This window comes from Ornithorhynchus anatinus, chromosome X3 (genome assembly GCF_004115215.2).
Source record: "Ornithorhynchus anatinus isolate Pmale09 chromosome X3, mOrnAna1.pri.v4, whole genome shotgun sequence".
In the NCBI taxonomy this organism is placed as follows: domain Eukaryota; kingdom Metazoa; phylum Chordata; class Mammalia; order Monotremata; family Ornithorhynchidae; genus Ornithorhynchus; species Ornithorhynchus anatinus.
Window position 1 is genome coordinate 29,993,110 of NC_041751.1, and position 144,179 is coordinate 30,137,288.

Here is a 144,179-nt window from a genome sequence, read left to right on the forward strand (position 1 = left end):
GGGCTGCTGTTCAAATTAGGTTTTGTGAGCCCAGCTGATGTCTATCATAGTATTTTTGCAAATTATATGGACATAAGTGTTAGCAATAATAATGGAGTCTCCTATCAAGAACGGATGAACCTCACTCCTGTCACAAAGATTTCAAGACAGAAATGCTACAGGAAAGAAATGATTATAGTGTTGGTGGTTTGTGTTATTCCGCGCTCTCACTTTCTTGTTCCTGCTAGCTGGATTTCTACTGGGTCATACTGTGCAATGAGTAAGAGGGCAGGAATTCAGTATTGAGAAGTGCATGTATGGCTTTTTTATATGCAGTACTCATTCACAGCCAAGATGCCTGCAATAGAGCCTTGATATTGTACCATAGCATCATGAACCAGCAGTCATGTCAATCTTGCCATCCCCAGTATTCAGTTACATTCAAGGTTCTTACTGAGCATTTCCACACTGCAGAATGTCCTAGATAGTTCTTCAGTCAAATAGCCTCACCCTTGGTGGCATAGTCCTGGCAACCACTTCCCAATTTCTAAATGTTACCCCCAGCCCCATCGTCACTTTTGGAAAGTTAGTAGTACTAGTAATAATAATGATTAATGGTGTTGATTAAACTTTTATCCTGTGCTAAATGCTGGAGTGGATACAAGATAATCAGTTCAGACACAGTTCCTGTCCTACGTAGGGGCTCACAAGAGAAGAGGTAGGGAGAGCAATAATAGTAAAAATAATAAGTACAGCAAGCAAGGTAATAAATTTATGTTTCTCAGAGGCTTCCAGCCATGGAATAAGACTGCAAAAGCAGGGGGGAAAATCAATAAACCAGAAATTTCAAAAGTTTAAAAGTTTCTATTCTTTTAGATAAATAGCCTTAGTAGAAGACTCTAACATTCTACTTTCAGTAATACTGTAAATTCCATTAGAGCTGGTTAGACCAAAGTACTTAAGCCTTATGAGCACAAAATAATAGGAGAGATCAGAAAAACAGTCCAAGTAAATGAAGAATTAGCTTAATGAAAACAATTTGGTATCTTTAAAACAAAATTGAGAAAAAAGTTCTCCATTTTTTAAAATAGCATTTAAGCACTTACTATGTGCCAGGCACTGTATTAAGCTCAGTGGTAGTCCTTGTTTCACATGGGGCTCACAGTATTAAGTCCCATTTTACAGAAAAGGTAAATGTGGCACAGAGAAGTTAAGTGAGTTGCCCAAGGTTACACAGAAAACAAGCGGAGAAGCCAGGGTTAGAACCCACCTCCTTCTGACTCTGAAGTCTGTGCTCTATCCTCTAGGAAACACTGCTTTTAGGAATGCAAACGCTATGCAGTGTCTGTTGAAATTGATCATTTATAATGGTATTTTAAAAACACTTACCGTGTACCAAGCATTATTCTAAATGCTGGGGTAGATATAAGATATGGGTTAGATAGAGTTTAGGCACAGTCTCTATCCCTCATGGGGCTTACAGTCTAGAGAGGGGGGAACATGGAACAGAATCATTCCTTGGGGGACTAACAGTGCCACCCAATAAAACAGCTCCACAGGTAGAGCCAGGCTGGGGGGAGTAGGGGGGACTGCATTTATATTATTTTAAAAAATGACTAAGAGAAGCCAGAAGATCAATGGACAAGGAGTCCTTAAAACATATGTTGATGTTACGAGAGCAGAATGCAAATTTACTTTGTTTGTACCACTATAAGTTTAAACTTGTCAAACTGAGTAACAAAATCACAAGGCAAAAAAGTAATTTTCAGTTTTTAACAAAACTACATCTAGTGTAGAATTCTTTGAAACTGTTAACAAGAACATTTTGCAAGTTCCAAATTAGATGTTTTCTTCATCACTGCTTGACAAAGTGTTAGTACACAGAGGTCTTTAAATGCTGTGTGTAATTATAGGGTAAGATAACATCTCGGCTGCTTTTCAATCTGTGTCTCAGTGCATCTATTAATATGATAGGCAAAAAAAAATACCCCACTGATGCTCAGGAGAGGCTTTGTCCATTTCTGAGAACGTAAAAAAGTAGTCTACTTTCTTTTTAGAATCTTAAATGGCTTTTAGGACATTGTGATGCAATGCAACTTGGCTTTACTTTATGTTGGATGTATTAAAGCCCAGTTTGAAAGTGTGTTTTAAGGATTTTAAGGATGATGCTCTTTCAGTGTATTGACTAGAGGCTTCCTATTGATTATTCATTCAGTGTTGAGAAATAGATAATCCCAAAGAGGGTCTTTTTAAGCACGTTCAGGTTCATAATGGTTCCTTCCCCCTCCACTAATCTGTGACCAAAGGGTCTAGAAGAAAGTGCTCAAGTCTGGGGAAACAAGAGAAGTAGGTTCGAGTCTCAGTTCTGCCACTGGTCTCCCATGTGACCTTGGGCAAGTTACTTAATCTCTATATGCCTCATCCCCTTCTATCAATACTCGTGTTTATTGAGCACGTCTGTGTACAGAACACTGTACTAAATGCTTGGGCAAGTACCATATAACAATATAACAGAGTCGGTAGACACATTCCCTGTCTCCAACGAGCTTACAGTCTAAAGGATGACTTTCCTGTCTAGAAGATTCTTCTTCTAATTGATATGCTAACCTTCTAGGAAGTTGGTAATCAGTCAATCAAATAAACAATCAGTGGTATCTGTTGAGTGCTTACTGTGTGTGGAGCACTGTACTAAGCACTTGGAGTGCAATTCAACAAAGTTGGTAGAAGTGTTTAGAGGGAAAGAAAAACATTGATAGACATGTCGGATGTGTACACAAGTGCTGTGAGGGTGGGGTGATTAAAGGGTACAGATCCAAATGCATGGGTGACACAGAAGGGAGAGGCAGTAGGGGAAATGAGGGCTTGATCGGAGAAGGCCTTTTGGAGGAGACGTGATTTCAGTAAGGCTGTGAAGGTGGGGAGAGTGCCTGTCAGATATGAAGAGGGAGGATGTTCTAGGCTAGAGGCAGGATGTGACCATAATAAGGCTTTGAAGGTGTGTAGAGTGGTGGTCTGTAATATACGAAGATGGAGGGAATTTCAGACCAGAGGGAGGATGTGGGCAAGGGATTAGCAGTGAGATAGATGAGATTGAGGTACAGTGAGACATTAAATACTTAGCCATCACTGGAATTCTGCCAAACATGCTGCTAATTCCACTATTAAGATTACATGTGTCCCCTTCTATACAAAGTACAAGTCAGACAAATCCAACATCAGCTGCTCAAAAATGCTTCCACCTTTCCTTCTGCCATCACATCCTGTTTTCTGTCCTGCCTCCCATTTCCCAACAGAGCCATAACAGTGATCGCCAAGGCTTATTACCATCTGTACTTAATAAGCTGTATACTAAACATGTGCTTTTTAAAAAATGTGCCCGAAATTGGAATTGCATTCTTTCCCACGTTCAGATCCACTGCCCTTTTGCATACTTCCCAAAGCCATGGGATATTCTGTCTCCGGGACCACAGCGGGACCACGGTGGAGGCTAAGATAGCCCTAAGATGCCTTGAGAAAACAAATCCATGGTGCAGAGACTAGAAGTGTTTCCCAGGATTAAGGAAGAGGATTTCCCAACATTTTGCCTGAGGGGCCCGTTCAAGTTCCTCTGATATGGCAGGTCTCTTCAGCAGGGCGACTTTGAGCTGGAAAGTCTTATTTCAACCTCTTCCTACTCCCTCTTGTGGCACATAAACCAGGATTGCATTCGTTTACTTTTGTACATTGCGATTTGAGGCATTCACATATTTCCTTAAGAGCCTCCAGTGAGCTGATTTGTAACCATGGCAACCATAGTTACGGACCTTTGTCCCTCAGCCCTACAGCTCTTATGTACATATCCGTAATTTATTTATTTATGTTAATGTCTGTCTCCCTCTCTAGACTGTAAGCGCGTTGGGGGCAGGGAACGTGTCTACCAACTCTGTGATATTGTACTCTCCCAAGTGCTTAGTACAGTGCTCTGCACACAGTAAGTGCTCAATAAATATGATTGATTGATTTGTCTTATACCAAAAGTGGCCCAAATCTGGCTGTTTTTACAGTCAAGGGTGATTTCCAAAGGCCATTTCCCAAGGCCTCAGTTACTTCATCTATAAACTGGGGATTAAGGCTGTGAGCCCCATGTGGGACATGTACTGTGTCCAACTTGATTAGCTTGTATCTACCCCAGTGCTTAATACAATGCATGGTACGTAGTAAACTATTAAATTCCAATTTAAAACAACCAAGCAAAACAACACACATCTCAGGCACCTCAGAGCCCTTCTATGTAAATTGAACTGAGAATGAAAGGGTACCTCTTAGCCAGGAAGACAAGTATTCTCCCTTTTAAAATTGAAACATTTCACTCTTTACTGTGTCTTTTTCCCCTGGTTGGCTTGAAAATGTTGAAAGGGGTTTGCATGCTGAAATCACAACTCAAGGAAGCTTATCGTAAATGCAAATTATTGTGCAAAATTAACATTATGTGCATGTTTTCAAAATGGTAATCATCAACTTAGGTAGTTTTAAACAGTAGAAATATCCTTTTCCAATTTACTCATGGTTCTTTAATTTTGAGATGGTGTTCAATTCTCTGAGGTTCAGTAGCTGAAAAAGGATCTTCTAACAAAGCCCAGACTTTAGACTTGCAAAAGACTGAGGAATAAGGTTCAAGATGTAATAATATCATCTTGTATCTTTTCAGCTGATGTGGTTTTTTGGCACGATTGAACCATCTTCTCAGTGAGTAAACACACAGCCTCAGTGGTGGAGCATTCTTCATAACTCCAGCATTCACTGGAATAAGCCACTGTATTCTCCCCCTTTTAGATTGCGAGCCCGTTGTTGGGCAGGGATTGTCTCTATCTGTTGTCGAATTGTACATTCCAAGGGCTTAGTACAGTGCTCTGCACACAGTAAGCACTCAACAAATACGAATGAATGAATGAATTTAATCCTCAGGTACTGAGGACAACACTTATATATGGCTTATAACTTCACTTTGGGCTTTCCTCTCATGATACCTATCTCTTCTTTCTAACCCTGAAATCCCACCTTTTCCCCTGAAGTCTGCAGTTCTGCTGTAACACATGTTTTCACTGCTCAGTTTGAGCAAACAGTGGAAGGATTAGAGCATGTTTTTTTTTTTTTCTTCCCCCAAAACACCAGTCTGTTTTGGTATTATATAAGCCAAATTTTCTGCATGCAGATTTGGTGTAGGAAGAAAAGCTGTGGGTGGCATTGGGCAAGGCATGTTGCTGCTAAAATTCTTAGCCTCAGTTGTTCAATGTTTTGTGGGGTTTTTTGTGTGTGTTTTGGGAACATCCCAGTATTTCATAGGGCGAAATGTCAATGAGTACAGTCTGGCACTTAGTACAGTGCCCGGCACATGGTAAGTGCTTACTACCATTAAAATAAAAAAGAGTGGTAAGGAGTAAAACACTCTGCTAGTGGAGAACATAATGATATAGGAATTTTATAGGATGTAGGAATGTATGGGATATATATGATTTACAGGATAGATGATACAATATTGTAGGTTACAGAACTCCTCATCTTCCCACCCAACCTTCCCTCCCCCTGATTTTCCCAACAAGCAGAAGAAGCAGCGTGGCTCAGTGGGAAAGAGCAAGGGCTTGGGAATCAGAGGTCATGGGTTCTAATCCTGGTTCTTCCACTTGTCAGCTGTGTGACTTTGGGCAAGTCACTTAACTTCTCTGTGCCTCAGTTGCCTCATCTGTAAAATGGGGATTGAGACTGTGAGCCCCATGTGGGACAACTTGATTAGCTTGTATCTCACCCCAGAGCTTAGAACAGTGCTTGGCACATATTAAGCATTTACCAAATACCATCATTATTATTATTACCAACTTCTTCCCTGTCTCACAAGACCATAACCTTGATATTATCCTCAAATCAACTCCCATATTCCATCCACTTATTCCATCTGTCACCAAATCCAGTAGACTCACCCTTCACAACATTTCCAAAATCTGACCCTTCTTCTCCATCTGAACTATCACCTTAATCCAAGCACTTATTCTAACCCTTGACTTCTGCAGCAGCCTCCCTGCCAACCTTCCTACCTCTTCTCTCTCCCCACTTCAGTCCATACTTAACTCTGCTGCCAGGATCACTTTTCTTAAAAACTGTTCGGTCCATGTTTCCCCTCTCCTCAAGAATCCCCAATGGTTGCCTCTCCACCTCTGCATCAGGCAGAAACTTCTTGGCATCGGTTTTAAAGCACTCTATCACCTTGCCCCCTCCTAACTTACCACTCCAATTTCCTACAACAACCTAGCCCTCACACTTCATTCCTCCAACTCCAATCTACTCACTGTATCTCGATCTTGTCTATCTCACCGCCAACCCCTCATCCACTTCCTTCCTCTGGTTTGGAACTCCCTCCCCCTTGATATCTGACAGATCATTACTCTCTCAACCTACCAAGTCTTATTAAAATCCCATCACTTCCAAGAAACCTTCCCACTAAGTCCTCATTTCCTCTTCTCCCACTCCCTGCCACTAGAATTTTCACTCTTTTTTCACCCCATCCTCAGCCCTGCAAGTACCTTATGTACATATCCGCAATTCATTTATATTAACGTATATCTCCCCCTCTAGACTGAAAGCTTGTTGTGGGTAGGGAATGTGTCTACCAACTCTGTTATTTGTATTCTCTCAAGCGCTTAGTACAGTGCTCTGCACACAGCAAGCATTCAATAAATATGGTTGACTGAATTTGTATCACTAAATGTCAGTCATGGTTTTATCTTTGAACTCATCTATCCCCAACCCATTGATTCCTACTGAATCAATGGATTCAATGTTCATTCAGTTCATGTTATTAAACATAATGTTCCTGCAGCACCAGGTTCTTCAAGAACACAACCCTCTTATTACTGGAGAACTCCTTGTACTATGTATATTGGGGTACTACTTAAGCAGGAAGGTAAGAAAGCCTCCCAAGCACCTGGAAATCTCCCTAAGGGGAACCATTACAGAGAAATCAGGTCACCTGTAATTTGAGGCATTACCAAAGCCTCTAGTGCCTGGCTGTATGTTCTCTCTTCCGGAAGGAAATACACTGAGCCTAGAGGGAAATGCTGGGCAACATGACAGAATGGCTAGAATACTGCATGGTGAGCTCGAGCCTGAAATCAGTTGAAAACAATTGGGCTGTTAGGATGAGCATGTAGATCCAGTGTTGTTTATCGTCTTTAATTTCTGTGGCAACTTTCTGTTTGCTTCATTTAGACCTGTCTCATGAGAAAGCCTGGGTATCTGTGTGGGAAGGGACAATAAAATGGGAAAAAATGATAGAGAAGAAAAATAAAATTGAAGAACAGAGAAGACTAGGATGTATAAGAAGAGAGAAAGAACACAGGAAGGAGTAATGGAAAAATAGCGCACACATCTGAGGGGAACTCCTCAATTTTTACCCATCCATCCTCCTCTCTTGTGTCTCCTGATTCAGACTAGTGATGATCAGTGGCAAATGTCTTCAGAAATCAATGTGTGACCCTCCCTCAACTAGAGACAAGGTTAAGTCCCACTCACTGAAGCATTTCTTGGGAAATAGTTTTAATATCTTTACAAATCAAACACTTGTGAACTTGAGGAAATATAATGAATTAGAATCACACTAGGGCAATTGATTTTGAGTGCGTTTGAAATACCTTAAGATTTTAATGGGTCATAATTTGAAATTGAACTGTGGTGTAGTCATTTCTTAAAAATATGACAGGTTTGCTAAGAAGTCAGTCATTTTTTATGGGCTGCTCACTGCTAAACATAAATGCTGAAATCATCTTGACCTGCCAAGGCCTTTTCCACATTATGCCTATGTATGAGTTCCTATCAGAGATGTACTTTTTGCCAAGTCTCTTAACTTCAGTGACTTTACAGGCCATTGAGGCCTTTCTGTGCTACACAAAAATGAAATTGTTTCTTTTTTTAGCTTTAAACCCGTCTAAAATTGGCCTCTATTCAACAGGCATCTTTAGCCACCAAAAGTTCAGGGTTGGAAAGTTGTAAACATTTACAGGGAGAAATTATTTATCTTTGTCTTCAAGATTTCTCAACTAAATAGGTTTGACTAATGAAGGAAATGGAACGGGATTCATTAACTGCCAGTGTTACAGTATTTGAAAGCATATACACTGTTTCATTTTCATGCCCATAAGTTGCCTTGTGTATCTACCATACATGAATACTACCCATCAAAAGTAGCAGGCACTATTTACTATGTCAGTATTTGAGACAATAAAAACTCCACTTTAAAAATAAAAGCTGGAGGTATTCATTCATTCAGCCGTATTTACTAAGCGCTTACTGTGTGCAGATGAAATATTTGGGCTAGATTCTTTCCAGGCAAGGGCACTGTATCCAGTTGAAACTTAAATGACCTCACCCCCCCCATGCCCAAACCATCAGATTTGTATTTAAATATCTAGGTGAAGAGTAAAAATATATGTGAAAGGTGAAAAGTGGTGAGAAGGAAAGAGGTCTTGAAAGACACATAAGACATGGTAAGCACTTATAGGAACTGCATTAACACTCAGGCCAAGAACATTTACGGCAACAAGTTATTAAATGATTTCTCTTCATGCACTGAAAGAGTTAATGCAGTTTCTAAAATTGATTATATTTACCTTATTCCCAGGCAGAATCTGATTGACCATGCAAGTGGCATCCTCAAAAGAAGTGCATATAAAGATAAATCAAGGTCCAAACCATGCAGGAACAGCTCTTTAAACATTAGTATCAATAAAATACAATCAGTATAGATTTGTCCTTTGCAGTGCTCCTTATATAACTAGAAAGTGCTTCCTGTCTGTGGATCGAAGTGATGATTCTTTTCCTTTTCTGACTATAGGCTGCTATATTGGCCTGAACTTTCCTAAAATAGGGGTGTGAGTCCTCTGAGATAATTGCTTCCCTGAATAGCCCAAGTTGAAACGGATATATTTTAAGTTTAAAAATGAGTTTCCCATGTCCTGCCTCTGGAGACAAGTCATCTATCATTCTCTTTCAAGTGTATCTTTAAACATACAATGTTTTAATATATATTCACACTTAGGGATGTTGTGTTTTATGTAAAAAATCTGGGTTTAGTCTTTCATGAAGTTTCTCAGGCAATAGCATCTGAAGACTCAATGGAATCTCACTGCATATATTTTCTCAGGAGTGTTTATTCTCTCTTTAAGAGATAAAGAGAAATTAGTTGCAATATAAAGACTAATGTAACCTCTATAATTTATATACTTTTTCGTATCATAAACAGCTGAAAGCAAGCAAAACAATATTCTCAATCACTTTAATACATAAATAATAGTGAATACAATATTTTAATATTCTAAATGGTAATAAAATAACAGATTGATTCTTAACCCAATCTTAAATGTGGTAACATGAGCTATCTAGACTAAGATTAAGTGCTCCAGCAGCTGGGCCATAAAAACTCTTTTCTCATCCATAGGTTTTCATGAGAGATACGGAGCTAAAGGATGTCAGCAAATTATGTCACCTAGGCAGCAAGTATTCTAATGCTATACAGGGAGACATAGAAATGAAAGTAACATAACGAAGCCCCACCCTGGGTTTTGAGCCTGACAGCCAGCGTATAGTGACATCATGACATTAAACTTCAGACCAGGTTAATCAGGAAGGCTATTCACTTTTGCAGTAGTTCTGACCTTAAATCACTACCCTTTCCTTAAGAATGAGCCTCTTAAATTTGGTCTGGCATCAAATAGCTCTGGACTTACTTGGAAGGATGGGACTCCTGGGACACAGGGTCTGAGGGGATTGTCCTGATCCACCCTGCTCTAGAAATGGCCTTGTCCACAAGCCACACAAAAGCCAAATAGCTGAATAAGATCCAAAATAACAATAGCCTAGAATGCGGTGAGTCTTCCACCTGTGAAATAGTTCTCAAGTGAAACTTTGAAGTACACAATATTTGAAGAAGTATATTGCAACAGTAGCTGTTCAAAGGTGAGCTAAAAATGGGCAGTCATATTTGGAAGATTAGGAGGATAGAATTAGACTCTTTTTTTAGTAATTTAATATGTATTTGGTAATTCAAACGACAACCTTGTAAGGCATTATGGTACTTCATATTCATAATATGGCATCTAATATAACCAAATGCTGATACTTGAAACTTCTCCCAATGTTACAGAAATGCAGCTTTTTAAATGAAGATGATTCTGAAAAGTATAACTAAATTATATACATGCCACAATGTGAGGAATAGTTAAATAAAAGTTGGTCAAAACATAATGAAGAGTGATTGTTTCACTGAGTTGGAATGAAGAAGTAAATTATGAACCTATATTTGCCCAGGTAAAGAGCCAAGTTACAAAAAAATAAATGAGTCCCATAAAAGCACTACCATCAGTTTTTCATTTGACTTAAAATTATCTTTATGTCACATCTCTTGTGTTTTTGGTATTCATTTTGTCACCAGCAGGAGCCCTGAATCCAGCAGGGCAGAGTGACACTAGGAAAATTGGACCTTCTGCCCAGACCGAACCCACAGAGAAAGGGTCAGTGAAAATCCCAGTATGTCTGATAGAGTCTCGGACTTTAATTGCTCTTTTTGACAACAGAAATGTCGTGTGTGTGTGTGTGCTGGGGGGGCGGGGTATTTAGTAATCTCTTACATTAAGATTATTTTACTTTAAAGGAAATGTGATGACCTCTTGCAAGGCTGATTAATCCGAGCACACCTATGATCCAACTTGCTTCTTCTTTATTTAAAATACTTCTGTACTAGGCTCAGTCTAATATTTTGAAAGTAATAAAAGGAGCCTTGTGTTTAAAAAGGAAAAGTTAAATGTTTTATCAGATGCTGAACAATTTTGAGACCTTAAGGGAAATGGGGTGCTGAAAAGGAAGGAATTTTTTTGACTAGAGAAAAAAAGATACCAGTAAGTTTTAATTAAACATTTCCCAGAGTGGTTTTAAAATCATTCCTTTTGAACTATAAATCAAACCTTTTTTTTGTACTAGGCCACACAATCTTTGGTTAATATCCATGGAAATTTATAGGTGTTAAATTAGCCACCGAAGGGCTTCCATATTGTTCCCTGAATGCCACTGAAACACGTTTGAGAATTACAAGGACAAAATTAATTAAAAAACAATATAAAGGCAATACAGCTTAACATATTCCCTAATTCACCCCACCACCTAAAAGCATGCAGGGATTTATGGAAATCAGACTTCAGGTACTGTGTTTTCTTAAACCATAGTAAGGAAATGATGACAAAAAAATTTAAAGTAGTTTAGGTTAACTGTCAGAGTGCTTATTCCATATTTTTCCACAATATTCTAAATAAAGTGTAAAACTCAGTCCTTGGCGTTAAACATCAAAGATAATAAAGCAAATTGCCATAGTGTCCTATTGGGGTAAGTGCCATCTATTAAAGGCATTTGTCATGACTTTGGGGACAGATTTAGAAGACCCCCCCCAATCTTGCATCTGGCATTTCTAAGGCCCACTTGAGTAAGCTCACTGGCCAGATCACAACTGCCGCTCACTTTGAGCTATAGGCAAAAGACTCTCTTCCATGCTGCTGCTGCCCAGCACAGGTGAGTTTTGACTTGTAGCAGATTGCCTTCACTCCCCAAGCTAGGAATGTTTGACTCCCCCTCCCATAGATGAGACTGGTAGAGTATTGAAAACTTTCCAGGTGTTATCCTGAGAGGGGCCTGAAACAGTCTGAAGTTCTTAAAATGCAATATAGTTGTCTTTGTAGAAACCACTGATGGTGCAATCCTAATTTATTGTACCTCAATCACAACTCTCTGGAGGTCTATCCCTTGCTCATGTCTTTCCACCTGCCTGGAACTCCCTCCCCATTTGGATCCGACAGACTCTCCCCAACTTAAAAATCCTACTAAAATCATATTTTCCCCAATAGGTGTTCCCTGACTAACCTCTCAGCATCCCTTTCATCATCATCTCCTTTGAACATGGATTTCCTGTTGACTTCAAATGCTTGTTAAGAAGGGAAAGATATGGCCCAGGTAAATAAAGCTCAATATTTTAGTCTGTATTATTCGACTTCATGTTAAATAATAATTATGGTATTTAAGTGCTTACTATGTGCAGAGCACTGTTCTAAGCACTGGGGTAGATACAGGGTAATCAGGTTGTCCCACGTGGGGCTCACAGTCTTAATCCCCATTTTACAGATGAGGTAACTGAGGCACAGAGAAGTTAAGTGACTTGCCCACAGACACACAGCTGACAAGTGGCAGAGCTGGGATTCGAACCCATGACCTGACTCCCATACCCGTGCTCTTTCCACTGAGCCACGCTGTTAAAGTATTACATACAGCAGAACTTCATAAAAACCAATAGCGCAGAATAGCATTACAGTAAACATATTCAATGGCTATTTCCTCGTATTGCATTTTCCTGACATTTTATATTTAATAATAATAATGTTGGTATTTGTTAATAATAATAATAATGTTGGTATTTGTTAAGCGCTTACTATGTGCAGAGCACTGTTCTAAGCGCTGGGGTAAACACAGGGGAATCAGGTTGTCCCACGTGGGGCTCACAGTCTTAATCCCCATTTTACAGATGAGGGAACTGAGGCACAGAGAAGTTAAGTGACTTGCCCACAGTCACACAGCTGACAAGTGGCAGAGCTGGGATTTGAACTCATGAGCCCTGACTCCAAAGCCCATGCTCTTTCCACTGCGCCACGCTGCTCCTCTATTAAGCGCTTACTATGTGCCAAGCACTGTTCTAAGCACTGGCATAAATACAAGGTAATCAGGTTGTCCCGCGAGGGGCTCACAGTCTTCATCCCCATTTTACAGATGAGGTAATTGAGGCCCAGAGAAGTTAAGAGACTTTCCCAAGGTCACACAGCTGACAAGTGGCAGAGCAGGGATTAGAACCCACAACCTCTGACTCCCAAGCCTGGGCTCTTTCCATTAAGCCATGCTGCTTATATGTGTTCATACATATATATATATATACCAATTATACACACACACATATATATATGCATATTTATATGTATATACACAAATAATCTGTATGAATTATAGCTTTACAGTTTATAAAACATGGAAACTTTTTCACTGTGGGTATGGTTTTTTATTTATATCATAGATCAAATATAAATTTGCTTTGTAAAATAACATCATTTAACCTTGTAAATGACTCATAAAAACACGTTGGGTATGTTATCAAATGGTATTTATTCAAGATAGAAAAATAATTTATTCCAGTCAATCATCAGGCTTTATACAAATCGCTGATGACTTCTATTTATCCACAATCACTTGAATTGCTAGCATTATAGCTATTTTGACAGTTTTGTTCCAGGTGCAGCGGTAGGGGTGGAATAGCAGGAAGGGTCATGAAGGGCTGATGGAGGGAGAAACTGAAGGAAGGAGTAATTGAAGAATAGTGGGAGAGAGGACGGGATCACAAGAAAAAAAAATCAAGAAGGAAAAAGAAATGAAATAGAGGGTTTTTTGGTTGTCTTTTTGTTTGTTTTGTTTTTCATCTAAAAAAATCAAGTCTAGATTCAGAGTAACTTAACCAAGATGGTTAAGTGTGAAAGTTCAAAGGGAGGCCAAGAAAAGGGAAGAGCTCTTCCCAAAGCACCAGGCTTTCAAGACGTTAGGCAATTATCGAATTAATGCTGGATAAGGGGGCAGGGATTGGGGGTGGGGGGAGCGAGAGGGAGGTTGAAATCAGTCAATCGTATTTATTGAGAGCTAACTGTGTGCAGAACACTGTACTAAGCTCCTGGGAGAGTACAGTACAGTAGAGTTGGTAGACACATTCCCTACTGACAGTGAGTTTACAGTCTAGAGGAATAACTTAGTTCTCTTCAGTGCTTTTATTATCAAAGCACCTTACATTACTTATTTGAGTTTAGCCCTCACAAAACCCCTGTGAGGTAGGGTCAGATCTGCTTGTTTTCTCTGATCTCCAAAACTGTGAAGAACTGCTCGAGACTGGGTGGGACCCAAATTGACAAGATGAACTTCAGGCAAATGGGATGTTCCTGATATCCAAGTGGGCCAGGTCAGCTATGAGACTCTTGAGGATAACAACCCCCCATCTCCTCCTCCCCCATGGAGCCAGGATGCAGCATTATGAGGCTCACGAGGGTCTTCTGTAGAAAATAAAAATCACTGGCCTGAAATTTATTTCTGCCAGCAGTAATGACTAGCAGCAATGGGAGAGAAAAAGATTTGCACGAGTGGCAGATGTTCCATTCAATCAGATTTGGTTTACAGGAACCAGTCAGAGGGACACAGTTTATTAGGGGGCTTTAAATTAACCCCTTCAACTGGGTGAAGGGCTATCAGATTTGGGCACCTGGACAAAGCCATACTCTAATCAAAAGCACACACTCTGACTCAAAACTTTACTTCAGTTTCCTAAAGATAGGGCAAATAGAATGAAGAACAACTCAGAAAAGAGTCAGCAGGAAACTGCCTGTGAGGTTCAGGACAACCAGACCAGGAATGGAATAGTCCATGGGTAGATATTCTTGGAGGGAAATTCTAACCCTGTCCCATCTCACATGAGCACCCCAACCTCCTCTCTCTGCCAAATCACTGCAGCACATCCCACCTCCTAAGCACTTAGATACTATGCCATTAGGTATCGGTGGCAATTAACAGACTTTTTACTTCCTAATCATGGCTAGAATCAGGAGGCGTAGAGTATAGGGCGAACTGCGCTGGAGAATGGAAAGGCGGAGGGAAAGGGTAAGTTGCCTGCTATAAAATCTCACTTATTATTCTGGCCATTGACATTCCTTTGAAAATTATTTCCCTGCACCATAATCATTTAAATGAAGAGTAGCATCTTAGTAAGTCCCATCGTGATGGAACTATCAATTGAAAAACATAGATCTTATGTATTAGTAAACAAAACATAAACTAAACATAAACATAACATCAAAATAGATCTGGCATATTAATTCTGACAAGTGTAAAAATTTTATTTATGACGCTACTCTATTCTATGCCTTTAGTGTATTTTGTAAGTGTGATGAAGTCTTATTACCTTATTTATTAATTAGGTTCATAAAATAATCCCATTACATAATGCCTCTGGCATGTACCTTATCAATTATTTTTAAACTCCATCAACAAAGAGGATTCTTTATTATATATTCAAGAAGCTTGATGAAAAATCTGGGTCTTTCCCTCTGCCCTGTAGTCCAAATACCTTAAGGTATGTAAGAACAGAATATGAAGGAGATTTCAAAGACTAGGAAGTGCCTTTGAAATGGATGCAAAGGATCTTGGAATTTCACCAAAAAATTGTTAGTGGAAGCCCCTAGATACATCTCCTTTTATGAAGCCAACTTTTCATTGCAATCCTTACAGAACCACGGTACAAGAAAGCCTTTCGCCACCCTCCATAGGTGAAGGAGACAATCATCCTATTGTTAAAACTGCCTCATCCTAGGCTTCTTTGGGTGAAGATAAGATTCTATGGCCTTCTCCTGTCCCAAGCCACCATAGCCCAAGTTGCTCTAGGAAAGCAGAAGGTGTTGGTTTGTGGAAAAGGAGGGAGGAAGGGAGAGAGAAAGGGAATGAATAGTGAAAAGGAAAGTACAATACAAAGTAGGAAAATCAGGACAAGGATTGACTTCTTTCCTACACATAACCTGGTTCTGTTTCCTTTGTTCCTGCTTCTGGTTTCATTGTATTATCTATAATGTAAAATTCTAATCCTGAGAGGCCCTAGATAGAACAAGGAGCTTCATGAACAGATAAAGAACGAAGGGAGACAAGGAGGAAGAGCAAGCAAAGGAAGAAACAGAGAGGACTTGGAAAGAATGCCTGGTTGTTATTACTAACATTCAAAGACCAAAATCAGAAATTAAATCAGAAATTTACATTGGCATGCTGCAATTATGCCATCAATTGTTGCATGTAAAATAAACAACATAAAATATACAGCATTCCACATACATTTTCACAAGCAAGTTAAGTAGGAAATTAATGTTTCTAGGGGCATGTGTGTGTACTTGTTGGCATAAAGAACAATTCAGTATAATTTGGACAAAATATTTTCCTCTGCAGGGCTATTGTAATGGCACCATTTTTAATGCTGTGTTGCTATTATGCTGTTGTTGAAGCCTCTACTCTAAAAAAAATCCACCGAGTTTCTGATTGTTGCTTCTCTTTCTTAGGTATATGAAACTGTGGGTAGAGGGTGGCAAAATATCTTCCATTGGTGTTCAAGGACGCTAGGGAGAAGAGCAGGGTCATTGGCTTGGTTCTCTAGCTCCATTCCACACTTTCCCTTCTTCTGCATCTTTCTGTATTTCCTGGATCTGTTTTTTTATAACTCTGTTATATTGTACTCTCCAGAGTGCTTAGTACAGTGTTCTGTAGACAGTAAGTGCTCAATAAATATGATCGATTGATTTCGGGCCATAACAATGCAGGTGCCAAAAAGAGGCCTGTTTTTCTCTCAGTAAGCCTGTGAACATGTTCATGGTTTCACTTTATTCATTTTGAAATCTCCCAGTTTTTATAATACCCATGTTGGATTCGTGAAAACGTGTATGTAATAAAAAGAACAACTTGAAATTGGTTAGCACTTAAATTTTTAGCTAAGCTCTTCCTCATCAATTATATCACTTTAATTGTACAATAACCTTGTGAGGAAGGGAGGAGAAGGTTCTTATTATCCCCATTTTGCAGTGGAGGAGACAGAAGCACAATGTGTTTAAGTGACTTGAATTAGGTCAAAACTGTATGGTAATGTGCATGCATAGCTAACATGTATTATTCTATTCCCTATGAGTCTCAAAGCACATGCAACTACAAACTAGATTTTCTATTTCACATTCAATTTTTAAACTTCCATAGTACCAAAGAAATTAGCCCTTTCATTAATGGCTCCTTTAAGAGCCACAGCTCTGTGTCATTAATGGGCAATTAAGCCTCTGTTGACAGCAATTGAAATGTTAGCTATTATTGCATTAAAATAGAAAGCCTTTGAATTGCTAGTCACTTGGTACCTAACTGCTGCATCTCCAGGAATAAAGACGTATCTGACCACTTTGACCTCAATATAGCTTCATAAAGAGAAACCATTACACATCTTTTATATTTTGGAGCTAGGGAATAGCGTGGTGGGGAGGGGGGTCAGCTCACCTGCTGTCACTCTGAGGGTTTTAATGTGACATGATATATAAGCCAATATCTCTTTTCTTCTCAGTGAATTGCAGTTCTTCCCATTTCACTGCCATTCCATGGAACATGCAACTAAAATATAGAAGAATCAGAAAGGCAGCCAAGCTGTGTCTTTAATAGGAGGGAGAAAAATTGGGAGAATGAGTTGATTCCAGAGAGATCCCTGAGATTATTGCCTCGTAAACCTTGTCACCTCCTGACAATAATGCGATTCAGCTCATTGGCCCTTACGGCAGCCATGACAGGGGATCTGCCAGGCCTCTACATTCATTCATTCATTCACTGTTATTTATTGAGCACTTATTGTGTGTAGAGCACTGTACTGAGTGCTTATTTACTAAATACTGTGAGTGGTGAATAAAATGGAAGAGTCCATCCTCACAAGTTATAATTGCATCTAGATGAAAGGTGGAAAAGAAGCCATTCATTTTTTGTCCTGAATGCCAAATAAGAAAAAGCGGGGAATATTCCGTGGAAGGTTAGGCCAATAACTACTAAGACAAGAAGAAAGAACAATGGACTAGACTTTCCTGGGCCTACAAAGGCTACAAGAATTGGTATGGTTAAAACATGTGAAACACTTCAAATCTCGGTCAAAGTTGAAAATGTTTCCTTTGGAAAAGGAAAGCTACCTCCACGTTACACCATTTTCCTCTTTGCATAATAAGGAAATCTAAGTATTATGTCTTGCAGACCAGTTGGACAATAAATCATGCTCTTATGTCCAGATGGTCATGGGTATGTAGGCACACTGCAATCCAGACACAGAATGATGATTTATAGGCAAACCGGTAGTGGGCATTGAAGATGTTCATTGTGGCTGTAGAACCATAACAAGTGTTTTTAAATCACTGACCTATGATGTTTGACCATAAATTATGGATCCATAGGCCATAGACACAGTGTGGCCTAGTAGAAAGAGCATGGGCCTGGGAGTAAGGGGATCTGGGTTCTAATTCTCCAACGTGTCTGCTGTGTGACCTTGGTCAAGTCACTTAACTTCTCGGTTACCTCATCTGTAAAATGGGAATTAAGATTGGGATCCCCAAGTGGGACATGGACTTTGTCCAACCCGATTAATAATAATTATTATCATGATAGTATTTGTTCAGTGCTTACTATGTGCCAAGCACTGTTCTAAGCACTGAGGTAGATACAGGTAATCAGATTGTCCCACTTGGGGCTCACAGTATTAATCCCCATTTTACAGATGAGGTATCTGAGGCACAGACTAGTTAAGTGGCTTGCCCAAGGCCATATAGCAGACAAGAGGTGGAGCTGGGATTAGAACCTACGTCCTCTGACTCCCAAGCCCAGGGTCTTTCCATTAAGCCACGCTGCTTCTTAATAGTTTAGTAGAGTGTCAGGCACATAGTAAGTGCTTAACAAATATCATTAAAAATGTTATGAGGATAATGGAAGGGTCTGATATTGGAAAAATGAAATTAGCGCAGTTATGCGGAGTGGAGAAAAACCATGATAGATTCACACAAAGAGAAAAGGAAAAGGAGGAAAAGATGTTCCTTGTAGAGTAGAAGTTCTCAACAAGTGTGTCCAACCCAATTTGCTTGTATAGACCCCACTGCTTAGTATAGTGCCTAGCACATAGTAGGTGCCTAACAAATGTAATTATTCTTATTCTTATTTAGGACTTACTGTGGGCAGACTACTTTACTGAGAGCTTCGGAGAGTACCTTACAGTAGATCCTGTGGATGTCATCCCTGCAATCAGGAGTTTATAATCTAACGGGAGAGACAGACAAAATAAATTGCAGATTGGGTCAATGGCATATGTGTATGAATGTATGTGAAACAAGAGAAACCAATTGATATAGATATCTATATAATAATGTTGGTATTTGTTAAGCGCTTACTATGTGCAGAGCACTGTTCTAAGTGCTGGAGTAGATACAGGGTGATCAGGTTGTCCCACATGAGGCTCACAGTTAATCCCCATTTTACAGATGAGGTAACTGAGGCACAGAGAAGTTAAGTGACTTGCCCAGAGTCACACAGCTGACAAGTGGCAGAGCCGGCATTTGAACCCATGACCTCTGACTTCCAAGCCCAAAAATCTCACTGTTCCCATACCGGGAGTCGAACCCGGGCTGCCTGGGTGAAAACCAGGAATCCTAACCACTATATAGCAGTTGTTAATAAAAAGAAAGGGAGTAATCATTCAGGATATGGCCAATTGACCACAAAGGTAGATATATTTAAATTTGTTTGTAGTATGATTGAACATAGTCCTCAAAGCAAACTTTAACACAGTATTTGAATATGCCTTAGATATAATTGCTTTTCAAAATCAATTTTCATTTTGGAGGCTCAGTGCTTTTTTAGTATCTCATAACAATGACCATGCGTTCCTACCCCAACTATTACCTTTGTTTTCATATCCCTTCATTCAGTCGTATTTATTGAGCATTTAAAGTGTGCAGAGCACTGTACTAAGCGATTGGAAAGTACAATTCGGCTCAAGGAACCAAGACTGCAAGGAACCTACCCAATATTGCATATAGTTACACACACCGTACTTAAAATGTACTCTGGACACAGTTCAGTTTTATAATCACAAATTTAACTTTCTTCTTAATTACTGCTAATGACTAATACCAGTTATTTCTGAGACAGTTATCTGGTTCTCTGAATTCCATGAGGGATAAGATTATATGGTTAAAACCAATGTTTCTGTTGGGGTATTCTTATCCCCAGGCAGTATTCATAGATCTCAGTATGAATGAATGAATGTTGGTATTTGTTAAGTGCTTACTATGTGCAAAGCACTGTTCTAAGCACTGGGGGGATACAAGGTGATCAGGTTGTCCCACGTGAGGCTCACAGTCTTCATCCTCATTTTACAGATGAGGTAACTGAGGCCCAGAGAAGTTAAGTGACTTGCCTGAAGTCACACAGCAATGTCACCCTTTTCCCCAGATGTGAAAAGGTATTAGGGATTGAAGATATTGAATTGGAGAAGGGAGAGTGTATATGTGAAATGGGGTGGAGCTCAGCAGGAAATGAAGACTGTGAGAAGGTAAGTCAATTCAACAAATGCAAATATCTTGGGAATGTAAACTTCATTTGTTTCCTCTGTGATGATGTATTTCATAGGCCACAACAGGTGCTCAGTAGTCCAAGAGAGTAAGCATTTGGACCTCTGAATTTATTTGCATTAGTACTAACATTGGGTCAATCAATCCCTTTACCCAGGAAATAGGATGACTTGATAGGTGTCTACTTCCCATGTTGAGTGCAGGGGCTAAAAGAAGACAGGGATTTTAGGTGGGGGGATGAGGGGTATGAGGAGGCGGACTTCAAAGAGCTTAACAGTCCAGAAATCCACTACTGGGGTTCTTTGCACCTTTGATTGGAAGCTCTCAGGTACCGTCAAAGATTTGGGATGAGTTGAGACTCGAAATCCAGCTCAAAAAGCTGCCTGGTAGCCAAAGAGACACAATTATAGGACAGGAAAATTAGTCTACTCCTAATGCTGATTCCCTTACTGCAATTTTGGAATTTATTCCCCCCTCAACTTCTTACAGGTATTGTTGTCACAGCTTCACCCCCAGGTTAGGAAGTCCCGTTTTGTGGGTGACAAAACTATTTGGTCCCTAAATAACATGTTTGTTTTTTTTTTATTTTGGCCTCTATTGCTGCTTAGGTGAGATCCCTCATTTTCTTCACCTGTAAAATGGTGCAATAATGCTTGATCCTTAAGTAAGGATCAAGTACTTGCAGATGCCAGACACCAAGATGCATGTATATTGTACAAGTCCTCCCTAGCCTGCTCCAATCTAGGTCATTTTTCCAGACCTTCCCTTTGCTCCCAAGCTATTGCATTGTGTTTCTCTGTTAACATAACACTGCCATAGGAAATCTAGACTATCTGGAGTAGAAAGGGACAAATGACCACTATAGCTTTAACTATCTCTCCAGCAAAATATTGATAATAAGAATCAATGTCAGATTTCTTAAGCACTTACTATGGGCCAAACCCTGTGCTAAAACAAGATAGTTTTAGACTTTTAGACTTTTGGAATAGCATGTGCCATTTAAGTACAAACGAACAACCTGATTCACTTAGTGCTTAAATTACACCCTAGACATTTTGGGCTTCTCTGGTTTTATTTTGTGCAGTAGTGCAATCATTCACTGTGTGATCTTGGGCAAGCCACTTCACTTCTCTGTGCCTCAGTGACCTCATCTGTAAAATGGGGATTAAGACTGTGAGCTCCATGTGGGACAACCAGATTAGCTTGTATCTACCCCAGCGCTTAGAACAGTGCTTGGCACATAGCAAGAACTAAACAGATACCATTATAATTTTTATTATTTATTGAATGGGACCCTGGAAGTAGCAGCTAGTCTAATTTACTCCCATACAATAGTTTAGGCATCAGGAGAGTGTGTCGGGATTGTTATGAAAAAGTAGCATGGTAGAAAAGGAAAGTTGCTCCACATTTTTCTGGCTTTTGGAAGACCTAAAAGAATTGGAAAGCACTATATTAAATCATCATAACATTTGTAGATGTTAATAGTTGATTTCATGATTACCACTTCAAATAAGAAGTATGATGTGGAGACTATCTCCACATCATACTATTTTAAGTCCTTAGGGTGTCAATGAAGCAATGAAGCTAGTTTTGGGCGATTAAGGTTCACGATTGATTAAATTGTGATTATTAAGTCACAGTTCTCATCATGGGTGTCCTAATTTCTCATGAGATAGGTTTGGATTGCGTTTCAGATGATCAGATTGAAAGCAAAAACACTGATTGGTAATTGAAGGCATTGCTCTTTAAATAGAGCAGAACTACAAACAGAAGGGTTTCCATCTCCCTTCTGTCTTACTTTTCTTATCCAAACAGAAAATGTTTACTGCTTTACAAAAATTGACTGGGACAACAGTATGCTGCTGCTCAAAGTCTCGGCATACCACATGTAAAATGGAAAGCAAATGAATGAAACCATTTCTCTTACAATTTTGCCTACCCACACCCAGTTTCTCTCACCTTTAACTATGAACCTCCTGCATCTTGGTCTTCTCAGAAATCACAAGTCTGAGTTTCCCTAGGCATATAGTAATAAGATAGTCACTTAGGAATAAGGGAGAAATACTAATCCCTGACTACTATAAAGATGAAGAAATCATTCCACTATTTTAAAGATGGACTACCCCTCAACCTTTCCATGCTATTAGTACATGTGTACATGAGTACATGAGGGGGGAGAAGGGAGGGATGTTTCAACCCAGCTATGTGGGTAATAACATTGAAAAAGTTTATAATTGCAGCCAAACATTTCCATGTTCCATGATGATGGAATCAGAAGGACCTGGGTTCTAATCCCGGTTCTGTCCCTTGTCTGCTGTGTGACCTTGCACAAGTCACTTTACTTCTCTGTGTCTGTGTCCCCATCTGTGAAATGGGGATTAGCACTGTGAGCCCCATGTGGGAGCACGGCATAGTGGATAGAGAATGGACCTGGAAGTCAGAAGGTCATGGGCTCTAACCCTGGCTCTGCCATGTGAAAGCTGTGTGACCTTGGGTGAGTCAGTTCACTTCTCCGGGCCTCAGTTTCCTCATCTGTAAAATGGGGATTGAGACTGTGAGCCCTATGTGGGACATGGGCTGTGTCCAATCTGATTTGTTTGTACCTACCCCAGAGCTTAGTAGAGTGCCTGGCACCCAGTAAACAATTAACAAATACCACAATTATTATTATATGGACTGTGTCCCACTATGTCCAACTTGATTAGCTTGAATTTACCCCAGCACTTAATACAGTGCCTGGCACATAGTAAGCGCTTACAAAGAAGTCTGTTATTACAGCATGGAGCAGCATGATGTTAACAAACTTTTCCAGACAGCCAAACTGACAAAAAAATACCCACAGTCCACTTTGACTCACTGATTCAGAAGTCTTTGTGAGGTAACTGTAAACCGTGTAGAGGAACTGGTTTTGCCTAGCAGCCAAGATCGTGTCAATAGTATCATGTGGAAAGCCACATTGACTTTGAGGAAGTAGTTTCTACTAGCTATAGCTTCGTAGTTCAACATGACCGTGGTTAGTCACTACTGCATTTCCATGGACGCAGTTTGAAAGTGTGCAAGAGATTCTCATTGGGAAACTCACACCCATGATTACCGATCATCAACAGTGTCATCTTGGAACTGAAGGACAGCTCTACCTCCTATGAGTTGAACCTCTCCAGCAGCGAACAGAAAGGATGAACCCCAGTGGTAACTGAATTAGACACATCTGCCCTTCCTCTTATATAGATGGATGGTGTACCCAACTGGGGACTACTGTGGACCTTTTTTCCATTCCCAAATTACACACAGCAGATCTGTAAACTTTCTCCGGGACTTGTGCTCTCCCTACTTGCACACCTCTGCAAGAATGCCATTTTTACCAGCAGGCTTTGAGAACGAAGCTTGATTTATTATAGCCACTGGTACTTCTGAGATGGTTGGCAGAACCCCCTGATGGTTTACTGTATGAAATTATTCCAGATCACTTAAAGCACCATCCAAGATCATGGATAGGTAATTGAGAACTTTGTTGACACGTTCAGGCCACCTGCCCTGAACACAGTCTTTCAGCAGTTGTGACTCGTCGGTATTTAGGATGGAATTAGAATCTCTGGACTCCAGTCCATAGCTTGACGGAGCTCTTTGAAAATGTATTGCTCTCCTCACTGTCAGCTGTTGCCTGTAGTGCCTCAGCTTTCACCACCCACCACCTTTCCCGCATCCTGACGTGGTCGGGCTTGCCCAGCTGCTGAGTGTGCTCATAAGCCATTCTATTAAAAGCAGAGTTACTGCCATTGATCCAGGCTCAAGGTTAATTATGCATGGTCTCCAGCAGCTGCTTGGCCTTGCTGTCATTTTTGTCAAACCGATTGTGGTGTTTTGTCTCGAGAAAGCCAAGAATACCACCAGACGCATTGTTTATGGTCTCCTTGAATACTTACCAAATGGTTTTAAGATCTGTGCTGTCAGAATATGAGGCAAGAACCTGATTCTTTCCGGGGCCTAGCTTGCAGAGTTTGGCAGCCAGAGTCAAAGGTCCTGCATCCAGCTTAATCTAAATGGGTTTGCATTTAAGGTGGTGTGAAGATTGGTGTGTAAGATTGTTCTCCAGCTGCTGGATATAAGATCAGTCGATCAGACAGTGCCATTTAGTGAGTACTTATTGTGTGCAAAGCACTGAAATGATGATCATGTTTCTGCTGGGACATAGGAAGAGGAGGAGGAGGAGTAATAGTGCTACAAGTATTTATTAATCACTTAATAAATACTATAAAAGTAATAAATATTACAAGTATTTATTAAGCACTTAATAATACTACAAGTATTTATTAAGCCCTTATTGTGTGCAGAACACAATACTACGCATTGTGAAAGATACACAGGTGGGAATTAGACACGGTCCTTGGCCTTCAGGGGGTTCACAATCTACAATCAGGGAGAGGGTGGTCTGGCAACAGACACATAAGAAGCAGTGAAGCAAAACATTGCTGTGCGACCTGGGGCAAAATCACTTAACTTCTCTGTGCCTTCAGAGAAATGAAGCAAAACACTGCTCTGTGACTGTGACTTTGGACAGTCACTTAACTTCTCTATGCCTCAGTTACCACATCTGTAAAATAGGAATTAAATCCTCCTCCTTCTGATTTAAACTATGAGTACCATGTGGGACAGAGAATGGGTCCAACCTGATTATCTTGCCTGGAACATTGTAAATGCATAACAAATACCATAAAAACAAAAATCAACTTTAGAAGCCATATTCCTCCTCTCCAAACTGCTAGCATGCTGGTCCAAGCCCTTTCTCTTATGCTGCCTTGTCTACTACATCAGTGTCCAACCTCTCTCCTCCCCCATCCGAACTTTACTTTGTGCCTGGATGATTTTTCTAAAAAAACCCAAAAAACGATCATTCTGTACCTGTCTTCCCACTCCTCAAAAACCTCCAATCGTTGACCATCCATCTCTGCATCAAGCAGAAATTCCTCACCACCTGCTTTAAGACACTCACTCTTTCCCACTACAACCCAGCCTGGACACTTGACTCTTTGAACACCAGCCTACTTACTGTGCCGCGATATCATCTCTTTCACTCTCAACCCCTTGCTCATGACCTCCGTCCATATAATATTTATTTTCTCAAATTGGGTGAGATGATTGCAGAAGTTTTTCCATGCCATTACAGAACAATTCTGAACAATGATAAAATAGCTTAACCAAGTGATGAAGGAAGAATGTTTTGGAGAGGACTCTCTCAGGTCAGTTCCTGAGTGAAGTATTGGTGGGGTAGAAAGTAGGACATCCAGCAGTAGGCAGGGCTTTGGGGGTTCAACTCATTTTGCCTGACCCCCATTCAGCATAACATCCCCTGGGAGTAGGTATACAATGTGCCACAGAGCTGAGAGTCAATCGTATTTATCGAGCACTTAGTGTGCAGAGCACTGTACTCAGCTCTTGAGAGACCACCATATAACCATAAAACCGACACGTTTCCAGCCCACAATGAGCTTACAGTCTAGAGGGGGAGACTGACATTAATGTATATAAATAAATTACAGATATATACATAAGTGCTGAGGAGCTGGGAGAGGGGATGAGTAAAGTGGTACACTACACTGTTCCCTCATCTCTTCTCAAAAAAGGGTGAGCTCCAGATTGATGCCCAAATATCTATTGGTACGCATGTGTAACCTGACACTGGGCAAAACTTTTACAGTCATAGGTTGGGAGGTACTCTCTCTACCTGATTTACCTTGATTTAGCTGGCCTAAAATTGAGGACCCATCTGGATTCCCCCTACCCCTTCTAATTTATCACAATTTGGAACACCCACGGTGGCCTTTTTGATGATTCAAACTATTATTATTTTTGCCTAACTTTTCCTTCAAAGAAGTATATGACCTTGTGTTTTTTTCCTAGGCTATGTGCATAAGATAAACCCTAAAATGTCAGAAGATTAAAACAGGAATTTGGAAAGTTAACTCCAATGGCTAGAGTTGATGGGTGGTTGTCACAGATGATATTACTTTCATTATTAATACTAATATTCCAATATTCAACACAGTTAATGAGTTGGCCATTCCCAGTAATGAGAGTGTTCCTGGGATGTTCGCTACCACTAATGTGAAACTCTTCAATTGGAACTCTATCAGTCATCTAAAACACTTCAGAGAAAAGAACCCACCCCCTGAAATTGCATCAGCCCTATGGCAATTTACTCTTCCCATAACAGCATCCTTCACAGAACAGATTATACTGATTAAGTTCTTTGAAACCATTATCTAGGACTCATAACTTTTCATAAATGACACAATAAGTTCTGATTCTGAAAAAAAAAATACCCTACCTCTAGGCTGAGGTTCTGGGACCATTTTGAAGGCTAAACATTTGAGCGGTGTCAGAACAGAATAGTGGGCTTGCTTTGAAACCTTTCACAATTATTGCCATATTTTAACAATAGTGGCCTTTTTTTAAGCATTAAATATTGCCAAGCAATGTAATAAGTTCTGGGGTCAAATCAAGATGACCAGGTAGGACACACCAGTCACAGAGTTAAGTAGGAGGGAGAACAGGTTCTAAAAGTACTTTGTGTAGGGATGGGAAGCATGAAGGATAATGAAGAGTTGAACTTCATCTCTTATCCTATCCAGTCGTGATTACTGCATCAGCCTCCTCGCTGAACTACCTGCCTCCTGTCTCTCACCTTTCCATGCTATAATCTTTGCTTCACTCTACTGCCTGGATCATTTTTCTACAAAACCATTCAGTCCATGGTTTCCCACACCTCAAGAACCTACAGTGGTTGCCTGTCCACCTCCCCATCAAACAGAATCTCCTTACCATAGACTTTAAAGCACTCAACAACCTTGCCCCCTTCTACCTTACCTCCCTGATTTCCTACTACAACCCAGACCTCACACTTCACTCCTCTAATGCCAACCTGCTCGCTGTACTTTGACTGTGTGACCTTGGGTAAAGCATTGAACTTCTCTGTGCTTCTGTTCCCTCATTTGTAAATTGGGGGGGGGGGGGTTAAATACTTGATCTCCTTCCTACTTAGATGGAGACTCTATCCAACCTGATTGTATTGTCTCTACCCCAGGACGTAACACAGTGCTTGGAAAATGGCAAGCACTTTGCACCACGATTATTATTACTCCGTTTCTATTGCCACAACTGTACCTTCTCACCGATTTCCCCCTATTTTCCATTAAAAAATGATATCGCTGGAGTAAAGCCCTGCAATAAAACCTCAGTAATAGCAGTGGTTAGAAGAAACTTCTCTGCAGTAATGCTGCCTGGACAACTAGTCACTGAAAGGGTCACTACCTATTTACGTGCCCTTTCTAGCCTCATGTTAGATCACTGGTAGCTTCTGTAAGTAATGCCATTCAGTTTTCTTTCAGCTGGAATGGGGTCTTCCCACCTGGAAATTCCTCCGCTTCTCGGTAAGGATCGAACCCATGCAGTAATTTCTTTTACTTTATTCCTGACCATAAATCATGTCTCTGTAGGTAAAGAAAGAAGGTTTGACATAATGTTTTTGGATATGAAGGTGCAAAAATGAACTGAATAACAGATTTTAGAACATTCTTACATTTTGGCTGTCTGCCTTGGGCAAGGGTTACTTTTGACAGGATCGTTTCCTTTGGCACATTCCTTTCTTTGCCTTAAATCTTCATGGGACTAGCCTACTGTTACATGCTGAGCTAATATTAGAACAAAACCAATGCTTTGAAATCACAGATCACTAGTCCCATGCCCACTCACACCCAGGAAACCTGGACTTTTTCTAACAATAGCATTTGAGGACATTCTCCTTACTCCTCCTCAGTCATGCCCCCTGAACCCCAACCTCCGCGGCCCACCCAATCACAGTCTCAAGAGTCCAAGCAGATGGGTGACAGGAGGCTCTCCAAGTTTCTGTTTGGTCTCTCTCATCACCATGACCCCACTGCAGTCAGCCTAAGCCTCAGCTCAGGATCAGACCGTGCAGCTGTCCTGAGCTGAGCTTTGGAAGGTAGGGAGAAAGGGATAGCATTTCAGGACTCCTTAACCACCATTAGGACTGTGGAGTTAGCACAAAGACAGCGAAAGAGTTCTGAGAATGTAGAATGTGTGAGTAGGAAAATATCTAGAACTATGGTGTAGGGGGAAGAGAGTGCCCAGTGGATAGAGCACAGGCGTCGGAGTCGGAAGGACCTGTGTTCTAATCCCAGCTCCACCACTTGTCTGCTGTTATGACTTTGGGCAAATCACTTCATCTTTCTGTGCCTCAGGTACCTCATCTAGAGCATGGACTGTCTCCAACATGCTTACCTTGTATTTACCTCAGGGCTTAGAATAGTGCCTGACACATAGTAAGTGCTTAACAAACACCATCAAAAGAGACAGACAGAGAGAGAGAGAAAGGCGAGGTGTGGGGGGGGGACGACAAGGGGAGAGGGAAGAGTGTGAAAATTTGGCTTATGTAGCTAAACCCAGTGAGTGAGTAAGTGGGACGTGTTCACTTATCCCATATCAACTGATTTTTCAGTACTTTAGTGCAACAGAAGATTTACATTCTGAATGTAGGAAAACTATGTTTGGTGTTTTACAGCATTTCTTGTGTTAAAGAGATAAGGGAAACTGGAACAGATGGGAAATTTAGAGAGCAGTCTCAGACAACAGCTGTAAATGAGGCAGACTTCCAGGCTGATCACAGAGCATGTTTGGGGTCATAGTCTTACAGAAAAGAAAAGAAAGAAAGTTTTCACAGACTCCATTGAGTCCGATGTTGTGTAGGGATCGTCTCTATCTGTTGTCGAATTGTACTTTCCAAGCACTTAGTACAGTGCTCTGCACACTGTAAGCGCTCAATAAATACGATTAATGACTCTAATGCTTTGGGTTAGAGTCTTACAGAAAAGAAAAGAAAAAAGTTTGCTCTGCAAACTCCATCTTTCCATACTTCATTACAGAAAAAAATAATCATATGGAATCTCTTCACTTTTACTGACTATTGTGAGGGCTAAGGACAGAGCTGCCAAGAAAAATGTGGAGTATATCAATGTTTTCAATCTGCCATTAGGTGTCTTTATGAGCTGGTTCTGTTGCCCATATTAGTCAGCAGAATCTGTCTAGATCGAGGCTCTCATTTCAAACATGTGCCCTTAAGTGGCTTAATGCACACTTAAATGTTTCATTGAGGCTTATTTCCTCTTGGGAATGCCCCTAAGTATGAGGAAGAAAGAAGGTAAGTGATTTAGAAGATGCTCCAGAATTCAGGATTAGCACCATTTGAGCCTACTGCTCATCATTCTTACTAAAAGCTTTGGTACCTTGACTTCCCAAATAGCTGGGCTATATTTTCTCGATGAAGGCTCCAGGATCCTCCCTCTCGAAACCTGACTAACTAAGCAGAGGCCCAGCTGTTCCTCCTAGATGAGTCCTGTGACTTGTTTGTAGAGAAGCACTGTACTCGTCCGCTCAACTGTATGTATCTTCATTACCCTATTTATTTTGTCAATGAGATGTACATCACCCTGATTCTATTTATTTGCTATTGTTTTAATGAGATGTTCTTCCCCTTGATTCTATTTATTGCCGTTGTTCTTGTCTGTCTGTCTCCCCTGATTAGACTGTAAGCCCATCAAAGGGCAGGGACTGTATCTGTTACCGATTTGTACATTCCAAGCGCTCTGCACATAGTAAGTGCTCAATAAATACTATTTAATGAATGAATGAAGAAGCAGTGTGGCTCAGTGGAAAGACCATGGGCCTGGGAGTCAGAGGACCTAGGGATTTAGTCCTGTCACCTCATCTAACAATGTACAGGTTGAAACAGAATAATACCAGAAAGGCATATCCATATTCTTGAGCAATTTCACAAGTATCTTCTACGAGCCCTGTCCTACACTGACAGGACATGGGAAGCAGCAAGGCCTAGTGGAAAGAGCACGGGCCTGGGGGTCAGAGGACCTGGGTTCTAATCTCGGCTCTGCCACGTGTCAACTGTGTAACCTGGGGCCAGTCACTTAACTTCTCTGTGCCTCGGTTCTCTCACCTGCAGAATAGGGATTCAAAACCTATCCTCCCTCCTACTTACACAGAAAGCCCTCTGTAGGACCTGATTTTCTTACATCTATCCCAGGGCTTAGTACAGTGCTTGACTGCTTAACAAATACCACAGTTGTTACTGTAATGAAGAGGAATCATAGACTCATCTGAACTGGATAGAGAATATTGCTGAGAGCCCCAAGAAATGAACTCTGAATGTTCAGAGGATTAAGCGTGGTTCTGGAGTTCACCTCCGGCTGCTGGTAATATTTCACAGAGTGCAAGTAGGAACTCCAACAGTTTGGCCACACCACCGTATGCATGTTAATGACAAAAGTCTGTTTCCTATGAAGACCTAAAACGTATGGTGCTTTTAAGGCTAGTTAATTATTTACTAAATGAGGTCTTATTAAAATTGCAACATTTTAACTCTCCATTCCAAGAGAAATGTAGCATCAGACTTAGAAATTCAGCACTGTGCTATTTTTACATCATGTGGACTTCTGCACTGGGGTGATACCATGGAAGACAGACAATGGACTAAATTGAGCATAGATATGTTTGTCCCACTCTGGTTCCCCATTGGAAATTCTTGTCCTAACCCTAGCGACCCGAGGGCGATATGTTCCCTTAATTTCCTTAATCTTCTGAAAGAGTGATGTTGTCCACCCCCATTTGTTATTGACTTCCATGTCTTTATATATCCTGTTATAATATTACTGTTTGTCTTTCCCAGGAGAATACTGAGTTCTCAGCTCAGTTCTTTCACCAGGTTCTTTTGTCCTCTGATTTTTGCTTCCTTCCTTTTTCTGGCTCCTTCCAGAGTTATAAATTCAACAGCCGTTTTGGCTCTTTCCGTTTCCTGACCTTTTTCAATACTGTGTTTTAAAACATTTTTAGTGGATGGGGAGACGATTGAAATAGTTGACAATTTTTCTCTCCCGGGATCGATGATCAATAATAAAGGAATTAGTAGCCAAGAAATACGCCAAAGATTAATGTTAGGAAGATTTGCTGTGAAGAGCCTGGCAAAAATCATGAAATGTGCTGAAGTAACAATTGCCACAAAAATACAAATTGTCAATTCTATGGTGTTTCCAGTGACACAGTATGGATCCAAAAGCTGGACAGTGAAAAAACGGGATAGAAAGAAGGTCGATTCTTTTGAAATGTGGTGTTGGAGAAGGCTTTTGTGAATGCCATGGATGGACCAATAAACAACAAATGGATTTTGGAGCAAGTTAAGCCAACGTACTCTTTGGAAGGCCAAATGTCTGGACTTAGATTAGCAGATTTTGGACACACAATCAGGAGGACTAATTCTCTGTAGATGACACTAATGTTAGGAAAAGGCCAGGGGAAACAGGGAAGTGGCAGACCAGCAGCTAGATGGATAGAAACCATAACAATAATAACAGAAGACCCGTTAGCAAGGATTATGGTAGAAGACAGGGCATTCTGGAGAAAATACATCCATAGACTCATTATGAATCAGAAACAACTCAGTGGCATTTAATGATAGTAATAATAGCCTTAGTGATGTGTGAAGCCACAGGTGCCAAATTTTCATTTTCATCTCAAGAGCAATTTGGGACAAGATGTTTGGGAGGTGGGGGATGAAGGGGGGGCGCTTTAAGGGGTGGGACTTTCAGGGGATCAGAGAAAGCCAGACAGAAGAGAGAGAGAGGAGAAAAGCAGAGAGATAATAAGCCTCAGAGCCCAAGGTGGCCATGTAAAACTCCTGGGGGGGACGGGGTGCTGTGAGTGGCCCAGATAAGTGAGGGGCAAATTGATCCTTGTCTCAGTGCAGGAGCCGGGTGCTGAAGTAAACAGGTTACAATCTGGACCCCCAGCCCTGCAGAGGAATTTCTAGCCTGGCCCTGGGGCCGGGTGGAGGTGAAGAGAGTAGTAATGATATTTACTGAGTGCCCACTGGGTTCAATTCACTGTACTAAGTGCTTAGAAAAGTTCATCAGAAACAAGAGTCATGCTGCTTGTTCATGACTAGGCATTTATATGTTAATGAGGCAGTAAACGTGAAAATATTTACATGTAGGGTAATTGCGATAATTATACAGATATACACAAGTGCTGAGGAAGGGTATAAATAAGTATTTAAGTGCTGGAGGTGGCTGAAGTGTTCATATGCCTTGGGATATTGGGATTTAATCAGGGAAGGCTTCTCAGAGGAGGTGGATTTTTAGAAGGGTTTTGAATGTGGGAAGAATTCAGGCCTGTTCAAGCCATTCAATTTCTACACCACATTACGTGGATGTAAAAAGAGTTCCTTGCTGCCTGTATTCCTCAGAGAAACTGTATTGCTATGAGCATTGTTTTAACGGCAGTGAGCTGATGACATTCCAGGATCTCATTGTCAGTGACCTTTTTTTATGGAATTTGTTAAGCATTTGCTATGTGTCAAGCACTGTTCTAAGCACTGGGGTAGATTCAGGGTAATCAGGTGGGACACAGTACCTGCCCATGTGGGGCTTACAGTGTAAGTCAGTGGGAGGGGAATTTCATCCATTTTGCAGATGAGGTAAATGGAACACAGAAAATTTGTGACCTGCCAAGGTCACACAACAGACAAGTGGCAGAGCCAGAATTTGAACTCAGATCCTCTGACTCCTAGGCCCATTCTCTTTCCACAAGTTCATGCTGCTTCCCATATCCTGCCATGTAACATAGGCCATGGCTTGTAGAAGATGCTGGTGAAATTGCTCAAGAAGATGGATATGTCTTTCTGGTATTATTCTGTTTCTACTTCCTTGTCTACCTGTACATTGTCAAATAATGCATGGACTAATTTCTGGGTTGTGGATGAAAATCTTCAGTTGTTCACAGGGTTTCCTAGGTGTAGGCTGGTATATAAGCTCTGTCTTTTTCAGGTTTATTGTCAGTCCCTAGAATGGTGCCAACTTTGAGAAGAAATTCATAATCAACTGCAAGCCTTCTTGTTTATGGTCTCAAGAGCATAACCCTAGCATTCAGCATTTTACCACCAATCGCTTCAAAGTCCTATTCACACTAATCTACTTTAACATTGCTTGAAGATGTAATGAGGGTTATAAAGCCGGAGTCCATATTTCTTTGATGTGGAGTGGGAAGACTTTCCTCGTGGATTCAGACACATTCTGACATGGGTAGATTAGACCACACAGCCATGTTTTTCTCCAATAGCGATGTGGATAAAGAGTACAGGCATTTTCAAATCTGACTCTGAAGTAGCCTAAAGATCATGGTGAACTCAGCACTGCTGAACTTGCTTAAGAGTTCCCAAAATTCCGGTCTATTGATGATCTCAAATGCTTTTAAAGATCTACGAACACAATATAGAGATCTCGGTATCGCCCCCTGTACTTTTCCTGTATCTGTCATTCTGCAAAGATAGTGTCTGCTGTAGTGTATCTTGGTCTGAAGTTTCATTCTGATTCAGGTAACATATGTAATTAACTATATTCCTCTTTAACCTGTCTAGAAGAATTCTTGCCAGCAGTGGAAACCAGTGAAACTTCCTCAATAGTTTCCTCAGTCAGCTCTTTCACCTTTCGTTTTGAAGATTGTGATTATGATGGCGTCTCTTCACTGTTCCCTATGTTGAAGAGATGCTCATAGAAACACCTGAGGATTAGGTCCCTTTCTCTTCTTTAGAGTCCTCAGGAACGCCTTCAAATCCAGTTTTCCACTTTTGATGATTTTCTGGAAGTAACTTCCACAGAAGTCTGAGCTTAAGGCCAGGTCTTCACATTTTGAACCGTTTTTGTAATAATGATGGTATTTGTAAGCACTTACTATGTGCCAGGCACTGGACTAAACATCTTCTATCTTGCAAAGGGCCTATTCTTCAGTGATGGAAGACGTTCTGATCATTGTATTGTTCTTATAATCTGTGAAGATTCCTTCTTTGTGATAAGGGTGATCACAGCTGTACTTTTCTGTGGTGACTGGGTAGCTCAGTCAGTCAATCATATTTATTGAGTGGGTGTGTGCAGAACACTGTACTAAGCACTTGGGAATGTGCTATACAATAAAATTGGTAGAAGCGATCTTTGCCCACAAGGTGCTTAGATTCTACAGGGGGGAGGGTGGAAAACATCAGACCACATAACATCAGGATTATTCATTCATTCATTCAATAGTATTTATTGAGCGCTTACTATGTGCAGAGCACTGTACTAAGCGCTTGGAATGAACAAGTCGGCAACAGATAGAGACAGTCCCTGCCGTTTGACGGGCTTACAGTCTAATCGGGAGAGACGGACAGACAAGAACAATGGCAATAAATAGAGTCGAGGGGAAGAACATCTCGTAAAAACAATGGCAACTAAATAGAATCAAGGCGATGTACATTTCATTAACAAAATAAATAGGGTAATGAAAATATATACAGTTGAGCAGACGAGTACAGTGCTGAGGGGATGGGAAGGGAGAGGGGGAGGAGCAGAGGGAAAGGGGGAAAAGAGGGTTTAGCTGCGGAGAGGTGAAGGGGGGTGGTAGAGGGAGTAGAGGGAGAAGAGGAGCTCAGTCTGGGAAGGCCTCTTGGAGGAGGTGAGTTTTAAGTAGGGTTTTGAAGAGGGGAAGAGAATCAGTTTGGCGGAGGTGAGGAGGGAGGGAGTTCCAGGACCGCGGGAGGACGTGGCCCAGGGGTCGACAGCGGAATAGGCGAGACCGAGGGATGGTGAGGACGTGGGCAGCAGAGGAGCGGAGCGTGCGGGGTGGGCGGTAGAAAGAGAGTAGGGAGGAGAGGTAGGACGGGGCGAGGTGATGTAGAGCCTCGAAGCCTAGAGTGAGGAGTTTTTGTTTGGAGCAGAGGTTGATAGGCAACCACTGGAGTTGTTTAAGAAGGGGAGTGACATGCCCAGATCGTTTCTGCAGGAAGATGAGCCGGGCAGCGGAGTGAAGAATAGACTGGAGCGGGGCGAGAGAGGAGGAAGGGAGGTCAGAGAGAAGGCTGACACAGTAGTCTAGCCGGGATATAACGAGAGCCCGTAGCAGTAAGGTAGCCGTTTGGGTGGAGAGGAAAGAGCGGATCTTGGCGATATTGTAAAGGTGAAACCGGCAGGTCTTGGAACGGATTAGACATGTCTTCTGTCCCCTAGTGAATGTATAATGGACTATTTTATTGAGAAGCTCCAAATATTTCAAGGCATAATCCAGATAAGTGTCTTCTGGGGCCTTTCAAAATTAGTCTAAGCAAATATCACATCTCAGGAGAAAAAAGAAGTCACCAGACCATGTTTCCATCCATGCCCATGTTTCTTCACTATATTGCAGGGGACTGGTAATGGAGACCACTAAGGAACTAATGATAATTTTATTAATGCTAATTGTACCAAACCCCTTCTTGAAGCTAAGTATCTTAATCTTTGTTTTACAGACATGTCCATGAAGGTAAAGTGGGTTAACATTTTTTTTTTAAGTACTCCCATTTTCATTATTAATCCTGAAAATCTTCCTTCAAATAAATTAATTGCATGAAATACTTTCTAGTTACCCTTTTTCATTAATGTATCTTAATGCTTCATTAATACTAATGGATGACCTGTGGTTTTGATTTCCTGGATGCTGATTAGGTGTTGAAAATTACCTCTTACTCTACCAAAACGTCATCTAAGGACAGTCAATATCTTATCAGCTGTTGAGGCTTTGCCTGCAAGGTGGAGATAAAATGGATCTTAGTTGCAATCCTGGGGTTTTTTCTTTTAGTACTGCAGGAACCATTTTTTATCATCATTCTTATTATTTACTTATTTTCACAAATGTGTTTATGGACTGATTTTCACAAAGTACAAAAAGGAGAGTTCCTTGACCTTGAAAAAATGTCCATTTTTATCATAAACTCATAGATATCACCATTTTCTACTAGTGAACATGGGGGAAAACTTGGGGTGGGGATCTGTTAGGGTGGGGATTTCTGAAATGTTTCCAAGGGACCTTAATCCCATCTTCTGAGGCAGGAACCTCTGCAGTGAAAACAGAAAAATGTCTCGATTCATTAGCATCCCTAAAAATAATAATGATAATTGTAATAGTAAGTATTTACTAAGCACCAAGCACTGTACTAAACTCTGGGGTATCTAGACAATCAATACATCAGATCAGATATAGTCTCTGTTCCACATGGGGCTCACAGTCTAAGGGGGAGGGAGAACAGGAATTTAACTCCCATTATGTGAATGGGGAAACTGAGACTCAGAAAAGTTAAGTGACTTGCCCAAGGTTGCACAAATACAAGCATATATAACCCTGAAGACGTCACCATCATTATGACTTTTAAGAAGAAATGAGATAGAGCTGGCTGAGGAAACTACAGGCTAATCTCTCTGCTTTCCAGTGCAGGTAAGATTCTACCAAGAATCCTTTTGAATGTATTACTGAAGAACATGGTCAGCTGTGTCCTATCCAAATCCCATTGTAGCTTTTGACTAATGCTCTGCACAGCAGATATGACCTTTGTAGCATGACAGACACAGGAAGAGTACAACCCTCTGTGGTGGTTATCTACCTCATAAAAGTTTTTGACAGCATTAACAGTCCAGGGATCTGGAAATTGCTAAATAATCAAGCTATTCTGTGAAATTCACCAGGATCCTGAGGCTACATGCTGTGACGGTTACCAGAGTCAGTCAGCCGTGTCTTTCTCTCTCACCTGGAGAGTGAATCATGACTGTGTGGTAGGCTCAAGTCCTGTTCAACTCATGCTGCCTTGGCAGCTTGGGTTGAAGATGAAACAAGGAATCTGCAAGCTGGAATTAAAATGTTTCCATTCTACTGGAAACTCAACAAGCTGTGAGAATCCTCAAGGGTCTTTGGGAGAGTAGCTTCTGCCCTGATTGATGCTGGAGACTGTGCTCTAGAATCACATACAACAGAAGACATGCAAATGGTTCTGAATCTCTGAAGATTCAGCACAGGGTTAGGGTTTGAAAAAGGTAAACTTCAGAACAGGTGCTTCTGTTGCTGCTCTTCCAAGTGCTTAATGCTTCACATTCAAAATTGCTCAATAAGTACCAATGATTGATGAATTTTAATACTGCAAACTTCATCTTAGTGTCCTGGACCAATAATCATCAATAATAATGTTGGTATTTGTTAAGCGCTTACTATGTGCAGAGAACTTAAACAACTTAAACAACTCCAGTGGTTGCCTATCGACCTCCGCTCCAAACAAAAACTCCTCACTCTAGGCTTCAAGGCTCTCCATCACCTTGCCCCTTCCTTCCTCTCCTCCCTTCTCTCTTTCTGCCGCCCACCCCGCACGCTCCGCTCCTCTGCCACCCACCTCCTCACCGTCCCTCGGTCTCGCCTATCCCGCCGTCGACCCCCGGGTCACGTCCTCCCGCGGTCCTGGAACGCCCTCCCTCCTCACCTCCGCCAAACTGATTCTCTTCCCCTCTTCAAAACCCTACTTAAAACTCACCTCCTCCAAGAGGCGTTCCCAGACTGAGCTCCTCTTCCCCCTCTACTCTCTCTGCCATCCCCCTTTACCTCTCCGCAGCTAAAGCCTCTTTTTCCCCTTTTCCCTCTGCTCCTCCACCTCTCCCTTCCCATCCCCACAGCACTGTACTCGTCCGCTCAACTGTATATATTTTCGTTACCCTATTTATTTTGTTAATGAATTGTACATCGCCTTGATTCTATTTAGTTGCCATTGTTTTTACGAGATGTTCTTCCCCTTGACTCTGTTTATTGCCATTGTTCTTGTCTGTCCGTCTCCCCCGATTAGACTGTAAGCCCGTCAAACGGCAGGGACTGTCTCTATCTGTTGCCGACTTGTTCATCCCAAGCACTTAGTACAGTGCTCTGCACATAGTAAGCGCTCAATAAATACTATTGAATGAAAGAACTGTTCTAAGCACTGGGGTAGACACAGGGGAATCAGGTTGTCCCACGTGGGGCTCACAGTCTTAATCCCCATTTTACAGATGAGGAAACTGAGGCACAGAGAAGTTAAGTGACTTGCCCTCAGTCACACAGCTGCCAAGTGGCAGAGCCAGGATTTGAACTCATGACCTCTGACTCCAAAGTCCGTGCTTTATCCACTGAGCCACGCTGCTTGCCAGGCCATACCCAGAAAACCCTACCCAGAACCATCAATGACAGAGAATTAAAGAATTTGTAGCTGTTACTCAATTGTGCTATCTAGGCAGTAAACTGTTCAATGATGCCCCAGCAGATAAAGTGATAGAAATGGAAGGGCCAGAATATGTCTTTTGGGAGAATGTTAAACAGATGGTAATGACACAGGCATCACATTTTGGTCCAAGGTGCACTTCTTTAAGGCCATTTTGTTGTCCAACCTCTCATACGTCCAGAAGCTACTTCAAAAGACAAATCCAGCTTCCAGAGCTGTGTTACCAACTCCACAAACCATACTCAATATTACATGGCAGGCCGTGATTACCAACAATGAAGGCCTGTAAGGCAGTCAGCTCACCAACACAGAAGTAACACACTGGGCAACATATGGGACGGTAGCTGGATATCGAAGCTGCTGTTGTATGATGAACTGAGAGGAGGTAAGCGCAAGCTGAGAGGGCAGAGTAGATGGTATAAAAGCACAGTCTCAAGCAGTATGAAATAGCAGAGAACTGATGTAACCGGGTTGTGCCGGTTACACGTTACACTTCAACCCATGGGTAGGATACAGCTGACATGCAGGATCATCTTCTAAAATGATAACCCTCTCACTATATCTAGATTTCTATATATACAACATTTTATGATTAGAACACTTCAAATACATGTCTTTAATGCACGGTTTGTGGGGAAAAAAATTATGAGTTCTGAGAAGCAGCAGTGGAAAATGATTCTGTTCTTTCTTTATATCATGTTAATTGATCAGAGATTAATTGCTCAGAGATCGGTCCCTGGAAAAAGCCATCAAGGGAGCACATAGGAGAACAAATGGAACTGATAAAACAGACGGCTACTTACGCACGTTCGTGATATCAAAACTATTCTGTTCCCTAGCGTAAGGTTTTACCTGCCTTATTTCTAATACCTACTTCATCACAACCACCAGCAAAAATAGAGGAGAAAAAGTTAAAGGAAAAACACAAAGAAATACAAGAAAATTTTCTCTTGTTAGTAGAAGGTACAGGTATATCCTGAGAGGGCTGTCATTCTAGAAACAAAAAAAAAGTGGTTGTAAATACATAATTTATGTCTTCAACTTTATTGTCAAAAAATGACTTTTGATGGAAGTTGTTTTGGTTACTGATATCTGATCTGATGTTTTTGTTTAATTATATTCCACAGGCAATTATTATTAAAATTCTTTCTTAAAATAGGCTTTCCACTGTAATCTTTTTTTGTCTCATACAAGAAAAATTCCATCTAGAAACCTTACACAAATACATTTCTCTTATGAAAAGACTAGAAACACCAAACCCTGAAAATCTCATGAAATAATCCAGTAATATTTCTGAAATATGTTGCTTGTTAATTCAGTGTTTTCTCTGTTCATTGTTGGCTTTCTGGGATTGTTAAAGTAAGTGATCCAGCAAGAGAATTATTGTTAATGAGCTCATAACTACTCCTTTTTTTACCTCCCCTTTCCCTGCATCAAGGTATTTTTATTCAGAAGATTTGTACTCTTGCCAATAGTGTTTTGTACCCTGCGTGCCATCAAAAGTAACTCAATATTAAGCTACAGTTTTTTTATGTTCACTTCCTTCTGGTGCTAGGGCAATTTGCAGACTGTCTGAATTTAAAATGGTCAATGAATCTTAGAAAGTTGTTATGTACAATATTGCAGACAAAAAGTAGTTTAAATCAATGAAGTGCATTGTGGCTTCTGTTTATGACTAAATCTTTTAGAGCACAGGTTAGGATGGAAGTCAGAAAACAATGGAAGGCATAACTTTCACCCATCTTTTTAGTTTCCTGATATGTAGATAGTTCCAGTCTTAACTTCTTGTTGTTAATATAATGTTACATTTGGGCTATTTTCAATTTGAATATTTATCTAGTTTAAATGCTTAGTATCTTCTGACAAGATTGGCAAGACTATTTTTATTTTCTGATTGTAAATTAGGCAACATCTCCACCTAGATGTCCCACTGAAACCTCAAATTTAATGTCTAAAATTCCTAGCTCAGCTAATAAAACCACCTTCTTCCCTTCTCTAGTGGTCTATAACCTCACTGTAGTACCTGGTTCCTTGTTCTCCTTCAACTCTCACATTCAATCTACTACCAAGTCTTCCTCTAGACTGTTAGTTCATTGTGGGCAGGGAATGTCTGTTTATTGTTATATTGTACTCTCCCAAGCACTTAGTTCAGTGCTCTGCACACAGTAAGTGCTCAATAAATATGAGTGAATGAATGACTCTCTCAGGTTTGCTCCTTCCTCTTCACCTAAACATTTATCACTTTGGTACAAGCTCTTGTTATATCATAGCTATACTACTGTATCAGTTACCTCTCTGTCTCTCTGCCACCCAGCCGCTCCCTTCTGAAATCTATGCTTCACGATGCTGTAAGGATCATCTTCGTGAAATGTTATTCAGCCTGCATCTCCCTGAAAACCCTCCCCTGGCTTGGCTTAATCCTCTCCATGGAGCAAAAATTCTTCACAGTTGGCTTCAAGGTTCTTCATCCACCAACTCAAACCATCTCTCTTTCCTCTATTCCTGACCTGCTGTCTTCATTCCTCCCAAGCTAACCTTCTAAGTACCTTGCTCTCAATTCTCCTGTTTCCAAGTCTTCACTCACACTAGTGTCCCAGCTCCCAGCCTAGCCCTCTCCCTAGTAAAAAACCCTCCAGAAATATACCTCCTCAATGTGCCTTCCCAGATAAATTCTCAGCTTCTCAAGTTGTATAAATCTGTGAGCCACATCTAACACTTATCTACACATTTATAGCTATCGTCAGTCCTTATGTATATGTGCTTTTTTGTTTGTACAGTCCTTGATTTGTTTTCATTGCCTGGTTTGCAAATAATTAAAAATAATGTTAGTATCTGTTAAGTGCTTACTATGTGTCAAGCACTGTATTAAGCACTGGGGTAGATACAAGATGATCAAGGCCCACATGGAACTCTCTAGACTGTAAGCTCATCTCTAGACTGTGAGCTCATCGTGACATAGAATGTGTCTGTTTATTGTGGTATTCTAATAATAATAACAATAATTATGGTTTTGTTAAGCACTCACTATGTGCCAAGCACTGTACTAAGCACTGGTGTAGATACAAGGTAATCAGGTCGTTCCATGTGGGGCTCACAGTCTTGATCCCCATTTTACAGATGATGTAACAGAGGCACAGAGAAGTTAAGTGCCTTGCCCAAGGTCACCCAGCAGGCAAGTGGGAGAGCTGGGATTAGAACCCAAGGTCTCCTTTACTCTATAAAGTGCTTAATATAGTGCTCTGCTCACAGTAAGTGCTCAATAAATATGATTGAATGAATTAGTCTAAATTGGAGGGGGAACAGGTATAGAATCCTCATTTTGCAGATAAGGGAACTGTGGCACAGAGAAGGTAAAGGACTCGTCTAAAGACACAGAGATGGTTAAGTGGTGGAGCCGACATTAAGACCCAAGTCCTCTGACTCCCTAGCCCATGCTCTTTCCACTAGGCCACACTGCTTCTCCTAATGTTTTATGTTTGTCTCAATTTTCTTGCTATACTAAAAATACTTCAATGTCACTATCAGATACAGAATCCTGGGCTGGATGGACCACTGATCTGACCAACGATGGCATTGGTTTTGATCTTAAAATTCTGATCTCTTGGGACAACCAGGGATGTTTCAGAGGGGACAAGTGGTAAAATTATGGCTAAGACCACTGCAATGCATCATTAAGTATCAGTTTTTAAGTAAAAGAACTTACAAAATCAATACAAAATTTTGTGGGAAGTCAATGTAAAGATTTTTTTCTAAATGGGAGTAATGCATTAAGATAGCTGAATGTGCTTTGCAAGGATACAAGCTACTGCAGCCGAGAAATGACCTGATGAAAAGCTTGTAAAATGACAAGTTAGAATTCTATTAAAATTTGGTAAAAAATTATTTAGAAGTTGATTTGAAGAAAATCTAAAACAGGTTATCCTAGAAATACAGAGACATCTATTCATGAATGTACAGAGTGTATTAAAAACTCATTCTCATAACTATAATTTCCTTTACTATAGCATGAACAATTAATCTATGGTGTATTTTTGTACACATATCAGTTCATAATACCTTCTGGGTGTTTTCTAGGATATTTCCATTAGTTTATCAATTTAAGAGAAGCAGCGTGGCCTAGTAGATAAAGCACAGACTTGGGAGTAAGAGGACCTAGGTTCTAAACCTGGCTCCACTACTTGTCCATTTTGTGACCTTGGGCAAGTCACTTAACTTCTCTATGCCTCAGTTACCCTCATCTGTAAAATGGCAGTATATGGATTGTGGACTGTGTCCAACCTGATTATCTTCTATCTATCCCAGCGTTTAGTACAGTATCTGGCACCTAGTAAGCACTTAACAAATGCCATTAAAAATAACATAAGATTAAATCTGCAATGAGAATGAAACTTTTTAGATATCCTACATATCGGGTGCTGACAATCCCATTCTTTACTACATGAAAACTGGAGGGCTTCCAGTCTAGACTCCTACATTACCAATTCCTTAGATATTTCAAATTTATCCTTTCCTGCCTTAACTCTGCCCTCTCCTCCGCCAGGCAAAACTTCTTCTCCTCCCTCATCGACACCCATGCCCGTCACCCCTGCCAATTGTTCCGGACCTTTAACTCTCTCCTTAGGCCCCCTGTTCCTCCCCCTCCCCCATCTCCCACCCCAAATGATCTGGCCACCTATTTCCTCACGAAAATCAACACAATCAGGTCTGAGCTCCCCAAAGTCACCCCTCCGCCTCTCCCCTCCCCCCCACCAACCCTCTCCCCTACTTTCCCATCCATCCCTGCAGTATCCTCAGAGGAGATCTCCTCCCTCCTCGCAAGTGCCACCCCCTCCACCTGCGCCTCGGACCCCATTCCCTCTCACCTTATTAAAACCATCGCCCCTGCCCTCCTCCCTTCCTTAACTTCTATTTTTAACCACTCAATCTCCAATGGCTCCTTCCCCGCTGACTTCAAACATGCCCACGTCTCCCCCATCCTAAAAAAACCCGCTCTTGACCCCACTTCCCCCTCCAGTTATCGCCCTATCTCCCTACTACCCTTCCTTTCCAAAATCCTAGAATGAGTCGTCTAAAATCGATGCTTAGAATTCCTTAACTCCCATTCTCTCCTAGACCCCCTCCAATCTGGCTTCCGTCCCCTCCACTCTACCGAGACTGCTCTCTCTAAGGTCACCCATGACCTCCTTCTTGCCAAATCCAATGGCTCCTACTCCATTCTAATCCTCCTTGACCTCTCTGCTGCCTTTGACACTGTCGACCATCCCCTCCTCCTCCATACCTTATCTCACCTTGGCTTCACGGACTCCGTCCTCTCCTGGTTCTCCTCTTAACTCTCTGGCCGGTCATTCTCGGTCTCCTTCGCTGGCGCCTCCTCCCCCTCCCATCCTTTAACTGTTGGAGTACCTCAAGGGTCAGTTCTTGGCCCTTTTCTGTTCTCCATTTACACTCACTCCCTCGGTGAACTCATTCGCTCTCACGGCTTTGACTGCCATCTCTACGCAGATGACACGCAGATCTACATCTCCACCCCTGTCCTCTCCCCCTCCCTTCAGGCTCACATCTCCTCCTGCCTCCAGGATGTCTCCACCTGGATGTCGGCCCGCCACCTAAAACTCAACATGAGCAAGACTGAGCTCCTCATCTTCCCTCCCAAACCCGGTCCTCTCCCAGACTTCTCTATCACCGTGGATGGCACGACCACCCTTCCCGTCTCTCAGGCGCGCAATCTCGGTGTCATCCTTGACTCGTCTCTCTCGTTCACCCCACACATCCTATCCGTTACCAAGACCTGCCAGTTTCACCTCTACAATATCGCCAAGATCCGCCCTTTCCTCTCCACCCAAACGGCTACCTTACTGCTACAGGCTCTCGTTATATCCCGGCTAGACGACTGTGTCAGCCTTCTCTCTGACCTCCCTTCCTCCTCTCTCGCCCCGCTCCAGTCTATTCTTCACTCCACTGCCCGGCTCATCTTCCTGCAGAAACGATCTGGGCATGTCACTCCCCTTCTTAAACAACTCCAGTGGTTGCCTATCAACCTCCGCTCCAAACAAAAACTCCTCACTCTAGGCTTCAAGGCTCTCCATCGCCTTGCCCCTTCCTACCTCTCCTCCCTTCTCTCTTTCTACCGCCCACCTCGCACGCTCCGCTCCTCTGCCGCCCACGTCCTCACCATCCCTCGGTCTCGCCTATTCCGCCGTCGACCCCTGGGCCACGTCCTCCCGCGGTCCTGGAACGCCCTCCCTCCTCACCTCCGCCAAACTGATTCTCTTCCCCTCTTCAAAACCCTACTTAAAACTCACCTCCTCCAAGAGGCGTTCCCAGACTGAGCTCCTCTTCTCCCTCTACTCCCTCTGCCACCCCCCCTTTTACCTCTCCGCAGCTAAACCCTCTTTTTCCCCTTTTCCCTCTGCTCCTCCACTTCTCCCTTCCCATCCCCACAGCACTGTACTCGTCCGCTCAACTGTATATATTTCCATTACTCTATTTATTTTGTTAATGAATTGTACATCGCCTTGATTCTATTTAGTTGCCATTGTTTTTACGAGATGTTCTTCCCCTTGACTCTATTTATTGCCATTGTTCTTGTCTGTCTGTCTCCCCCGATTAGACTGTAAGCCCGTCAAACGGCAGGGACTGTCTTTATCTGTTGCTGACTTGTTCATCCCAAGCACTTAGTACAGTGCTCTGCACATAGTAAGCGCTCAAAAAATACTATTGAATGAATACATGAATGTTAGAAGAGATTAAGCAATTCGGGGCCCTACCATGTGAAAGTAATAGTGACAAAAAAAAAGAAACTAACATATGAGTCATATACTCTAATAAGAGTTAGAAACAAATGTGAAGCTAGATTAGGTAAAGAGGAAGGTCCTCTTCAATTCAAGCCTTAAATAAATGGGATTTAAATGAATCCAAAGCAGAGTTTGAGGTCCGAGTGACAGCTAGCACTGATCTTTCTGTGAAAGCTCCCTAATGTAAAAGTGACCAAAAACCTCTGAGTCTTGTGCAATCAATAAATTATTATGTACCTTGAACAATTCCGCTTCTGCTACAGAGCATTTTGCAGTCTGGCTGAAATTTTTCAAATAAATCAAACCCAGCAAGACAAGTTTGCAATTGAATATAAATAACTTTTTCAAGTACCTTTGATAAAAAGCACAAATTGGAAACTGGCTGAAAATTAAACATGTTGTCGGCTGTTGAGGAAGGTTTCTTCCACAAAACAGAGTTGTTAAGTTTAAAAGCTTAGTAGTTCCAGGTTCTCATGATAAATTTACTCTTCTCAACCAAATCACTGGAACCAGAATGCCTACTTCCTTCCCTCAGCGGGAGAGAAAGGAGAAAGATTGGGTTTGGAGTATGTGTAGTTAGTTGGCCTTGGGAGTATGAATAAAATCTAATCGAAAACCTAAGAAAAAAGGGCAATCAAAGATGCATTGTGCTAGTGATGGGAGGAGGAAAGAATTGGAGAAAGGCTAGTAAACAAGAAAAATGGAAGGAAGAAGGTGCCTGTGTGTGTGTGTGTGTTTGGGGGGGCAGGGGTGGAGAAGAGGGTGCAGGGGAGAGGTACCACCTGACAAGGAGTCACCATGGGAGGGGAACTAAATTCAGCTAGCGAAGCTTAACGAAACTCCCTCTGATGTTCCATGACTGGCTTCTGAGTCTTCAACAGCAGCCCCAGCTATGTTTAGCATGTTCAAATGTTTTTAAAGATGTTCTCAAGTCTAAACCTAAATGCAAAAGAAACGAAAGCTCTTTGGAGGCCTTGACAAAGGATCTATCCACAAACACTCTGGTGTATTGAAGCTTCATTGCAGTCAAAGGAAAAGAGAGAGGAGAAATCTGTGAAAGCAGCAAACTGAGAACTCTATAGTAGTGTTGGAGCAGCATAGCCTAGAGGACAGAGCATGGACTTGGGAGTCAGTGGACCTGGATTCTAATCCTTACTGCCCCTTAATAATAATAATTGTGGTGTTTGTTAAATGCTTACTGTGTGCTGAGCATGATAATCAGGTTGGGCTCACTGTCTGAGGGAAAAGAGAATCCTTATTTTGTAGAACAGGAAACTGAGGGGCAGAAAAGTGAAGTGACTTGCCCAAAGTCACCCAGCAGGCATCTGGCAGAGCCAGGATTGGAATCCAGGTTCTTCGACTCCCAGGCCCGTGCTAATACCACTAGGACACAATGCTTCCTCTTGCCTGCTGTGCCATCATGGGCAAGTCGCTAAATTTCTCAGTGACTCAGTTGATTGTCTGTAAAATAGGGATTAAATGTCTGTTCCCCCTACCTCTTAGACTGTGAGCCCCTTGTGGGATAGGGACTGTATCTGATCTGATTGAATTATACCTACCCTAGTACTTGATGCATAGTAACAAATACTGTAATTATCATTACTATTATTAGTAACCTCCCCAGCATGGAAATGGCCAAGCTCCAGCAGACCTGGAATTTGCCATATATTAGTCTTATTGAAATGACTAAGGAGCCCACAAAGAAAGAAAATTGCTGTTTTCTGGAAGATTGCTGCTGCTGTTACTTCTAACAATTTAACATCCTACAAGGCATTGCTGATGTTCTTCTTGGGCATTTAATTCATTTAAATTAATGTCTGTCTCCCCGTCTAGACTGTAAGCTCATAGTGGGTGGGGATTGTGTCTGTTCATCGTTATACTTTACTCTCCTAAGCACTTAATACAGTGCTCTGCACACATTAAGTGCTCAAAAAATTCGACAGGCTGACCTGCTCCCAGATTCCAGTCAACCAGATCAGCTACTTTAGTTTTTTTGTTTGTTTTAATGATATTTGTTAAATGCTCAATATGTGCCAGGAAGTGTATTAAGCACTGGGCTAGATAGAAGCTTACCAGGTTGGTCACAGTCTGTATCCCACATGGGGAGCAGAGCCTTAATCACCATTTTATGGATGAGGTAACTGAGGCACAGAGAAGTTAAGCAACTTGCCAAATATCACACAGCAGCCAAGTGGCGGTAATAGAGCTCAGGTCCTTCTGACTCCCAGGCCCATACTCTATCCACTAGGCCTATTATCCATTCCACTTTACTGTTCTGCAGGATCATTCCAAAATGAATCCTATTTCCTATCCCATGTCACCTGGAACATCTGACACAATTTTTAGAAGTATTTCTAAGTTTGATCTGTACAGATGTGTTTCAGCACTGCTAAATCTGGAAGAGAGGTAATTGAACAGAGAGTGTCCAGCTCAGAACCCTACCCATGAGGAAGCTGAACGTTTAATACTTCCACAGAGTGATTTTGTTGCTCTTTAACAAACACAACCAAGCCTAAGACTCTCTCTGGGAAAACTCCAAAATGTGTATGTGTTAGCTGTGTGAGTTGGACACGTGGACATGTTGCTCACAGGTGCTGCTGACTTAGGAATCCTGAAGTCATTAAAATGAGGAAGGAATAAAATAGCCCCTACAGTATCCTCTGGGCTCTATTCTTTTCTGCCAAAAGACAATATGTAATGTTTGGATTTAAAAGAATGACTGGTTTGAATATTTGCCTACTAATGTTGAGGCTTTTCAAGGTACACAGATTTCCTGTTAATTTCTTAATGTGGAAATAACTACAATTTGGTACATTTTGGTAAAAAAAAGAAAAAGAGTTTACTCAATCCTATCAATCAATCATATTTACTGAGTGCTTACTGTGTGAAGAGTACTGTACTAAGCACTTGGGAGAGTAAAATATAACAGTACGACAGACACATTCCCTACCCACAGTTAGCTTACAGTCTAGAGGAGGGAGACGGACATTATCATGATGTTAATAATAATAATAATAATGTTGGTATTTGTTAAGCGCTTACTATGTGCAGAGCACTGTTCTAAGTGCTGAGGTAGATAGAGGGTAATCAGGTTGTCCCACGTGAGTCTCACAGTTAATCCCCATTTTACAGATGAGGTAACTGAGGCACCAAGAAGTTAAGTGACTTGCCCACAGTCACACAGCTGACAAATGGTAACAGGATTTAGATGTTCATGTCTCTCCACCAGTTCTTTCCATTTTTCACATAGCCTCTCCTCCCTCACTATTCTCCAGCTCACACTCTTTACTTCTCCAAAATCTACCTCCTAACTGTATTCTCTTCTCATCTCTTCCACCTCCAACCTCCAGCTCAAGCTATTGTCCGCAGCTTGGAAGACCCCTCCACCAAAAATCAGCTAGATTTCATCAATCTATAAGACTAAAGTTCTTCCTTCAGAAGAGTGAGATTGGGGCTGCTTAGATATGTAACACTGAACTAGGACTAAACCTTATAAAAACAACACAAATGGACAGGGTGTATAGATGTTGGCCCAGATCCATTTGCTACCTCTGTAAACTCCTCAGTAATCATGACTGAAGCAGATTCCTGAACCGAATGACTGCCAAAATCGATGTTTAATCAATATTGCGAATTGGAAAGAATACCAAAGGAGATACAGAGACTGAGATTGATATTTAAAGTTTGATGATGAAGGTTTGATTAAGACTTGATGGTATGAAGCATAATACAGCCACTGAGGATTAAAGTTGCAATGCAAGCTTCAGTGCGTAATTATGCAAGCCACTGACTGTGTACTAGGCCACAGAGATTCCCTAAGACATTTCCTTGTGGTAATGGGATGGAAAAGGGTTTAGACTGAAATAACCACAAATTAGCTCTCCCTAACCTCATTTTTACACAGAGTATACCTTAAACAATGAGAAAATGTCCTCGCCATATAGAAGCCTGAAATCCCACCACTCCTTTCTTGTTTGTCATCATATTTGTATTTTGATCCACCTCTCTGTATGTGCCTGTCGCCAACCTCCTACCTGCCACCCCCAACCCCATTTTTGGATTGTGAGTCTCTAAGGGCCCAGGGGCTAGGGCTAAAACTCACCCGCACGTTTCTTTCTCTGTGCTTAGTATGGTGCTTTGCACTTGGTAGTTACTTATTAAATGCAATTATTGTTCATAAGTATTCCCCCATCAGAGGGCCAGGTCAGGCCAGGAGTCAGAACGACCCAGAAGATTGAAACTATCGCCAATGTTTTGAGCAGGGGGTTGGAGGTGGAAGAGACGAGAGTGAGTTAGGAGGTAGATTTTGGAGAAGTAAAGAGTGTGAGCTGGAGAATAGTGAGGGAGGAGAGCCTATATGAAAAATGGAAAGAACTGGTAAAATGGAAAATGAAAAATGGAAAACACTCAGCTTTGCCTAGAGGAGTAGAGCTCTTCCTCTTTTGGCAGGGGAGACAAACTAGCCCAAGACTAACATAACTCTAATACTTTCCCCACTTCCTAAAATCCCACTTCCTCCAACTTGCCTTACCTGAATAATCAATCACAAGCACCCTAAATAATATCAGTCCAACAATATTTATTCATACTCATCCTCAGCTCTTGTGCCAGTGTGTACATTTGTTTCAACATCCAATTTATCTATCTGATTCCACTCTTTGTAAATATTTTTAGGTGTCTCCCAATTAGAATACGGGCTTCTGTTGTACTTTCCCAAACATTTAGTGCAGTTCACTGTACTCACTAGGCGCTCAATAAATAGCATCACTACAATTACCACTAGCGTTTAACATCCAGGGCTGTGGGTTAGTGGTTATCTTCAGTGGTTATCTCTGGGTTATCTTTAGCATATTTTCTTATTTGTAATGGGTCTGTCTCGAAGTCAGGATGGAGAGGTGGACCACCATTTCTTCTCTGTTATCACGAGAAACCCCTTGGACTGTGGTAAGATCATGGGCTTGGGAGGAAGAGGAACTGTGTTTTTAATTCCAGCTCTGCCATCTGCCTGCTGTGTGATCTCAGCAAGTCACTTAACTGGGCCTCAATTTCCTCATCCATAAAATGGGGTTTCAATACCCATTTTCTTACCACTTAAACTGTGAGCCCTAAGTGGGACAGGGACTACATACAGCCTGATTATCGTGTATCTACCCCAACACTTAGTACAGGGCTTGGCACATTGCAAACACTTAACAACTGCCATTATTGTTTTAGTATTATCATTATTATCATCATTATTATTATTGTCGTTGTTTTCACTGTTGCTATCATCATGGGTGGTAAGGACAGAGCAGGGATTGAACCAGTAAATACGTGGAGCCATCCACTCAAGCTAAAGAGTCTCTTTTACTTGAACATTAGAGGAGAAAAATTGTTTGGGGTTCACTCCTTGCTTTCTGCTTACTTTATGTAGACTTGATAGGCGGGGTTGTTGCAATAGCAGCACTGGAACAGTAGTATTAATAATAAAATAAATAAAATAATAGTAGTAGGAGCAGCATTTATTGAGTGCCCTCTGGACACAATGCACTGTATGCCTGGGAAATACAAAACAATAGAAAATGACACATTCCCTGCTTACATTTTAATGTGGAAGACCGATCCCCAAATATTTACAAATAGAGTAGTGAAAATAAATACAATCCCAAGTGTATTTGGATTGGGTATAAATAAGTTCACAAGTGCTAGAGATAGATGATGGGTTTATATGACAGGATTCTGGGAATTCACTGGGGAAAGCTTGTTGGAGGTGACCAGCTGTGTGACCTTAGGCAAGTCACTTAACTTCTGTGTGTTTCAGTTCTTCATCTGTAAAATAGTGTTTAAATGCTCCCTTCTTCCTCCTATTTAGACGTGGAGCCCCTCGTGGGACAGGATTTCTGTCCAAACTTATTATCTTGTATCTACCCCTGTGTTTAGCACAGTGCTTAACGAATACTTCGGTGATTATAATTGCTATAGGCGGGATTTCAGTAAGGTTTTGAATGTAGGGAGAGCTGTGATCCGAGAGATTTGGGGAGCGAGGGAGGTCCAAACTAGAGGGTTAACCTGACTTCAGGGATGGACGTGGGAGTGGAAGTGAGGTACAATCAAAAGTTCAGCTTGTGTGGAATAAAGAGAGCAGATATAGGAGATTGGGGCCAGTTGGTGGAGAGCCTTGAAATAATCTGTGAGGAATTTTGATACGTTGCACCCAGTGAGAAACAGCATAGCTTCGTGGATAGAGCATGGGTCTAGGAGTCAGAAGGACCTGGGTTTTAATCCTGGCTCCAACACTTGACTTCTCTGTGACCTTGGGCAAGTCACTTTGCTTCTCTTTGCCTCAGTTTTCTCATCTGTAAAATGGGGATTTTACAGCTCCATGTGGGACAGGGACTGTGTCCAACCTGAGGATCTTGTATTAACCTCAGCACTTGGTATAGTGCCTGGCACACAGTAAGTATTTAACGAATATCAGAAAAAAATGAAAAATACAGGTTTTGAAGCATGAGGGCGGGGATGGATGTGGGAGTTGAAGTGAGATACAATTGGACTGGGGAGAGACTGGAGACAGGGAGACCAGAGAAGAGGCTGATAAAATAGTAATGATAATGATGGTATTTGTTAAGCGCTTACTATGTGCTAGGCACTGTACTAAGTGCTGGATAATTAGGCTGATACAATCAGAGTGGCATCGGTTAAGGTGGAGGAGAATGATACTGACCAGGACTGAGAGTCTCAGGTCCCCAAAGTGCAGCAGACCACAGCATTTGAGTCATTTCTTTTCTTCAGTACTCCAGCCTGCCATTTCTAATTCCCACCTGCGTGTTCTCTCCCAGCATTCAGTACAGTATTTTGCTTGCGGTAAGCACTTAAAAATACTATTACTCCTACAACTAAATAACATCCATAAGGGTGTATACGTGCAGAGGGGACTTGAATTTAATCTTTCATTTAGGAGAGTGGGTGGAATTAAAAGAAAGAAATATAGCTGCTGCTTGTTTGGTTCAACTGTTATTGGGATGTTGGCATTTGTGCTCATTTGAAAGTCTACTTGTATGAGTCTTCCTTGGTATTCAGCATTCATTAGGCTTTTCCTTTGTCTTTTCTAAAATGTCTCACATGCGCTGAACACAGGAGATGGGGCTAATATCAATAAAAAAAAGATATTAACATTTTCCAAGTAAAACCCACCATGATGGATTTATAAAATTTTAATGATATGCCTCTGCTTCCCATATCAAATCAAGAATGTCACCTCCTAAGCCCTTGGGCTAGCATAACTGTTCAGCTTCACTTGATGGTTCTTGTGCCTTTCAAATACATGAAGGCCACACACTTGATCCGAAAAGAAAAAAGGAGCTTGTCTATATGTAATAGTTTCCTTTCATGAGCAATCCTTTGGATGGCTACATCAATGGTACGAGGTGCCACAGAATCAATATAGGGCAGGAAAAGGTTCACCTTACAAACGTTCCTAAGGGAAATGGTAACAATCTGTAGTTTAAAGATCTCCTACCTCATGGCCTGCACCTTTGCCCTGACAAGTCAGTACTGTTGAGATAATAAGCCTTTGATTGGACGGCAATTTCAATGAAACTGTGTTTGAATGTTTTGAGTCCTGTCGTGATGATGATGAGGATGATGATGCTCATTTTAACCTAGAAGAATGTGTAAAAAAGTATGCAGAAGTGAGACAATGGTCTCAAAAGATCCTGGTGGAGAAAATAGCGGGAAGCATACAGATAAAGCAGCTGCCTCCTAGAATGGTTTTGTGACTTCACCAGTGTTCAAATTGATCCGATTCTTCCTCCCTGGAGGAGAATGCTGGTTATGTTAAAAACTTCTTGGGTTGAGGAACATGTGAAGCTTACCCGAAGAGAGATGATCCAAAATTTAATTGAGAGATTAGCCTACTTTTCTCATTCCAAAGAGCCCTGCCTGCCCTATTCTGCTATAGGCAAAGTCTCTAGGAACAGATTGGAGATGTCTACCCTGAGGCAAGCATGTTTTGGAAGAGAATTCATTTTCCTTTTGAAAAATTCAATATGGGAGCCAATGAGCATGAGGAAAATCGAATGTTGAGCATAAAACCAATGTTATTGAGGATGGTAATGACCATCAGAAAAATGGTTTTCAAGCCATAAGTCACTAATTCCACCTTCTAGTCAAACCCAAGAACTCCAATATAAGATTTCTGAGTGGCATTTGAAAGGGTGAATGAAATTATATTTGGGCTCATTCTGAAACCAAAATTGCCCCTGCACTATATATGCAAGCACCTCTACTTGGAATTTCAGGCAAAATTGTATTTGACTTTATAGTGTCCTATCTGCTTTTGGTTATATGGGTCACATTTCCCAATTGTCTCTTTCCCACCAGTAAAATGAAATCAGCAATACTAACTTACTTTATGAGGTCGTAAAAAAAAAATTCCAGATGTTTGAAAAGCACTTATAAATTAAAACGTTTATAGATATGCTAAATAATGATAATATAATGACAATTTGTCTGAAAGACAATTTGGGAGCACCAAAGCTAGTTGTCACAAATAACCCTACGATTTTAGACGTTTTCACTGATGGTTGTTAAGTTTGCAAAGTGGGTTTTAGGAAGGCTACTAGGCACTACATTATTTTTGTTACTTCTGTTTAAATGGGGTATAGTCTGATAAAATTGGATCATTCTTTTTTTATTGTGCTGAATTTATCATCCAGAGTGCTCAAGAGGAAAGGAAGAAAGAATGTCATAGGAAAAATAAAATAGTCTATTAAAGATTGCTCACAACCAACATTGGTTTTCAGCTTTTCAGGTTCCTGGTTTTTCATTCTGTGTTCAGTGAGTTGCAGGAAGCATGTCAAAGAGAAAAAAAGCATTCCATTTACCCTGATGAGAGTCCAGTTTTTTCTTGTTCCAATTCACTATTTTCCTGGTACTGAACTATGATATCTTCTTTTTCAAAGGTAGAGAGACAAACAGGCATTGACATCTAAATAACAGGGATACCGAAGGAAATTGTTTTCCATATAAATGGAGGCTTTCAATGCTCTTCTAAATTTCCATAGCTGAGATAAGCTAGTTGTATGAGCTGATGGCATACATATTGCCGGAATGTACTGAAGCAAGAAGCCCTGCAAATTTGCAATTCTTTCCTAAATTTGATACCACAACAACCGGCGCTTCCATCCTCAGACTTGCTGAACTAACTCTACTGGGTGTCTTAGCGGATTCTCTGGTAAAATCGATTGTTTCTCTCCAGAAAAGTTGAAAGTTTCCAGAGGTTTGGTTTAGTGATCTTGGCATCGGTTAGCCTTCCAGAAACCACAGAATTCAATCTGAGTAGGGATGATTCAACTATTCATTCCTCCAAGGAGAAACAGACTGAAACCGGGGGGCTTCCAGCACAAAGGAAATGTGGATTCTGCTTCCAGCAAACAAGCACATTGCTTCGGATGGACTTTTATTTAAGGAGGGTTCTTTGTAGGTAGCTGAAGAGGCCAATGTGGGTGGCCAAGGGATCCCATGGGAAAGTAGTTGGATTCCTGCCTACTTCAGATTAGATTCTTGATTTGTATATGGAATGCTTTACCCTACAAGACTTTGACTTCTCCCAGTACTCTGGGCCCAAGAAATGCCTGCTCCATTCTCAGGGATTCTCCCTGGAGTGTCAGGGGTAGACCGCAAGGCTTCAGGGAAGGATTGCATGTCCCTGCATCCTTGTGCTTTAGTTCCAGGACAAAGGAATCCCTTGTTGAGACACAAGTGATTTCTCCAGCAGCAAGTGGAGCTCTTTATTCTTTCTTCATCTCAGCTCACATTGGGAACAATTGGCCATGATATACAGTGAGCTTAGTTTTCGTTGCTCAGACTAATGAAACCCACATGGTTAAAATATCTCCTTCCTTCATCCCCCACACGACTGCTTGGAGGTTCTCTTCTCATCTCTCCTGGCTCTGTGGACTAGCCACTTCAACCTCACTTCTCTGTAAGGTGGATTTATAGTCTGTAAAGTTCTTGGGACCCTCTAAGATCAATGTTTTTTAAGTTTAAGAAGGAGTGGAGGAGTCACAGAGGTGCTTGTCTACTACACAAAGGTCTGGAAAGAACAAAATGCTCCACCCTACCCCGACCCCAAACATACACACACACACACACACACACACACACACACACACACACACACCATGGTCCGATCACCAATTTCAAGGGGAGTTCCATGCTCTGCATATGCCAAGTGGTCTAAAAATACCATTGATTGATTGATTAAGTTGTCTGCCTGGCTTTTACCCAATCCTCTTCCCCTTCCTATTGCCCCTTAGCTCTCCTGTCCATCTCCTTCTAGGGGCATACCTTGAAACAGTTAACAAAATGCTGAATAGAATGGCAATAGAACACTCTCTGTTATCATTACATGTCGATGGCATAATACATTTATAATGAAGTTTGGTAGAAAACTTTGATATGAAAATATGTTAAATTAATAAACTATGACATTATTATGTATCTCCAAATTGTTTAGCAAGCAGAAGGTGAATAGGCAAATACAATGTTGGCAGTTCAATTCTCATTCAAGAATTAAAATAATAAGGTTTTCATATATTGAATGATTCAGTGGATAAGGAATTTTAACTAGTGAGAATCGTCTGTTAGAAAATCATTGGTTTGTCTATGCATTCTATTACAGTTGGCATATCTATTATCTCTAAGCATGTCTTTTCTCTTATAACGGTTGTGCTTCTGAATTTTTCTTTAACATTATGCTATGCTGACTCATACATGCCATCTGCTTAATTGTTCTTAATTGTCAATGTTGTTTTGTGCTTTATTTGTGTAGAAAAAAAATAAAGAATTAGATGAAATTTAGATTCCAATAGAATTGGTCAGTATGCCTGCATACTTGCTGACAGGTTTTAATGGCAATGTCAAGATTATGTGCTTAAGAGATGGGAAGTCGGGTGGCTTTGTCAAACATGATGGGAAAGTTAGACAGAGGAGTGGGTTTGGGAAGGAAGTGGAGACGTTTGGTTTTGGACATTTTGCACTTGAGGTGCCAGTGGGAAATCCATGGAGTGATGTCCTGGAGGTAGGAGAAGATAGGAGATTGCAGAAAAGGAGAGAGATCAGGGCTGGTGAGGTTGATTTAAGAGTCACCTGTGTAGAGATGGAAACCGAAGCCATGGGAGTGGGTGACTTCCCCAAGAGAGTGAGTATAGATTGAGAATAGACGGAGAACCAAAATTAGATGAAGAGATGAGGTAGGAAGAGCAAGTGGAAAGGGTAGATCTTGAAAGCAGGTGGGCAATCTCCAATAGAAAGACAGCCCAGATAGATGAGAGAATGGGTCAGGGTGGGGAGAGAATGGGTCAGAGTGGGTAGGAGGGAGCTAGGGATGTGAGAGGGAGAATTGAGGTAGTTAATATAGGATGGTGTTGATGTCTTCAACAGAGTGTCAGACTCCTTCGTTGTCTGTGATAATGAGGGTTTCATCCACATTTTTCCCACTCCCCATGGAGAACTCATTCATTCTCAAGGCTACAACTCCCATCTATATGCAAATTATTTCCAAATTTACCTCTCCAGCCTGACCTAGTGGAAAGAACATAGGTCTGGGAGTCAGAGGATCTGGGTTATAACCTCTGCTCTTCCACTTATCTGTTGTGTGACCATAGGCAAGCGACTTAACTTCTCTGGACCTCAGTCACCTCATCTGTAAAATGGGATTAAGACTATGGGCTCTATGTTGGGCGGGGACTATGTCTAACCTGATTATCTTGTATCTACCCCAGCACTTAACATGGCACCTGACACATAGAAAGCATTTAATGAATACCTTTTTTTTCTGCAGTCTCACATGTCCTCCTGCCTTCAGGTCATCTCTACCTGGATGTCCCAATGATACCACAAACTAAACATGTACAATGCGGAACTCTTATCTTTCCACCCAAACCTTGTACGCCTCCTACCTTTTTCATCACTGTAGTCAATACCACAATTGTGGAATTCTATCTCACAAGCCCATAATTTTGGCATTATCCTTGAATTATCTCCTCTTACAACCTACATATTCAATATGTCACCAAATCCTGTCAGTTCTACCTTCACATCTGAAAAATCCACCTTTCCTCTCCATCCAAATTGCTATTACGCTCATCCAAGCACTTACCTTATCTTGCCTTGGCTACTGCATCAGTCTCCTTGCTGATCTCCCTGACTCCCACCTCCCCCCATCCAGTCTGCACCCTGGATCATTTTTCTATAAGAGTTTAGTCCATGTCTCCCCACTCTTCATGAACTTCCAGTGGTTGCCTATCCACCTCTGCATGAAACAGAAACTCCTTATCATCAGCTTTAAAGCACACATTTTGCTCCATCTTACCTTATCTCATTGATCTACCACAGCTCAGCCCACACACTTTGCTACTTTAGCAGCAGCTTGCTCATTGTGCCTCAGTCCCATGTATCTCTAGGCAAACCTCTTTCTCACATCCTCCCTCTGGCCTGGAACTCCCTCTCCCTCTATATGTACACTAGACCATCCCTCTTCCCAACTTCAAAGCCTTATTAAGGTCACATTTCCTCCAGGAGGCCTACCCTGTCCAAACCCTCTTTTCCCCGACTCCCTCTCCCTTCTGTGTCATCTGTGCACTTGCTATTCACTCCACCCTCAGCCATACGGCACTTGTATACATGTATGTAATTTATTTATTCATATTGACCTCTGTCCTCCTCTCTAGATGGTAAACTCGTTGTGGGCAGGGAAGATGTCTACCAATTCTATTGTATTGTACTCTCCCAAGAGCTTAGTGTTCTGCTCACACAGTTCTGCTCAATAAATACCATTGATCTATTGATTGATTGAGTTTTCAGCAGTGGGAATAGAATGTGACTGTGGCCCTAAAGCTTCTTTAGAATTGAATAAAAGTTCTTAGGTTGGTGGTGCTCAGCATAACCCTGGATCTTTTCAGCTCTGACCTTCCACCACTGATCACGTAGGCTTCTTGATATCACACATTTTTGCAGGCCTGTTTTTGTTGTGATCTTAAGGAGCTATGAGATGTTGTTGCATTTCATATTGCCTTGCTAGTTGTTTTTGAATCTGTCATTTTCATCAAACCAGTCTTGATGTCTCTATGTGACACCCACTGTCTTGACAGTTTCTCCTAGAAGAATCTATTAACTTTCCATCACCGTCACTAGGAACTAGGGTTCCTATTCTCCAATAGGGTTACTGCGATAATATCATTGAGGGCCTTTCTGGCTTCTTTATTTTCCAGGAGCTTAATATTTAGCCTTCTTGCTTGTTTGGGTGCCATTTTTTGTTGCATTAGTCGTATTGTTAAAGTTTGAAGGGTATGTTTCAGTGATCTGTCCAGCACTCAGACTTCTCATGGCTGCAGAAATCCAATTAACTGTCAGATCTCGCTGATAAAGTAAACACATATATACCTCATTTAAAAATGGTTATTACTCCTTGTTTCTATGGGATACTTTCTCTAAAATATACGTTTTGCCCATCAATCAATCGACCAATGGTATTTATTGACTGCTTACAGTGTCCAAAGCACTGGTCTAAGCATTTGGGAAAATACAACAGAGCTGGTAATCGTGATCCCTCCTCACAAGGAGTTTATAGTCTACAGGAGACAGACCTTAAAATAAATTTAGACAATTAAAATAAATTTTAATAGTAGAGTAATATCAAAATGGTAGATATCTTCCCAGAAAATCAAATAAGATCCTCCAAGGATAGTTTTTCACCTCTTCTTTCCCTTCCTTCTGCCTGAGAGTACGACTTTCCATTTCTGAGAAACAGCTGTCAGAGATTGAAATTCTTCATGGGCTCAATAATGTTACCTAAAGTGTGCTGTCAGAACGCTGATTTTTATTTTCTTTCACTTTTTTATTTCTTCTCCCACTCCACCATTAAATAGACAGTAGGAACCTTCAGGAAATCATTTAAATGGCAACATTTATGAGGTTACAGTGTAGATGTGAATTGATCTTTTCAGCCATACCTGTACTCCAGGATAGAATCTCAGCATTAGTAGTGTTATCTCAGAATCACAGAGACGCTACATATAAGCTGCAATGGTGAAGAGATTTGACTTTCCATACGAGCAGAGCCACACACTTATAAGTCTGGGGGCTCCTTCACAGTGCTTGGTGGAGATCATTCATTCTATGTCCCCCTCCTTGCTATTTTTCTGACACATCAGTCATTATCCTGCCCCACACTTTGGAATCATTCCAGAATGCTGTCCGAGTAATCTTAGCCAAAGCAGGTTGAAACTAAAAATGAAATATGTTACGCTATTCAGTCTGTTCTATGTTTTAGTAGTGCTTTCCACCTCATATCCCTGAGATTTCAGTCTTAGACTTTCCATCTTCCTAAAAACTTGTTTCTATCCCTTTAGCACATTGTTTCATGTTCATAATAGTCTCCGAGAAGAATAAAAAGAATGCAAACTCTGTCCGTTCATTATTTTTAGAGAAACAGCGTGGCTCAGTGGAAAGAGCACGGGCTTGGGAGTCAGAGGTCACGGGTTCGAATCCCGCCTCTGCCACTTGTCAGCTGTATGACTGTGGGCAGGTCACTTAACTTCTCTGTGCCTCAGTTCCCTCATCTGTAAAATGGAGATTAAGACTGCGAGCCTCACATGGGACAACCTGATTACCCTGTATCTACCCCAGTGCATAGAAAAGTGCTCTACACATAGTAAGCACTTAACAAATACCAACATTATTACTATTATTATTATTTTTAAGGCAATTTTTCACTCTAACATAGGGATACCAAATTCCCTGAAAGGAACTGACTAGAAAATTATGGCTTAGGAAAAGTAAAAATTTATAGAAGACAAGTACATTTTCTAAAGAAATACCTCACTTTATCTGTTCTTCCCCAAGCATTTAAATATATCTCTCTGTCTCTCATTCCTTTCTCTGCCTGCCTTTCTGTCCCTGTCTCTAATACATAAGCCAAAGTGTTTAATTAGGTCCAAAACTATGAAAGCTAAAGAAATCCTTGATTTTCATTTGGAAAAAAAGCTGAGAGTACCCCCAAAATATCTGGATATAAGTGTCAGCCATAAGGATTTAATATAACCCTCTGAATACCTGGGGTCTGAAGTGAAGGACAGTGATCAGAATTCATACAAATAAGGCCTTTTCTTAGCAATATGCTTGGACTGAAGTAACTTGAGGTAGGTAAATAAAATAAGCAGAATTTTTAAAAAAACCCTCTTCATTTGTGGAGAATGAATAAATGGGCTGGAAATATCAGAAGTTTAGAATTTATTCATAATCTGACATGCAAGTACATGCAAGCGAAATGTTTGGGCTCGACTAAATCTGGGAAGAACAATAGAAGCTGACAAGCAGGGCAGAAAGTGACAGTGCAGTGAAGATTTTTGCACTTGACACCAGGCAGCCACATACATGAGGAAATGTAACAAAAACTTGATTTTTATTTATAAGAAACAGGGGGTTTCACCTTATTCATTTTCCAAACCTTCTTTGAAATGCCTGGACAATAGCTCTGTATTTCTTGATTGCCAATATTTCTTGGGCATAAAAATGAACTTCCCACAGCCCTCTGGAGTGCAAACATCTCTGAATGTGAATTGTTCATTATCATTGTGGAGCTTTTTGAACATAGTTCCAGTGAAAAGAACTTTTCCCTATGAAACACGGCAGCTCCCTACCCGTAGGGCACCAAGCATAATGGAGGAGTGGCCCTGAGCAGGATTATATGTACAGAACCTCATGGTCATGGGACATTTCTCAGGGATTGTCTTTATCTATTGCCGAATTGTACATTCCAAGCGCTTAGTACAGTGCTCTGCACATAGTAAGCGCTTAATAATTACTATTGAATGAATTTCTCCCTTCCCATCCTGAGTCTGCCATCACTGGGAGAAGACCCTTCCTACAGAAATGGGATGAGGACAAGATTCCTTTCCTAGATGTATAATGTTGGGAAAGTGCAGAGTGCTTCTGCAGAGTGCTTACTGAATAAAGAGCACTCTACTAACTCATTACTATTGATTTATTTCACAGTGTGTCTTTCCTATCCCCTGATTTTTAGATTTTGGGCCCTATTCTGGGTTAAGGACTGTGTCCAAATCGATGCTTTGAACCTTTCCGAGACCTCATTACAGTCCTTGAATGACCATGAACAATTGGTATAATTGAGAATTGATCATATTCATGATTGGCAAGCTAAATAAAACTATTTTTTCAATATCATAACTTAATTTGGGTTCTATTTTGATCCGGCATTTTTTTTTTTGTGGGAAGATGTTTTGGGTATAATTTCCGAAGAATAAGCTATTGCTATTGGTTATGGAATAGTCACCTATATGACCCCAGACAGTGTGGGTAAGGAGTGTTTGTAATAAGCTATGAATAAAATACATTCAGATTCTGTATTTTACTCCTAATCTTCAGAAAACATGGTCATTTATGTCTGGTCATTATTATTATAGTTCTGTGAGTATATAAAAGAGTGGGAGAGGGAAAAAGAAAAAGCTTATACATTTGTACATCAGTCTTTCAGGTATCTACATTCATTCATTCAATTGTATTTATTGAGCGCTTACTGTGTGCAGAGCACCGTACTGAGTGCTTGGAATGTACAATTCGGCAACAGAGAAAGACAATCCCTGCCCAACAATGGGCTCACAGTCTAAATGTATGCACAGATACCTGAAAGACTGATGTGCAAATGGCAATTCATTCCAAAAGGAGTTCCCATAAGTCCCTTTCTGCATTTGCTATTTTTGGGGGGCCTATGCTGGTTTCGATTCTTCCTTGCACCTGTGTTCTTCCTAAAGCCCCTGCTCTTAAAATATCAATCCCTTTCCTGAGTGAGAACATAATGAAGGCATATAATTACCTTTAATATGTGTATCACTTTCTTCATAGAAGTGGTCCCACCCAAAGGTGACGTACCACAACAGCAGAGAAATGGGAATCAGCTCAGGATGTTTAATGCACAGCTCAGGGCTTTCTGCTATCTGAACATTCCCTTTCATGTGGTTTGTATTCTTTAATAAATGAGGTAAATATTTATTTCAGCTAGTGTTATGTTCTTTTTTTTCTCCGCTTACTGCCCCCTGCCATTCCATTAAACCCTTTATCCCTCTCACCTCCTTAACCTCTTTACCATCTCGACAATTCTCTTTTTCTATTAATTGCGTTTCAGGATATGACGGGTTGTTTAAAGGTAAAGAGAAATTCAAAGAGCATTAGACTGTATGTAATTGCCCTTCTTCCACTCCTCGAGAATAGCCAATCATATTTCCTCTATCTTCTTCCTGTTCCCCTCCAGTATTGCCAAGGTTTTAGGGCAGATCCAGTTTCTTACTGAAAGGTCTGTGATCTTACAGATATCGGACCAGATACATTCATTTGTACTGACAGAACAATGAGGTGGGCTAGAGGTGAAGTTCATCTTCATATAAATGTAGTCCAATATTCATTCACATTTCCTCTTGAGGGATGTGTCAACTAGTCACTGAAGGCATCATAACGAAGTTTATATTTACAAGCCTAACTTCACCAAATGAAAAGATGAAAAAGACTGATGAACAGGATTTCTCTGCACCTTTACTTTTTGGGAAGTGCAAGTTTAAATCAGGGTTGCAAAACAGCTCCATAAATTGTTTTCAGAGATTACAGTGATTCAATATAAATGAAATCACAGCTGGCATTGATGTCCAACCGCTGTGAAGAATCATTTTGCTTGAAGGTGCTGCTATTACTTGGTCAAGAGTCGTTTTAAGGAAAGGAAAAGGGTTGTGGAATAAAAGAGGACTAAATGGAGAAAATGAATAAAGTAGAGATACAACCCCTGGTACAGTAGGAAAAATATAAAACCATTAACATAATAGGCCAATTTACTAAATCATCACAGGGTACTGTGCAAATTGCTCTGTGTGCTGAGTTTCTCTTAGATTTAGATGTATTTACTAGGCTCCTGTTCTGGGAAAAAGAGTTTCAGGTTCGGGCACAGAAAAATAATAAGGTACTATGTGGCAGTCCTATTTAATGTGCCTTTAAATGCCTTCCAGTGAATAGCTGTCTTGAATGAAAGAAAAATGCCTTCATATCCACTGGTGTAATAATAAACTCAGAATTTATATAGATCCTTACTTTTGAGGAGTTCAAGCTAGAAACGGAGTAGCATATTTTAATTTTGGGTCACGGTTATAGCATTGGGTAAAGCCCTATGTATAAAAATAATCTAAATCATACATAGTTTCCCCTACCTCTTCCCTCTCCCTCCTTCAACCCATCTACATTAGAGTCCAAGTTCCTTGAGAGATGTGACCATATATTTTTCTGTAACACCTCACTGCTTCTTGTACAGTATTCTGATGATGATAAATAGGGCTGCGCATTTGAGATAAGCATGTCAGGTGATGTAACACGGACAACGACTCGCTACCGTAAAACATAGGTGTGTCCTCTGAACATATTTTGGTGGTGGTGGTTTTTTTGTATTGGAGTTAAGGAGGCAGGGCTCCGTCTTCTTAGGCCTGGGCCTCAAGCTAGAACAAGCCTCACCTGGGAAATAGTGGGAAGCCCAGAAACTTGGTCAAGAGTCATTTTAAGGAAAGGAAAAAGGTTGTGGAATAAAAGAGGACTAAATGGAGAAAATGAATAAAGTAGAGATACAACCCCGGTAAGCATTTTCACTCCTTAAAATTCTCCCACACACCCCACTTGTCCATCACTCCAGATCATGCCTGGAAGTGATGGACTCAACCCCACTTTGGGGTATCCTCCCCCGCTTGATTCTATTTATTCCCCTTGATTCTATTTATTGCTATTGTTCTTGTTTGTCCGTCTCCCCCGATTAGAATGTAAGCCCATCAAAGGGCAGGGACTGTCTCTATCTGTTACCGATTTGTACCTTCCAAGCGCTTCATACAGTGCTCTGCACATAGTAAGCGCTCAATAAATACTATTGAATGAATGAATGAATGATGTTTTATGTAGTACTGTGCTTTAGTACTTAATACAGTGCCCTGCACATAGTAAGTGCTCAATAAATTCCACTGATTGATTGAAATTCCTGGCATAGATATGTATTGGGACAAACTTTGGGTGTGGGTCAAGTGAGGCACTAAAGAGAGAAAATGAAAAGCAAGATTAGAACCTAGAAGGGAGAGGTGAAAGTGAAATATGGAGGCAAAGGAGGTGGTAATGAAATGAGGTCTTGGAGGTTTTGATATTACCTTCCACTTTGCCCCTTTACAGAAGCTGCTGTCCTATTGAAGCCTAAGAATGCCAAACCAGAAAAAAAGAGAAGCTGTGGGGGGCACAGAAAGGCACTTGCTGAAGAAACCTGGTATCCATGTTTTTTTGTTTTTATATTGTTATGATGCAGGAAGGAGAAGGGTTGTCATGTTAACTGCCCATTTTCACTAGCTGTCACAGGACAATGCAGCAGAAATCTCTGTTTTTGTCAGTTGTCACCCAGACAAGCCACATAACTTTTTTTTCCTCTAATATTCCCACCGGTCTCCTTCCTTCTTCCTCAGCCTCCACTTGCCCCATACTCCTTAAATTTCTGTCCCTGCACTGTGGCCTCACAAACCCAAGTCAGTACCCCAAAAACCTGAATTTATCTGTATTTTCTCAAAGTCTTGTTTGGACTTCCTCACCTTCATCCCTGTTCTCCTTCCTGCTGGAGTCAATCCATCTAATGTCACCCAGGTCAGCCAAAGCCTCAGGGCTTCAGTGAAGGACAAGGGCAGGGATTAGGGGGTTTGGGAGACCAGCATGGGTCAGGGAAAATCACTCTGGGAAAGATGTTTTAAAGAGAGCAAGGCAAACGGGATGAAGGTGGAGGAAGAAAATTAAAAGCTCACCAATCTGGGCAATAGCTGGAAACAACAGGGAGATTTCCTTTGTGCTGGCCAGTGACAGGAAGCAAATATGTGTCTCTCCTTGTTAAGCAGGGGGAGTTACTACAACTTAAAATAATAGATTTTTCAAGTACTTGAAAGCAAGGAGCTATATCAATTCCAAGGAAAGAATTCAAAGTGACTCAGACAAGTTGGAAAAGTGCTTCTACAAAATAGGATGAAATTCAGTAGAGTTAAGTGCAAAGTAATTAATTTAGAAATAAAAATAAGCCACACAAATTCAGCAGAAGGTCTGCCTAGGCACCAAAATAGCTGTAAAAGACCATCGGATCACAGTTGACCAGGAGCTGCATATGAATCAGGAATATGATGCCTATTTGTTTTGTTTTGGCGTCTGTCTCCCCCTTCTAGACTGTGAGCCCATTGTTGGGTAGGGATTGTCTCTATTTGTTGCCAAATTGTACTTTCCAAATGCATAGGATAGTGCTTTGCACACAGTAAGTGCTCAATAAATACGATTAAATATGATTGAATGAATATAGTGTCAGTATTATAAAAGTCAACCTGCTGCTAAGATGAATGAACAAGTTTATAGTATGGAAAAGAAGGAATGCAATCCTTCCATTCTATTCTGCACTTGTTAAACCCTTATTAGTTAGAAGACCATATCTAGTTTTGTTTACCACACTTTGAAAAGGATGTAGAAAACCTGGAGCAGGTCCAGAGAAGAACAATAAAATGATTAAATGGATGTAAATTGGCCCCATGAGGAAAGGTTAAAAGAGTTGGGGTCGTTTTACTTAAAGAAGAGAGGGCAAAGTGGTGACTTAATAACTGTCTTAAGTATACAAAGGAATTCTATGGGGAGGAGGTTGACCAGTTGTTTCCATATCCACTAAGGACAGAACAAGAGGAAATTAATTAAAGTAGGAGAGTTTTGGTTGGACATTGAGGGGAAAAAAACAAAACTTTTGAACCTTAGAGTGATACAGTACTGAAACAGACTATTAACAGAGGCTGGTAGTATCCATCCCTGGAGAACTTTAAGGAGAGGATAATCATCTATCTGGTATTATTTAGCCAATTACCTTCCTAGGAAGTTCCTTCCAGCTTTATAATCTACAATATTTCCTACAACTGCAAGAAGGATTTTTTTCCCTTAACCTTAGATTAAAATCCCTCGCAATATTTGCCAACAAAAAACAGTGGAAAGAGAATGATGTATTAGACAACTCTCAGATGACTTTAATCACCCAACCTGCTGAGGATGCGCTTGTGTTCATTACTGTGTTGGGGGCCTCAATCATGCATGGGGTGAGGGGTAAAAGTCAAAATCTCATTGTGATGTTGCATTAATCCCATGCAACCAATTTTATTACAGCTTTCCCCACACATCACTAAGATTTAAAAATGTCCATGTAACAGTAGAGTTATACCTGCATAATAATGTGCAACCAGATAATTTCTGCTCTTTAAAACTTTCTAGAACCACAAAGATGAATTACGCTTCTGATTGCAACATTAAAAAAGCCCATTAACTGAAATTTCTATGCACTTCACAACTTAGTAGAAAAATTAACAACGAGCCAGTTCACTGAACTGAATAGAAAGAAGCAAACAGAAAACCTTGCCTACAGCCATAGCTCTATATTTTGTTTAACTTTCATCTCTTCTGGTATCTGTGATTAGTGTCAATGGAATTATCTGAATTCTCCCCATTATTCTCTGCCCCTTTCTAACTTAAAGATGAGATGACTCAGGGCCCAGTTTCAGCTATAGAAGAAGATGAAAGGGAAAGACAATTTTCATTTCAATGATTATCAGGATTGAATCATACAGTCTCTGTAAAGAGAGTAATATTTTTGAACATTCAGAATAAACATTTCTTACGTCAAGAGCCTTGAAAATCAAACTCTGGAGGGTTCACTACTTAAAAAAAAAATCATTCATCTTCATATATTTCAGTACAACAACTGGGAATTAGTATGGGGGTTGTTACCTTAGTAACCTCAGTATTCCTTTTGACTGGAAGGCAATAACAACATTGTATTTCTCCACACAGAAGTCATATGTTTCTTGTCCTGGAAACAACACCTGCTAAAGGATTTGGGCTGCGGACTTACCAGATTCTCCCTTAATTGTCTGTCTATCTATCTATCTATGAAACACTTTGCAGAGTCAGCACAGAACAATGGACTGAAAATAAGTCTGAAGAAAACCAGCCTCCACCCAAAAAACCCCAACATGCAACCAAAAGTTTTTTTCAGCAGCACAGAACTTAAAGCTGTCACTGACTTGGGTCACCTAGGTATTATACCTTCAAATGATGCATGGATAGACTGAGATGACAAACAGAATAAAAAAGACCAGCATAATTCTCGCTGGCTGCAGTGTGGGAACAAGTGAGGTCTCAAATGTCCACAAGGGCAATTCAGTCAGAGAATTTCTCCATCTTCCACTTCACCTGGGTTGGGCAGAAGATGTTGCTTTTTGAAATGAGAAGGGAAGCTCTCTTTACTTCATTTCTTCACTCTTCCTGAAATTCTGATTTAGCAACTCGGCTAAAGGATGAAGTAAGCAGGTGAAAGCAACCTGAAAATAAGAAAGTTTGAAGCCATTTTGAAATCATTTTAAGTAGATTACCATTAGAAGAGCAAATAATTTGGGCTGGGTTTTAGTGGGAGAGGGAGAGGAGGAAGGTTAGATGCTGGAAGGAGGAGGGTGGGAGTGGGGATGAGAGGTTAGCTGATTGAGTACTTAAAGCCATTGGTCAGGAGTTTCTGTTTGATGGGGCGATGGATGGGTGACAGCTGGAGGTTTTGATGAGTGGGGAAATGTTGGCAGAATTCTCTTTTAGATATATGATATAAACAGCAGAGCAAAATATGGACTGGGGAAGGGAGAGACTGGAGGCAGGGAGGTCAAGCGAGGAGGCTGATGAAGTAGTCAAGGAGGGAAGTGATAAGTGGTTGGGCCAGCATGGTGGAAGTTTGGGAGGAGAGGAAAGAGAGGATTCTGGAAATGTTGGCAAGGTAGAGCTGACAGGATTTGGTGACTGATGGAATATGCAGGTAGAAAGAGAGCAATAAGTCTCCTGAGTGGATCCAGAGGTATAGCCATTAGATTAATATATCAGTTCATGTGACATGCCCTAAACTCATATTGTTCATTTGTTTCTCTTAGTACACAGATTAGGAGTCTTTGCTTAGTGGAATGTCAGTAGCTATTTAGGCCTCTGGGAATTGTTCTGAGGACCAGATCTCAAAGAGTATATGTCACCCTCTGGAGACCTATTTGATTCCAATACAGTTTTTTTCAGTTCAACCCGAGCTAAATTACATGCTTACTGTTTCAAAATTACATGATTGCGATCGTTGCACCTGGATGGTTAACAATCAAAGAATGATACTGTGTTTCTTTTAATCACGTTTTGAAGTGAAAGCTACTCTTTGGTAAATCCAGTGTCCTGTGATTGACACTGTTGTGCTTAATAAATCAGATGCCTTCAACTTTACAGTTTTCTTTTTCTATTTATGGTTGTTCGAGTGTTGTGGTAATAACTAAGATGTCCTTACCACATCCACAGAGTTCATTATTGTATAACACACACACACAAAAAAAAAAAACCCACCAAAAAAACAAAAACCCACTATGGGTAATGTCTTTGGGGGTTGTGATGTGGAATTTGGCATTTCACCCTTCTGAGTAAACATTTGCGAGTTCATTAAAAATGAACTATTTCAATTCTAAGTGAAATTCCCACCCTTGTAAAATCTAAAGTAAGTTTGGACTGCTGAGAATTGAGAATTTTGAATTCTCCCATCTTGCTTGCCAAGGTAAAAAAGGTCCTTTTGTTCTTTCATCAGAGAATGAGGGGGCATTGGAAAGAGCACCAAATGCCTCCCTTCAAAAATATGTAGTGATTTTGAGTTTGAAGCCACTAGAGCCATTTCTAAGGTGGCAAATGTATGCAGCGGTCCAAGCCTCTCATCAATGACGAGAGCAAAATGTATTCAACCAATGAACTGGGCAAAATCCCAGGAAGTCAGGCCACCAAAAGGAAGTACCAGGGGTCAGACTTCTAAGAATTGGCCACTTCATATGTGACATTGCTAAGGGGCAGGGCCGTGCAGGGCAGGGTGGAGATGTCTTCACTCCCTCCCTGGAAAAGAGCAGAAATCCCATTATATCATGAAGGACACTGCCAAAATACCCTCCAAATAGCCCTGTACAATGATGTTCACTGTACACATCCCCCACTTTTGGCAGGAGACTAAAAATCCCAGGGACGCTGTGTAGATCTCCTTCTTCATAAGGGTGACCATTTATTGGATTTTATATCCAACAGTCTGATCTTTCAGCTAGCGTGTCCCCTGTCCTGTAAGGACACAGCATTAGATGCCCTTTCATTCATTCACTCGTATTTACTGAGCGCTTACTGTGTGCAGAGCACTGTACTAATCTCTTAGAAAGTACAATTCAGCAACTTTATGTCTGGTATTTTTCTTTTATTCAAACTATGATATATTTAGAAAAGCAGTGTGGCTCAGTGGCAAGAGCATGGGCTTGGGAGTCAGATGTCATGGGTTCTAATCCCGGCTCTGCCGCTTGCCAGCTGTGTGACCTTGGGCAAGTCACTTAACTTCTCTGTGCCTCAGTTACCTCATCTGTAAAATGGGGATGAAGACTGTGAGCCCTATGTGGGACAACCTGACTACCTTGTATCTACTCCAGCGGTTAGAACAGTGCTTGGCACATATTAAATGCTTAACAAATACCAACATTATTATTATTATTATTATTATGTTTATCTGTGGTTCCTCTGCTACCCTCAGATGAAGATGTTAAGGATATGGGGTTTGAAGAGTAAGGTGACCACAGGCAACACTGAAGAGGTTTGGACACTCCTTTGTTGAAATTAAAGTAACTTAAATTACCTAAGTAAGGGCATCAAAAGGTTTAGGAGTCAGAGGTCATTGGTTCTAATCCCAGCTCTGCCACCTGTCAGCTGTGTGACTTTGGGCAAGTCACTTAACTTCTCCGTGCCTTAGTTACCTCATCTATAAAATGGGGATTAAGACTGTGAGCCTCTCCTGGGACAACCTGATTACCCTGTATTTACCCCAGCGTTTAGAACAGTGGTCAGCACATAGTAAGCGCTTAACAAATACCAACATTATTATCATAAGGGCATCAATCAATCAATTGCATTTAATGAGGACTTACTGTGTTAAGAGCACTGTCCTAAGCACTTCATTCATTCATTCATTCAATAGTATTTATTGAGCGCTTACTATGTGCAGAGCACTGTACTAAGCGCTTGGAATGAACAAGTCGGCAACAGATAGAGACAGTCCCTGCCGTTTGACGGGCTTACAGTCTAATCGGGGGAGACGGACAGACAAGAACAAAGGCAATGAATAGAGTTAAGGGGAAGAATATCTCGTAAAAACAATGGCAACTAAATAGAAACAAGGCGATGTACATTTCATTAACAAAATTAACAAAATAAATAGGGTAATGAAAATATATACAGTTGAGCAGACGAGTACAGTGCTGAGGGGATGGGAAGGGAGAGGGGGAGGAGCGGAGGGAAATGGGGGGAAAAGAGGGTTAAGCTGCGGAGAGGGGAAGGAGGGGTGGTAGAGGGATTAGAGGGAGAAGAGGAGCTCAGTCTGGGAAGGCCTCTTGGAGGAGGTGAGTTTTAAGTAAGGTTTTGAAGAGGGGAAGAGAATCAGTTTGGCGGAGGTGAGGAGGGAGGGCGTTCCAGGACCGCGGGAGGACGTGGCCCAGGGGTCAACGGCGGGATAGGCGAGACCGAGGGACGGTGAGGAGGTGGGCGGCGGAGGAGCGGAGCGTGAGGGGTGGGCGGTAGAAAGAGAGAAGGGAGGAGAGGTAGGAAGGGGCAAGGTGATGGAGAGCCTCAAAGCCTAGAGTGAGGAGTTTTTGTTTGGAGCGGAGGTTGATAGGCAACCACTGGAGTTGTTTAAGAAGGGGAGTGACACGCCCAGATCGTTTCTGCAGTAAAATGAGCCGGACAGCGGAGTGAAGAATAGACTGGAGCGGGGTGAGAGAGGAGGAAGGGAGATCAGAGAGAAGGCTGACACAGTCATCTAGCCGGTATATAACGAGAACCCGTAGCAGTAAGGTAGCCGTTTGGGTGGAGAGGAAAGGGCGGATCTTGGCAATATTGTAGAGGTGAAACCGGCAGGTCTCGGTAACGGATAGGATGTGTGGGGTGAACGAGAGAGACGAGTCAAGGTTGACACCGAGATTGCGGGCCTGAGAGATGGGAAGGATGGTCGTGCCATCCACGGTGATAGGGAAGTCTGGGAGAGGACCGGGTTTGGGAGGGAAGATGAGGAGCTCAGTCTTGCTCATGTTGAGTTTTAGGTGGCGGGCCGACATCCAGGTGGAGACATCCTGGAGGCAGGAGGAGATGCAAGCCTGAAGGGAGGGGGAGAGGACAGGGGTGGAGATGTAGATCTGCATGTCATCTGCGTAGAAATGGTAGTCAAAGCCGTGAGAGCGAATGAGTTCACCAAGGGAGAGAGTGTAAATGGAGAACAGAAGAGGGCCAAGAACTGACCCTTGAGGAACTCCAACAGTTAAAGGATGGGAGGGGGAGGAGGCGCCAGCGAAGGAGACCGAGAATGACCGGCCAGAGAGTTAAGAGGAGAACCAGGAGAGGACGGAGTCCGTGAAGCCAAGGTGAGATAAGGTATGGAGGAGGAGGGGATGGTCGACAGTGTCAAAGGCAGCAGAGAGGTCAAGGAGGATTAGAATGGAGTAGGAGCCATTGGATTTGGCAAGAAGGAGGTCATGGGTGACCTTAGAGAGAGCAGTCTCGGTAGAGTGGAGGGGACGGAAGCCAGATTGGAGGGGGTCCAGGAGAGAATGGAGAGAACAATACAAGAGAATTGGTAGGCACATTTCCTGCCCAAAAGGAGTTCACAGTCTAGTAAAAATAAATAAATTGTGGATATTTACATAATGCTGGGGGTTGAGGGTGGGGTGAATATCAAGTGCTCATAGGGTACCTATCCGAGTGCATACACGATGCAGAAGGGTGAGGGAGTAGGGCTTAACTGGGGAAGGCCTCTTGAAGTGGATGTGATTTTCACAAGGTGTTAAAGGTGAGGAGAGTGGTGGTTTGTCCTATATGGAGGGGCAAAGAGTTCTAAGCCAGAGAGAGGATATGGGCCAGACATCGGCAGCGAGATGGATGAGAGTGAGGGGCAGTGATTAGGTTGGTGTTTGAGGAGTGAATTGTGTGGGCTGGATTATAGAAGGAAATCAGTAGGAGGGGGAAAACTGATTGAGTGCTTTAAGGAGTTTTGTTTGCAGATGTGGATGAGTAACCTTTGGAGGTTACTGAGGAGTGGGGAGATGTGAAGAATTGAACGGCTGTTTAGAAACAATGATCCAGGCAGATCAGTGAAGTAAACACCCAATTCTCAACCTCTCATGGCCTCAACTTTTGCCATTGAATCCCATCCGTGGCTTGGAGGTGGCATCCATATTTACCAGGATCCAAAGGGAGACTGTGGTGGTTCTGAAGCTGTGGGGAAGGTATGGTGTCCACCCAGTGACACACCCATCAGCTATATATAAGTCCCGCTAACTTCTGCAAATAAACTTTTCTTCCCCTGTAGACTGTAAACTCATTGTGTCCAGGGAATGTATCTACCGACTCTGCTGTATTCTACTCTCCCAAGTGCTTAGTACAGTGTATGAACACAGTAAGTGCTCATTCAATACCATTGATTGATTGATTGATGTCCTTACGATGCTCTTAGCCAATTTAAGTTACTTTATCATGTCGGCAAAAGAGTGTCCAGACCTCTTCAGGGGCCACCTTACTCTTCAAAGCCTATATCCTTCCCATTTTCATCTGAGGGGAACTGGTAGAGTGCAGGACAACTGAGCTGAACTAGGCTTGGGGTGATGCTCCATCAAACCAGCATTCTAAAATGTCATACCTATATTTCATTCCTCCGGTCTACAAGTAATGTAAATACTGCATACATTCTGCAAGTGTTTGTGGGCAGATGTGGTGGCTGAGCCAGCTGCAAGACGTGACTAAACTATCCCAGCTGGATGTGCTGGCACTGGTCGGTGACTCAAGCTGCATTTGATTACCTTCCTGAGTTTGGCAATTTACTCACACATTGATGCTGATCAGAATGTTCTCTCTCTTGCCATTCTATCATTTTTATGTGCTGGAAATGTTTTCATTCATGCAGTTCATTGGATTAAAATCCATTTTCCTGTTTCATTTTTGGGTTTAGAAAATCTGTGCTACGAATCTTTTGGACTAGGACTTGCAACAGTGTAGGCAGGATTTGGAATTTACATCAGGGCAAGGGAAGATATCATTTCCACTGGAAGTCACTAGGCAGTGATGTTCTCTGGGCTAAAGGGCTAAAAAGTGCATTGTGTGTTTCAAGAGATGAACCACCTAAGGGCAGAGCTTGAGGCAGTAAGGCTCAGGAGGCAGGATGAGAGGCAGGGTGTCCCCATAACACTACTCTATGGTTTATAGCATCCCTTACTCTAACATATTGTTCAATAGAAAGTGATATTAGATTTGATTTATGCACTCATTATTTATAGCACATGTTTTTTCTGCTGTTCCTCAGTCCCAACACATATTCCTACCTGCCACTTGGCACTCTCAGTTTCTAACGTGACCATTTGCATATTTTATTCCAATTTTCCACTTTGTACTTTTATAGGTGTATTATATCTGTTCTAGATTGTTCAACAGGGCACCCATTGGGCATGTCAGACACGGACCAGACATCGGCAGCATGGCTTAGTAGAAAGAGCACGGGCTTGGGAGTCAGAGGACGTGGGTTCTAATCCCAGTTCTGCCACTTGTCTGCTTGTGACCTCAGGCAAGTCACTTAACTTCTCTGTGCTTCACTCACCTCATCTGGAAAATGGGGATTAAAAGTGTGAGCCTCATGTGGGACAACCTGATTACTCCGTATCCACCCCAGTGCTTAGAACAGTGCTTGGCACATAGTAAGAGCTTAACAAATACCACAATTATTATGATTATTATCATTCCCCATTGCCTATTACATTCAGATCCAATTCAAGACCCTCAATCACAAAGGCCCATTTGATTTGGAACATTATGGCTTAGGAAAGGCTGATTTCAGAGCTAGGTTTTAGAAATTTAGATCATCACCTCCTGTGCTATGGGAAACACGAATGTCAACTTACATCTGTTTCATGTATAAGATAGCACCGTATGTAGGATACTTGGAAAGTACTATTTGTGATGATTCTGATGATAATAATAAATTATGGTACTCGTTAAGTACTTACTACGTGCCAAGTTAATCAGGTTGGATACAGTCTCCCCTTTTAATCTGATTTTACAGATGACATAACCGAGGCACAGAGAAATTAAGTGACTTGCCCAAGGTCACCCAGCAGACACGTGGCAGAGCCAGAATTAGAATCTAGGGCCATGCTCTATCCACTAAGTCATGCAGCTTCTTAATGCTGATGAAGAATAACTCCTTTCATCAGGGGACTAAATGTTGTCTAGGCACTGAGTTTGTCTTAAGAAGAAGAAATAGCTAATAATTCAAACTTTCTATATATTCTTCTCTATGGATATACCTACAAAGGAAAAAAAAATAAGATACAAAGGTTTTCTGGATTTGGGGCTTCCCTAAACTTCACACATTAAGGTTCCAAAGGATAATCACTACGATCTAAGAAAGAGAGAGAGAAAAATAGAGACAAGCTAAGTTATGATTGGACAATTTGAGCAGTAGTTTCAAAAAATTCCCTTTTGCAATTGCCTTAGAAAAATGACTCAATCTAAAAAAGAATCAAGCTTTAATCTCTAATGGATTCAAGCACATAGGCTTGAGCAGGTATTCCCAATCATATGGAGAGGGTGAAAGCATCATAATATCAGCAATGGAAGAAGAGAAATTAAGGATATCATAATGGAGATTTTATAGGCTCTATCTACCCTGCCGTCCTACCTTCCTTAACTTCTATTTTTAACCACTCAATCTCCAAGGGCTCCTTCCCCTCTGCCTTCAAACATGCCCACGTCTCCCCCATCCTAAAAAAACCCGCTCTTGACCCCACTTTCCCCTCCAGTTATCGCCCTATCTCCCTACTACCCTTCCTTTCCAAAATCCTAGAACGAGTCATCTACAATCGATGCTTAGAATTCCTTAACTCCCATTCTCTCCTAGACCCCCTCCAATCTGGCTTCCGTCCCCTCCACTCTACCGAGACTGCTCTCTCTAAGGTCACCCATGACCTCCTTCTTGCCAAATCCAATGGCTCCTACTCCATTCTAATCCTCCTTGACCTCTCTGCTGCCTTTGACACTGTCGACCATCCCCTCCTCCTCCATACCTTATCTCACCTTGGCTTCACGGACTCTGTCCTCTCCTGGTTCTCCTCTTACCTCTCTGGCTGGTCATTCTCGGTCTCCTTCGCTGGCGCCTCCTCCCCCTCCCATCCTTTAACTGTTGGAGTTCTTCAAGGGTCAGTTCTTGGCCCTCTTCTGTTCTCCATTTACACTCACTCCTTCGGTGAACGCATTCACTCTCACGACTTTGACTACCATCTCTACGCAGATGACACGCAGATCTACATCTCCGCCCCTGTCCTCTCCCCCTCCCTTCAGGCTCGCATCTCCTCCTGACTCCGGGACGTCTCCACCTGGATGTCGGCCCGCCACCTAAAACTCAACATGAGCAAGACTGAGCTCCTCATCTTCCCTCCCAAACCCGGTCCTCTCCCAGACTTCTCTATCACCGTGGATGGCACGACCATCCTTCCCGTCTCTCGGGCCCGCAATCTCGGTGTCATCCTTGACTCGTCCCTCTCGTTCACCCCACACATCCTATCCGTTACCAAGACCTGCCGGTTTCACCTCTACAATATCGCCAAGATCCGCCCTTTCCTCTCCACCCAAACGGCTACCTTACTGCTACGGGCTCTCGTTATATACCGGCTAGACGACTGTGTCAGCCTTCTCTCTGACCTCCCTTCCTCCTCTCTCGCCCCGCTCCAGTCTATTCTTCACTCCGCTGCCCGGCTCATCTTCCTGCAGAAACGATCTGGGCATGTCACTCCCCTTCTTAAACAACTCCAGTGGTTGCCTATCAACCTCCGCTCCAAACAAAAACTCCTCACTCTAGGCTTCAAGGCTCTCCATCACCTTGCCCCTTCCTACCTCTCCTCCCTTCTCTCTTTCTACCGCCCACCCCGCACGCTCCGCTCCTCTGCCGCCCACCTCCTCACCGTCCCTCGGTCTCGCCTATCCCGCCGTCGACCCCTGGGTCACGTCCTCCCGCGGTCCTGGAACACCCTCCCTCCTCACCTCCGCCAAACTGATTCTCTTCCCCTCTTCAAAACCCTACTTAAAACTCACCTCCTCCAAGAGGTGTTCCCAGACTGAGCTCCTCTTCTCCCTCTACTCCCTCTGCCATCCCCCCTTTACCTCTCCACAGCTAAACCCTCTTTTTCCCCTTTTCCCTCTCCTCCTCCACCTCTCCCTTCCCATCCCCCAGCACTGTACTTGTCCACTCAACTGTATATATTTTCGTTACCCTATTTATTTTGTTAATGAATTGTACATCGCCTTGATTCTATTTAGTTGCCATTGTTTTTACGAGATGTTCTTCCCCTTGACTCTATTTATTGCCATTGTTCCTGTCTGTCCATCTCCCCCGATTAGACTGTAAGCCCGTCAAACGGCAGGGACTGTCTCTATCTGTTGCCGACTTGTTCATCCCAAGCGCTTAGTACAGTGCTCTGCACATAGTAAGCGCTCAATAAATACTATTGAATGAATGAATACATCACTGATTTTTTGAGCTTTTCCAAAACTCCCATTGGAATCCCCACTTTCTCCCAGAGGTTCCTAGGTTCCAATTCCCAAGAGATTCTTCAAAACGTACTTCTGAGGGAATTGTGCAAATTAGTCCTTGCACCGATACGATCTTTTGAAGTGCATTTTCTACTTGTCAGGTTTCACCCAGAAGTATTTGTAATGCCAAGGTTTGCCAAAATTTAAACAATTCTCTGGTGAATTAAGTAAACAGTGCAGGCCCAAACTGCCTTTTTTTTCCCAAACAGCATTTTTAAAGATTGAATTACCTGAGTAATTGCTGACTTCCTTCACTTCCTCTGGCCAACAAAGGCCTGATCTTTGTGTCCTAAAATCACTCAGGGTGTGTTAGGGTGTGTCCTTCCTTTTCCCTTTCCAATGTGGCAAGTCAGAGGCAAGAGAGAGATTTCCTTCCTTTTTTATTTTCTTTGTTTAGCCAAATACATTCTGAAAACCCTAGATACCAGCATGGAAGGCACCATTAAATGAAAAGATAGTTAGATGAAGAGATCTTATACCCCCAGCATCCCCAGAGAAAGGTTTGAATTCATGAGAGCTGAAGTAGGCAGAGGTGCCCAAAAAGACTCCAATTAAAACATAGCAAATTGAAATTTATCTGAGAAGAAAGGAGGCAGAGAATATGAAAAAAAAACACCAAAAAACAAATGTGCTTTGCAAAGTACTTTTTAAGCAACGAGAAATCCATAATAGAAATGTAGAAGAGGGCAGAGAAGCAAACAAGAATAGCAATTTACTAATTACAGCTTCTTTTTTTTCAGAAAAGGAAAATACAGTAAAGTACAACAGGATTGAAAGAATTCTACAATGCTAAAAAACTTGGGGGATGTGGAATGTGCCCTGTAAAAACTGTAGATGCAATCATTATCATGGTCTAATGCAGCGGATTAAATAAGGATGACCTATTCTTGACTCTGCTAGGGACTTCCTATGGAGTCTGGGGAAAGTCAATTAATCTTTATATGGCAGTTTCCCTATCCTAAAATGGAGATGGAATATCTCCTAGTCTCATAGGAAGTTGGTGCAGATTAATTAGGTATTAAATGACATAAATCTGAAAAGCATTTTGAGCTCCTCAGAGATAGGGCTATGGAAATCAAAGGGGCTGTTCTTTTAAGAAAGGGAATTGGATCTCCCCAGGATCTGCTTTCATTTCAAACTGGAGGATGCCCAGGCTAGCAAAGACTCCCTTTGCTTCTCCATTTCATGGGTCATAATCGTGGTCATTGCATAGGATGGCACTGCAACTTTCACCAGAGATGTTCCTACCTGAGCAGGAGCCAAGAAATAGAGATTTCATGCATAAATAGCTGGACCCTTTCAGGGAGCACTGGGGAGCCAGCAGTTGCTGGTCCCACTTCACTGGGAGTAAAGCGACACAGGGACCCTTCCTGATGGTTCCTCCCCAGCCTGGCTTTAAAATTTGATTCCTTATTTCCCTGCACCTTTCATGCCCAACTACCCACCTCTCACGAATATAATAATGTTGGTATTTGTTAAGCACTTACTATGTGCAGAGCACTGTTCTAAATGCTGGGGTATACAGGGTAATCAGGTTGTCCCACATGAGGTTCACAGTCTTAAGTCCCATTTTACAGATGAGGTAACTGAGGCACAGAGAAGTAAAGTGACTTGCCCACAGTCATTCATTCAATAGTATTTATTGAGCGCTTACTATGTGCACAGCACTGTACTAAGCGCTTGGGATGAACAAGTCGGCAACAGATAGAGACAGTCCCTGCCGTTTGACGGGCTTACAGTCTAATCGGGGGAGACGGACAGACGAGAACAATGGCACTAAACAGCGTCAAGGGGAAGAACATCTCGTAAAAACAATGGCAACTAAATAGAATCAAGGCGATGTACAATTCATTAACAAAATAAATAGGGTAACGAAAATATATACAGTTGAGCGGACAAGTACAGTGCTGTGGGGATGGGAAGGGAGAGGTGGAGGAGCAGAGGGAAAAGGGGAAAATGAGGCTTTAGCTGCGGAGATGTAAAGGGGGGATGGCAGAGGGAGTAGAGGGGGAAGAGGAGCTCAGTCTGGGAACGCCTCTTGGAGGAGGTGATTTTTAAGTAAGGTTTTGAAGAGGGAAAGAGAATCAGTTTGGCGGAGGTGAGGAGGGAGGGCGTTCCAGGACCGTGGGAGGACGTGACCCAGGGGTCGACGGCGGGATAGGCGAGACCGAGGGACGGTGAGTAGGTGGGCGGCAGAGGAGCGGAGCGTGCGGGGTGGGCGGTAGAAAGAGAGAAGGGAGGAGAGGTAGGAAGGGGCAAGGTGATGGAGAGCCTTGAAGCCTAGAGTGAGGAGTTTTTGTTTGGAGCGGAGGTTGATAGGCAACCACTGGAGTTGTTTAAGAAGGGGAGTGACATGCCCAGATCGTTTCTGCAGGAAGATGAGCCGGGCAGCGGAGTGAAGAATAGACCGGAGCGGGGCGAGAGAGGAGGAAGGGAGGTCAGAGAGAAGGCTGACACAGTAGTCTAGCCGGGATATAACGAGAGCCCGTAATAGTAAGGTAGCCGTTTGGGTGGAGAGGAAACAGCTGACAAGTGGCAGAGTCGGGATTCGAACCCATGACCTCTGACTCCCAAGCCCAGGCTCTTTCCACTGAGCCACACTGCTTCTCTGGAGTTATGGAGTTAAGGAATATGGAGTTAGATCTCTGATTGTAAGCTCCCCCCCCCCCAGCCCCGAGGGATAGGGACTGTGTTTAACTCCCACCTGTGTATTCTTTCCCACAGCGCTGGGTGCAGTGTTCAGTTGTTATTAGTATTTTATTCATTCAATAGTATTTATTGAGCGCTTACTATGTGCAGAGCACTGTACTAAGCACTTGGAATGAACAAGTCGGCAACAGATAGAGACAGTCCCTGCCATTTGATGGGCTTACAGTCTAATCGGGGGAGACAGACAGACAAGAACAATGGCAATAAATAGAGTCAAGGGGAAGAACATCTCGTAAAAACAATGGCAACTAAATAGAGTCAAGGCGACGTACATTTCATTAACAAAATAAATAGGGTAATGAAAATATATATACAGTTGAGCAGACGAGTACAGTGCTGAGGGGATGGGAAGGGAGAGGGAGAGGAGCAGAGGAAAATGGGGGGAAAAGAGGGTTAAGCTGTGGAGAGGTGAAGGGGGGGTGGTAGAGGGAGTAGAGGGAGAAGGGGAGCTCAGTCTGGGAAGGCCTCTTGGAGGAGGTGAGTTTTAAGTAGGGTTTTGAAGAGGGGGGTAGGGTTAGTATTATTATTATTGATTTTATTATTATTCTTCCTCCACTGTCCTTTGCTAGTCTTTACCTCACTGGATCCTGCCATCCTTTCTTGTCCTTCACTCGTTTGCCTCCATTAGGAGAAAAAAGGCAATCCTACAATTCCCAGAAGCAAAAAGGAAAAAATGATATTGGTCAGGGACCCACAGAATGACTGGAAATGGGGAGACTCACTCATGGGGCTCATACATCCTTTTGCTCATTGTTAACAGCTGGAAGAGTAAATGCAATGACATATTTCTATTCCCTTCAATATTTAGGGTGCTTGTCACTGACTATGTTGACATAGCAATGCTTCTAAGATAAATGTATTATTAAAGGTCTGATCTCACTATTGGCATGTAGAGAGAGGGATTATCTCTTTAACTCCCTGTGATATGACACAATACCTCTTTGTAAATGCCCAAAATAGCACTGGCGTTTCTGACTGCAGTACTACTTTGTCAGCTCAAATCTCTAATTTGCTCTCAATGTCACCCAAGGTATTTACAGTTTCTTTTCCTGTATGGATATCTGAATTTCAGGCTATTTTTCTCCATAGGTGTTAGTTTTGCACTTTGTCATTTTCATGACTTTTGGGATCTTTCCTTGTGTTCATGCCCAACTTCGGATCCATTTCTACAGTGCTTTTGTTCTTTGAGGAACAAATGAAGTCAAATGCACTAGAACTGGTTGGGACCATGCACTTCCCAGATTTACAGTTTTTTGAAGGAAAAGGAAAAGGCAAGGTCCTGATCCATTTTGAACAAATTCAGCAAGAATAAAGAACTTTCTGGGTTCATCTTCTTGGGCAAACAAGAAGATGATGGCCATGGACTCTGGATTTTCATAAAATGGGACTTTTCTTTATTTGCAGTCATTAAATTGTATGTTATTGGAAAATTTGACATTCATTCAGTCGTATTTATTAAGCCCTTACTGTGCAGAGCACTGTATTGAGCGCTTGGGAGAGTACAATATAACCAAGTTAATAATAATAATAATACTTATGGTATCTGTTAAGCTTTTACTATATGCCAGGCACTGTTCTAAGCCTAATGTATCTACACATTCCCTGTCCCACATAGGCCATATAGTCATTTTACAGATGATTGAACTGAGGCCCAGAGAAGTTAAGTGACTCACCCAAGGTCACACAACAGACAAGTGGCAGAGCAGAAATCAGAACCCATGACCTTCTGATTTTTAAGCCCAGTGCTCTATCCACTAGGCCATGCTGCTTCATAAGTAGATAGAAGTTCCCTGCCAACAATGAGTTTACAGTCTAGAAGAGGATACAGACACTAATATGAATAAATGGATTACGGATATGTACCTAAGTGGTGTGGGCTAAGGGAGGGGTGATTGAAGGGTGCAAATTTAAGTGCAAAAGTGATATAGAAGAGAGCAGGAGAAGAGGAAATGAGAGCTTAGGGAAGGCTTCTTGGAGAAGATATGCTTTAAATAAGACTTTGAAGATGCAGAGAGTGATCATCAGTCAGACATGAGGCAGGATATAGGCGAGAAGTTGGTGGTGAGGTAGAGGAGATCAAGATACAGTGAATAGGTTGGCATTAGAGGATTGAAGTGTGCGGGCAGGGTTGTAGTAGGAAATCAACAAGAAAATTAGGAGAAGGCAAGCAGAATGAGTATTTTAAAGCTGATGATAAGGAATTTCTGTTTGATGGGGAGGGGAGGTGCTTGAGGGGTGGGAAAACATGAATTGAACCTTTTTTGTAGAAAATGATCTGGGAAGCAGAGTGAAGCTTGGACTGGAGTGGGGAGAGACAGGAGTCAGAGAGGTAAGTGAGGAGGCAGATGCAGTAGTCAAGATGGGATAGGATAAAAGCTAGGGTCAGCATAGTAGCAGTTTGGAGAAGAAAGGGTGAATTGTAGCAATGCTCTGAAGGAAGAATCGACAGGATTTGGTGACACATTGAAGATGTGTGTAATGTGAGAGAGATGAGTTGAGGATAACACCAAGGTTACAGGCTTGTAATATAGGATATAAATATAAGTTTGAGTCTTTCCCTTCTACTCTGATGGGAAAGACAGGGGGAGGGCAGAGTTTGGATGGGAATATAAGGAATTCTGTTATGGATATGTTCAGTTTGGGGTGTCAGCAGGGCATCTAGGTAGAAATGCCTTGAAGGCAGGAGGAAATGTGAAATTCCAGAGAAGAGGAGAGAGTAAGGCTGGCATTTTAGATTTGGGAATCATCTACACAGAGATGGTAACTGAAGCCATAGGGGGTGATTGAGTTGTCCAAAGAAGTGGGTGTAGATGAAGAATAGAAGTTCCATTAATGAGCCTTGTGGGACTTTCACTATCAGAGGGCGACAGGCAGAAGAGGAGCCTGATAAGGAGATTGAGAAGGAACCATCATAGAGATGAGGAAAACCAAGAGAGAAGGATGGCAGTGAAGCTAAGGTTTGGATGTTTCCAGAAGAAGGAAATGGTCTGCAGTGTCAAAGGCAGGTGAGATGTCTAAGATGACTAGGATGGGGTAACGATCATTGGATTCACAAGAAGGTCATTGGTTTTATGATAGAGGTCTGTTTCCATGAAGAGAAGAGGGCAGAACCCCATTTGAAGGAGATCAAGGAGAGAATTGGAGGAGAGGAAGTGAAGACAACATTCTCAGGAATGGAGAGGAATGGTAGGAGGGAGATGGGATGTTAATTCGAGGGAACTGTGGAGACAAGAGAGGGTTTTGGTTTTTTTTAGGATGGGGATAGCGTGTTTGAAAGCAGTGGGGAAGAAGCCATTGAAAAATGAATGGTTGAAGATGGCAGTGAAGTAGGGAAGATGTGGGACAATTATTTTAATAAGGTATGAAAGGGTGGGGTCAGAAATCACAGGTCAACAGGGTAGATTTTGCGAGGAGGTGAGAGATCTCTTCTTGAGATTCTGCTAGGAATATTGGGAGAGGCAATGAGGGCAGAGGAGGAGAGGATAGGGGATCAGAAAAGGGGACATTTTAGGAATATCATGTCTGATGGTTTCAATTTTTTAATAAAATATTTGGCTAGGTCACTGGGGGAAAGAGGTGACAGACATGGAGAGACATGAGGTTTAAGGTGGGAGTTTAGCATCTGGAACAGCTGGTGGGAGAAATGTGTTTGGGAGTCAGGAAGGAGAAGTATTGTGTTGGGTGGAGGAGAGAGCAGAATTGAGGCAGATGAGAATGAATTAAAGCAGAGGAGACAAGGGCATTGCGCCCTTGCAGCGGACTGGGACAATGGGAGAAGTGTCATATTTGTTTTCTTTTTATGTAAAGAAAAAATGCCAAAGAAATCCGGGTATGACTTTTCTTTTCTCTTTCCACAACGGTCCCACATGGGGTTCTCTGTCCAAGGAAAAACTCATCCCCTCTCCAGTCGGTCTGTCCAGAGCAGGGGAGACTGCCCTCCGCCCCCAGGCCAGGGAGCGCTGCAGTCACTGGAGAAGGCGGCCTGTTCCTTTGTCCCAACTGGTCCGCGTCCGGGTAGAGTTGACCTCTCTGAGGCCCGACCCGCACCTCAGATTCCAAAGGCACTGGCACCCACCCCGATGTCCACACCGGCTCTGCCCCCGGGCCTTCATCCTGGATGCACGGATACATGCTGGAGGTGGGTGTCAGATGGGTGTCAGATTGGGTCATATGGCTGGCAGATGTCAATCACAAGGGACAAGGCACCATGTCGGGTTGTAATTCAACCCCCTCTACTAGAGATTCATAGATCTGTTAGCACACCCGGACACATTCATAATCCAAACAAATGCCTCACATTCAAATGGCATCCCCGTTGCGGCTCCATCTGCACTATGTGATTCGGATGTTTCATCTTTCATAAATCTTTCTGCTTAATCATAGTAAATATTAAAGAGTTAAGAAAGCTAAAATGCACTGGCTTAAAAGAGCGCACAAGAGAATCGGTCGTGTCAGGTCATAATAGATACAGTACCATCTTTCAAGTTATTTCCCCCACATTAGGAGGGGGCAGTATCCTTTGTTCTTCCGGTTTCTTCAACTAGAAAGAATCATTGGTGTTTTTTAATGAGCTCTATTTTTATACGGTTCTCCAAAATCCCTGCCCCCGCGATTTCAAATGAGTTTAATTTTTGCAATGGGAAAATAAATGATGTAGCTTTTGTCTGGGAATCTATGCCTAAATACCTGTAGCCGTTGCTTTGATGTTCATTGTTTCTGATGTAGTGCTATTAACAATGCCCAGAATCAGAGAAAACATGCCAAAAATCATTTTTCAGGCCTTAGCATGCTTTACTGTGCCAGAATATTTCTTCGTGAAAGCACCAAGGCAACAAAATATGTGATTGTATAGAGGAAAAAACAAAAGAGATAACAGTATATTAGTTGAGTTTTCCATAGGCCCAGATATATCATGAGGGAAATCTGCACAATGTCAGACATCGCTTTCTATTTACAAACATTGTTCTTAAAATCATGAAACGATCCTCAATTTAGTCATGATTTTCTCAGCAAAGCACAATTGAGGCCCTTTAGATAGAAATGATACACAAATAGGATTGGCAGTACTGTTGCCTGGAACGATTTGATTATATGTGCTCCCAGATTCTGACAGGTTTTGCCTCATGATGCATCAGCATCATTCAGCAACACAAATTTCTAAGACAATATAAAATACAACAGGGTCTATTTATATTCACGTCATATATATGCAGATCTTGTTGGTGTAACATTTTCAAAATCCCAAATCATCCTGATATTGTTCTCTTGCTGTCTTGGCTCCCTGTAAGCAAGAATTATATGCAAATCCATATTATGTGCAAAGGAAATACCTATACACTTTCAAGCAGTTTTATAGCTCTTTCTACAGTCTGCTAAATTGAAATCTGTTGCTTGGTGCTATGCAAAATTAACAATCATTGATGCTTGTTTCCAAACACACCACCAAGTTGTTGGGTTTTGTTGTATCTCATTACTTGGATGTAAACTGAAGCTTTTATACAATTTCTTTTCTTTTGAATTCTCCTTGTCAGATTGCCAGCCATTCGCGAGTAATTAATAAAAAAGAAGTCTTACCAGAAACAGAAGATGGGACTGTTAGATTTAGGGGAGTGGCAAGGTCATCTCTAATACAACCTGTACTGACATGGACAAAATGAAGTGTAGAGTCAAATACTGCATTTTCTTTGTGCTAGGTAGACAATCTGGGTGCAACCCTCTATGGCTTTTTTTCCTTTAAAATATCCAAGGAATTGCTTTAGCTCTCCATTTCATTCTTCCATCCTGGGTAGGTCCATGCAGAAAGACCTTGCCAAAGAGTTTGTCACTGACATTTCTATCTTCTCATTAAAGCCTCATTATATGATTCTGACATCTGAGCAAAGAGCAGAGCATGCTAATGGAAAATGTGATGAAAATGATCAGAATGCTCAGGGAGATATTATGTAGAAGATCTACTGCAGTAAGTCAAGCCCATCCAGGTGAAGAAAAGCAGAAGACTGAGGAATTATCTAAGGTAATGAAGACTGGTAACCCAAATCATTCAGGGCCAGAACATCCCCTTCTCTTGCCTGAGTTCCTTCTCTAATACTCATTTTGCCTGCATCCAAGACCATGTTAACCTCCGCTTTGGCCTGGAGTTAATGGATTTTACAGGGGTCCCTCATGTGACATGTGATTCCATTATGTCACACTGAACTTAACTGATTAGACACTGGAGAGGAGCTTCCCTCATCCCCATGCTGATTCCCTTGCACCAATCCCCTAGATATATAATAATAATGATAATAATTATGGTACTTCTTAAGTGCTTACTATGTGCTAAGCCATTCAGCGCCCTGAGCTTTCTCATCTTGGGACTCTGGGATAAAACTCTCCTAGGTGAGAAACAGAAGGAAGAAGCAGAAAGCAGCTGGTTGGGGGCTGAAGTGGGAGATATGGAGAGAAGAGTGCTGAGGGAGGAGGGAAATGGGCAGATCCAGAAGTGTTAAGGTTAGGGGTCTGATGATGGGTGAAAATCACCATTTCTTTGCATGGTGAAACAGCCCGATGTGGTCGTTTAATCGATCAGTGGTATTTATTGACCTCTTATTGTGTGCAGAGCACTTTACTAAGAGGTTGGGAGAGTACAATACAACAGAGTTGGTAAACACGTCCCCTGTCCATAGTGGGCTTACAGTCTAGGGGTTAAGACGGACAATGCCTAGATTTCTTATACCATTAAAGAGTTCACATAGGGTCCCATAGTTACAGGTGTCTGATATTTTCCCACTGCTTTGGAGAAGGCATGTCCAAAGTTGAAACATGTCAGATTAGCATTGAGACTGCCTGGGATATTCCCTTTACTTACAAGGAAGGATAAAAATGAACAACAGATATTGGTATTCAACAAATTGGAGGACATGGCTAACTCACAGTAGATGAAATTAAATAGTCATAATATGAGCTCAAGCAGACTTTTTAAACTATCGTATAATTATCTATTACATTTGTATTAGACCAATAAATACACAGGTTATTGTCATTGTCTTGGCTGACTGAAACCCATTTTTTAAGCAATCATATAATTGATGATTACAAACGGAAAATATTAAATCCTTCAATAGAATTGTTAGTTCTTCAAGAGCTTGCTTGCTTATTGAATTTAGTCGATCAAAATCCCATTGCCTACTATTTCATTGGTTGATACTGGTTTCTGAAAACATTAATAAAGTCTCTTGGATACATGCACATCAAATAACCTTGTGCTGACAGCATAATATTACTGAAGAAAGCTTTTAAATAATATCAATTTTCCATAATACATCATGCATAGTATGAAATAATCAGGCACCCTGCAAGACAATTTCAAAATGCTCTTGAGTTTCTTTTTTATCTCATGGCTTTAAAAATTGAAGCATCTCAAATTCCCAACCCAAGCATCTTATTTTCTTTCTCTCTTTAAAAGAGAAAAAAATATCTCTGACCTTCCTTGCATTTGGCTGAAATTCTCATACCTTCTATTCAGGTCTCCATTAGTTGAAAGTGGTTTTAGCTAGCTGGACCCATGCATTTCAGTCAATTACGAGCTTTTATCTTGTTGTTATCATAAAGGGCCATTTCTTTCCTAAAATGGTCAATTAAGTTCATGAAAATAAATGGCAAGGACTGTACAATTTGTTAGCAGTACTGTCAGGACTACACTGGCCTTGGAGAAAAAAAATAGAGCATTTCTTAATGAATAGAAATAGCTTTCATAAAACTAGATGTTTGTTCGTATTTCTTTTTTTCCCTGGCCACAATTTAGAGTTAACAATGCAGCAATTGAGCATTTGAAAGCTCTTAAAATACCCACAGTGTACTTAAAGTCGAGCCCTATGTTTTTACTTAACTACTCCATTTGTTTCAGTTTGGATAAAGTACATTATAAAATCAATCGAGGCAACCGTTTGCACTCAAAAACCAGCAGACAAAAGGTTCATTTTTTAGCAGCGGTTAATCTGATAGAGAGAACAAGTATATAGAGTAAATGAATCAGAAAAAAAGTCCTCAAAGGAATGGAGGAAAGTTGAAGGAATGAATGTCGTCCCAGGAAAGGTAAGAGAGTATGGGAAGGCATGTGAAGTCAACGTGACTAATCTAGGGCTCAACAGGGCATTCCAGACAGCCATTTCCATCCTCCCCCATCCTTCCCTGCATGGCTAACTTATCCCCAGCAAAGTTAGGTAGGGAAGTATGCTTATTTTGGGTAAGTGGGAGAAGGCAAACTTTTGGTCTGGGTAACACACAGGGCTTTCACTGCCCCAGATCAATCTATCAAACAATTCGTGGTATTTATTGAGTGCATTCTGTGTGCAAAGTATTCTACTAAACACTTGGGAGAGACCAATACAATAGATCTGGTAGACACGATCCCTGCCCACAAGAAGTTTACAGATTGGAGCGGGTGACAAACATTAAAATAAATCACAGATGGATGTGTCTATGAGTGCTGTTGAAATGGGGTGAAAATTAAAGTGTTTAAGAGGTACAGACCTAAGTGTTTAGATATTGCAGAAGAAGGGCAAATAAGGAAAGTTAGGGATTAGCTAGGGAAGACCTCTTGGAGGAGATAAAATTTTCGGAGGGTTTTGAAGAAGGGGAGAGTGGTGGTTTTGTTGAATCTGAATGAATGGAAGGGAGTTCCAGGCTGTGAGCCCTATGTGGACCAGGGAATGTCTGTGTGACCTGATTAACTTGTATCTACCCCAGCATTTAGAACAGTGTTTGATAGAGAGAAAATGGTTGATACATATAATAACGATGATGATTCTGATGATAGAGGGAGAATGTGAGTAAGGGATTGGCAGTGAGAAAGATGAGATCGAGGTACAGTGAGTAAATTGGCATTAGAGGAGCGAAGGGTGTGGACTAGTTTGTAGTAGATTAGCGAGATAAGCTAGGAGGGAGAGAGCTGATTGTGTGCTTTAGAACCAATGATAAGGAGTTTCTGTTTGATGTGGAGGTGTATGTGAAGCCACTGGAAACTTTTTAGAAGTTAGGAGACATGGACTGAACAGTTTTGGAAAAGAAATGACCCAGGAAGCAGAGTGAAATGTAGACTGGAGATGAGAGAGCCAGGAACCAGGGAGGTCAACAAGAAGCTGATGCAGTAGTCATGGTGAGATATGAAAAATGCTCAAATCAGCATGGAAGCAGTTGGGTTGGAGAGGAAGAGGTGGATTCTAGAGATATTGTGAAGGTAGAACCAATAGGATTTGGTGACAGACTGAACAGGAAGATTGAATGAGAGAGATGAGTCAAGGACTATGTCAAGATTACAGGCTTATGAGACAGGGAGGATAATGGTGGTGTCTATATTCACAGGTAAATCTTAACCTGGCTTTGAAATCAAGGCAAATTTCATTGAAATGGTAGGCTCTATCTTTCCTGAGGCCAAGCATTTTTCTGAATCAAAAGGGGAGAGCACAACCTCCATTTTATTCCATCCTGCATTAATCTAGCCAAGTTTAACCTGGGCTGCATCAGTGAATCGCCTGGCACCCTCTTGAACAAGGGGAGTGACTCTTTCTAGTATCTGTTGACTGCACTCAGCTAGTGTCCTTCCACTTTATACCTCCTCATGCCCACCAAACTAGGGAACCAGCAAATATGCCCTATTACCTGCTTCATCCCTCATCCCTTGTCTTACACAATAGAACATTATTCACTTTTCCTTCCAAGAGCTCAAAGTAACATTCGTAGAAAAATAAGCATTTGTCAAAATCCTCTCAGCAAAATATGAAAACCAGGGTAGCTGGAATAGTACAGTTAGGTGATCATATAAGTTTTGTTGAAAACTGGAACTTAGGACACCAACTCCAGTTAGGGCATCTTCCCTCTCCATCTAAGCAACTGTGTAGAACTTTTACGGGGAAACCATGAACAACTCTGTACAGTGCTTAGCAGAGTGTCTGGCACATAGAAAGCGCTTAACAAATATAATTAAGGAAAAAAAAACTGTGAGGGGCAATAGAGAGGCAGAGGATAGCCATATTGTACATGGGTGCCCTCTAGACTGAGGGCTAGTGGACTACAGGTGCTTAGACTTGGGCCCACTATTTGCATAGATAGTTGTCATAGTTGTAGTTGTCATAGTTGTATTTTTAAAACTTCATATCCTAATGTCAGTTCTGAGTTCAATCTTTGTTTACTAAGCAATAAGCATGACTGAAATGTGAAAGTTACTATGCTCCATCTGATTTGATCCCCTTTCTTTATCAACTACTGTTTACCTGATCTCCAGGTTGGAACCACCTTATGGGTTTGTTTCACGGGTCTATTTAACATTTGATCATCTATGGCCATACCCAGGTGAACACATAATTAATCTTTGCAGGTTGCCTGCAGAATTAATGGTGCAATACTACATGCTTATCACTTCACTGGATTTCAAAAGGATAGCATTTTTACTTGGTATTTCAAACGTGACTCCAATCGATCAATCCATCTTCGTCACTTTGTAATGTACCCTCTCCTAATCATACACGTGCACAGATGCACACATGCACACACACATTGTGCAAAATAACATATACTTCAAACTTCAGTACACTTCGCCAATAAGGAGCTCCCCCTTAAGAATAGGCTAAACTAAAATCTAATCTTCACATACCCCTATGTTTTTGGTTTCTAAATTTCCATCTCCAGTTCCTTTTCTGGCTGGCTTTCACTCTATCATTCTACCTCCTCTTCCTGCCTCCTCCTCCTTACTTTGCCTTAATTATCTGAATGCCTTATGAAAAATTTTGAGAACCAGTCAATTTGAGTAACTGCCTCCAACCACTTCTTAGATTTACTAGTATAGACTCTGTCTGGGCAATGATTTCTGAAGTCAGTTAAAAGGTTGTCCCAATTTGCTGATAGCAGTTTACTGATGAATCAATTGAAATACATTTTAAATGACAGAAATGGAACCAATAATAACAATCGAAATGGCATAAACTTGGACTATTCTGTCAAAATTGATGACATTGATTAAACTTCAAATTCATTTAGTAAGCAGTTTCTTCAACATAGATAATTAAGCTATTGCTCAATTCTAAGAAGGCACTAGCAAAATGGAAAAGTTAGAGCATTTTCTAGGAAAGACCAAGAAAAAATAGTTTGAACCTGAAGAATCTACAAGAATCAAAGTGAATGAAATTACATAAACTATTACTATTTAATTGAAAGTGTTTCTACTCACTGTTGGCCTTATCCCAGAATCTATAATTCTAGTTAAAACTTCATCACATATTGAACAGGTATATTTGGGAAGTGTCCTTGGCAGCCCCATCAAGAACTGTATAGTCTTTGTGGAGATGATAATAAAACAGAAAAGATTGAATCCAGCTCTATACCAGTAAGAATAATTCATTCCAAAATAACCTGAACCATCCACAGAATTGAAGCACAAGTCATTTTTCCCTTGCATTATATGAATAATTCTTTAATTCTGCACTTGACATCTGTGTAGGCTTGGCTTTTGGCCTATGACATATATGTATGATATTTTCATACTCATTTTGGTCACAATTCTACCTGCAAAAATGGATTAATTGTAAGTAGCACATTGTGACAGAAATAGACATTATATATTAGAAAAGAATAAGGAAAATGTCTCCCTATTTCCTCATACACTTTGCTGTTTGCATTTGTGAGAATACAAATTATAAATGAATACAAGGAAAAATACTGGCCATTACCATCCATTTTCAGTTGAAAATGGACCAGAATTCAAAATGCTGCTTCCTTTCATGCCAGACATTTTGGGTAAGGACTAAAATAATGATGCCATTTCGTGGAAACAAATGAAATTGCCACTCATTTAAGCATACACCTTTAACTATTTCAATGAATGGCCTCTGGCATCTGTAAAATTGGTCTCAGTTGGAAAAATTTGCCCATAATTCTCCATGCAAGTTCATTTTGGCAGCATTAGTGAAATTGTGGCAGCTGTTTTGCATACCCAAAAAATGTCCAGGTGGAAAAAATTTTGAAGACATGACCCTTCCTTGAGATGTGATTGAGAAGAAGAAAATTCTGTTTTTGCCCTGGGTAGAAATCAAAGTCATTCAGTAGAATGGAACTTCCCCCTTTCCTTTGTCTTCAGTAATCAAAATCAGCATAAAATACAACCGTGTTTATAAGTGCCTCCTTGTAGGCCTCAAACACCCTTTGAAAGTGCTGAAAGTAAAATATGCTTCAATTATTCCTCTATAATACTAGAGACATATTCTTCAGCTATTAAAGAGATATAATGGCAGAACGTAGAAAAGGTTACAGTTTATATATAAGATCAGAAAGCGTGAAAGAGAGTAATGACACTTCATAAACTTGACTAGTCATCCAAAACTGAAAAGTATCAAACCACTAAATTTTGGAAACCAGCAATACCTTTCTCTTTTCTCCCTTTTTAGTTCAAGTGTCCTTTTTCAAGCGTTGTCTTAAAATATGACACCTTTTTTTTTCAATTTGAATGGGATCATAGAAAATTACAGTAAAGAAAAATAAATTGAAACTATGACCTATGGGTTTAGTATGTGTATAGTTTTAAATGCAGAACTGTTTGTAAAGGATATTACATTAATACCCTTTTTATAATATTTTAGCTTCTAGATGAGGAAGAACCAACTAAGAAGAATTCATGTCTTTATTTGGGACTTTTCTAATCTGTTCTGCTGCAGATTCTTGATTCCTGCTCCACTAGAATCCAAGGTCTGGGAGCTGGGTCCCAACAATGCCCATGTAAAGGCTAATTCTTTTCTTATGAAAGAACCACTACACCAAAGACACTAGTGAAGATTTGAATTGGAGAGGAAACAGAGCAGAAAGTTCAGTGTTGTGCTAATGGTTATTACATTTTATTTTCTAGATAAGGGGTATCCATCATAATGATTCCAGTAAAACAGAGAGAATGATAAAACTAGCAATTTTAAAAATTAGATCTCCAAGAGGTATAATGTCCATACAAGCAGTAGATAAACAAGTCGGTGACCTTCCATGCCCTGGAGTCTAGGGTCTTAGGTCTGGCCCCTAACCCATACCAGAAGATGGCCCAGGATGTGTTACGCACTTTTGTACATTTTCCTACTTCTTCAATCATTTTTATGAATTCATCTTGTTCATTTAAAATTGATGCAAGATTTCTTAATTCTCCAATTTTAGCTGCTGTTGGAGAAATCATAACAGCTTCATCTGCTTTGTTAACTGGCAGATATTGTCAAGGTGTCAAGCAATAATGGCTACATCTCCAGGTTGTATGTAGCACTGGCAATATATATATACAACTCACCCTCAAATGTATATACCTTCCAGAGAAGCCGTGTTGCTTAGTTGGAAAAGCACAGGGGGTGGGAATCAGAGGGCCCGGGTTCTAGCTCCGGCTCCTCCAGTTGCTCGCTGTATGACCTTGCTGTGTGACTACGTGGGGCTCACAATTTCAATCCCCATTTTACATATGAGGTAACTGAGGCACAGAGAAGTGAAATGACTTGCCCAAGGTCACACAGCAGACAGGTGACAGAGCCGGCATTAGAACCCATGACCTTCTGACTCCCAGGCTTGTGCTCTATCCACTGGACCAGGCCGCTTCCCTGGGAGAGACAGTCCCTGCCCTCGTTATAGTCTACACGATTTGTTACTGATTGACTGATGAGGAGTGAGAGAAGTGGTGTCGTATGGGGCTGGGCTTCCAGAAAATGGGGATCACTATCCCAAGTGTTACATTAAGAAATACTGTAGCCTACTGGAAAAAGTGTGGACCTGGGAGGCGGAGGACCCGAGTTCTAATCCCGACTCCGCCCCGTGCCTGCTGTGTGACCTTGGGAAAGTCATTTAACTTCTCAGTTACTTCAACTACAAAATGGGGAATCAAACCCATTTTCCCTCCTACTTAGACTGTGAACTACATGTGGGGCCTGATGATCCTGTATCTACCCAGCGCTTAGTATATACTACTTGGGACATAGCAATCACTTAAAGAATATCATTATTATTATTAACCTGTTCCATTCCTGATTTATGACAATCCCTCCTGATCTCCAGCCACTCCCAGCGTTCTGGGATTCCTCCCGTGAGGCAGATTCATCTCTCCTCCAGGATAGTCCAACATTTGGTCCCTCAAGGAAATAGAGTGACCATTCCAGAGAGTGTATATGACGGTGGTGATGGTAGAGAACTTATCAGTGAGAACCGATCTTTATCCCCGCTTTTGGAGGAAACGCCAAGAGCGGCAAACAGGGAGAGAGAATGCATTGTTGGGATGTCTTCACAAGCTTTCCCTCAACATATGGGATGGCATATACTTTCTATAAGTGGTTCTGAAGCTCTCCCCCAGCACTTATGTATGTATCCAAAACATATTTATTTATCTTAATGTCTGTATCCCTGTCTAGACTGTAAGCTCATTGTAGGCAGGGAACGTGTCCGAGTCAGGGAACTCTGTTATGTCATACTCTCCTAAGTGCTTAGTACAGTGCTCTGCACACTGTACGTGTCCAGTGGGTATTATTGATTGATTGACTGAAGTTCCATTTGGAAAAAAAGAAATCTTTATAATACATCCGAGGCCTCAACCAAATGTAAAGCCCTTAGGAAATTACTCAAAAGCACTGTGCTGACAGCAGCATTTTGCAGGTGTGGAATGAGAGCATAAATTGACCTTTATTCAAACTCATGACAAAAGGGGAACACTGATTTAACATAACAAAGAGTAACCCAGTGGAAAGGATATTAAAGTCCTTTGTACTTGAAGATGTTGCTGTTTGCGTTATTGCCGCTTGTGTGTATGTGCGTGGTTGAAAAGACAATTACATGACCTGCAACCCTTTGCATAATGAATCTATTCAGTTCATACTATTGCCTCTGATTGCCTCTGATTGCAAGCTGACCATGAAATTTCCAGCCTAACTAGTTCTCGCTGATCTGAAAACAATGCTGTCATCATGTAACAATGCTCTGTCTGGAAGCACTGGTGTCAAGAAGACCTCCATCGCCGCCTCAGTTTAACCTCAGCAAGTGTTTCTGGGAATTATAGTCCCAGGAACTGACATGGACACCAAACTTTTTTCTGAGTAGTCTTGGGGTCGATTCTTAGACTTCATCTCCCAGGATGGAGTCCATAATCATCCACCCGTACCACCCAACCCGGGTATCAGTTGTCACCATATGCCAGCCTCTGGGATGTTATTTCTAGACAAGTCTGATGATTTTCTCATATTTCTCTTCTCAGTGATCATTTGCACTGGCCCTTCACATCTACATAGAGTGTCCTGTTGACAGCCCTCTGGTCCCCCTGCTGTTCCGCATTCCTGACTCCATTACACCTTGACCACAGATCAATGTGGATGTCTACTAGATCTCATAATTATCTGATGCTGCACTACCTCTGGAACGAACTCCGTCCGACTCCAGCAGATTCCAACAAACTTTGAGAAGACTGCAGAGAATTCATAAGGAGGGGTATGAAGGAGAACAAAATCCTACCGGCTCCTCCGCAGGTGATCAATAATCCCCAAATCCCCAAGAGACAAACTATCTTGAGGTAGAAGCATAGACACCTGAAGAGAGTAAAAGGGTCTTGTTGCATTGTGAGTTTTGCTCTGCTGGAAGGGAACTACCAGTTAACACCTGTATTCAGAAACTAGATTGTTTTGGCCATTCTGTCACGTTGGTTCGTTTTTTGCGTAACTCTCCTGCCTCCTTAATGGGTCTCCCTATTTCAAGCCCCTCCCCTCCTCAATCCTACATACAGCTGCTAATAACCTCTTCTTAATGCACCAGTCCCCTCTTCAAAAGCCTCCAATGACTACCTATTTCTCTCTGCATTAAACAAAGACTCCTAACCTCTGGGTTTAAGGCTCTCCACCAGCTGTCTTCTTACTGTTCCAGTTACTTCTCCTCCTACATCCCAGTTCTCACTCTACACTCCTTCCAAACTAGTCTTTTAACTCTACCTCACTTGTGTCTCTCCTGTGTCTGACCCATCAATCAAACTTGGTCTCTTCATGGAATTACCTCTCCATTCAAACACAGCAAATGACATCCTTCTAAGATCTAGTCCCTGAATACTTCTCAATTTCATGGTCACGTCACCCATAAGCCACCTAATAATAATGTTGGTATTTGTTAAGCGCTTACTAGGTGCCGAGCACTGTTCTAAGCGCTGGGGGAGATACAGGGTAATGAGGTTGTCCCACGTGGGGCTCACACACTTTTAATCCCCATTTTACAGATGAGGGAACTGAGGCACAGAGAAGTTAAGTGACTTGCCCACAGTCACACAGCTGACAAGTGGCAGAGCTGGGAGTCGAACTCATGACCTCTGACTCCGAAGCCCATGCTCTTTCCACTGAGCCATGCTGCAGGCTCTTTCCACTGAGCCACGCTGCTTCTCACGCTGCTTCTCACACTGCTTCTCACGCTGCTGCTGCACCTACCTTAGCACATCTGTATATCTGATTATCATTTAATTACTTGTTTACCTTTGTTCTTAACATTTGCATCTATGCTCTTACTCTTTTACCTATTGTATTTTGGGGATTTGTGGAATTCCAGTACATCTCCCAGGAATATTTCTGCAGAAAAGAAATCCAGGATGCCCTGAAAGTCTGAGATTTGGGGCTGTCCTGTAAATCCAGGTCTTAGGGTCACACTTCACCTAGTAAATGTAATAAAATATCTGCTAGTATAAATACCCATTTTTTAACACAACCCCTTTCTGTCTTCCCCTCTGTTTGACCCTCACCTCCACCATTCCCTTTATCCCTGATCTTTTCATCCCTCTCCCAACCATATTCTCATTTTTCTTCCTGTCTGTCCTCCTTCTTGTATCTCTTCCCTCCCTTTGTCAATTTCCCTGTTCCTCTTGCTCCCACTTTAACAGGTCCATGCTCCTTGCCTTCTTTCTGAGCCATTCACCACCTCCACTTGGAAATGTGTCTCTTTACTGGTACGTTGTACTCTCCCAAGCGTTCAGTACAGTGCTCTGCACACAGTAAGTGCTCAATAAAAAGGACCAAATGAATGACTAGAATATGATAGAAGTAGTGAGGTCCTATATAGCTTAGGGACAGCAGCTTCCACTTCTGCATGTTAAATTTAGTCTCCCATTTGCTGGTGGTGGAGTAAAATTAGCCATAGAGAGGCCAGATTCCGCTTTAGAAGCATATATTGGAGAGAAATAGCTGGATCCCTTTCAAACTGTGAGTAACTGTCCTTGTCACTTAGCCTCTGCTCCTGCACATCCTCAGAGGCACCAAGAAGCCGTGTCACAGGACTTCAGCAATCCAGGAACTTAGGCACTACCATCTTATTTCTGTGGCAAGGCTTTGATATGCTTTTAAGAAAAGTCTCTTTGTAAATTCAAGGCATTGTTATTATTAGATCTATGAAAAATTCTAGTTCTGTATGCTTTATGGATTTTTTTTTCCTTTGTTGTTAAGTGCAGATTCTTAAAAGGTGGCACTTCTACCCTTTTCTTTCTTGGATAATTTCCTACCCGAAGCCAAAAACCTCTTTAACATGCTGCCATCTTTGTCTAGTGAGAGTTTTTAAAATAGAGGATCAGAACATATATCTGTAAAAAAAAGAAGAGGGAGTAAAATAACAATGCACTATTGACAGCTGTGCATTTTCAGGCATTTAGGCAGAGAGAGCCAAAATAACGGAACATTTCTTAATTTAGGAACTTCTAATATCAAGCTGCAACTGCTTCAATTTCCAATGCTCCTGATTCTGGGTGAACATAGGCACTCATTCTATAAAACATATCCCCCTCAATTCCAACACTCTTTACTTTCTTATTCTCATGGTGAACAGTGCTTGTCACATAGTAAATGCTTAACAAAAAATCACAATCATTATCATTATTATTACCATATCACATTAGACTTATCTTCAGGGTCAGTTTGCCTGAAGGCCAGATGCATAAGGCATCTCTACCACTGCCTGATGAGTTGAGGATCATTTATTCAGTCAATGTTTTAAGGTTTTTTTCCTGGAACTCCAGAAGTACCCTTAAGATAGTAAGTCATCATCTCTTTTAACTGTGTGCTTCTCTCTCTTTTTTAAAAAACATTCCATCCTGGACTTCCTCTTGAAACCAAAGTTAAAATGGACGCCCTCCCCATAGGAATGCCATAGCACTCTCCCCCCTTCAGAGTGCCCACTTTATCTCTTTAACTGATGGAGCACGCAACGGCTTTTGTCCTTGCTCATCTGTGGAATGTTGCCCACTCGGATTTGCTGCACATGTTCTCCTTGCGGTGTCTGGGAAGCTGGGAAGAATTTAAGATGCACACAGATTGGCAGGGCCAGTTTTGGTTATATCCCGAGGAAGGGAATAATTCACCAGCCCCTTCTCATCCATCTGATGCCACCACATTACATAGCGTGCGTTATGCCAGACACACGGTATAACATAAGGATGTCATATGAAAATCTGCTAGAAATCTAGAATCTTTCCTTGAGGCGGCACTTGATCCTGATCCATTGCACGGGTCTTCTGTGTTCCTATTAAACACAGGCGTCTCTTCCAACTTGGGTGGAAGGAGGCTGAGTCTTTCCAATCTTTAAGCACCGTGGTGGTTCTGTTCCTGCCCAGCAACCACCCTTCTGACAGTGAGCCTAAAAGTGGCTGACTCACTCACATGCTAGTTCATTCATTCATTCATTCAATAGTATTTATTGAGTGCTTACTATGTGCAGAGCACTGTACTAAGCACTTGGAATGTACAAATCGGCAACAGATAGAGACAGTCCCTGCCCACTGACGGGCTTACAGTCTAATCAGGGGAGAGTTGAAGTTAGCCCAGCAGACTAGTGGGAGGTGGATAGAGAGGGGGAGAAACCTGACTGGATAAATATTCACAGGTAAAACCAAAAGAACACAGCAACAACAAATCAAAACTAATCTTTATTTTATGGAAATAATGGAAGAAACTAGAAAGCAAAGGAAAAGTAAGTTTCCCTAATGACTTCTGGGTGGGAAAGCAGGTCTCTTCACTTCAGTGGTTCTCTCCACAGGATTATTCTCATTTAGTGAAATATCTTTCAATAGTTTTCCCAAAGGGCTTTGCTATTTTGCCAAAAAACACTTAATGTTAATAAATAATAAGGCTTTTTTTTATAGAATATTAAATTTTCCAGGTGCTCCTGCCAATGAATAGATTCTTCCCTACCACCCTTCATTCCCACTACCATATCACACCAAATGAATTGGGTCTCTACTGATGAGTGATTGGAAGGTGTTAAGTGATTATGTGATTAATTTGTTCTTTAAAGATGATTTACCTGGATAATTTGTACCCACAAAGTTTATCTTTTTTTCTGGCTAATATTTTATCAACTCTTCATGTTACTTCTCCTTTAGACTCAGCCTCAGCATTTTAGCATATAACAAGATAACGAATGATTAAAAATAGGAAAATATAATATATGTGCCTGTCGTAAATATATCAATAGGGAAAGCACTAAATGAAGAATAGAATATGACATCCCATATCCCTATCTTTGGCAAATGTGTTGAATGCTAGAGACTAACAGTGCTGTTACTTTAGGGATGTCATTTCAAGTACTATGTTGGTATTGTTCTCTTGGAGTAAAAGTGACATGTCCATTAATACCTTCTGTGAATGTTTCTACTGGTTTTAGAAGGAAAAAGCTAAACAGATTATATTCCCAGATGATAAATGATTATTCTCATTAAATTATTTTGACCTTTATTAGCTATTTTCACTGAAGGTCTCCATTTCATTTATTTCTAACGCTTGGACGTTATTGGCAAAACAGAAATGAAAAAGGTGAGAGATAATATTATCTTTGATGTGCTGACTGCCAGAAAAAGCTGGTGTGCGTGACACAGCAAACATCTGCTGTTTTATACCCTTAGTCAGGAACAAAAGGAGAATGTCACTGACTTCAAATTTCTTTTATCTTGGAAGAGTTTAAATTACTGGGGCTTGATTTCCTTTTATGTAGCTCTAGGCTAAGCAATTACACCTAAAATACATTAAAAGAAACTACCTGTCTTTACTTCAGATCTCAATTGTTTTGGCTTTCTTAAACAGTTTCATCAGCCTTAGTTAATCTCAAATGTCAGTGCAGAGTCATCCACAGTAGAGTCCTAGGGTCGAGAAATGAAATTACACTTACTGGACATCTGTGGAGTAGAGAGGATGACAGCAGGGTATTGAGGAGCTACTGTATGGATAGTTGAAGTACAAAATCTCCCAGAAAGAAGAAGGGATGGAAGTACAAGTTAAACCTATGTGGCCTAACTGTAGAACGTGAGGGAATCACAACAGCAAAAACGTCAACCATAGTAGCCATTAAGGATGTGAAGTTCTTTTTGAGCCAAGTCATCAGGATGAGGAGTCCCTGGGTGAACAGATGAAATTATGATGAATGAGAAGTCCTATAAACAGCGGCTAACTAGAAAATATATTCCCTTTGGCTATTCTATTCCCTTTGGCTTTGGCTATTCTATTAGAGAAGCAGCGTGGCTCAGTGGAAGGAGCCTGGGCTTTGGAGTCAGAGCTCATGAGTTCGAATCCCAGCTCTGCCACCTGTCAGCTGTGTGACTGTGGGCAAGTCACTTAACTTCTCTGTGCCTCAGTTACCTCATCTGTAAAATGAGGATGAATACTGTGAGCCCCACGTGGGACAACCTGATTCCCCTGTGTCTACCCCAGCGCTTAGAACAGTGCTCTGCACATAGTAAGCGCTTAACAAATACCAATATTATTATTATTATTCTACGACAACGTTTTTCGGTCAGGTCAGAGTTGAAGGTGTCCTGCCTGTTGTTTTTTCTCATTGTTATAAGAGCAAAGTATGATAATGTTATGAGTCCTGTCCTGTTCAACCAATTCCATGTCTCCACCCTTGAGGATGTGGCAAGCGAGGTGGAGCTGAAGCTGGAATGTTCTTCTAATCTACCAGGAAGTTGTTCCAATTTAGTAGGCTATGAGCATCATTGAAATCTTTGAGTCAGTTGTCCAGAAACTGCTATATGCTGATGACTATGTTCTCCAGGCACAGTTTCAACTAAACGTTCAGAAAATTAAAAATAGTCTCTCAGGGTTGTCTGAGTGGAATGACCTGACATTAAAACTCAAGATTAGTAATGAGATTAGTATCAGCCTACACCCAGGAAGTTCTACACAGCACCAGAGATATTAATTAGCAATAGAAATCTTCGCTACTGCCCCACAGAGACCTCCGCTCTCTTGATCCCATCCGTCTTTCCAAAAGCATCTCTCCTCACCTTGCCGCCCTGTCCTCACTTCCCACTCTCGATGATCAGGTCTCCGCTCTCAACTCCACCCTCTCTACTCATCTCAACTCTCTCGCCCCCCTTTCCCTCCGCCACTCTTGCTCCACTAACCCACAGCCCTGGATCACCTCCTCTGTCCGCCTCTTACGCTCCTATGCTTGAGCTGCTGAGCGCTCCTGGCGAAAATCCAAGCACCAAGCCGACCTCACACACTTCAAATTTGTCCTTTCCTGCCTTAACTCTGCCCTCTCCTCCGCCAGGCAGAACTTGTTCTCCTCCCTCATCGACACCCATGCCCATCACCCCCGCCAATTGTTCCGGACCTTTAACTCTCTCCTTAGGCCCCCTGTTCCTCCCCCTCACCCATCTCTCACCCCCAATGATCTGGCCACCGATTTCATCACAAAAATCAACACAATCAGGTCTGAGCTCCCCAAAGTCACCCCTCCACCTCTCCCCTCCCCCCCACCAACCCTCTCCTCTACTTTTCCATCCTTCCCTGCAGTATCTTCAGAGGAGATCTCCTCCCTCCTCGCAAGTGCCACCCCCTCCACCTGCGCCTCGGACCCCATTCCCTCTCACCTTATTAAAACCATCGCCCCTGCCCTCCTCCCTTCCTTAACTTCTATTTTTAACCACTCAATCTCCAATGTCTCCTTCCCCTCTGCCTTCAAACATGCCCACGTCTCCCCCATCCTAAAAAAACCCGCTCTTGACCCCACTTCCCCCTCCAGTTATCGCTCTATCTCCCTACTACCCTTCCTTTCCAAAATCCTAGAACGAGTCGTCTACAATCGATGCTTAGAATTCCTTAACTCCCATTCTCTCCTGGACCCCCTCCAATCTGGCTTCCGTCCCCTCCACTCTACCAAGACTGCTCTCTCTAAGGTCACCCATGACCTCCTTCTTGCCAAATCCAATGGCTCCTACTCCATTCTAATCCTCCTTGACCTCTCTGCTGCCTTTGACACTGTCGACCATCCCCTCCTCCTCCATACCTTATCTCACCTTGGCTTCACGGACTCTGTCCTCTCCTGGTTCTCCTCTTACCTCTCTGGCCGGTCATTCTCGGTCTCCTTCACTGGAGCCTCCTCCCCCTCCCATCCTTTAACTGTTGGAGTTCCTCAAGGGTCAGTTCTTGGCCCTCTTCTGTTCTCCATTTACACTCACTCCCTTGGTGAACTCATTCGCTCTCACGGCTTTTACTACCATCTCTATGCAGATGACACGCAGATCTACATCTCCGCCCCTGTCCTCGCCCCCTCCCTTCAGGCTCGCATCTCCTCCTGCCTCCAGGACGTCTCCACCTGGATGTCAGCCCGCCACCTAAAACTCAACATGAGCAAGACTGAGCTCCTCGTCTTCCCTCCCAAACCCGGTCCTCTCCCAGACTTCCCTATCACCGTGGATGGCACGACCATCCTTCCTGTCTCTCAGGCCTGCAATCTCGGTGTCATCCTTGACTCATCTCTCTCGTTCACCCCACACATCCTATCCGTTACCGAGACCTGCCGGTTTCACCTTTACAATATCGCCAAGATCCGCCCTTTCCTCTCCACCCAAACGGCTACCTTACTGCTACGGGCTCTCGTTATATCCCGGCTAGACTACTGTGTCAGCCTTCTCTCTGACCTCCCTTCCTCCTCTCTTGCTCCGCTCCAGTCTATTCTTCACTCCGCTGCCTGGCTCATCTTCCTGCAGAAACGATCTGGGCATGTCACTCCCCTTCTTAAACACCTCCAGTGGTTGCCTATCAACCTCTGCTCCAAACAAAAACTCCTCACTCTAGGCTTCAAGGCTCTACATCACCTCGCCCTGTCCTACCTCTCCTCCCTTCTCTCTTTCTACCGCCCACCCCGCACGCTCCGCTCCTCCGCCCCCCACCCCCTCACCGTCCCTCGGTCTCGCCTATCCCACCGTCGACCCCTGGGCCACGTCCTCCCGCAGTCCTGGAACGCCCTCCCTCCTCACCTCCGCCAAACTGATTCTCTTCCCCTCTTCAAAACCCTACTTAAAACTCACCTCCTCCAAGAGGCGTTCCCAGACTGAGCTCCCCTTCTCCCTCTACTCCCTCTACCACCCCCCCTTCACCTCTCCGCAGCTTAACCCTCTTTTCCCCCCATTTCCCTCTGCTCCTCCCCCTCTCCCTTCCCATCCCCTCAGCACTGTACTCGTCTGCTCAACTGTATATATTTTCTTTACCCTATTTATTTTGTTAATGAATTGTACATCACCTTGATTCCATTTAGTTGCCATTGTTTTTACGAGACGTTCTCCCCCTTGACTCTATTTATTGCCATTGTTCTTGTCTGTCTGTCTCCCTCGATTAGACCGTAAGCCCGTCAAACGGCAGGGACCGTCTCTATCTGTTGCCGACTTGTTCATTCCAAGAGCTTAGTACAGTGCTCTGCACATAGTAAGCGCTCAATAAATACTATTGAATGAATGAATGGATGGAGGGCTTCATATCATCACCAAATTTCCCTTCTTAGACAAGAGGCTCTAAAGCGGTGCACAGATAGGCAAGGTAGAACAATAAAATACAAAATCCATCATGGCTTTGGAGATAATGGACAGACTGAGCTTGACAACAGCGGAGCACCGAAATTCCTGCCAAATAAGTTTTGTACAACTGTCATAGTGTACAACCTTTTATAGGCCTGTGAGTCTTGGACTACAAAATGAGACGCATTAGGCTTTCTGTGTTGCTTTACCAACATCACTTACAAGGCACGCCTAAAGAATAAGATTATCAACACAGCCAGTTCAACAGCATTTAGGCACTGCTTATCATCACTCGGCTCCCCTGAGAGGGTAATGTGGGAGTAATGGATTATACAGGATTCCTGAGCAACTGATGTTGGATGAGCACAAGTAAGCAGGAGAGGCATAACGTAACAAAGTCTCAAACAGTATGATTTTGCAGTGTACAGCTGGGGCACTACAGATGAGCATGGTAGGTAGCAAACAGGAGGTTTGCTCTTCTGGAACGGAGACTTGGGACGATTAGGATTTCGAGGCAGTCTCAAAAGCAGCTATTGTTCCTTCAAGTGGCTAGGGCATCGTGCAGCAAGAAATGATCTTTACTTACACACAAAAAGTAATGGATAATTAGTTTCACATCAGTCTTTTCAGCCACACACACACACACACACAAACACACACACACACGCAGCATTTCACCTTTGATGGAGTCATCTTTGAAAAAAGAAGGGAAATTATCATCTAATGAATTATCATCCATCTCCAAGTATATCTATCTATCTTGAACCCTTGAGGCGATATTTGCCATGTTATGTGTTCTTTGGCCTCTTACTCCTTTTCCTTTCTTCTCCTTACCTTGCCGGTCTTTTCCTGCTCACCAGCAACTCTGCCAAAAGACAGGAAATTAGAAGGAGAGTAGCTGGCCATGAGAAAGATTTGAGCATGAAAAGAGGTTAAAGGGCAGTGTGATCTAGCAGACAGGAGATGAGTGGAGGAGTTAGAGGATTGGGGTTCTGGTCCCATTTAGGCCTCTGACCAGTTGTATATGTGTTTCAGGGGGGGTAGGGGACATTTAGATCACTTGACCTCTAGGGGCCTCAATTCTCCTCTGTAAAACAAAGGTGCTAATACCTCCCTCTTTTAGTAATAATAATAATAATTGTGGTATTTGTGAAGGGCTCACTTTGTGCTGGGCACTGTACTAAGCACTGGGGTAGTTACAAAGTAATTGGGTTGGACACAGTCCCTGATCCACAGTGATTGCACAGTCTTAATTCCCATTTTACCAATGAGGTAACTGAGGCACAGAGAAGTAAAGTGGCTTGCCCAAAATCACACATTAGATACATGGTGGAGCCGGGATTAGAACCCAGGTCCTTTTGACTCCCAGGCCCGTGCTCTATCCACTAGGCCATGCAGCTTGAATTTTGCAGGGATGTGGTGAGGACAAAATGAGATCAGTGCCATGAAACTGCTTTGGAGCAATAAAGAAGCAGTGAATACAAATTCAAGGTAAGCTATGGACAAGGTGAGATTTGGGTGTTTAAGTATGAATTTGATTTTATTATTCATGGTATCTTACTTCAATTACCATTTAATCAAATATATATCATATTTTAACTAGCAAATGCCACCTCATCCCTTAGGAGTTCTGAAAATTAACTCACCCAGTCCTGTCTGTTCTGCCTCAGGTTCTTTGCAATGATCATCATTACTGGAATTGGACCCAAGCATTCATTTGCAACTTGGCCTAGTTGCCAGTTTATACAGTAACTCAACATGAAATTTTTCTGTAACAACTTCTAAATTAGGGAATATATTTGATATACATTTTTAAAATTAATATTTTCCCCTTCTCACCTTACTGGTTTTCCCATCAGCTAATGGGCCTGAGAGACGTTTCCAGGCAGCTGTACTGAGAATGTAAGGGGTGATTAGCACTTACAGATACTAGGGTTTTATGCTTCTAGTCACAATTATTGTGGTTAAAGTGCTAAGTACAGTAACAGTTTGAAAATCCCAAGGTGGGGTAAGAACTCGCAAGCTTGAGATTTCCAGGATGTTTCATAGCCCATAAACCATAGTGGAGGTTTTATCTGATGGTGCCTCAGATGCTGAGGCAATTACTTGAACTCCTAGTGTCTGAATTATACCTAATTATACCCTGTCCCCACTCTTATTTCTTCTTCTGGGGAAATCACCCAGCTTGCAGCTACGGAGGATAGGAATGTGTCTCTGATTGTCAAGGGGAGAGGTCCAGCAAGGAAATGGGAATCTCTAATTGTAAAATAAAAAGAAACCCATCAGTGGGAGGGGAGCAGGAGAAAGACTTCTTGTTTAGAGAATAGAAGTTTAGGGGAAAAGAGGGTTCAACACCCAGAATTTTCCTTTCCTGTCATATTTTTCAGGTGGTCCAAGTCCTGAACCAGCAGTCCGTATTTCTGTCAGATTGAAATATTATAGACAAAAATGACAAATTTAATCAATCCAGGCCTATCTCGAGTGTACAACCATTCTATTTATAGGTATGCTTTATTGAAAAAAGGAGAAAGGAAAATTTTTAAAAGTATCCAAAGCAACATTATGAAACTGTCACTCACTGTCCACTTTTTTTTTCAATTACACCTTGTTCACTACTCTGGTTTTTTTCTGTTAAAATTTCCCACCAATTACTGTATATTTGTGACAGTGTGTGTTATTTCTATCTTGAAGACTCTTCAAAGCACTATCATTTTGAAAACCACGGTGCCGGGAAAGGTTATGTGTATTCTCTTTACAAGGTAATATCTATTTGGGAGCTTTCATGTTTTAATGTTTAGTGAAGGGAAAAATAATAATAATTTAGCATAAATGATGCTCTTTGCCTTCATCTGTTCCCAAAATAATCTTCAAACCTATAGTTTCCTTCTTGGAATCTTTAAATGTATGCTAGTTCAACTTGATTTTGCAAACTTGCTTTTTAAATTGTTGTTACCACACATCCAATAAATCATCCTAGAAATTTGATCTCGGTAGGATTTCATTTGTTTTTTGGAGTGGATGATAACTCTTTGGTCTTATATAGGAAGCATCAACCATACCACTGTGGGCTTCATATTTAACCTAGCCAGGAGAACAGCATTATAGTAAGTGCATAATGTCTCTGGGAGTTCATGAGCAAGCACACATCCAGTCCTAGATTTTAAGAGAAATTCAGTAGGTTACCTTTGAAAGTTCATCTGGAATATTGCATGAAGTTCTGGTTGCCACATCTCAAGAAGTTACTTGTGAAGATATAGAGATGCAGAGCCAAGGTGATCAGAAATTGTAGAAACCTCTGGTCGACGACAAAATGGAAAGACAGAGCTTTTCAGTTTGAACAGATGGAGCTAAGGTTGACAGAATAATGATTCTCCAAATTCCATAAAATCAGAATGTAGAGAAACTCACTGAATACTGAAGGTGGTAGGTTCAAAGCAAATTAGAAGGGAAAATTCCTTTCAAACTAGGTAGTAGGCATATGAAATTTATTATCATAAAATGTTGTGCAGACAACATACCAATGATTTGAAAGGGGCTTTGATAAATTCATGGATGAAGGGTCCATGATGGGTTACTAAAGGGAAAGTTGGCCCCTGTGAGGGGGCAAACATTAGAAAGGTTGGATGGCATTTCCTTAACATGCCTAACCAGGAAGGCAACCATCAACATGTTACTTCAAGCATTATCATTCTCGTCTTACTCAACAGCGACATTTATGGGATAAGAGACATAGGCCATGCCTTTGAAGAGATTACAATCCAAAGGAAGAAGCAGGTAGACACGAATGGCCAGGAAACAATAGATTAAATAATAAGAACATAGATTCCGTACGTATCATAGACTGGAGAAGAGAGGGGTTTGAGGTGGGGAGATCGGAATGGAAAGTGATGCAGTAGTCAATTCAGAGGTGATGAGGGCTTGAGCTACCACGGTAATCATAAGAATGGAGATGAAGGGATGGGTCCTTAAAGTATCGGAGAGGAAGAACTGCCAGTATTTAGAGACCAATTTAGTACAGGAAGCAAAAGACAGAGCAAAATCAAAGATGAAAATTAGTTTGGGAGCTTCTGCGACAATAGGGATAATGATGTTGTCAAGGGTGAAGGGAAATTTAAGAGGAGGCAATGTGGCCTAGTTGAAAGACCAAGGGCATCAGAACAACTGGGTTATAATACCGACTCCACCAGTTGCCAGCTGTGTAACCTAGGACAAGTCCTTTAACTTCTCTGGGCCTCAGTTTCCTCAACTGTAAAATTGGGATTCAATACCTGTTCTTCCTCCTACTCAGAGTGTGAGCCCCATGTAGGAGAGGGACTGTGTCCAAGCTGATGGATTTGTATATATCCTAGCACTTATAGAGGTGTTTAACACATAGTGTGGAACAAATAGCATTAAAAAAAACCAAAAAAAAGGAAGAGGAGGTCGTATTCTGTAGCTGCTGTTAGAAACAGAATCCTGGGATGGATAGATATTTATATAGCTTAGTAATGTCATTGTTTGTGATATATATTCAAAGCGATATCATCCATTTAAAGTACCTTTCTTCATGCCGATGCTGAACATCACTATTATTTTCAAAGAATTGCCTTCTTGTTATTTTTTTTTCTTATCATGTGAGAGTACTGCATCATTTGCGATTTGAAAGCATGGAAAAATTGCTTTGTTAAAAAGAAAGGAAAAAATATTGGAATAGAAGGATCAAAAAGAAGAAAATAATGCATGTAATTGTTTAAAATATTAATCTTGAGGATGTGTAAATCCTCAAATCTGTGTAATGAGTAAATCTTCTATATATATTGAAAACATAGATGAATGCTGTTTTCTTATTGGATTATTGGATATCAAATCATTGACTATCATTATCCAAAATATTTACCAAGAGTTTCCCATGTACAAGCTACTATACATTTCTAAGTGCTAAGAGGGTAGTTATGGAGATGATGCACACAGTTCTTGTCCTCAAGAACCTTCTGAAATATTAAATGAGGATATTATATCATTCTAAAATGTTTCAAATGTAAATGTTGGTTCTTCTTCTTTATCGGGGTTATTAAAAGCTAGGAATAATAGCATTTGTTTTGACTTTGAAAACAAAAGTGAAGCATCCTCCATCAAACTGTTGAAGTATACTTGCAAAGAACTGTTACACTAATGCCTGGAGAGCTTTGATGACTGAGTAAGTAAGTCTATTCTAAGAACTCTGGAAGGTGAAGAACTGTTTAAATTAGCAGGGTATAGGCTACTTGATTAAAAAAAAACAAACTAGTCAGGCAAAATGAAGATGCATTGTACTTGTAAATATAAAGTGATATAAAAGTAATGTTGAGTAGGAGAAAGCCATGTGAGTCTTCTAAAACCTTTTTAAGTATTGTGTTCTGTATTATATGTCCAGAAGAAGAGACCACAAAGAGTCTCATGCTAAAAGCTACTTAGATAAAAAGCTTATTAAGCCCAAGAGTAATTCATACTTTACCAATGCTCTTAAGAAAGGTTCTTTTACAAAGTGCATTCTTAAAAGCTTTGAAACAGAATGAAGGAAATTCTGCTTGGGCACTATATCAATCTTTTCTGCTGTATATGTGTCCATTTTCTGTATGCAGTGTAGTTTGAGAAACACGGAGCTTAGAATTCACTAATTTATAATGAAAGAAAAAACTTGTGAGGATAATGAAATAGCAAGACCCTGCCTCCCTTGCAAGTGTGGAAGTTACACCCTGACTGAACCAGAGATGGGTTGTTCCTAGATCTGAGGTGAGAGATACTGTAATCCCTGTCCACTTTATGTTGCCCATTTATTTCTGTATGGTATTTGTTAAGCACTTACTAGGCATTACAACTGTTCTAAGCTCTGGGGTAGATATGAGTTAATTTGACTGGGCACAGTCCCTGTCCCGCATGGGGTCCGCAGTCTAAGTAGGAGGGAGAACAGCAAAACTGAGGCACAGAGAAGTTAAGTTCATTCATTCATTCATTCAATAGTATTTATTGAGCGCTTACTATGTGCAGAGTACTGTACTAAGCGCTTGGAATGTACAATTAGGCAGCAGATAGAGACAATCCCTGTCCAACAACAGGCTCACAGTCTAAACGGGGGAGACAGACAACAAAACAGAACAAAACAAGTAGTCTCGCTTCAATATCTTCACCTTGGGTAAGTGACTTACCCAAGGTCACAAGGCAAGCAATTGACAGCCAGAATTCAAATCCAGGTCCCCTGACTCCCAGGCCCACACTCTTTCCTCTAGGCCGTGCTGCTTCTCTATTTTCCAGACAGTGTACTAAGCACTGGGATAGATACAAGGTAATCATGTTGGACACAATCCCTTTCCCACATGGGGCTCACAGTCTTGGTCCCCATTTTCTAAATGAGGTAATTGTGGCCCAGAGAAGTATAGTAACTTGCCTAAGGTCACACAGCAGACAAGTGGCAGAGGCAAGATTAAAACCCAAGCCCTCTGACTCCCAGGCCTGTCCTCTTTCTACTAGGTCACACTGCTTCCCACTTTCTATCTCCTCTTGATCCCACCCTGCAATCATCTCACAGAAACAATTGGGGAAACTGACTTTGGCTGTGGAAAGCAGTGTCCGGCCCTACTCAATGGGCCTACCTGTTTCATGCAGGACCCTGAACGATTTCAACACTTGCTCCTCCCTCTTCTCTCCCAACTCTAAAATAGCCTGATGTGCCATTTAGGATCAGGTTTCATATTTACCAAATAGGAACTCTGGAAATATAAGGCTGTTTCATTATAAATGTACTGGGGAGGAGAATAGGCCACTCCGACTCCTTTTTCGGTTCTTCGTCGGCTCGGCACGGCAACAGATTGTTGACTGTCCATGTATGATTGTGGTGAAATCTGAAAAATTCAATTTCAGGTAACTTATTTTCCTCACCGTGCTCTAAATAGTCCAGTTATCTCCTCCTAGCCAAGAGATGCTCAAGCATTAGGTCTTCCTAGGTTTGGAAGAGACCGTAGGTTTTCTATGGCTATTAATTTCCTACTGCCCCGCAGGCCTGGAGAGTTCCATACCTCTGTCTCCTTCACAGGGCTCACATGGAGGAAGACAGAGGGAAATGAAGCTGAACATTTTCAGAGATCTTCATCTCTGGGAACACATAGCTATCAGGATCCCAGTCCAACATTGTAAGCTTCTTTATTTACAATAACTACTAATTTAGACTGATGATTTTGACAACACTGGTCGATAATTTGAATGCGAACTCTCCATTGGTTATGAAGCCTATTTGGCTCAAAGGGGTACAAACTACCAGCAGGCTCTCCTTTCTGCAACGTTGCTAAATTGCCTTGAGGAGCGATGTCTGAGGGAAAAACAATAAGGAAGAACAAACCCAAAACGAATAGCGTATAATAACACAATAGGCCCTGGGGATCAAACACGGTTTGTTTCAGTTCGGTCTTCCAGCGCCACGGGCGGTTTTATTGAAAGAAGCCCGTTCTTTACTTTTTAATAACATATTTACAGGAAACTGTGGTTTAATAAAGGTCTTCAGAGTTTCAAATCCTTTAAGTGTGCTTGGCAGTGACTCTAGAACAGGGGGCAAAAGCTGTTCAGATAACTTCTGATACAAAAATGACACCACTCCAATTCCTTTATTGTAGTATTGACCTACCCCACACCTGTTCAATTCACACTGCTTCAAGGTTAAAGGCACAGACTGTTGAAGGAAGAAGTCCAGTGACAATATCTGGTACCTCCCTAATGAGGATTAAACAGAAGCAGAAGTCAATTTTCTACCCTCTGTTTCGTGATTTGTGTTTTTTTGATTAACTGCCATGTTTGGTTCGGGATATGTCTTAATTCCAGGAGATGGTAATAAAAGCTCTGAGGCTCAGGCAAAAAGAGCAATCCGTCCAGTTTACTGAATTGTCTTCCAGAATCTCAACCTTTTGTTCGTGAAACTTAACAAGTGTTTATACTTATCAGGATACTGCACGAGGGCTACTCTTGTTTTGTTACTTCTACCGGACTCCTGCTGTTTTGTAATATCTCATTTTCATCCAGAGTTGAGTTAAAAAGTATGATTTTACAGCAGCAGTTTATTAAGCACTGGCACTTTAAAGGTACAGTATTGAAAGATTAACAGTGAATTATGGTGCAAACCGCGCATTAAACTACCATCTTGTGCAACAAACGTTACAATCTGCAACCTGAAATATTAATATCTTAGTGCTTTGGAGATTACATTAATTACCGTCACTCTAAGAAGGCAATAATTAGCCTGTTTTGCGGTAGCCACTAAGGTCAGTTTATACAAGTAATTATTCACCTGCTATAAAGCGTCATGAATACATAAAGTGATCATTAAGCTATATTTTCTGTCCTGAATCGTGTTGTTTCGAAAGGGCAACAATAGGATGCCCATCCTGGTGGCAAATGAGGATCCTTGGATGTAAAAAACAGGGATTCTCTTGCATGGGATTTAAAGAAGGAAAGCACAAGGGCATGAATTCCAATAGGCTTCTCTGAAGACAGTCAAATCAAGCCATTTTCAGCAACTCAACCTATAGTTCAACCAAATTGTTGACTCATTTTGAAGATAGACGTGGTCAGTGGTTCCTCAATAGAGCAATAAACCAAAAATACATGAGGCCTTACAAGAAGGGAGGGATGGGCTAGACTGGGTTAAAGTCAGTCTTACCAAAATTGGAGAGAAAAAGAAGTTCTAAAAGGAAGTGTGGTTTCCTGACAACCACTAAAGAAATGATAGATCTCTTTTCCTCTGTTTCTGTCTCTTTCTCTAGACTGCAAGCTATCATAGGCAGGGAACATGCCTACCAACTATATTATGTTCTACTCTTCCAAGTGCTTAATACAGTACTCTGCACAGAGAAAGCACTCAATAAATGCTATTGATTGGACTGGAATTCTATTTGTTACCTGATTAATTTGTAAAGAATACTCGCAAAGCACCTATTAAAACTTATCGAGATCTCAGATTTTCATATCCGTCTTTAGTAAGGATGGAGGAGAAGTTCTGGGTGTCAAGGAGATACTCGGGCATGGGAAGACCCTCGGACCTGGAAAGCCACGGGAAGGGAAGTTAACCCTTTCTCTATGAACTTTCTGTATCCAGCCCCCAGAATGGGGATAGGGAAACAGTCCTTGAATGATCTCCTTGGCTTTGGGAGATGTCTGGGCTTGAGACAAAGAGGTGTGGCAGAGATAGGGGTGCAGGGATTTGGGGTTTGTTAGGCAGGGATCTCCAAAACCTGCCTACCCTGGACAGGGAAAAACTGGAGGGATTTAGGACCCAGCCTAGGCTGACGGGAGTCCAGGTGCTCCTAAAGAAATTTCAGCAGGGATCTGTAGCTGTGAACCCTCTGGGACCATCACTCTTGGTCTTTTTGAAGTCTCTGATCAACTTGACCCTGATTTGTTCCCTGTTAGGTGGATATGTATACTGCTTTTATCTCACATAAGTTCACGGCTAGATTATATTGTTTAAGACTGTTCTTCTCTATGATTTTACAATGTTCATTTTTCTCTTCTTGCTTATGCCTCAATTCAGTTCATCATTTAGGAACTACTTGTGTATCCCACCATTATTTGTTCTCCTCATGTAGTACCATACAGAGAAGCTGTGTTCAATGAGAATTGCCTAATTGCTGTCATCATCACAGTTATCATGAACAACAGAAGTTTTTGAGTCCCCATTCTGTGCAGAGCACATTCACAAGAAGGTATGTAAATCAGTCTATCAATTAATGGTGTTTATTGAGTGCTTACTGCGTGCAGAGCACTGTACTAAATGCTCAGGAAAGAATGATACATTAAATATGGTAGACACAGTCCTTTACCCAAAGGAAGCTTTTGGCCTATTGCCTTTTTCCATCAATCAATCCAAATTTATTGAGCACTGTAGCATGACGTAGTGGATAGAGCACGGGCCTGGGAATCAGAAGGTCACAGGTTCTAATCCCAGCTCTGCCATTTGGCTTACCCCCCACCCGCTCCACAGCACTTGTGTATATATATGTGCATATTTATTATTCTATTTTATTAATGGTGTGTATATCCCTTCTCTCTTTCTACTGCCCACCCCGTACACTCTGCTCCTCTGCCGCTCACCTCCTCACTGTCCCCCGTTCACGCCTATCCTGCCGTCGACCCCTGGCCCATGTCCTCCCGCTGTCCTGGAATGCCCTCCCTCCTCCACCAAACTAACTCTCTTCCCCTCTTCAAAGCCCTACTGGGAGCTCACCTCCTCCAACAGGCCTTCCCAGACTGAGCCCCCCTTTTCTCTCTGCTCCCCCTTTGCCCTCTGCTTCTCCCTTCCCCTCCCCTCAGCTGAGCCCCCTTGCCCTCTGCTCCCCCTCCCCTCCCCACCTCACCATCTGCTCCTCCTCCTTCCCCTCCCCTCAGCCCTGCGCTCATTTGTATATATTATTTATTACCCTATTTATTTGTTAATGAGGTGTACATCCCCTTGATTCTATTTATCGTGATAATGTTGTCTTGTTTTCGTTTTGTTCTTTGTTCTGCTGTCTGTCTCCCCCCATTAGACTGTGAGCCCATCACTGGGGAGGGATTGTCTCAATCTGTTGCCGAATTGTACATTCCAAGTGCTTACTACAGTGCTCTGCACATAGTAAGCGCTCAATAAATACTATTGTATGAATGAATGAATGAATAAATGTTTATGAATAACTTTGCAGATTTGGAACAAACCTGTATACTGAAGGCTTTACAGGGTAGTAGTTTCTGCTCAAACTCCTATAGTGGTGGAGAGAGAGAAAGAGAGAGAGAAAATAGGTAAGCCTGAGCAATCCAGAAGAATCCAATGTCCCTGCCTTTCTAATCAATCCGAGATCTGAGTGGTCATGGTATTAATCATCCAGCTTCCGTTCATATGACACAGAAAGTTCCATTCATTCAGTCAGTCGTATTAATTGAGCGCTTTCTGTGTGCAAAGCACTGTAGTAAGCACTTGGAAAAGTACAATTCAGCAATAAAGAGAGACCAAACCCTGCCCACAATGAGCTGACAGTCTAGAGGGGGGAAACAGCAATACAAATGAACAGACATCAATATGAATAGATAAAACTACAGATGTAGTATGGGTGGGGGAGAGGGGGAAGAGCAAAGGGAGCAAGTTAGGGTAACGCAGAAGGGAGTGGGAGATGAGGAAAAGTGGGGCTTACTCTGGGAAGGTCTCTTGGAGGAGATGTGCCCTCATTAAGGCTTTGAAGGAAGAGAGAGTAATTGCATGGTGGATTGGAGGAGGGAGGGCGATCCATACCAGAGGTAGCATATGAGCCAGGGGTCAGCAGAGAGAGAGCCAAGTTGGAGGCCCAGTGAGAAGGTTAGCGGGACCAGAGGAGCATTTTTTGCAGGCTGGGTTGTAAATGGAGAGAAGCGAGTTGAGGTAGGAAGGAGTGAGGTGATGAAGTGTTTTAAAGCCAATGGTGAGGAGTTTTTGTTTGATACGGAGGTGGATAGGCAACATTAGCATGCGCTGACAAGACCATTCTTCAGTGAAATTTCTAAGATACAAACTGGTCAAAATTTGGTTGTGTTGGGGAAACCGTGACTTTATTTGTTTTGCAAATACATAGAACAGACCTCCATCGGGCAGCCTGCATGGCCAAAAATTGTCAGGTCGCTGCATCACTTTCTTTTACAATTTTTTATGGTATTTGTTAGGTGCTTACTATATAAAATAAATTAAATAAATTATGGTATTTGTTAAGCGCTTACTGTGTGCTGAGCACTGTTCTAAGCACTTGCAAGCACTATTCTAACTACTGGGGTAGGTATACGATTATCAGGTTGGATAGATTCCCTGTCCCAGGTGGGGCGCAGAGTCTAAATAGGGGGGAGGAAGGTTTAATCCCGTTTTTACTGATGAGGTAACTGAGACAGAGAGAATTTAAGTGATTTGCCCCAGGTCACACAGCAAGCAATTGCCAGACTGAGATTAGAACTCAGGTCCTCTGACTCCCAGGCCTGGGCTCTTTCCACCAGGTCACGCTGCCTCCCGTTGCATCTTATTTGCAGTGTTTTTGCATCTCTCTTGGAAGTTGATTCATGTGTAGTAATGGATGTTCTAAACACAGAGAAAGACTCTAAGAAGTTCATTCTCCTCCTGAAAGCACACACTGCTCACAGCTACTAGTTGTAAAGGGAAGATTTGGGTTCAGTGACTGAGATTCTAGAGTTTTCTATCTCTCCACCAAGAATCAAAAGTATTGTGGTTGCCAGACCTGCCTAAGAATTAAAAGTCATACAGAAAAACCCTCAGTATGCATCAATCAGTGGTGTTTATCAAGTGTCTAGGCTCTGCCACTTGTCTGCTGTGTGATCTTGGGCAAGTCACTTAACTTCTCTGTGCCTCAGTTACCTCATCTGTGAAATGGAGATGAAGACTGTGAGCCCCACATGGGACAACCTGATTACCTTGTATCTACACCAGCGCTCAGAACAGAGCCTGGCACAGAGTAAGCGCTTAACAAATACCATCATTATTATTATTATTACAAGAGCACTGTGCTAAGCAGTTGGGAGAGTATAATGCAGCAGATGTTGGTAGACACATTCCCTGGCCACAGAGAATACTTCAACCTGCAGCACTGACTCAATTTGGCAGGCAAAATTTGGCCGCAACGAGGCATCTAACTTCCTCCTAAATTGAATATCGATTAAATTGGTGTGGGGTCCAATCTTCTATAAGGATTTGTCACAGGAGGTACATTCAGCTTTTCAAGCACTTTCAATCACTTGAAATCGTGTTAGTTATTCTCCATATCAAATGACAAAACAGGGCAGCCAAAAATAAGATCTTGGAACATGGTTAGTGCACCAGCATTGAAGCAAAGCCACATGACTTTTCTGGACAGGCCACGTGAGAAGAATGATCCGGTTTCTCCTTTTATTTAATTTTATGAGAAGACTTGAAGAGTAAACCTTTTGGCCCCATTTCTCATCTTTTAAGGTTCACCGAGGTCAGTTCCAATCATGATTTCAAAGGCAGGTCTGCACTTCCATCAACTCCATGTGGTGAAGTGCCAGATGACAAAGGTTTTGTAAGTCAATTTAGCAGGAGAAAAAGCAAGATGTGCATCGAAGAAACATAATTCTTCAGATGGAATATAAAATGGACTGATACCTATCATTTCAGTTTTTCTAAATTTAAAATGAAATATTTAAAGAAGGATTTCCTTGACGGGGGTAGGTGCTTACAGGCAGGTGACTTAATAACTGCATAAGAAAGACTTGAATTCTGTGATTGGGTCAAAGTCAGTTTTTCCTAAATGGTATGAAGTACAAAGCACAGAAACAGCAATACAAAATGAACCCATTGGGATTCCAAGGGCTACTGTGAATACTAAGTAACTAACACATACCAACTTCAATACCCAGTGATGTTATTATTTTCCTCCTCTTATTATGTGGATAGGACTCCTGGGACAGGAAAGTAAAGACAATTTCAAGAGTCATGATCAGAATCAGGAATGAACTCTCTGACTCCCAATATTTAGACAGAGAAATATAGTTTGAAACAGATGGGCCAACTTATTATTTGGAAAATGCCGAAAGACTTGGGGTTGAGCCTCGATGGGGTGGGACTCTTGGGTGGGTGGAACTTCGAGAGGCAGGGACAAAAGGGAAAGGCGGGAAAACAACAGATCACTCGATGGTATCCTCCTCCCAGCCCCACAGCACTTAAGTGCACATCTGTAATTCATCTATTTATATTAATGTCTGTCTCCCCCTCTAGGCTGTAAACTCACTGAGGGCAGGGAATGCTTCCATTACATTGTTACATTGTACTCTCCCAAACGCTTAGTACAGTGCTCTGCACCCAGCAAGCTCTCTATAAATGTGATTGACTGATCGAGTATTGACCCCTTACTCTGCACAAAGCACTGTCCTAAGCTCTTGGGAGAGTACAATACCATAGAGTCACTAGATGTGATCTCCGCCCACAAGCAGCTCACAAACTAGAGGGGAAGATAGACATTAAAATAAACTGTGGATGAATATGTACATCAGCGCTGTGGGGGTGGAGGAGGGGTGACTATCAAGTGCTTAAGGGTTACATAGATGATACAGAAGGGAGGACTTAGACAGGAAAGACCTCTTGGAGGAGATAGGATTCTATTAGGGCATTTAAGATGGGAAGAATGGTCTGTTGGGCATGAAAGGGGAGGCAGGACCAGGACCAGGCAATCTGTAGCTGTAATAGTGATATCTTGACTGTGATGGTGAGTGAGCAGGCTTTTGAAGTTAGGGGTTAGGGATGGGCAGCCAGTTACTGAAGAAAATACCAGATACGTAGTAGAGAAGTAGCATGGCCTGGTTAATAGAGCACGGGCCAGCTTATGTCTCAGTAGGAAAAGCATCTGGTACTTTCCAAGCACTCAGTACAGTGCTCTGCACACAGTAAGTGCTCAATAAATACGATTGAATGAATGGTTTTCCCCAAATATTAAAGCTGAATGGATCTGTGGAACCCAGTTTGTGTTAATGATGATTTTCCCATTACTTGCCCCTTTCTCTGCCCTTGATTTTCAGCCTATTTGAATGAGGAAGGAAAAGCTAACTTCCATGGCTTCCATATGCTCAATTACAATGCCCTATAGGCTCAAACAGGCTATTTCATTGAGATATACCCCCAGTTCTCCTCTAACACTGGGAGTTGCACTCTTTTGAAACACCACTTTTAGGAAAACTCACCAAATAAATGTTCACTATCTGCCTAAACTGGTTTTTGATGACACCTCAATGTGCTGTATCCCAGTAGACCCCCGTATTGCGGAGTAAATATTCTCTAATCCCCTACAAAAATTCTAGCTAAACATAGAGTGAAGACACTCATTACGGAAGAAATGAGTGTAGAGAATCCACAGTCAGGTCTACTCCTCTGTTAAGCGTGAAGCTGAGTACTGATTCAATCTATACCACTAATATTTATACATCAGATGAACCCTACAAGATTTGCAAAATCTGAGCGGGAATCGAGAGGCATTAGCACACTGCAGAAGTTTTCCAAGTTAAATAAGGCTGTTAGGAATGACCAACAACACAAACGCAAACTCTCCTACAGGCCTGTACATCTTCCACCCTATTTCAGCAGGGAATCATTCAAATTTAAAACTTAAAGGGGGAAAGATAACAGGGATGGACTAAACTACAGATAGATATTGATTTAAAGAGTTAAAATTGATGATAAATAACTATTCATTTATTTATACAGTAGAAGAGACACTTCACTGCAGGTTTTCAGACTGACAGGTCTTTTGTGTTTGGCAAATTTTTATAAGTGCTGAAAAGTGAAAATTTGTTTGGTTCATGAACAATAAACCAGGTTTATTTTGTGATAAAATGTTATCATTGTCATTGTTATTTAAATGCAATTCATTTTTTTATTTCCATTTTTCTTCATTCACTTGTAATTGGTTGTAATTGTAGGCCAAATTAAGGCACACTGGTTGTTTATTTTTTGTAAATTGTTAAATTTTCAGCTCAATTAGTTCATGGGGATACAGCTGCAAATTCAAAGAAATGTCACTGCTTGCAGGATATTTCAAGTTTTTTTTTTTCAAGCCTTACTAATAATACAGTACATGATTTTCCAGCAAAAATATGTGACCATTCAAACATCTTTGGTAACTACTGCCGAAAGAATACAAAAAAAACCAATTTACAGTAAGGTTCCCATGTTTTCTTTTGACGATTTTCAACATTCATTCTTTCAGTTGTATTTATTGAGCACTTACGGTGTGCAAAACACTGTTCTAAGCACTTAGCTCCTCAGCTGATGTCTGAAATACTATCTTGAGAAATATCCACTGAATTAGATGTTATCATTTGTTTATCCTTACTGTGTTTTTGGGCAATCTCGTTTGCATGTCTCCCTTTTTAGACTGGAAAGTCTTCAAGAAAAGTACTCCTATGGTTTAACTATCACTTCTATGCTCATGACTCATGCTTATGTTTCCCCTATCCTAAAAAAAAAACAAAACCCTCCCATGTCCCCACAGCTCCCACCAGTTATCTCCCCATCTCCTCTCATTCCTCTCCGAGCTCCTTGAGCGAGTTGTCTACACCCGTTTCCTCCAGTTCCTTTCCTCCAATTCTCTCCGTGCCCTCCTCCAATCTGGTTTCTGTCTCCTTCACTCCACAGAAACCGCCCTCTCAAAGATCACAAACAATTTCCTTCATGCCAAATCCACTGACCTCTATTCCATCCTAATCCTACTCAACCTCTCAGCTGCCTTTGACACTGTCAACCAGCCCTTCTCCAGGAAACATTATCCGCCCTGAGCTTCACTGATACTGTCCTCTCCTGGTTCACCTCCAATTTCTCTGGCTGCTCATTCTCAGTCTCTATAGTGGACTCCTCCTCTGACTCCCACCCCCTAAATGTGGGAGTCCCTCAAGATTCAGTTCTGGGTCCAGTCCCCTTCTATTCTCCTTCTACACCTGCTCCTTTGGAGAATTCATTTGCTCCTATGGCTTCAACTACCACCTCTATACAGACAATTCCCAAATCTATATTTCCAGCCCCGATCGCCTCCAAGAGCCCTTTCCAGACCAAGCCCTCATTTCCTCTTCTCTTACTCCCTTCTGTGTCACCCTTGCACTTGTATTGACTCCTTTTATTCACCCCTCCCTCAGCCCCACAGGATTTTTGTACATACTGGTAATGCCTGTCTCCCCCTCTAGACTGTAGGCTCGTTGTGGGCAAGTCCCATATTCATGAAATCCTTTTGGTCTTTCCTCCATAACGATTCCAGAATGGATCCCTTCCTCTCCATCCACACAATCACCATGGTCATCCAAGCACTTGTCATATCCCGACTTAACTACTGCATCAACTTCCTCACTGATCTCCCTGCTTCCCATTTCATCCTTCTTCAATCTGTACTTCACTGTGCTGACTGGATCATTTTTCTAAACTGTTTTTTACATTTCTCCAATTCCTAAAACACCTAAAATGTTAAACCGTTCCTCTCCATATCAAGCAGAAACTCCGGACCTTTGGGCATTAAGTCCCTCAATCTCCTCTCTCCCTTATTTTTACCAATTCACTTCTCCTACTGTGTGCCAGTTTTCATTCTGCATTCCTTTCAAAACTAACCTACTCATTGTGCTTAATTTTCATCTCTCCTACCACAGACCTCTTGCTTTTGCCCTCCGCTACCTGTAATTCCCTCTTCCTTCAGCTCCAATAGTCCACACCTAATTCCCATCTTCAAAGGCCTTCTGAAAGCATATCCCAAGAGGTCTTCCTTGAATCATTTTTACTCTCACCATTTTATACCTCTCCAACTTCAGCACTTCTGTGCCTTCGAAGCATTTACGTATACCCAATAATAATGAGAATTGTGGAATTTGTTAAGCACTCAACTCTGGGCCAAGCACTGTACTAAGAACTGGAGTAGATACAAGATCGTCAGATTCTACATGAGGCTCGCATAGTAAGAGGAAAAATAGGCAATGAAACCCATTTTGCAGATGCGGGAACTGAGGCCCAGAGAAGTTAAGTGACTTGCCCAAGGTCATATAGCAAGCAAATAGAAGAGGTGGGATTGACTCCTGACTTCCAGGCCTGTTCTCTTTCCCCTAGACCACATTGCTAGAGTACATCTTGTCCAGCATCCTATATGCTTTATTCTTTCCTTAAAGATCCTCAGAGATGGAGGCTCTATGACATCTCTTCATGTTTATAAGGTATTTTGAGCTATTCAGAATGAAGGTGTTAGATGCGATCAAAGAATTATTAGTTGTGTGCATTTCTTATGGAATCTCTATCAATCCAAGTTGTCTCATTAATTGTTTTTTCCATTAGGTTAATGGAAGAGTTATTCTGTAATTATGCATCTCTTGATAATTCTACTTGTGTATTCAGCATTCTATGTACTTTGTTCCAGGTCCTTCATGAATGGCTAATCAGTGAATTTATACCTTAAGCTCTATAGCTGCACAGTGCAAAGAATGTTATGATAATGTGCATTAGTACTGCATTTTTCCATTACTCTCTGTGTGTGGGGGGAGATGAATTTGACATTAAAGGGAAAAAGCTGTACTCTTTCTGATCCCTTTGGTTCAGAAAGTAGTTTACACATGGAATGACTCTGGGAGTGAAAGAGATAATCTAATATGAGTTACAGAACAAGAGTGCAAAGAATCTCCCTTTTTATAGTTTTCTCCTGATAAAGAACAGAAGTAGGTTTTCAACCCATCCCATCCATAATCTAACTGAGAAACCCGGTCCCATCCATGAGTAATCTAAACATGACCACTTTTTTCTTCCCATGTGATTGGTGACTGAGTGCACTAAATGATACTCTTCATAACCCAAAAGAGCTAATGTAGGCAAAATTTTCTCTCAGTGAGAGGGTCATAATGAAAGAATATTGAAGATTACCTGAAAGGGAAAGTACCATCATGAATTAATTAATTAACTCCCTCTCCATCTCCAACACACCACATTCAAATCCCCCCTAAAGCCCCACCTTCTCCACTTAATTAGCTTTCCCCCCTAATTTCTCAGCAACCTGAGCCATATCCCTTCATTCAATTCTAGTGCTTATGGACATATTTACACCCTCTTTATATGGCCACTTTATTTCTTGACCTTGCTAGGTAAAGATATTCATATGTTTTTTTCCCCCATCAGAATGTAAGGAGCCTGTGGGCCAGGAATATGTTGCTTCACTATTCTGTACTTCCTAAGCACTTAGTAAAGTGTACTACATCTAGTGAGTGCTCAATACACTCTTGAGCTATACTTGTCATGACAGAATATTCAAGAGTGGATTTCCACACCTAAATTTCCACGTGGGAATGGGGTTATCGTGCAAATGTAGTGGAACCTACAAAAACTGACATTTCCACAAACTATGTGTGGAAACCGGTGATCTTCAGGAGAACACTCTGGATTGAACTGCAGAATAAAAGGAGGTTAATAAAAGTTGATTTATAAAAATAAGCCCCTTTGGAAAAGGTTATGCCAAAGACGCTAAGTGGTAATTCAAAGATTTCAATGGACCATCATTTTACTAAACAGTATTCAAGCACAAATTTCAGACACACCAACTTTATTCACCTTAATACTAATCACTGGGGCTGATCAGTCACTGGATTTTAAAATGGCTTCAAGAAAAACATGAAGACTTCATGTGCCAAATAATGATAATGGGAAGGGAATTATGTATCAAATAAAGATTCCAAATGGATACTGCTACGCTTTCAAATGTTACAGAGAATCTACAGGAACTCTCTGGAAATTCATCCTATACAGTACCCTGAAGGTAGAAGGAGTAATGCTGGAGGTGGACAATGAGATGGGGAATCATGCATGTAGTTTAGTACTGTGTGAATATTTAAATTCAGAGGTGTTTGTTAAGCGCTTACTATGTGCCAGGCACTGTACTAAGCATTGGGATGGACACAAGCCAATTGAGTTGGACACGGTCCCTGTCCCATATGGGGCTCACGGTCTCAATCTCCAATTTAGAGATGAGGTAACTGAGGCACAGAGATGTTAAGGTCACACAGACAAGTGGCAGAGCCAGGATGGGAACTCAGGTCCTTCTGACTCCCAGGCCCGAGCTCTATCGCCCATTTGACACTTTGGAAGGTCACCCTTCTAGGTTTCACCATCATACAGAGTAGAGTCTGCAGGATAGAGGTCTCCTAGCATTTCTTGGACAACATTTCTAGGCCATGTATCCCATAAGCATCCAGAAAGGCAGTATCAATTAATCGATCAATCAATTGTATTTATTAATCACTCACCGTGTGCAGAGCACTGTAGTAAGTGCTTGGAAGAGTACAATCTAACAGTATAACAGACACATTCTCTGCCCACAGTGAGCTTACAGTCTAGAGGAGGAATGAAGAAAGCCCCACTGCCTCAATGCGGTACTATGGCAGCCTGACCACCACGACCAATTTAGGATGCTCAGAGTCCAAGACTCTAGATAGATACCAATTCAAATGGTACTCATCTCCGTTACTAATTCAGAGGAGGCAAATGAGCGGGTCACAGACCTTGTTAAATTGGGAAAAAAAGTCTTTATATACACTAGATCACTAATCACTCTATCGCTAATGACAATATTAGCTGTGGTAAGAGAAATTGCACCATACCATTGGAAAATTCTTCAGAGTCAGAGAAATAGTAATAATGGCATTTATTCAAGCACTTACTCCGTAAGTAAGTAAGTAAGCACTGTGAACATCGTGTCCCTTGGGGAACAGGGATTGTGTCCAGTTTGATTAGCTTATTTCTTCCCCAGAATTTAGCAGAGTTATTGAGACTAACAGAGCACTTAGCACTCTGCTTAAGAGGTCATGAGCACTTAATAAATAATACTATTAGAAAAAGATCTGAAATTTAAGTCAGGAAATTAAAAAAAATAAAAACCGAAAAAAAACCAAAGCAAAACATAGGGTTAACATTGCATAAAAACGATCTATTGGCAAAAGCTAAAAACTGAGCTAGCATTGCATTTATCCTGTGTACATTATTATACAGAAGTAGTTTTGAATCCTTTGACTTCCTCTTTTGAACGTGAAATAGTTCTTTGTGGTGTTTGCTAAAAGCTGATTCAGTTAATTAGGACACTTGAGAGCTGAATCGGAGAAAGCTTCTGCAGCTACATCAGTGAGGAATTTGCTAGAGGGAAGAGTCACCTAGAAGTAGGATAGCCGTACAAAACAAAATTGACAATCTTTTCACGCTGAGATCTCCTTATAATTTGGTCTCAGCAGGTCCCCAGCCTTGGAAGTAGTGAACTTTGCAGGAGATATAAATTTCAAAGAGGGTAAAGGAAAAAGATTGTCCTATAGTTAAATCAGATAGTTATATTTAGATGATGGAGCTTTTTCATGATGTAGGAGAGGTCAAAAAAGAGAATTGTATTTTTAATAGAGCACAAACTCTCTATTATTTGGAGTCTATTATCTAGGAGATGCACTATTAAGACCTGTGGTTGACTCTTTCTTCCTTTGGCTGACTTCCTACTGGCCTTTAACTGCTCATCAACACCTTTATCAGAGGATGGGTAGAGAAAGAAAAAGAGATAAAACTCAAGCTAGTAAATTCTGCATATTTTTCACAACTCTCGGAAAGTTTTGATGGGAGAAGATACGGAAAGTTTATCTAAAATTAGGCTTGGGATTATCTGTAGGTTTAAATGATCCCAGCTGACCCTGTTCACAATTTGCACTGAGATCTCACCAGTTTTCTTAGGGCCTTTACCATTCCCGCTCCTCCAGGCTAACTTTCCCTTTAACCTCTACCCCAAGTGAGGGTTTGGAGATTGGGCATCCAGGTAATACTTGGAGATTCGAATTCCGAAGTTGCCAAATTGAATCAGCCAAAAACTTGCAATGTTATTGCTGCTTTCAGTCAAGCAGAGCAAAGTGAACCTCCAGGCATTTCTACTCTTCGTGCCATAGTACAGGAGCTAGCCGGTGACATCTGGATTGGGGGAATTTTAAAATATTGACTGTAAGCTGGTTTGTGGGCAGAGAATGTGTCTGTTATATTATTATGTTGTACTCTCCCAAACATTTGGTACAGTGCTCTGCACACGTTAAGTGCTCAAGGAATACGACTGATTGATTCTCATTCCCTCTGCCAGTATGTTCCCACTAGATATGGAGTTCTGTGGCGTGATGTGAAGTTCACATGCAGTCTTCACCCATTTTTATCAATCAATCATTCGTTATTTATTGAGTGCTTGCTGTGTGCAGATCACTGTACTAAGTGCTTGGTAGAGTACAATATAACAGAGTTGGTAGAAATGTTTCCTGCCCACAACGAACTTACAGTCTAGAGGGGAACAGAGACATTAATATGAATAAATTACAGATATGTACATAGGTGCTGTGGGGCTGAGGGAGGGGGGAAATAGGGATGCAAATCCAAGTCCAAAGGTGAGGGGGGAAGGACTTTCGGAGGAGATGTGCTTTTAATAAGATTTGAAGGAGGGGAGAGTGATGACCCAAAGGCAGGACGTAGGAGAAGGGTCGGTGGCTCTCACGGCTTCAACTACCATCTTTATGTGGGTGATTCACGGATCTACCACTCCAACCCAATCCTCTCTCCTCTACATCCCTGTGATTCCTCCTGCCTTCAGGACATCTCTACTTGGGTGTCTCACCAAAACCTCAAATTCAACATGTTCAGAACAGAGCTCCTCATCTTCCTACCCAAACCTTGCTCCAAGAGAGCTTCCCTGCCTACGCTCTCCTCTCTGCACTGCCTATACATTTGGGTCCACCGTACCTCTTAAACACTTTATTTGGCCCACCTTAGCCCCACAGCACATATGTACAAAATGATCTGTAGTTTACTTTATTTTCTGTTTTCCCTTCTAGCCTGTAATTTCCTTGTGGGCAGGCATCATGTCAACCCAGTCTAGTGTATTCTACTCTCCCCAGTGCTCAGTACAGGAAAAAGGTGCTGCATAAATGTCGTTGATTGATTGATTTAATTGACATAAAAGGTATCTTTAATTTCTTGGAGAGGATATATCTGGCAGGATATTTCTTACATGATAACTTTTTCCAGTATGTAAAAAGAAAAAAAATCACATTATTTTCCATCTTCCACTGACACATTCTATCTTCTTAAAGGAGAAAGATAAGAAATAATAATACAAGTATTTCTCAAGTAATACAGTCCCATACAATTCAAAAGGCATAACAGTGACAGTTAACTGTTGATGGAACCCAGCATCTAAGGAAATTGAAATCACTGAAACTGCATTACGGTTGTTCAAATTGTTTTGACATATAAATTATCTGAGACATTTTGTGCTTGTAACATGATTAATGAATCAAGTGGATATATGTTAAATTGTATGTGTATGTGAGAGCTTTCTTGGGAATTGCCTAGAAAATACTGAAAATTAAAATTTTCAATCAAAGCTATCCAGAGTATTATGAAAGAATTACAAAAGTAAAGGTGCAATAGAGCTAAACTTCCTAACCTGTCTATCAAGGTAGATGCAACTATTAATACCTTTAGCATGTCCTAAAAAGGTAATGTCCTATATTAAAGATGGGATCCATGGAAATGCAAGTTATACAATTTAGAATTCCACATTTCCAAATGTAAGATGCCAATTCTTCTTCTGAATTAGAGTGATAAGTAGATACGGACCTATTATCACCTCTCACCCACATCCTGTCTCCGGGGCTTGAAATGCCCTCCTTCCTCATATCTGACAGACAATTACTCCCCCTTCCCCTTTGAAGCTTAGATAAAGGCCCATCTCCTCCAAGAAGCCATCCCTGACTAAGCCCTCCTTTCCTCTTCTTCCTTCTTGTCACCCTGATTTGCCCCATTATTCATACCCCCACTGCATTTATGTATATACCCATAATTTCTTTATTTATATTAATATCTGCCTTCCCTTCTGGACCGTAAGACCGTAAGGCAGGGAATGTATCTGTTCACTGTTATATTGTACTGTCCCAAGCACTTAGCACAGTGCTCTGCACACAGTAAGAGCTCAGTGAATATGATTGACTGACCTCATATGTTGATTTTTACAGTCATGGACACCTGGGGATCATAAGACAGAAGCTAAAAGCTCAAAAGTCATAAACATATTTATATTTATAAAGATATGTATATATAGAGAGAGATCCATTCCAACAAAGAGTAGAAGAGTAGAATGTTTTTATAGGTCATATGATATTCTTTAAGTCACTACCTTTCCAGAATACAATAGAAAACATGAATACTGTCTTTTCAAATCAAAACTTTGTGATAATACAAATTCAGTAAATAAAATATATTGTAATATGTATTATTTATAATCTTTGGATATATCACAGGAAACCTAGAGGAAAGAGTTTGGAGTTAAGGTGAGATCAATTGTTACTGTAAGAAGGTTGAAATTCATAAAACATTCTTGAGGTCATATCAGGGAGCCAGTTGAAAATATGGGTCAGGGCAGAAGAAAATAGGTTGAGAGCTGCAAGCCATTCATAGGCAGCTAACAGTTGATACCAGAAAGCACATGAAAATGTTCAGCAATGATAAAATGAGAAAGTGATTCCATAAAAGTATCCTGAGGGCCCCCTAAGGCAACAATTGAGTCAGACTAAATAGTCTTTGATGTGCATAGGCCGTTTGGGCAAAATAATATTCTAGCAGGGTAATAATAATAATGTTGGTATTTGTTAAGCGCTTACTATGTGCAGAGCACTGTTCTAAGCGCTGGGGGAGATACAGGGTAATCGGGTTGTCCCACGTGAGGCTCACAGTTAATCCCCATTTTACAGATGAGGGAACTGAGGCACAGAGAAGTTAAGTGACTTGCCCACAGTCACACAGCTGAAAAGTGGCAGAGCCGGGAGTCGAACTCATGACCTCTGACTCCGAAGCCCAGGCTCTTTTCCACTGAGCCACGCTGCTGGTAAGGTTGGGTGAAGTCAGGATGGTGATATGGGTTACAATTACCTCAGATTTATAATAATACAATAACAATAATAATAATTTGTAAGTATTTACAATGTTCCAAGTAGTATATTAGGTGCTGGGGTAGATATAATCAGCCCCGCATGGGCATCACAGTTTAATGGAGAGAGAGAGAACAGGTATTTAATCTCCATTTTACAAATGAGGAAAATGAGCTATGAGGAACTTAACTGACTTGGTCAAGGTCACACAGCAGGCAGGTGGCAGAGCTGGGATTTTGTGTTCTGACTCCCGCTCCTATGCTCTTGCCCATTAGGCCATGCTGCTTCCCAATTCTCCAAGACTTCTGAATTTCCTCAGGGAAAAGAAAGCCGAATGGTGCATATGCCAGACCCATAACTATTTGAAGATGGCAAGGAAGGTTATGTTCCTTGAAAATGTGGTTGTGTTGTAGGGTACATCTGTACTTATCCACATATTTATCCATTTGTGCTAATATCTAGTTTCATGTCCTTATAATGGCTGTGCACTACTCAATCGATGGGTGGTTGCCTTCCTCATTAGATTGTATGTTTCTTGAGGGATGAGGTCATATATTTTTCTTCTGCAGATTTCCCAAGTGACTACTACAGATCTCTGGATGCAGGATACACACAATAAATATTGATACTGATATATGTCATATCTATTTTCTCTAACAACTTTCTTCAAGTTTAAAACTTTTATTTTCACTATTAATGTTCTGCACATATCCAGAACTTATTCATGATTCACATGGCTTTAAATTGTCATCCAAAGGGTGATTTATGTGTTTTTTTCTCATAGCCTGACAGGCAACAATTGCAGTGCACTGTACTAAGCTATGAGGAAAAAAAAAAGTGAGAATTGGATGTAGTCCCTGCCCCGCCAAGGGCTCACAATCTAAGAATAAAGTGCGAAAGATTTGGCGACAGGCACAGAGGGAAAGGTGGCATGATATAAATACATAAAACAACATAAAAGACAAAATTCAGAGCTCACATCTGACATTAAAGAGGATCAGAAGAGGACTCAGAGGACCTCAGCCCCCAGGTCAGCAAGAGTTCAGGCACAACCAAACTTCCCATACTTCGAAAATTTGTAGATTTTTCACACTGATCATGTCAGAAGTGAGTGGGGCTATGGGAAAGTGGCAAGAACTACTGGTGGTTATATAATTAAAACCCGATTTTGCCCTTGTTTGGTTTGGGGATTCAGTCCAATCAGTGGCCACAAGGCCCGCCTACACAGAAATCTTAATCGGATCCTGTATGGATTTCTTAATTCCTTAGTTTCCTTTCATGCTCCCTAATAAAAGATGGCTAATTTTGATCCTTGTTTATAGTTAGACTCCAACTCCAATATCGATCCCCTGCAGAAAAACTTTGCTGGAGTCTAATAGTCTTCTCCCAGAATGTAGGCAATCATATTTATTGAGTGCTTACTATTTCCAGAGCACTGTACTAAGCACTCGAGAGAGTGCCGTACAACAGAATTGGCAAACACATATACAAAGCATATACAAAACCAGCCCCATGCACCACAGGGCTTGTAGTCCAGGTTGCCTTCCCTTGAAACCTCCTGCCAGTAATTTTAACACATCTTGCCCTAGTTGTGGCCTTGTACTGTAACACGGATTTTTGGAACCAAAGGGGGATTGGCAAACAGTACATTTTCTCCTAATGTTTTGAGATTAACCTCAAGCTTGCACAGCCATAGATTTTTGGCCATTTCAGTTACTCTGGGCAGGACATTTATTGCAAGATTTCATAGATATTACTCTTGTCCATAAAGTGCTCTCTTCACTAGCGCTGGTTTCAGGATCAGAATACAATTCCTCTCTTGATGTTGGGGCTCTGTAGAGAGACTTTTCCATTAGAAACCCCAAACCTACACTTTGCCCTGAGCAAACCCAGTCATTATGATCAAATGATTTCTTAAACTGACAGCTGATTTCCACATCTTCAGTGATTATCATCTTATCCTAAATGTGACTACCCAGCTATTTTATGAAATAGTTATCTTGCACCTGATTTTATTCTACTCAATGTTCCTAGGAAGAAACCAGATGGAAATGTTTACAGTGTCATTTATTTTTGAGGCAAAATAAAATGGTGAGTCAGGAGTTTTTATTTCTCTGCATTTCTTTTCTGCATAAAGTAACTTATGTATAGTTTGTGGCATCTTTCTATCCACTGCTGAGTGGAATATATTTAAAGTTTTATTAGGCGAACATCCTCTGGGTTTTCTCCCCCTGGCAGAATTGCCTTTACTTTCTTAATCTTCTTTAAAAAGTTTCACATCTTATTGCTTTAGACAGACAATGCTTTGTTTTTCAAAGGAAATATGAATGTCATTATTGGAAATGAACAGTGAACGGTACTGTAGGGTTAGTTCTAGAACTGTGCGATTTCTATGATTAGTTAATTTCCTCATCACTTTAGTGCTTCAGTCTCTGAGGATGGCTGTTATACAAATATAGTTTTTAATGGCTTCCATGTAGAAATCAGCATTTCTTTAGCCTTTTAGAAATCTGTTCTACTGCAATGGCAGAGTGGAATGTGGATATTCATTTCTTTCTTTACTACCTCTGGACAATTCTCAGACAAGTCTTTTGCAAATGTATCAAGTTCATGATATCAAGTACTTGGTTTCCTCAACTGTAAAATCCCCATTTTATGGTTGAGGAAACCGAGTAACAGAGAAGTTAGTAGTCTTGCCCAAGGTCACACAGCAGACAAGTGTCAGAATCAGGATTAGAACCCTGATCTTCAGACCCCCAGGCTCGAGTTCTTAGCACTAAGCTTCACTGATTCTTGGGACACTTTAACAAAAAATGAATAAGGCCAGGTTATATTATCTTCTTAGTAAAGAAAAGATATTTTTAGCTGAGGTAAATATTTCTATTTCAATATCATATATGTAGGGTCAACAGAGTGAAATTTTGGTAAGAGAATAATTTGGTAAAAAAAAAATGGATGTAAATCAAAATATGCAAACATGAACCAGTAATAATATCATTGTGGTATTTGCTAAGTACATTGTCCTAAGAACTGGAATAGGCACAAACTAATCAGAGTGGACACAGTCCCTACTCCTTTAAGGAGGAGGGAAAACAGCTATTTTATTCCTTTTATATAGATGAGGAAACTGAGGCACAAAGAAGTTGCCCAAAATCACACAGCAGGCAAATGGACACAGTTTATTATGCATTCATTTAGTTTTTATCCATTAATTTATTCACTTAATCCCTTATTTTTGTTGTTGTGATTTATAGCCACCCGTTGTATGTTCGACAATGTATGTCCTCTTGTCACCTTTATTACTGTATAATTTATTCAATCACACTAAAGCTATCTGAGTCACTTGCTAGCCAGTGTGATTGAAACTCAAGCAGAAGCCATGAAAATGTTTCATTCACCATCAGATTTCTCTTGCAGGCATGGCTAAATTGTAATAGCAAGTTATAAGATGGTCATATCATTATCTAAAGTTCTGGGAATCCAGTCTGGATCTTTATAGCTACCATAAAAAGTTATTGAATATAAAGCATGCAAAGTTTTCATTCTTCCTATTCCTGTCTTCCCACATGTCTCTATTTCTCCTTAGACCTGCTTTCCCTTTTTCCTTCCATCATCCCCACCAAAAGGAAAGTTCCAAGCCCTCAACTTCAATTGCCCCTTCTCTTTCCCTTGTACCTTTTCTCCACTTCTATCACCTTCTCTGTCCAATTCTGTTCTCCATCCCTCCTTCCTGAGTATACTGGCCCTTCCTTGACTCTCCCCTACATCCACATCCCTCTCTTTAATTCATCTCCCCATTTTCCAGTACCCTGTTCCTCACCACTTTATCCACATTATTTCAGAGATTGTCTATCCTATATTCCTGTTGCCATCCCCCATTTTCGGAGTCACAGGTTAAAAATCAGAAGTGCGCGGTGCATAGGAAAGTCTTGAATCAGGATAAAAGAGGGGATACACTTAGATCTGTGACCTTTGGAAATTTTATATTCTCTCCACCCCCAAAATCACAGCACCTGCATGCATAACTTTAAATTGTACATTTTAGATTACTTATTTATATTAATGTCTGCCACCTCTTCTAGACTATAAGCTTGGTATGGGCAGGGAATGTGTCTGTTAATTCTGTTGTATTGTACTATCCCAAATGCTTTCTACAGTGCTCTGCACATAGCAAGTGCTAAATAAATATCATTGATTGATTGATTGATGATGGGTAAGAGACAATATGGGAGATAAGAGAAAGGTAGGTAAAACATGGGGAAGATTGGAAAATGGAAAGGAGGGAGTTATACAGGGAATTTTTTTTTTTTAAGTGTAGACAGAAGAAGACCAGAGGAAAGGGGAAACAGGGAGATAAGGGGGAATGAGGGAGATGGGGAGATGAGTTGGGGAAGATGAGCATGGGAGAAAAAGATATAAAGAGAAGAAACAGGGAATGTGATGAGACAAGATGGAGGGGGAGAGGGAAAGGAGAACTGGAGAAATATTTTGACAGACTGTGTAGGATAGAGTCTATCAGCTCTGATAAATGGATCTTAGGCTTTTATGTTTGATGGGTTCAATGTTTCATTGCCTTTTTATGGTTCAACATCATTTTTGAATGATTCTTTCTGACCTTAGTCAATGTCCTTACCACCTTCCCATCTAGCTTCATTTCAAATTTGGAAACTCGACTTCTGCCTGGCCTAAACATCGCATAACTCCCTCTGATATTCCTAACTGATGATTCTAATATCTGTGTAATGGATTGACTGAAGCAAAATGGCAATCTTAAGAAGTTCAGTTTAACTTGCAGAGAGTTATTATTTTCCATAGTTTTCACAGGGACTCTGTAGTTTGGGAGAAATCTAAAAAGACAAACTCCCATGCCTCAGTTAACTAATCTATAAATTGCGTATAGTCACTGTAACATTGCTGGGGGTTCTCAGCCCTAAACCCCAGCTGAAAGAGCAACCGGTGTCACTTTAGGAGCAGGTGTCTGGACCACGGTCAGTCTCCACCAGTTCCTAATGGATCTAAATCTCCTGTTTTTCTAATGCAGATTTTGGGGACTAGCTAATACTTCCCAAGTCCCTGAAATCCTACTGTTGGATTAAAGCTCCAACAAATTTAATTTGTTTATCTTCTTCCATACCTCACTCTTCTTCCTCAATACCATTGCACAGGCCTTGCCCCATTAGTAGAATACCTTGTTCCAAATTAAATCGCTCTTTCCTTAAAAGTCGAATAAATCACCTCTACAAGCCATCTCTGTTCCCACCTGGCTCTAGTCACTCCATTCAGGTGAGAAACCCTTTGCTGTTAGGTATATCATAGTGAATGACATAATTATACGTTGCCATTATTTGTGTCTTTCTGTGTTCATAATTTTATATGCTTTCATGAATTTCATGTTTTCTTTTGCTATTTATTTGTTAGACGTATGTGTGTTTGTCCTGTTTCCCTTTAAATCATCAGATCTTTGAGGGTGCTATCCTTGTGCCTCCTTCATAATTATCACAGCACCGTGAACATGAGGCAAATGTCATAATCATTAGAAACAAATAAAAAAAAAAGGTTAACAGAGCCTTCTTACTAGCTAATCACACGAATGTTAGCAACATTAATTAATTAGAGTGTGTTAATTAAAGGGTGCTTGGTACCTGGAAATCTGGGGGCCCATCTAGCACGTTAGGGCTAGTAATCATTAGGTTGAAGACATGGAGACATAGCCATTTTGACAGCAAAATTATGCCCTGCTGGGTGCCCCCTGGTTAAGCTGTGCGAGTAAACCCCCAGAACAGATGAATTCTGAAGTTGAAGGTCATGAAGTCCCTTCTTTTTGCTGGTCCCTTAAGTTAGCAGCGATGTAGGCCAACAGGGCAAGGGGAGTTGAAAAGCCTGAAATAGCTTTTCAATCAGGCAGATGGGCTAACATCAGGCTGGGGGGCAGGACCCTGTGCCTGCCTACCTCTCTGATGTTTGTTCTGACTCATGCCTCAGGAACTGTTAAAGTTAGGTTGGTGTTTAGTGCTAAGATTGCTCCATGTAGACAAAACCATGTTAACAAAAGAAAAATCCCCTTCACCCAAATAAATTTTATTTTCAAGAAGCAGTTTGACAGGGGAAAGAGCACAGGACTAGGATTTAGGAGAACTAATTATTAATCCCGGCTCCATCATTGCCTACTGTGTGACTTTGGACAAGTGATTTAACTTCTCTGGCCTCAGGTTCCTCATTTGTAAAATGAAGAATCAACATCTGTTCTCTTTGGAGAGGCAGCGTGGCTAAGTGGAAAGAGCACGGGCTTTGGGGTCAGAGGTCATGAGTTAGAATCCCGGCTCTGCCACTTGTCAGCTGTGTGACTGTGGGCAAGTCACTTAACTTCTCTATGCCTCAGTTACCTCATCTGTAAAATGGGGATTAAGACTGTGAGCCCCAGGTGGGACAACCTGATTCCCCTGTGTCTACCCCAGTGCATAGAACAGTGCTCTGCACATAGTAAGGGCTTAACAAATACCAACATTATTATTTCTACCTTAGAGAATCAACGAGACCTTTTGGAAAGAGCATGGGCCAGGAAGTAAGAGGACCTGGATTCTAATCCTGACTCTACCAAGTGTCTGCTGTGTGACTTTGGGAAAGTCACTTAACTTCTTGGTGTTTCAGTCACCCCATCTGTAGAATGGGGATTAAATCCTACTCCCTCCTACTAAGACTGTGAACCCCATGTGGGACAGGGACTGTGTCCAACCTGATCAGCATAAATCTACTTCAGTGCTTAGAGCAGTGCTTGGCTCATAACCAGTGCTTAACCAGTATTATTAATATTATTATTCTGTGAGTCCCAATTGAGATTGGGTCTGACTGTACTGTGTCCACCCCAGTGCTTAGTACAGTGCTAGGCATATGCTATGCCCTTAACAAATACCACAAATTATTACTGTGTAGAAACTTGCCATGGGTTCCCAATAAACTTTCTTGGCTGACTACTTCCTCATTTCGAGTTGGTGCTGGGTTGCATAATAGCCCCAAAAGGGCAAAGATATTTTCAAGTGCTGTGCACCAAGCAGAAGAATCAAGTTTTGATGGATTTCTTTCAATTAAATAATTTCCCTGGATTCGACCATTCACTAAATGAAGAAATCGTATCTGCTTGAAGTTCCCCGATGAAAAGCACTAGAGTTGTTCAAAGCAGCTTCTTTCTTTCTCAAACTTTTCCTAGTTCATTCACCTCTCCACTTCCTTTTATATTAGTGTGGGTGATGATTCAGAATTACTATGTACTTCTTTGACCTCAAAACAATAATACTAAGATGACATTGAACTTTGTCAGAAGATGATCATCCCCCGCTGCCATCTAAATGCTGAGTCAAAGCCAAAGCAGTTATGAAAAATAAATGAGGTAAAGCCTAGATGTTTGCTTTCAAAACAGGAGGCTCTAATCTTGTAACAGTGCTCTGTTCCACTGGTGTCGTTATTTATGCCACACATATCGTATTTATGCATCATTTTATCTGATGTGTCTTGGTATCATAGAGTGTTAGCTGCTTTAGTCTACTGACAGTTTGGCTTTAACTGTCAAATGTGTTTCCCCAAGAAGAAACCATGTTATCTAGAACAACTTTTTTTGTGCAATACATTCCTTTGAGTTTTTTGACCCTAGCTAAAAATCAAAAGAAATAATTATGTCCTATTAACATTACAGAAAATAAAATTAATTATTTTTTGATTCAATGAAACCTTCTCATCCCCCCATCCCCGCCCCCCAGATCTTAATTGGCCACTCCTCTTTCAGGTTTTGTTTGAGAACAGCCATATTGTATGATTATGAACTAATAATTACAAAAAGCCCCTATCAGATGATCGTTGGTGTTTTTTGATGAAAAATATAGAACCAAATTTAAAGAAAATTGATAAAAGGTCAAGACCGTAAACTCATTATGAGCAGGAAATGTCCCTGATAATTCTGTCGTACTGTACTCTCCCAAGCACTTAGTACAGTGCTCTGCACATAGTAAGTGCTCAATAAATACCATTGATTGATAAAAGGTCAGTGCATTTATCAATGTTTTCCTAACAAGTTTGATGAATATCAGTAAAACGGTGGGGATTACATTAGTGAATTATGGGCGGGCTGGGAAAATTGTATTGGTAGAAGAAGGTTGATGTGGACATAACTATTTTTGGATTTTTCCAGAAAAGTGTTAAACGAAAAAGTTAATGCCCGATTTGGAGAAGGTTAACATAGGTGGCGACTATATGGGCAAAGGAGGCCATCGTTAATGAATTTAATCAGTTCAGTGAATTTAATCTAATCTGGAAGATTTAGGCAAATGTCTTCACGCTTTCATCAATGGTAATTTGGAGTCTGGAATATTTGGGTAATTGTCTCAACTCTCCCTTTCACTTTGCTGTGTAAGCAGAGACATGGGCTCTATAGGGATTGCCACTTAAATGATAAGCTCCTCTTCAGTCTTTAGAATTTATAACTTGAAGAATTAAAGCTATAAATTATGAAATGGTACGTTCCACTAGTTTATAATTCTCATCATATTAGGTACAGTATTTAAAATCACAGCAGTACACCAGCATAAATTAGACAGAACATCATTTCAAGCTTCCTTTTATCCCAAGAGTCAATAAATAGTCAAGTATAACCACTGGCTTCTTACTGATCCTCAGTGCCCCTGTTTTTGTTGGGACTGTCTCAAAATTCAGTGAAAAAATGGGAGTTCCATCACTGTTCAGTCAAACTCCAGACATCATATAATCCTTTCCTGTGAATTTACTATTAATTCTTTCATGTGAGCCCCGGGAAAAATTTATAGCTAGTTTTCCTTCCCTTCTTTTCTTTAAAGCCCAAATGTGTTCCTCCCTGGGGCTTTGGGAATCTGTTCTTTTGAAATCATGAAGTGTTGGCAGAAACTAAGGAATCCAAATATAAGAAAATTATCATCTTGCTTTGCTATATCAAGAAAGCAGGATAACCAGAAATCCATGATTCTCCCTTTCTCTATGGCTGCATAGACAAGGATGATTGTGTGTGTGTGTGTATGTGATATTTCCCGATATCTATTCCATGGTCAGTAATGGTGTCTACTCAGTTGAACTAGAATAGTTTAAGCATGGAAAATCTTCTGTCTTAATATTAGCAGTCTACTCAGCTGTTACTCATCAATGCCTTTGGACAGTGGGGCTAAATTTATCCCAACAATCAGTGCCCTAAGAAAAGGGCATTTCCCCAAATACTCAATGTTTGGGCACTAAAATTGCACCGAGTATAACCTTTCCCTCTGGGAAGTTTCATTGTCTCAGAGACATAAAATGGTGCTCAGCCCCTTTGTAGCACTGACTCTGCTTTTCCCATACCACAAGTTTGTTCAGATACAAAAATTCTGTCCTTCCTAATAGTAGGTAAGTGAAGATACACTCATTTAAATGCTCTCCGACTATTTAAAAGAAGAACAAAATTTGTCCATGTATATATTCATTATTTTATCGATTATGTTGCTGTTGCAGACACCATAAAGACAAGTTAGACATGGTTCTTGCCCTCTGTGAGCTTTCCAACTAAATGGATAACATTTATGAGGTTTTATAGCTCTCCTAGAAGTGTCTGAATTATCGAACTGGATTTCATTTCCCCTTCTAGTCAAGAAATCAACAAAAAGAGAGATTTATTTGATATCAAACTATGAGAAAATGGAAATGAATAGGAAGGAAAACTAAGAGCAAACTGAAAGTCAACGCTGAAAACAGATAGAAATCGCAGAAGGATGATGCAGAAAATGAGGTAGAAATAGCAATAATGTGGACAGCAAACTACCCCTGACATAGAGGGCAGCTTTCAGGAAGGAACATAAGAAGACCAACCCCTCCATTCCTGACACCTGTCCAGCTCTGGTCCAGGGCCAGGTGTACATGTACAAAAAAATTTCATGTGAAAGTTCCAATCGGGAGTCATCCCGAGAGTCCCAAGCCAGTCCTGGGAATCCAGAGAGTTTGAATATCTCCTCTCCTGATCAGGAATTCAGATTCACTCATCATCCAGTCCATGAGGAACTGAGGAGTTGAAAAATGAATCGAACCCACAGCCAGTTATATTTGTCTCTGAATTTTTAAAGGGACTATGGCACCCAATTAGGTTTCCCAGAACCCTGTAGTACTGGCAACTGTGTTCCCCTCTTTCAAAGACCACTGCCCCCAAAATGATGTATCCCTGTCTAGCCGATGCCTATACCACTTAGCATATCCTCATCCACCTTGGGAATGTATCTATCTATTTTAGGAAGTAACGTGAGGCAGAAAAACTCCTTCATAATATGATAGATACCTACAACTTACATTACCCAGATAGAATCACTTACAAGCGAAGATAGACTACCACAAAATCTCTTCATTAAATTCTATTAAGAAAATTAATAAGCAATTCAACCAATACATTGCCGTCTTTAGCACTGGCTTATTTTGAATTATTAAGCAGAGCTTAGACTAGAGGGCACCACATGAATTTCAAATGCTGCTTATTTATAATTCCAGAAAGCTCCGCACAAAATACTTTTCTTTTGTGTGCATGGAAAAAAAATTCTAGCCCTTGTTCATCCTTCAAGGGCAAGAAGCTCTCCTAGACTTCTATTCCAAGCAGTAAATTGTGCTTAGGGAAAAGAAGGCAAAAATAAATTTGGATGTCAACTAAGTAATGACCTTAAGCTTCTTCCCAGACAGCCATCCTGGGGAAAGATACTGAAACTTTGGGTTTAATGTCACAAGATGTGCCATATTTAAAGAAATAGTCTCAAAATCAAGGTCTGCTCACATTGTGTTTGCCTCTCATACATCTCCATTCATTATGTTTTGCAGGTATGAATAAAGGACTGTGCTGGGATGAATATGTTTCTCACTCCCTAAAGAGACTCAGAAGTAAGCTAAATATCCATTTCACTAAACAGGGACACTACTTCAGAGGCTAGCAGTTTTTCCTTTCTCCTGGGTGGAGGTCAGTCCCTTCATAAGTAGTTGCTTCCAGGCCAGATCGTATAGAATATGCAGAGGCAGCAAAGATGTCAAATAGGAGGGGAAAGGGAGAATATGCTGACCGCCCTCAGGAGTGAGGTACCGTGAAGCTAATGCGGCTTAATGGTCGGCAATCCTCCATTTAGGCAAACACCTCAGAACATCATATCATTTTCAAGGCGTATCTATACATTTCCTCAAGTGTGTGGCCTAATGGAAAGAGCACAGGACTTGAAGTCAGATGACCTGCGTTCCAATCCCGGCTCCACCACTTGCCTGCTGTGCAATCTTGAGCAAGTCACTTTACTTCTCTGTGCTTCAATTCCTTCATCAATAAAATGAAGATTCAAAGCCCATTCTCCCCTCTACTTAGACTGTGAGAAAAGAGATTATCTTCTATCTACCCCAGCGCTTAGTACAGTGTAAATGTACTCCAGCCATTTCTGCCAGTCTCCTGCAGTGGGTGGAAAATCAGATTGATTCAGTTTTTATTCTTCTTGGCCTAGGGAATGTAAACTACATTTTTATTCTGTCCAATTAAGCTTTTTGCCTTTGGCAAATTTGGAACCTCTCTTTCCTTCTTTCCCTCCACTCATGTCCTCCATCAATCAGACATTAACAAGATGTTTTTTCATAAGAGATTTATATCAGACAGTAACTTATTTGGCCAAATTATGGTCAGGAAACTGTATTTTTGCCAAGTCTGGAAGTCACTCAAACATTGTGAGTTGTGCTTTTAGGACCATATTTAAGCTTGATCTCCAAATAATGCAGAGAAAACCCCAAATCCAAGAGTTAAGTGAAAAAGTGCATCCAAAGACTTTGAAGGAGGGAATTAGAAATAAAAGAGCCAAAGAGCTTCAATAAAACAATATTTTGATGAGTTAAGTGGAAGAAACTAGAAACACTTAAAATACATATGGGTTGTAAATAAAAGGGGAAATGAATTTTAGGTTTTGATAAAACAAAGCTATTGGAAATAAAGCCTGAGGTGTTGTATTCCTACATTCCACGCCCCTGGTCTATTCAATCAATCAATCATATTCATTGAGTGTTTACTGTGTGCAGAGCACTGTATTAAGCACTTGAGAGAGAGCCACATACATTCCCTGCCCAGAATGAGCTTACAGTCTAGAGGGAGCTTACAGTCCTAAGAAACCCATTGGCTAACATTGAGTATGGTGCCAGAAATATTAAGTTGAGGGATCGGGGGAATAGTTCTCATTCCTTTTCACATCTCTGCAGCTCATCAGCATTTACTTTAAAGGCAACACGTGGCTCAGTGGAAAGAGCATGGGCTTGGGAGTCAGAGGTCATGAGTTTGAATCCCAGCTCTGCCACTTGTCAGCTGTGTGACTGTGGGCAAGTCACAACTTCTCTGTGCCTCAGTGACCTAAGCTGTAAAATGGGGATTAACTGTGAGTCTCATGTGGGACAACCTGATTACCCTGTATCTACCCCAGTGCTTAGAACAGTGCTCTGCACATAGCAAGTGCTTAACAAATACCAACATTATTAAGGAAGAAAGGCTTGGAAGTGTGAATGAGAATTAGAAACCCTTGATCTTTCTTTTTATTTTCAAGTGTAAAACTAATGAGACAAAGAATGGGGAGCCTGACTCTTCCCCTGTGGGAGAGAGAATGGGCTTTCATAAAGCTGCTGGGGGTGAGGGGGGGTTTCCTCTGCTTACAGGATGGTGGGGATAGTGGGAGGAGAGGGAATGGTGGAGAATACAGAGCATGCAGTTTGCTGCTGAAATGGTTGGGAGCCACGGGGTGTTGTATGATTTGGGTATTGTTAGAAGGAGCAGAAAAGCACCCACTTAGAACAGTTCTTTGGTCCAAACTCTTCCAGTGGTCCCCCGAGGGCTGTATTCAAGGTTATATCTTTGAAAAACAAAAGGTTAAGGGTAAATAGAATCACTGGGCTTGTGAAATGTACTTCAAAAGGTCATCTGGACTAAGGCTTTTCAACTAGTGATGCTATTTCCACCAGTACCACTAGTGACATTTCACTACACACCGGATACCAGAAGCACCACTTTAAGGTTGATGGTGAAGGAATCTGCTTCCTTACTCATTTGTATTAAAGAAATATTGGCTCTCTTTAATCAAAGGGGGTTGTGAAATAGTTTGAAACTGTAAGGAGCTGTTTCAGGTTCTCTGTGTTTTTTTCTCATTCTCTATTTAATAATAATAATAATAATAATAATGTTGGTATTTCTTAAGCGCTTACTATGTGCAGAGCACTGTTCTAAGGGCTGGGGTAGATACAGGGTAATCAGGTTGTCCCACGTGAGGCTCACAGTCTTAATCCCCATTTTACAGATGAGGGAACTGAGGCCCAGAGAAGATAAGTGACTTGCCCACAGTCACACAGCTGTCAAGTGGCAGAGCTGGGATTCGAACCCATGAACTCTGACTCCCAAGCCCGGGATCTTTCCACTGAGCCACGATGCTTCTGTGGTTCTAATCCCAACTCTGCCACTGCTGTGTGACCTTGGGCAAGTCACTTAACTTCTCTGTGCCTCAGTTACCTTATCTGTAAAAATGGGGATTAATAAAATGTGAGCCCCACGTGGGACAATCTGATTACCCTGTATCTACCCCAGTGCTTAGAACAGTGCTCTGCACATAGTAAGAACTTAACAAATACCATAATAATTATTATTATAATGATAGCTTTGATAAGCAAAATTTCCATATGATTAAACTTTCCACTGGTCCTGGCAATCAATTTAGCTATTTAAAACACTTTGAAGAGGCTTCAGTTTATTCATTCAACTCATTCATTCAATAGTATTTACTGAGTGCTTCCTGTGTATGAACACTGTACTAAGTGCTTGGGAGAGTGCAATATAACAATACGCAGACACATTCCTTGCCCAAAATGAGCTTACAGACAGCGTCCACACAGCAGTATGAGAAGCAGTGTGGCCTAGTTGAAAGGGCACAGGTCTGGGAATCAGAGGTCCCGGGTTCTAATCCCAGATCCATCATATATCAGCTGTGTGACCTTGAGCAAGTGACTTAACTTCTCTGGGCCTCAGTTCCCTCATCCATAGAATGGGGATAAAGACGAAAGTCTCATGTGGTACATGGTCTGTATCCAACCTCATTTGCTTTTACCTACCCAGAGCTTAATATAGTGCCTGGCACATAGTGATCATTTAATAAATACCATTAAAAAAAAAAGTTCCCCCAGATGAATATGTTCTATATCGTACCGCATGAAGAGATTGAAGAACTTTAGAAATCTAATTAATCCTTAAAAGTCCTAAAATATAACAAATACAATATATTCCCTATATTCTACAGTAAGGATCATTTACTTCTGAGATATTCACCAGTTTATTCAAGCCAAATAAAAATCTCTCTGCATCCTTTAAAAAAAAAAACAGATTTTTTTTCTCACAGATAAACAAGAAAATCTTGGATGAATCCAAATTATATCACACCTCTGTTAATATTGCTTTTTCCCTTGCTCTTACAGTTTATCCCTGTGGCAAGGAATACACTTTATTTTCGTTTGAAAGACTTAGAGGTTCATTGCTAATATTGCAAAACCCATATTTCCCCTTCATTAAATGTCCTTGTTTTGATATATTCAGACTCAGTGAAAGAAAGAGCAGGAGCGAAGAAAGAGCCCCCCAGCAACAGCTCTAGACAATAAATGCAAACTTGGACCGTACTGGGTGTAGAAAATAAAGCAGTTTGTATGTTGAATGATTTCACAAAGCCTTTAAAATTCACACTCTTCTCCTGAAGTTGAAATCACCTTGTTCTTTAAGGTTCATTTTAAAGTGGACTAATTTGTGATTGTTTTACAGCCAAATGGAAATTTGTTGCTTCATTGTCCCTTTCTTTTTTTGTTTTATGTTTTGTTTTCATTCATCTTCATTTCTTGAACTGTCTCTAACCCCTAGGCTTAAAGGTTTCACCTCATTTTGAACGAATGGGGAACTAAAACCATATACTCAATCAGCATGAACTCATTTTTTTTTAGACAGATAATGTGTCTTCCTTTCATTTCTAAATGCTAAAGCCTAAGTGGAAAGCAGTCACAACTACATTTTCATAAATGTTTCTTTCTAAACCAATTTGGAGTCTTATTCTGAGCTTATTTTCTCCATATCCCTGTCAGTGAGGTTAACCTGGTGCTTGCGCTATACGAATAATTACTCCTTTCCGAGTAGAAGTAATGAATATGCAGCAATCAATTAATTTATTTATCCAGGGTCACAAGAGAATCCTCTTCAGATCCGTATAAAAGTGAATGACAAGTCAATAAGGAATATAGTTGACGATATTAGAGTCTAAATTATGCAGTGGAAAGAGAGTGCATAACATTACATTCGTGATATTAAAGGCAGTGGTCTCTAAACCTTGTCAGTTTGTACAGTAAATAGCCCTTTGTAAACCTCTTTGTAAACTTTCCTGTTTAAATTTGGTTTTAATCTTCATGAAAGTTATTATACTTATGTTGGTTATTAAAAGGTAACAAGAAGCTGTTTGGGTTGTCAGTTGCTATGAAGATTTGTTGCTGTTTTTAATATTCAGACTGGATTATGGAAGCTATAAAAAGGCTAATAGGAAGGCAGTAAAGGAAATACATCTTGTTTTCGACACATTGCTTTTTCTTTGCATAATTTACTTTACAAGGTAATGTTAGCAAAATGATAAAAAAGTGAATGTATTCTGCTACCTTCCTTCAGAGCAAGAGCTCCACAGCCTCAGTCCTAAACTAACTTGGTCTAAGCCTTTCAATTGCCTCATCTCTCAACACAAGGAGGCCTCAGAATTCCACCCTTAAGTTACCCCAGACAGGTTGTACTGGTCAGGAAATCCGTGACTCTAAAGAAATAGCTAACAATCTTGACACCACTTGGTGGAACAAAGCAGTCTGGTCATTATTGTTAAGAAGAGTAACAGATAGGGAAGAAAGGATGAACAACAACAAGAGGAGCCAGAATAAATTGGTGGCAAATCTGCCTAAAGAATGTTTGAATCTGATGAGTTGCCTAGGCAGTTTTATTAGGAGATCTTCAATAGTGCAAAGAAAATACACTAATCTGTCTTCACCAGTGACTGTTTATTGAGAATTTTCACTAGGCCTGGTAGGCAGAGCACGGGCCTTGAAGTCAGAAGGATATGGTTTTAATACCAGCTCTGCCTCTTGTCTGCTTTGCGATCTTGGGCAAGTCACTTAACTTCTCTGGGCCTCAGTTACATCACCTCTAAAATGGGGATTGAGACCGTGAGCCCCAGGTGGAGCATGGACTGTGCCCA